Source organism: Odontesthes bonariensis, chromosome 5, assembly GCF_027942865.1.
Source record: "Odontesthes bonariensis isolate fOdoBon6 chromosome 5, fOdoBon6.hap1, whole genome shotgun sequence".
NCBI classification, from domain to species: Eukaryota; Metazoa; Chordata; class Actinopteri; order Atheriniformes; family Atherinopsidae; genus Odontesthes; species Odontesthes bonariensis.
This window is the reverse complement of record NC_134510.1, coordinates 38,014,332-38,155,141: the sequence shown is the minus strand read 5'-3', so window position 1 is coordinate 38,155,141 and position 140,810 is coordinate 38,014,332. Positions and strand designations below refer to the sequence as shown.

General features: G+C 43.7%; 6 protein-coding genes across 6 annotated transcripts; 4 read left to right on the top strand and 2 right to left on the bottom strand.

Moving 5' to 3' along the window:
* Positions 1–47,841: 47,841 nt before the first annotated feature.
* LOC142380612 (uncharacterized) lies at positions 47,842–71,329 on the bottom strand. The gene is made up of 11 exons (XM_075466524.1): positions 71,157–71,329; positions 69,248–69,474; positions 68,153–69,165; positions 65,988–66,134; positions 63,082–63,162; positions 61,921–62,025; positions 61,449–61,598; positions 60,830–60,997; positions 58,100–58,240; positions 57,756–57,947; positions 47,842–47,946 (listed from the first exon to the last, which is right to left on the bottom strand). The coding sequence occupies exons 2-11, from the start codon at positions 69,417–69,419 to the stop codon at positions 47,842–47,844; spliced, it is 2,274 nt and encodes a 757-aa protein (XP_075322639.1). The 5' UTR covers positions 69,420–69,474; positions 71,157–71,329.
* A 2,475-nt stretch (positions 71,330–73,804) lies between these two features.
* Positions 73,805–84,065, bottom strand: LOC142380457 (lysosomal thioesterase PPT2-A-like). Its single transcript, XM_075466332.1, has 8 exons — positions 83,698–84,065; positions 80,853–81,006; positions 78,362–78,457; positions 78,159–78,272; positions 77,980–78,063; positions 77,817–77,901; positions 76,902–76,956; positions 73,805–75,822 (listed from the first exon to the last, which is right to left on the bottom strand). The coding sequence occupies exons 1-8, from the start codon at positions 83,869–83,871 to the stop codon at positions 75,679–75,681; spliced, it is 906 nt and encodes a 301-aa protein (XP_075322447.1). The 5' UTR covers positions 83,872–84,065; the 3' UTR covers positions 73,805–75,678.
* A 1,126-nt stretch (positions 84,066–85,191) lies between these two features.
* On the top strand, positions 85,192–124,018 carry dhx16 (DEAH (Asp-Glu-Ala-His) box polypeptide 16). The gene is made up of 21 exons (XM_075466330.1): positions 85,192–85,471; positions 87,661–87,863; positions 88,556–88,788; positions 90,256–90,433; positions 90,522–90,578; positions 91,980–92,234; positions 92,312–92,545; positions 95,271–95,462; positions 104,478–104,588; positions 104,695–104,810; positions 107,321–107,531; positions 107,643–107,741; positions 111,144–111,296; positions 111,953–112,093; positions 114,047–114,209; positions 114,293–114,411; positions 116,178–116,245; positions 116,335–116,497; positions 116,914–117,075; positions 121,786–121,959; positions 122,928–124,018. The coding sequence occupies exons 2-21, from the start codon at positions 87,666–87,668 to the stop codon at positions 123,054–123,056; spliced, it is 3,156 nt and encodes a 1,051-aa protein (XP_075322445.1). The 5' UTR covers positions 85,192–85,471; positions 87,661–87,665; the 3' UTR covers positions 123,057–124,018.
* Positions 88,795–90,225, top strand: LOC142380456 (uncharacterized). The gene has a single exon (XM_075466331.1). It carries the CDS (start codon positions 89,013–89,015, stop codon positions 89,916–89,918), a length of 906 nt encoding a protein of 301 aa, XP_075322446.1. The 5' UTR covers positions 88,795–89,012; the 3' UTR covers positions 89,919–90,225.
* A 2,102-nt stretch (positions 124,019–126,120) lies between the features above and the next one.
* On the top strand, positions 126,121–130,088 carry rnf183 (ring finger protein 183). The gene is made up of 2 exons (XM_075466329.1): positions 126,121–126,310; positions 128,244–130,088. Exons 1-2 carry the CDS (start codon positions 126,226–126,228, stop codon positions 129,209–129,211), a joined length of 1,053 nt encoding a protein of 350 aa, XP_075322444.1. The 5' UTR covers positions 126,121–126,225; the 3' UTR covers positions 129,212–130,088.
* Positions 130,089–131,660: 1,572 nt separating this feature from the next.
* LOC142380905 (uncharacterized) lies at positions 131,661–133,603 on the top strand. The gene is made up of 2 exons (XM_075466847.1): positions 131,661–132,559; positions 133,194–133,603. The coding sequence occupies exons 1-2, from the start codon at positions 131,822–131,824 to the stop codon at positions 133,269–133,271; spliced, it is 816 nt and encodes a 271-aa protein (XP_075322962.1). The 5' UTR covers positions 131,661–131,821; the 3' UTR covers positions 133,272–133,603.
* The last annotated feature ends 7,207 nt before the right edge of the window (positions 133,604–140,810 follow it).

The window sequence follows — 140,810 nt, the reverse complement described above, 5'->3', positions numbered from 1 at the left end:
CTCCTTCTTAGGGGGAGGAGTCTCTTAGGGGGAGGAGTCTCTGTCTTAGGGGGAGGAGTCTCTGCCTCAGGGGGAGGAGTCATAGGGGGAGGAGTCTCTTCCTCAGTGGGAGGAGTCTCTTAGGGGAGGAGTCTCTTCCTCAGTGGGAGGAGTCTCTCAGGGGGAGGAGTCTCTGAGGGGAGGAGTCTCTTAGGGGAGGAGTCTCTTAGGGGGAGGAGTCTGTTAGGGGGAGGAGTCTCTGTCTTAGGGGGAGGAGTCTCTGGCTTAGGGGGAGGAGTCTGTTAGGGGATGGAGTCTCTTAGGGGGAGGAGTCTCTTAGGAGGAGGTGTCTCTATTTTAGGGGGAGGAGTCTCTTAGGGGGAGGAGTCTCTGTCTTAGGGGGAGGAGTCTGTTAGGAGGAGGAGTCTCTTCCTCAGTGGGAGGAGTCTCTCAGGGGGAGGAGTCTGTTAGGGGTGGTGTTTTTTAGGGGGTGGAGTCTCTTAGGGGGTGGAGTCTCTTAGGGGGTGGAGTCTCTTAGGGGGAGGAGTCTCTGTCTTAGGGGGAGGAGTCTGTTAGGAGGAGGAGTCTCTTCCTCAGTGGGAGGAGTCTCTCAGGGGGAGGAGTCTGTTAGGGGTGGTGTTTTTTAGGGGGTGGAGTCTCTTAGGGGGTGGAGTCTCTTAGGGGGAGGAGTCTGTTAGGGGGAGGAGTCTCTGTCTCAGGGGGAGGAGTCTCTTAGGGGGAGGAGTCTGTTCCTCAGTGGGAGGAGTCTCTTAGGGGGAGGAGTCTCTTCCTCAGTGGGAGGAGTCTGTTAGGGGTGGAGTCTCTGCCTCAGGGTGGAGTCTCTGCCTCAGGGGGAGGAGTCATAGGGGGAGGAGTCTCTTAGGGGGAGGAGTCTCTTAGGGGGAGGAGTCTCTTAGGGGGAGGAGTCTCTTAGGGGAAGGAGTCTGTTAGGGGGAGGAGTCTCTGTTTTAGGGGGAGGAGTCTCTTCCTCAGTGGGAGGAGTCTCTTAGGGGGTGGAGTCTGTTAGGGGGAGGAGTCTCTGTCTTAGTGGGAGGAGTCTCTGTCTTAGGGGGAGGAGTTTCTTAGGGGGAGGGGTCACTTAGGGGGAGGAGTCTCTTAGGGGGAGGAGTCTCCTTCTTAGGGGGAGGAGTCTCTTCCTCAGTGGGAGGAGTCTCTTAGGGGGAGGAGTCTCTGCCTCAGGGTGGAGTCTCTGTCTTAGGAGGAGGAGTCTGTTAGGAGGAGGAGTCTCTTAGGGGAGGAGTCTCTGTCTTAGGGGAGGAGTCTCTGTCTTAGGGGGAGGAGTCTCTGGCTTAGGGGGAGGAGTCTCTTCCTCAGGGGGAGGAGTCTCTTCCTCAGTGGGAGGAGTCTCTCAGGGGGAGGAGTCTCTTAGGGGAGGAGTCTCTTAGGGGAGGAGTCTCTTAGGGGGAGGAGTCTGTTAGGGGGAGGAGTCTCTGTCTCAGGGGGAGGAGTCTCTTAGGGGGAGGAGTCTGTTCCTCAGTGGGAGGAGTCTCTTAGGGGGAGGAGTCTCTTCCTCAGTGGGAGGAGTCTGTTAGGGGTGGAGTCTGTTAGGGGGTGGAGTCTCTTAGGGGGAGGAGCCTCTTCCTCAGTGGGAGGAGTCTGTTAGGGGTGGAGTCTCTGCCTCAGGGTGGAGTATCTGCCTCAGGGGGAGGAGTCATAGGGGGAGGAGTCTCTTAGGGGGAGGAGTCTCTTAGGGGGAGGAGTCTCTTAGGGGGAGGAGTCTCTTAGGGGAAGGAGTCTGTTAGGGGGAGGAGTCTCTGTTTTAGGGGGAGGAGTCTCTTCCTCAGTGGGAGGAGTCTCTTAGGGGGTGGAGTCTGTTAGGGGGAGGAGTCTCTGTCTTAGGGGAGGAGTCTCTGTCTTAGGGGAGGAGTCTCTGTCTTAGGGGAGGAGTCTCTCAGGGGGAGGAGTCTCTGTCTTAGGGGAGGAGTCTCTTAGGGGGAGGAGTCTCTGCCTCGGGGAGAAGTCTCTTAGGGGGAGGAGTCTCTGTCTTAGGGGGAGGAGTCTGTTAGGAGGAGGAGTCTCTTAGGGGAGGAGTCTCTGTCTTAGGGGAGGAGTCTCTGTCTTAGGGGAGGAGTTTCTTAGGGGGAGGAGTCTCTATTTTAGGGGGAGGAGTCTCTGTCTTAGGGGGAGGAGTCTCTGGCTTAGGGGGAGGAGTCTGTTAGGGGGAGGAGTCTCTGTCTTAGGGGGAGGAGTCTCTGCCTCAGTGGGAGGAGTCTCTCAGGGGGAGGAGTCTCTGCCTCAGTGGGAGGAGTCTCTTAGGGGGAGGGGTCTCTGTCTTAGGGGGAGGAGTCTCTGTCTTAGGGGAGGAGTCTCTTAGGGGGAGGAGTCTCTGCCTCAGGGGGAGGAGTCTCTTAGGGGGAGGAGTCTCTGTCTTAGGGGGAGGAGTCTCTGCCTCAGGGGGAGGAGTCATAGGGGGAGGAGTCTCTTCCTCAGTGGGAGGAGTCTCTTAGGGGAGGAGTCTCTTAGGGGGAGGAGTCTCTGTCTTAGGGGAGGAGTCTCTGTCTTAGGGGAGGAGTCTCTCAGGGGGAGGAGTCTCTGTCTTAGGGGAGGAGTCTCTTAGGGGGAGGAGTCTCTGCCTCAGGGGGAGGAGTCTCTTAGGGGGAGGAGTCTCTGTCTTAGGGGGAGGAGTCTCTTCCTCAGTGGGAGGAGTCTCTTAGGGGAGGAGTCTCTTCCTCAGTGGGAGGAGTCTCTCAGGGGGAGGAGTCTCTTAGGGGAGGAGTCTCTTAGGGGGAGGAGTCTCTTAGGGGGTGGAGTCTGTTAGGGGAGGAGTCTCTTAGGGGGAGGAGTCTCTTAGGGGGAGGAGTCTCTGTCTTAGGGGGAGGAGTCTCTTAGGGGGAGGAGTCTCCTTCTTAGGGGGAGGAGTCTCCTTCTTAGGGGGAGGAGTGTCTTCCTCAGTGGGAGGAGTCTCTTAGGGGGAGGAGTCTCTGCCTCAGGGTGGAGTCTCTGTCTTAGGGGGAGGAGTCTCTTAGGGGGAGGTGTCTCTATTTTAGGGGGAGGAGTCTCTTAGGGGGAGGAGTCTCTGTCTTAGGGGAGGAGTCTCTTCCTCAGTGGGAGGAGTCTGTTAGGGATGGAGTCTCTTAGGGGGAGGAGTCTCTTAGGGGGAGGAGTCTCCTTCTTAGGGGGAGGAGTCTCTTCCTCAGTGGGAGGAGTCTCTTAGGGGGAGGAGTCTCTGCCTCAGGGTGGAGTCTCTGTCTTAGGGGGTGGAGTCTCTTAGGGGGAGGTGTCTCTATTTTAGGGGGAGGAGTCTCTTAGGGGGAGGAGTCTCTGTCTTAGGGGGAGGAGTCTGTTAGGAGGAGGAGTCTCTTCCTCAGTGGGAGGAGTCTCTCAGGGGGAGGAGTCTGTTAGGGGGAGGAGTCTCTTAGGGGGAGGAGTCTCTTAGGGGGAGGAGTCTCTATTTTAGGGGGAGGAGTCTCTTAGGGGGAGGAGTCTGTTAGGGGGAGGAGTCTTTGTCTCAGTGGGAGTAGTCTCTTCCTCAGTGGGAGGAGTCTCTTAGGGGGAGGAGTCTCTGCCTCAGGGTGGAGTCTCTGTCTTAGGGGGAGGAGTCTGTTAGGAGGAGGAGTCTCTTAGGGGAGGAGTCTGTTAGGGGGAGGAGTCTTTGTCTCAGTGGGAGTAGTCTCTCTCTTAGGGGAGGAGTCTCTTAGGGGGAGGAGTCTCTTAGGGGGAGGAGTCTCTGTCTTAGGGGAGGAGTCTCTGTCTTAGGGGAGGAGTCTCTCAGGGGGAGGAGTCTCTGTCTTAGGGGGAGGAGTCTGTTAGGGATGGAGTCTCTTAGGGGGAGGAGTCTCCTTCTTAGGGGGAGGAGTCTCTTCCTCAGTGGGAGGAGTCTCTTAGGGGGAGGAGTCTCTGCCTCAGGGTGGAGTCTCTGTCTTAGGGGGAGGAGTCTGTTAGGAGGAGGAGTCTCTTAGGGGAGGAGTCTCTGTCTTAGGGGAGGAGTCTCTGTCTTAGGGGAGGAGTTTCTTAGGGGGAGGAGTCTCTATTTTAGGGGGAGGAGTCTCTGTCTTAGGGGGAGGAGTCTCTGGCTTAAGGGGAGGAGTCTGTTAGGGGGAGGAGTCTCTGTCTTAGGGGGAGGAGTCTCTGCCTCAGTGGGAGGAGTCTCTGTCTTAGGGGGAGGAGTCTCTGCCTCAGTGGGAGGAGTCTCTTAGGGGGAGGGGTCTCTGTCTTAGGGGGAGGAGTCTCTGTCTTAGGGGAGGAGTCTCTGCCTCAGGGGGAGGAGTCATAGGGGGAGGAGTCTCTTCCTCAGTGGGAGGAGTCTCTTAGGGGAGGAGTCTCTTCCTCAGGGGGAGGAGTCTCTTCCTCAGTGGGAGGAGTCTCTCAGGGGGAGGAGTCTCTTAGGGGAGGAGTCTCTTAGGGGGAGGAGTCTGTTAGGGGGAGGAGTCTCTGTCTTAGGGGGAGGAGTCTCTGGCTTAGGGGGAGGAGTCTGTTAGGGGATGGAGTCTCTTAGGGGGAGGAGTCTCTTAGGGGGAGGAGTCTGTTAGGGGGAGGAGTCTCTGTCTTAGGGGGAGGAGTCTCTGGCTCAGGGGGAGGAGTCTGTTAGGGGTGGAGTCTTTTAGGGGGTGGAGTCTCTTAGGGGGTGGAGTCTCTTAGGGGGTGGAGTCTCTTAGGGGGTGGAGTCTCTCAGGGGGAGGAGTCTGTTAGGGGTGGAGTCTTTTAGGGGGTGGAGTCTCTTAGGGGGTGGAGTCTCTTAGGGGGTGGAGTCTCTCAGGGGGAGGAGTCTCTTTCTTAGGGGGAGGAGTCTGTTAGGGATGGAGTCTCTTAGGGGGAGGAGTCTCTGGCTCAGGGGGAGGAGTCTGTTAGGGGTGGAGTCTTTTAGGGGGTGGAGTCTCTTAGGGGGTGGAGTCTCTTAGGGGGTGGAGTCTCTTAGGGGGTGGAGTCTCTCAGGGGGAGGAGTCTGTTAGGGGTGGAGTCTTTTAGGGGGTGGAGTCTCTTAGGGGGTGGAGTCTCTTAGGGGGTGGAGTCTCTCAGGGGGAGGAGTCTCTTTCTTAGGGGGAGGAGTCTGTTAGGGATGGAGTCTCTTAGGGGGAGGAGTCTCTTCCTCAGTGGGAGGAGTCTCTTAGGGGGAGGAGTCTCTTAGGGGGAGGAGTCTCCTTCTTAGGGGGAGGAGTCTCTTAGGGGAGGAGTCTGTTAGGGGGAGGAGTCTGTTAGGGGGAGGAGTCTCTTAGGGGGAGGAGTCTCTTAGGGGGAGGAGTCTCTATTTTAGGGGGAGGAGTCTCTTAGGGGGAGGAGTCTGTTAGGGGGAGGAGTCTTTGTCTCAGTGGGAGTAGTCTCTGTCTTAGGGGAGGAGTCTCTTAGGGGGAGGAGTCTCTTAGGGGGAGGAGTCTCTGTCTTAGGGGAGGAGTCTCTGTCTTAGGGGAGGAGTCTCTTAGGGGGAGGAGTCTCTCAGGGGGAGGAGTCTCTGTCTTAGGGGGAGGAGTCTGTTAGGGATGGAGTCTCTTAGGGGGAGGAGTCTGTTAGGGGGAGGAGTCTCTTAGGGGGAGGAGTCTCCTTCTTAGGGGGAGGAGTCTCTTCCTCAGTGGGAGGAGTCTCTTAGGGGGAGGAGTCTCTGCCTCAGGGTGGAGTCTCTGTCTTTCTGTCTTAGGGGGAGGAGTCTGTTAGGAGGAGGAGTCTCTTCCTCAGTGGGAGGAGTCTCTCAGGGGGAGGAGTCTGTTAGGGGTGGACTCTGTTAGGGGGAGGAGTCTGTTAGGGGTGGAGTCTGTTAGGGGGTGGAGTCTCTTAGGGGGTGGAGTCTGTTAGGAGGAGGAGTCTCTTGGGGGAGGAGTCTCTTAGGGGAGGAGTCTCTATTTTAGGGGTTGGAGTCTGTTAGGGGGTGGATTCTCTTAGGGGTTGGAGTCTCTTAGGGGGAGGAGTCTCTTCCTCAGTGGGAGGAGTCTCTTAGGGGGTGGAGTCTGTTAGGGGGAGGAGTCTCTGTCTTAGTGGGAGGAGTCTCTGTCTTAGGGGGAGGAGTCTGTTAGGAGGAGGAGTCTCTTAGGGGAGGAGTCTCTTAGGGGAGGAGTCTCTTAGGGGAGGAGTCTCTTCCTCAGTGGGAGGAGTCTCTTAGGGGAGGAGTCTCTGCCTCAGGGGGAGGAGTCTCTTAGGGGGAGGAGTCTCTGTCTTAGGGGGAGGAGTCTCTTAGGGGGAGGGGTCTCTACCTCAGGGGGAGGAGTCTCTTAAGGGGAGGAGTCTGTTCCTCAGTGGGAGGAGTCTCTTAGGGGGAGGAGTCTCTTCCTCAGTGGGAGGAGTCTGTTAGGGGTGGAGTCTGTTAGGGGGTGGAGTCTCTTAGGGGGAGGAGCCTCTTCCTCAGTGGGAGGAGTCTGTTAGGGGTGGAGTCTCTGCCTCAGGGTGGAGTCTCTGCCTCAGGGGGAGGAGTCATAGGGGGAGGAGTCTCTTAGGGGGAGGAGTCTCTTAGGGGGAGGAGTCTCTTAGGGGAAGGAGTCTGTTAGGGGGAGGAGTCTCTGTTTTAGGGGGAGGAGTCTCTTCCTCAGTGGGAGGAGTCTCTTAGGGGGTGGAGTCTGTTAGGGGGAGGAGTCTCTGTCTTAGTGGGAGGAGTCTCTGTCTTAGGGGGAGGAGTTTCTTAGGGGGAGGGGTCACTTCCTCAGTGGGAGGAGTCTCTTAGGGGGAGGAGTCTCTTCCTCAGTGGGAGGAGTCTGTTAGGGGTGGAGTCTGTTAGGGGGTGGAGTCTCTTAGGGGGAGGAGCCTCTTCCTCAGTGGGAGGAGTCTGTTAGGGGTGGAGTCTTTTAGGGGGAGGAGTCTCTGTCTTAGTGGGAGGAGTCTCTGTCTTAGGGGGAGGAGTCTCTGTCTTAGGGGAGGAGTCTCTGTCTTAAGGGAGGAGTCTCTGTCTTAGGGGGAGGAGTCTCTTAGGGGGAAGAGTCTCTTCCTCGGGGAGGAGTCTCTTAGGGGGAGGAGTCTCTGCCTCAGGGGGAGGAGTCATAGGGGGAGGAGTCTCTTCCTCAGTGGGAGGAGTCTCTTAGGGGGAGGAGTCTCTTCCTCAGTGGGAGGAGTCATAGGGGGAGGAGTCTCTTCCTCAGTGGGAGGAGTCTCTTAGGGGGAGGAGTCTCTTCCTCAGTGGGAGGAGTCTGTTAGGGGGAGGAGTCTCTTCCTCAGTGGGAGGAGTCTCTTAGGGGGAGGAGTCTCTTCCTCAGTGGGAGGAGTCTCTTAGGGGGAGGAGCTTTTTTTCATTTGAAGAGGTTTTTAAGCTAATTTCAAGATCACTTTTATCTCAAAAGTCCCAAATATCACATTTTCTTTCAAGAAATCTTGACAAACCGATTTTCACTAGTTCCATCGGCAGATTTTTTGCTTATTTCAAGCAAAAACGTCTTTTATTTGCTGTTTTTTTACTTATTTTTGGAGGGGCATTTTTTCCAGTGTGTTGGGGTTGTTACCAGGGGCGTTGCTGGGCATACAGCTGTACAGGGGCCCAGGCCCCCAGCCAGAACCCCACCACCAACACTGCCTTACTGTATACAGAAAATGAGCCTGTACTGGATGTATAAGAACATTTATTGAAATTTGCATGAACCTCAACAGGTTTAACAGAGCTACAGGTTATCTAAGCAAATAGAAACACTTTTGAGTTCAGCCATTTAGCTTTTCAATTCCTCCTTCTGTAGCTCATCAAACATAATCAAGTTAGCCTTTAACAAGAGGAAATATTACTAAAAAACACAGTATGCCCAGTGTTACAGTTTTCAACAGGTCAACAGATACTAAATAATGAACAATATTTCAGTTCAGGTGCTGAACATGTTTTAATCTTAATGCAGCACAGTCAATAAATACTTCTACAAGAGGGAATATTGCAAAATAAAAAGTCAGAATCTTAAATTAAGAGTCCCTGATATGGTCTGATAAGTTATTCCCCTGATTGAGTAGCCTTTTAAACTAGCCTACCCACATTTTACCCATTTATAATGCCTAAGACAGTTTAGTAAATAGGCTATAAAAGGCAGAATAGGATATTGTTTCTCGTTTTTCCTCTGCCATGGAACCCGACACTATTTATTTGGTGTAAGAAATTACAGTGGCCTATAGGTAGGCGTGTTGAAAAACAAGATGAAAACAGAGCAGTGATGTCATGGATCACCTGGAGCTGGGTCAGTGTGCTTCTCAACGCTCCCTCCAGATCCCGTTTCAACTCCACCAGCTCTTTTCTCTCCCACAGCAACAAGCCATCAGCGCCGTCTCTCATCTGCAACAGGCCACACATGCAATACTCAGCCTTCCTGGAAGGATGCGACCCGGGTTTGATGTTGCATGATGATGTTATGACGCACGTTGGACAGTTTTGTGGCATGCGTGTGTCTGCAGGGGAAGTCCCGGCTTTAGTCTCACCGTCTCAGCGGTGGATGGCCTCCTGCTCCTGCCCTCCGAGCTCCTCCTGTTGACGGTCAGGTTGGTGGTGATGCTGCGCAGCGTCCTCTCCAGGCGACCCCGCTCCCTCTCCAGCTTGGTGCCCTCCTCGGTGACCCGGCCGGCCTGCCGGCGCAGCTGCCCCTCAACCTCCCGCACCCTCCGCATGTAACCGCCGGCCACAGCCACGCTGGCTGCTGCACAGTGCTCCCGCAGGCTGGCAGGCGGGAACGGGACCACAGATGTCCTCCGGGAGCCGGATGGGAACTTTTTACAGAATTTTAAAAAGCATGTTTAAATAGAAAAAAAAATCACACATTGTCAAGTTCCTTAACCCTCATACCTGATTTAAAACGCAACTTGATTTATGAAAGGGGACATTTCAGAAAATTTCCCCTTGTGTCCCCTTAAGTTTTTTCTAAAACAACTTAAAAACATCATATGTTAATATTTTTCCCGCTTTTTTTTTCATAGATCTTTTATTCCACTTCAGTTCTGATCATAGCTACAAAGTTTTCAATTGTTTTCAAAAATTTAACCCTTTAAATACTGGTTTATATGATGTAAATTCCAATTTCTGTATAAAAAAAACAAAAAAAACCCCACAAAAACTGCTATATTTTCAATATATAGAATGCAAAGTGAAATTATTGACTGGGGATAATTATGGTCTGGGATATGTCAATGATCAGCAACAACATTGATTTTTAGGGATTTTTAAATTTTTTGCTATATCTGATTTAAAAAAGATTCAATTTCTGAAAAGGGACATTTTTGTCCCCTTTTAAAACGACCTAAAAACATAATATATTAATATTTTTTTCCACTTTTTTTCATAAATCTTTTATTCCACTTCAGTTCTGATCATAACCACCAACTTTTCAATTATTTTCACAGCAGGCAGTGATACGAAGGGAGAGAAAATAGCGCCAAGAGATTGTGAGGTCTGACTTTTTCCTGGAGAACCATTTTGTGATGCAAATGTATTACTCTGTTGAACGCATATTGTTTTGAGAAGCAAAACGCTTTATTTTTTAAGCCCCAGCCAACTAGCCGGACTACCTTCATCAACACCAAAACGAGGCTGGAACTCTGCTCACAGGACGCAGCAGGGGGTAAGAAGATGTTCAGAAATGATGTTGCTGATATGGGATGTCATACAGCTTCATGTCAAAAGAGGCGAACTGTCCCTTTAATGTCAAAGTCAAATGACAAAATAAATGGGTGAGATTAAATTAGATTCAAACACATTTGTGAACAAACTGGAGATCCCCTGAATATCTTTGCTCCTCAAAGCCAGTTATATGTGTTTAGCTACAATATGTAGGGCTGGGCGAGTTAACTCGTTATTATCGCGTTAACTAGCTAATTATTTAATGCAGATAAATATTTCATCGCGCATTAACGCATTTTTTTTTTTTTTTTTTAATTTTTAAATTTATTTTATTATTGTTAAAGTCTGTTGCTCACAGGCTTTTATTTTGTAAAAGTCTGTTGCTCACAGGCTTTTATTTTGTAAAAGTCTGTTGCTCACAGGCTTTTATTTTGTAAAAGTCTGCTGCTGTCTGCTGTGGAACAGGAAAAGAAAGTAATCGGTGGATCCACCAAACATGGAGAAGGGTACGGAACTTTTACTCGGCCATTTTCATGTTAAAGTTCTTCCAGACGGCGGAGTCGACAGAACCAAAGTCATCTGTAAACTCTGCCAAGTTGAATTGTCTTCTCAGCGTAGTAGTTCCAGTCTAAAATATCACTTAAAGGCAAAACACACAACTGATAGCAGCAAGTCATTCAAGGAAACAGACAGTGGAGCGAGGCTTCTACATAAAAACTACAGAAAGATGCTGATGTTAAAAGTGTGTTTGCACAACAAATGTTATGGCACTTTCATTCATATGGCAGCACATTTAAAATAAAGCTAAATGCTAAAGGCTATACACTACTTTTGGATTCATTTTTGGATTTTGCGTACAAATGAGATTAATCGCGATTAATCAGGGAAATCATGTGATTAATTAGATTAAATATTTAATCGTTGCCCAGACCATCAACATTTTGAGGGGATTTTTCTGGTTCCCTGTCCCCTGAAAGAGCCCCAAACCCAAGGCTGGGAACTCCGGTCCTACTCCACATTGCAAAGTTGACATGAAAATAAAAACATTATTTCCAAAGTGACCATAACCCAGGCCTCTCTCTGTAAACGGTTTTTCTCACCCTGGCTCCTGCAGTTTGGGGCCTCCCCGTCTTATTTTTACAGATGGGGTCCCGTCTCAGTCCGGCTTCCTCTGCTGTGTTTTTATATTCGTCCGTTTCTGCGGTGCCGTTCGCGCCCATTGGGGCGAAACTCACGCTCCGGGGCCGGCCGCCAGCCGCGGAGCGACCGGCCCGAGTCTGCCGGACCAGGCTCTCCGCCCGCCGGATGGACCGGGCCGTCCCGTCGCGCCAGGACTGCGGTCCGATGGTGACCGAGCCGAGGGGAACCGGCATCATGTTGCACACGGACAGAACCACTGTGGACAGCTTTAAATGAGATGATCGCGTTTTTTAACCAGAGAAGCATCCAGGGGGGTAATTCTGTGTAAAGTATCATCTCCATGGCAACACGTGGGGTAACCAGAGACTCAGAGCTGATCGGTGATTGGACAATGAGGAGAAGACGGAGCACTCACTCAGCTTTGTTTCTCTTTCCTCCTCATGTGAAAGTTTTACAACAGAAGTAAATCAGTTTGAAACAGTTTGAACAAAAAAAAAATTTATTTAATTAAATGAAAATGTGACAAAAAATGAACATTTTGGATATAAAACTTGGAGATTTTATTTTGGAATTTTGGAGATTAAACTTTCACCAAATGGAGACATTTTTAAATCCAGGTTAAAGACATTTCTGTTCTCATGTGTCTATGCATGACTGTTGCTTGTTTTTAAATTAATTTAAATTACTTTATTTGTTTCTCTTTATATTCTTTTATGTATTTTTAATGCTTCTTCCACTTCCTGCTGCAATGCTTTTATTTCATGTGAAGCACTTTGAACTGTTTTGGACATGAAATGTGCTATATAAATAAATTTGATTTGATTTATAAAATATATTACTTTGTGCTGAGAAGTGGTGGCTGAGGGCTCAACTGAAAATATCCGTTTAAACCGTCTTCAACGGGTGTGATTGTAGTGAGAGAAGTGTACAGGAAATAATCACGGTGGGTAAAAAGAGCACAACATAACTCTCATCCATATGCAGAGAGCAAATACCTTTTTCAGCGGATCAATCAAACCAGCGTACAGCTTTACCCTGGTTCTTGGAAGTCTGTGATGGCTGTAAAATTTGCTCATTTCTGCAAAAATTTAAATGTCCTTTATTTCTGCAGCCCTTTACAGACAATCCTTACGGTGTACCAAAGTGCTTTACAGCAGGTAATAAATAAAGAGAAGAAGAAGTAAAAACAATAAAAGAACAGTGAAAGCAATAAAATACAACAAAATCGATTAAGATTAAATTGAATTATTAATAAAATAAAATTATATATTATTATAAATTATTAATTATATTAAATGAAAGATTAAGTTAAATTAAAGTCAGAAGTTACCAATTGCTGGTACGACAGCCAAGTGTGAGTGTGTGCAGTTTTTTTTTTTTTTTTTAAAGAATATGGTTAAACTAGAAGGTTGCTTTAAAAAAAAAAAAAACAAGATGGATGATTAGATTTTCTGTTTGGAGAAAGTTACATTCGCGCCAAAGAGCCCGATGTGCCCCACATGTGAAGCATGGTGGTGGTAGCCACATGGTTTGGGCCCCGTTTTGCTGAATCTTTCCAGGTCGGCTGGAGAATTCATTCTGAATTAGATCAGTGAACTCTAATAGAAGATGTCAGGACATCTGGATATGAACTGAGTTCAATTCAATTCAATTCATTTTTATTTATATAGCGCCAAATACAACAAATGTCATCTCAAGGCACTTAGATAGTAAGTCCAATTCAAGCCAATTGGAATTCAATTAATTAATAATGATCATAATTCATAAAATAATCCAATTCGTTCATATAGAGCCAATTCAAAAACAATTTCCTAGCTAAGAAAACCAACAGATTGCACTGAAAACTTTTTGTTTTTCGGTCCAATCTCCCGGCCTGAGCCGCGTGCCTGAGGCGACTGTGGAGAGAAACAACTCCCTTTTAACAGGAAGAAACCTCTGGCAGAACCAGACTCAGGAAGGGTGGCCATCCGCCTCGACCAGCTGGGGTTTGAGAAGACAGAAAAAGGGGGGGGGGAAGGGGGGGGGGATGGGGAGGGGGGCAGGGGGCCACCGCGACGGCGGCACTGTAACACCATTCAAAGGATATCTGTTGGAACAGGGAAACACGAGTTAATGACCACAATAATATCACATATACATAAAGAGAGTAAAGTGAGGAAAGGTGTGTCAGATGAGGCCCCCCAGCAGTCTAGGCCTATAGCAGCTTAACTATGGGATGTTTCAGGATCACATGAGCCATCCCTATTCAAGGTAAACACAAGAAACTTGTGCTAACGAAAAAATAAATAATAAAATAAAGTAAAGGACCAGACTCAGTGAGTAATTCCCTATACTCCCTATATAGATCTGCTCCTCACACCACAACAACCATCTTTTTACAGCCACAAGCTACCCCAGCCTCTCACCAACTGCACACCAGTCACAGCGGGGTGGGGATGCAAACCCTGGTTCGGGTAGGGGGAGAAATAAAGGAGGTAAGAGAAGCGGGAATGGGATTCAAACCCTGGTTCGGGTAGGGGGTAATGAAAGTATAGAGGGTGCCAGAGGTGGAGGCAGAACAAGACACACTAGCAGACACACTATCAGATTCAACAGACCTAACTATAAGCTTTATCAAAAAGGAAAGTTTTAAGCCTGGTCTTAAAAGTGGAAAGGGTGTCTGCTTCCCGGACATTTACTGGCAGCTTATTCCACAATTGAGGGGCCTGATGACTGAAGGCTCTGCCTCCCATTCTACTTTTAGAAACTCTGGGAACCTCAAGTAAACCTGCAGTTTGGGAACGAAGTGCTCTGTTAGGAAAATATCTTACAATGAGATCTTTAAGATATGATGGAGCTCGGTCATTAAGAGTTTTATATGTAAGGAGAAGAATCTTAAATTCTATTCTGAATTCAACAGGGAGCCAATGAAGAGAAGCTAAAACTGGAGAAATATGATCTCTCCTGTTAGTTCTCATCAGAACTCTGGCTGCAGCATTTTGGATCAACTGAAGGCTTTTCAGAGAATATGTGGGACAGCCCAATAATAAAGAATTACAGTAGTCCAATCTTGAAGTAACAAATGCATGAATTAGTTTTTCTGCATCACTCTGAGACAAGATGTTCCTGATTTTAACAATATTACGAAGGTGAAAGAAGGCAGTCCTAGAAACCTGTTTTATATGCGAGTCAAATGATAAGTTCTGGTCAAAAATAACTCCAAGGTTCCTCACTGTAGAACTAGAAGCCAAGGAAATACCATCTAGAGTAACTATATAGCTAGACAATTTCTCCCTGAAACGCTCAGGTCCAAAGATAACGACTTCAGTTTATCTGAATTTAGCAGCAGACAGTTCTGAGTCATCCAGGTCTTTATGTCTTTAAGACATGCTTGTAGTCTGACCAACCTATTGGGTTCATCTGGTTTTATAGATAAGTACAGCTGAGTATCATCAGCATAGCAATGGAAATTTATGCCATGCTGTCTAATAATGTTACCTAATGGAAGCATGTATAAAGTGAAAAGAATCGGTCCAAGCACAGAACCCTGAGGAACTCCATGACTTACTCTGGTGTGTGAGGAAGATTCTTCGTTTACAAGAACAAACTGAAATCTATCAGATAAATATGATTTAAACCAGCCTAATGCAGTTCCTTTAATCCCAATAACATGTTCAAGTCTGTGTAATAAGATACTGTGATCGACCGTATCAAATGCAGCACTGAGATCCAACAGGACAAGCACAGACACAAGTCCGCTATCAGAGGCTAAGAGGAGATCATTGGTAACTTTCAGCAGTGCTGTTTCTGTGCTATGATGCACTCTGAATCCTGACTGAAACTCTTCAAACTGATTATTTCTGTGTAAGTGATCACAAAGCTGAGCTGCAACTATTTTTTCAAGAACTTTAGACATAAAAGGGAGATTGGATATAGGTCTATAATGAGCCAACACTTCTGAATCAAGAGTAGGTTTTTTAAGTAAAGGTTTAATTACAGCAACCTTAAAAGTCTGAGGTACATATCCTGTCAACAAAGACAGATTGATCAAATCCAATATGGAAGTGTCAATTAATGGGAAAACCTCCTTGAACAGTCTGGTTGGGATTGGGTCTAAAACACAAGTTGATGGTTTAGAAGAGACTATTGCTGTTGTTAGATCAGAGAGATCAACTGGACAGAAGCCGTCTAAATACAAATCAGGTTCTAAAGATACTTCTAAAGCTGCTGTACTTGATGATACATCACTGATAATAGTGGGAAGGACTCCATCAATCTTCTCTCTGATAGAAACAATTTTATTAATAAAGAAGCTCATGAAATCATCACTGCTGAGAGTTAAAGGAATAACTGGCTCAGCAGAGCTCGGACTCTTAGTCAGACTGGCTACAGTGCTGAAAAGAAACCTGGGATTATTCTTATTCTCTTCTATCAATGATGAATAATAAGCAGTTCTAGCTTTACGAAGGGCTTTCTTATACATTGTTAAACTATCTTTCCAGACTAACTGAGACTCTTCTAAATTAGAGGAACGCCACTGTCTCTCCAGCTTTCTTGCAGTCTGCTTTAAAGCACGCAGCTGTGAATTATACCAAGGAGCCAACCTCTTCTGACTGATTACCTTCCTTTTCAGTTCAGCTTTGCAAGGCTGCTGAGCAGCTGAAACGTTGGATTCAGCAGGAATGGACCCAGATTCCTCTGAAAAACTGCAACAAATCAGTGTCCTCAGTTCCCAGAGCGTTAAAAAGAGTCATTAAAGGAAGCTGATGGACTCTGGAACAGCTTTTACTGAGTGTTGCTGCTTCAGACTCAATAAAGTTACTCAGTGAACAATCTGAAAATTATGTTTTTTTAGACTTAGGCCCAAACAAACAAACAAACAAACAAACAAACAGTTTGACTTTTTGTTGCATTTGAAAAAACTTCTAACTATTCTGGAAACGGGGTTTTCACTCATCTTTTATCATGGTGCCTGGGTGCTGATTGCTGAAATAACTGGGTCTGAAGACCAAAGTCTTTTTTGCATCACAGAGTTTATTTCTCTTGAGCTAAAAAAAAAAAAAAAAGAATTGAAAATATCTCCCGTAAGAAGTCCCAGACCAAAAATACAGACATGTAAACACCAGGAATGAGTCCAGAATAAAAGGAAAAAGGAGACGCATAAAAAGCAGAAACTTAAAGCAGCTAAAATTTTACTTTGGTTGTAGCTTTGCCCCTAAACTTGTGCTGGCACTGGAAACAAAAAGCAAAAAGAAACACACCTGCAAAGAGCTCCTTAAAGCAACATCAGAACAGCAACTAAACAATAATCCCAGTTAGAAATGTTCCCACTGCATGAGAGCAAGTCACTGCCTAAAAATGACATTCTAATTGAACTGAATACAGTCATTTGCAGATCACGTACCAAACATCCAGCTATAACAAGCCTGACACCACATACTGAAAACAATGAGGCTGAAATCCCTGATGCGATGCAGGAAGTTCAGTTGTAACTGTGGAAAATTCAACTTTCCCTCAGCTCAAGTCCCCAAAAAGCAGGTCTGCAAACACAAACCGTATGAATGTGGGAAGAAAACTATAAATAGATCCAACGATCACAACGATAAATACGTTCAGGAGGCAAAACGGTGGTTCGGAAAAAGTGCAAAGTATTCCTCCTTCCTGTGCAGAGTGTGCACGTGGTGTGCACGTGGTGTGCACGTGGTCCGCACCGCTCGGCCCTCCTCCGTCACAGTGTGTGTTTGACGCCCATCGCCGGCTCACGTTTGTTCTGCAGGTTCTGCTGCAGCTCTCGGAGCAGATGGTCCCGCTCCTCAGAGTCCTGCAGGATTTGCTACAGTGAAGAACAATAAACACATAAATAAAGACAAAAATAAACACACAACTTCATTGGCTTTGAGTGCACGGAGTGTTCGGTGTTGAGTCTGTCAACAGGGGGTCATTCAGTAGACATCCGTTTGTGTTCCTTCCTTTAAGTGCATTAAAAATTCATTTGCTGTCATATATAGTTTATAGGGCCGGGCGAGTTAATTCGTTATTATCGCGTTAACTCGTTAATTATTTAACGCCGATACATATTTTAGCGCGCATTAGCGCAGGTTTTATTATTAGGGACCGAGCAGTGAAACTGCAAGGACCCTATTGTATCTGTAAGGTTTATTATTAGGGACCGAGCAGTGAAACTGCAAGGACCCTATTGTATCTGTAAGGTTTATTATTATTATTATTCTTTCTTTCTTATTCTTTGCAAAAGGTATGCGAAAACTCAGGAAATTTTGCGAGCGCCACCTGCCAGTCGACGACATGAAAGAATCTAAACTTTATATTTTTGGGAGTCGCTCATTGGCTCTGTAGCGCCCCCTATAATGCTTAAAAATGGTCTCCGCAATAGGATTAGTTTCGCGTGGGACGACGAAATTCGGTACACTCATTCATCATGCCAAGACGCACAAAAAAGTCTCAGGCCGCCATGGTCCCACGTCCACAGGAAGTCGGCCATTTTGGATGGAAAGTGCGTTTTCGTGCCATTTTTGACCGATTCCACACCTTGTATAAGATCGAACTTGTCCTACAGATTTAATGCTACAGACTTCAAACTTGGCCAGGTTACTCTTAAGACATGGAGGGAAAAATTCATTGGCCAACTTTTTCAAAACTTAAAGGGCGTGGCCGTGGCGACGCCTCAAAGTTTGATGACTCGCCATCACTCGCCACGAAAAATGAAGTCGCTTATAACTCCCACATATATTATCCAATCTGTCCCAAACTTCATACGGTGAATGCTGGACCCAGCCTGAAAGCTCACATATAAAATAGTGACATCCACCTATAGCGCCATATGCTGGTGGTTGGAAATGTCTTTTTTTTTCCACACCTCGCATTTGATCAAACTCCTCCTACAGATTTCATGCTACGAGCTTCAAACTTGGCCAGGTTACTCTTAAGACATGGGGGGAAAAAATTCATTGGCCAACTTTTTCAAACCTCAAAGGGCGTGGCCGTGGCGACGCCTCAAATTTATGACTCGCCATAAAAAATTAAGTCGCTTATAACTCCCACAAACATTATCCAATCTGTCCCAAACTTCATACGGTGAATGCTGGACCCAGCCTGAATGTGTACATATAAAATAGAGACATCCACCTACAGCGCCACCTGCTGGTGGTTGGAAATGTCTTTTTGTTTTCACACCTCACATTTGATCAAACTCCTCCTACAGATTTCATGCTACGAGCTTCAAACTTGGCCAGGTTACTCTTAAGACATGGGGGGAAAAAATTCATTGGCCAACTGTTTCAAACCTCAAAGGGCGTGGCCGTGGCGACGCCTCAAATTTATGACTCGCCATGAAAAATTAAGTCGCTTATAACTCCCACATACATTATCCAATCTTTCCCAAACTTCATACGGTGATTGCTTGACCCAGCCTGAACACGCACATATAAAATACTGACATCCACCTACAGCGCCACCTGCTGGTGGTCGGAAAAGTCTTTTTTTTCCACACCTCAAACTCCTCCTACAGATTTAATGCTACAAGCTTCAAACTTGGCCATGTTACTCTTAAGACATGGGGGCAAAAATTCATGGAGAAACTTTTCCAAACTCTGAACGGTGTGGGCGTGGCCAGAGGTGAAAATCGTGTGATGGCTTTTGTGATATGAAAGCCTTATCATCATCGCAAAGTCATGAAACTTGGTACACACGTCCACCCTGACGACCTCGTACGTATGTAAAGGGTATTGTGTGTGGGCGGAGCAAAATGGCTCAGTGGCGCCCCCTAGAAATTTTCAAAAACCCCTATGCATTGGGGTTATTGTGTGCTCGTACGTACGCAATGGGAATCATGCGTGTGGGCAGAGCTGCGCAACTACGGCGTCCAGCGCATAGCCAACGTTTGTACATCCCAACGTACGCACACTCGGTCCCGCTCACAGCTGCTTGCAGCTTTCTAGTTATTATTATTCTTTCTTTCTTTCTTATTCTTTGCAAAAGGTATGCGAAAACTCAGGAAATTTTGCGAGCGCCACGTGCTAGTCGACGACATGAAAGAATCTAAACATTATATCTTTGGGAGTTGCTCATTGGCTCTGTAGCGCCCCCTACGGTGCTTAAAAATGGTGCCCGCAATGGGGTTAGTTTCGCGTAGGACAATGAAATTCGGTACACTGATTCACCATGCCCAGACGCACAAAAAACTCTCTTGCCGCCATGGTCCCACGTAGACAGGAAGGCGGCCATTTTGGATGGAAAGTGCGTCTTCGTGCCATTTTTGACCGATTCCACGCCTTTTATAAGATCGAACTTGTCCTACAGATTTCATGCTACAGACTTGAAACTTGGCCAGGTTACTCTTAAGACATGGAGGGAAAAATTCATTGGCCAACTTTTTCAAAACTTAAAGGGCGTGGCCGTGGCGACGCCTCAAAGTTTGATGACTCGCCATCACTCGCCACGAAAAATTAAGTTGCTTATAACTTCCACATACATAATCCAATCTTTCCCAAAGTTCAACCGGTGATTGCTGGACCCAGCCTGAACGTGCACATATAAAATAGTGACATCCACCTATAGCGCCACCTGCTGGTGGTTGGAAATGTCTTTTTTTTTCCACACCTCGCATTTTATCAAACTCCTCCTACAGATTTCATGCTACAAGCTTCAAACTTGGCCAGGTTACTCTTAAGACATGGGGGGAAAAAATCATTGGCCAACTTTTTCAAACCTCAAAGGGCGTGGCCATGGCGACGCCTCAAATTTATGACTCGCCATAAAAAATAAAGTCGCTTATAACTCCCACAAACATTATCCAATCTGTCCCAAACTTCATACGGTGAATGCTGGACCCAGCCTAAACGCGCACGTATAAAATAGTGACAACCACCTATAGCGCCACCTGCTGGTGGTTGGAAATGTCTTTTTTTTTCCAAAACTCGTATTTTATCAAACTCCTCCTACATATTGAATGCTACAAGCTTCAAACTTGGCCAGGTTACTCTTAAGACATGGAGGAAATGAATCATGGAGAAACTTTTTAAAATTCTGAACGGTGTTGGCGTGGCCAGGCGGTGAAAATCGTGTGATGCCGTTTCTGATTTGAAAGCCTTATCATCATTGCAAGATCATGAAACTTGGCACACACGTCCAACCTTACGACCTCGTACGTATGTAAAGGGTATCGTGTGTGGGCGGAGCAAAATGGCTCAGTGGCGCCCCCTAGAACCTTCCAAAAACCCCTCCGCGTTGGGGTTATTATGTGCTCGTACGTACGCAATGGGAATCGTGCGTGTGGGCAGAGCTGCGCGACTACGGCGTCCAGCGCATGCCCAACGTGCGCACATCCCAACGTACGCACACTCGGTCCCGCTCACAGCTGCTTGCAGCTTTCTAGTTATTCTTTCTTTCTTTCTTATTCTTTGCAAAAGGTATGCGAAAACTCACGAAATTTTGCGAGCGCCACGTGCTAGTCGACGACATGAAAGAATCTAAACATTATATCTTTGGGAGTTGCTCATTGGCTCTGTAGCGCCCCCTACGATGCTTAAAAATGGTGCCCGCAATGGGATTAGTTTCGCGTAGGACAATGAAATTCGGTACACTCATTCACCATGCCCAGACGCACAAAAAAGTCTCTTGCCGCCATGGTCCCACGTACACAGGAAGGCGGCCATTTTGGATGGAAAGTGCGTTTTCGTGCCATTTTTGGCCGATTCCACGCCTTGCTTAAGATCGAACTTGTCCTACAGATTTAATGCTACAGACTTCAAACTTGGCCAGGTTACTCTTAAGACATGGGGGGGGGAATTCATGGAGAAACTTTTTCAAAACTTAAAGGGCGTGGGCGTGGCAACTCCTCAAATTTCGATGACTCGCCATCACTCGCCACAAAAAATGAAGTCGCTTATAACTCCCACATACATTATCCAATCTGTCCCAAACTTCATACGGTGAATGCTGGACCCAGCCTGAACGCGTACATATTATCATAACGACATCCACCTATAGCGCCACCTGCTGGGGGTTGGAAACATCTCTTTTTTTCCACATCTCGCATTTGATCGAACTCGTCCTACAGATTTAATGCTACAAGCTTCAAACTTGGCCAGATTACTCTTAAGACATGGGGGGAAAGAGTCATGGAGAAACTTTTTCAAACCTCAAAGGGCGTGGCCGTGGCGACGCCTCAAAGTTATGACTCGCCATGAAGAATTAAGTCGCTTATAACTTCCACACTCATTATCCAATCTGTCCCAAACTTCATACGGTGAATGCTGGACCAAGCCTGAACGCGTACATATTATCATAGTGACATCCTCCTATAGCGCCACCTGCTGGTGGTCGGAAATGTCATTTTTTGCCACACCTCACATTTTATAAAACTCCTCCTACAGATTTAATGCTACAAGCTTCAAACTTAGCCAGGTTACTCTTAAGACATGGGGGCAAAAATTCATGGAGAAACTTTTCCAAACTCTGAACAATTCGGGCGTGGTCAGGCGGTGAAAATCGTGTGATGGTGTTTGTGATTTGAAAGCCTTATCATCATCACAACGTCATGAAACTTGGCACACACGTCCATCCTGAACACCTCGTACGTATGTGAAGGGTATCGTGTGTGGAAGGAGCAAAGTGGCTCAGTGGCGCCCCCTAGGGTACTTAAAAATGGTCCACACATTGGGGTTAGTTTTGCGTGGGACGACGAAATTCGGTACACTCATTCACCATGCCCAGACGCACAAAAAAGTCTCATGCCGCCATGGTCCCACGTCCACAGGAAGTCGGCCATTTTGGATGGAAAGTGCGTTTTCGTGCCATTTTTGACCGATTCTACGCCTTGCATAAGATCGAACTTGTCCTACAGATTTAATGCTACAGACTTCAAACTTGGCCAGGTTACTCTTAAGACATGGGGGGAAAAATTCATGGAGAAACTTTTTCAAACCTCAAAGGGCGTGGGCGTGGCGACGCCTCAAAGTTTGATGACTCGCCATCACTCGCCACAACAAATTAAGTTGCTTATAACTCCCACATACATTATCCAATCTGTCCCAAACTTCATACGGTGAATGCTGGACCCAGACTGAAAGCTCACATATAAAATAGTGACATCCACCTATAGCGCCACCTGCTGGTGGTTGGAAATGTCTTTTTTTTTCCACACCTCGCATTTGATCGAACTCCTCCTACATATTTATTACAAAAACCTTCAAACTTGGCCAGGTTGCTCTTAAGACATGCGCCGAAAAATTCATTGGCCAACTTTTTCAAAACTTAAAGGGCGTGGCCGTGGCGACGCCTCAAATTTATGACGCGTCATAAAAAATTAAGTCGCTTATAACTCCCACATACATTATCCAATCTGACCCAAACTTCATACGGTGAATGCTGGACCCAGCCTGAACGTGCATATACAAAAAAGTGATATCCACCTACAGTGCCACCTAATGGTGGTTGGAAATGTCTTTTTTTCCCACACCTCGCATTTGATCAAACTCCTCCTACATATTTAATGCTAAATGCTTCAAACTCTGCCAGGTTACTCTTAAGACAATGGGGGAAAAAATCATTGGCCAACTTTTTCAAAACTTAAAGGGCGTGGCCGTGGCGACGCCTCAAATTTATGACTCGCCATAAAAAAATTAAGTCGCCTATAACTCCCACATACATTATCCAATCTGTCCCAAACGTCATACAGTGATTGCTAGACCCAACCTGAACGTGCACATATAAGATAGTGATATACACCTACAGCGCCACCTACTGGTGATCGGAAACGTCTTTTTTTTCAACAACTCGCATTTGATCGAACTCCTCCTACAGATTTTATGGTAACAGCTCCAAACTTGGCCAGATTACTCTTTAGCTAGGGGGGAAGAAAAATCTTGAGAAACTTTTCCAAACTCTGAACGGTGTGGGCGTGTTCAGGCGGTGAAAATCGTGTGATGGCGTTTGTGATTTGAAAGCCTTATCATCATCGCAACTTAATGAAACTTGGCAAACACGTCCACCCTGATGACCTCGTACGTATGTAAAGGGTATTGTGTGTGGGCGGAGCCAAATGGCTCAGTGGCGCCCCCTAGAAATTTTCAAAAACCCCTCCGCATTGGGGTTATGATGTGCTCGTACGTACGCAGAGGGTATCGTGCGTGTGGGCAGAGCTGCGGCTCCAGCGTCCAGCGCATGCCCAACGTACGCACATCCCAACGTACGCCATCTCGGTCCCGCTCACAGCTGCTTGCAGCTTTCTAGTTTATTTTATTATTGTAAAAGTCTGTTGCTCACAGGCTTTTATTATTGTAAAAGTCTGTTGCTCACAGGCTTTTATTTTGTAAAAGTCTGGTGCTCTTCTTTTCTTTTATCGACCCATTTATGTACTTCTTTTTTACTGTCTTTACTGATATGGATACTGATTGGTTGTAACTGAGTCGTTGTGTGTTGCTTAAGTTTTGTGTTTGTTTTTGTTGAAAAAGGAAAATCAATAAACACATTTAAAAAATAAAAGAAAAACACATTTCATAGAAACTATTTGATCATTTCTACAGTCGATAGCAGGAAACTACGACGGGTAAACGTGTCTGAAGCTTCCTGCTCTGCTCCCACAGCTTTGAGCACCTTACCTCTATGAGTTTGTCTCTCTTCTGCAGGCTGTCCTTCAGCCTCCTCTCCTCCCGCTCGCCGTCCTCTCGGCCGTTTCGCCGGCCTCCGTCAGCCTCCTTCTTCTCCTTCTCCGTCCTCCTCAGCTCCTGCTGAGCGTCTCTGAGCTGAGCCTTCAGAGAGGACAGCGTCTGACTGTGACTCTCCTGCTGAACCTGGTGGGGAAAAAGAAAGCCCCAGAGGTCAGAGGCGGCAGTAAAATGCTTCAGCGCCGCACCTGGAAGCAGGTGGAGTAATCGTCCTGCTTCAGGTCTGCAGCTTTTTGTTTATCAGGTTTCTGTCAGACGGGTAAAACTTTGATTTCTCACCTGCACCGTGTCCTGGTACTCCTGCAGGGCTGCGGTGAGTTTGGTGACCTCCTGACACAAGGTGGCGCTGTGCTCCACTCGGTCTTTCAACGACGCTGCCGGCTCAGCCGACTGCCGACCAATCGCAGAGCCGGAGAGAGCCTGGGGGAAAATGACACGTTTGCGGTCACCAAAGTCAATGTTTACCGACCGAGCTCAGCTCAGACGGACTCACGGAGGACTGCAGGACTCAGAGACACAAAACCGTTTACAGCTCAGATTAGCGTGTTCACACATACATACAGACATAAAAACATTCATACATAGAAACATACTGGACAGATTCAGACTGTAATCTGCACTCAGATGCTGATCTGAGGGTTTGTTTGAGCACAAACATTAACTTCTGGCTTCTTTGGTCATTTAATCATTCATCACTGAGATAATGGGACACTTTAACACTCAATCTTTGTCTGTGGATCAGCAGAAAAACATTTTCCCTCAGATTACTTTCACTGAGTCATGCAGAAACATGCAGCTGATCTGGATTCATATTTTCTGCCTGTGGAGTAACATGGCTGCCAAGTTCATGTATAAATGCATTAAAACACTTCACAACATGCAAATAACGTGATGGACCAACAAAGATGCAGCAGCTGGAGCTGCAGGAACACTCGGCTTTACAGGAGATAAGGGTGAACTCGCTGCTCTGCTCTCAGTCACATCAGAAGGCTGCAGATGGATGTTACATCTCCCCTAATCCAACCAGCTAAAGCCCAACACTGACTGGAGCAAACACTCAGTGAAAACTATCCAAGGTGTCGGATTGCTTGTTTAATTCAACAACAACAAAAATCTGAAAGAATTATCCTCTAAAACATTTCTCCGATGTGGCCAAAAAAAAAAAAAAAGAAGACGACGTTAGCCCGACAGTGGGACCTGGATTACCTCCACATCTGTCTGACACACATCCAGCTGCTGTTGGAGGTCCTGGATCAGAGCCTCCTTCTCCTGCAGCAGAGCAGCGAAGGCCCCATCCCGCTGTCTCCACAGGCCCCGCTCTTTCTCCACCTCCGTCAGCAGGTGCTCCTTCTCCTCCAGAGCCGCTCGCATGTCCTGTGAAGAGAACAAAAATAAAGATATATTCAGTCTAACAGAAACAGGTATTGAGCAGGTTTCTTTTTTGTTTGTTTTTTTTATAAATCTTTTTATTGAGAAAAAGAAACAAGAGTAGTGACAAAGACTTATCGGGAAGGTTACATAAGATTTATCTTTTCTTTTCTTTTAAAAAAAAAAAACACACAGAACACCACCCACTTCGACCGGACCAAAATAATAAGAAGGTTTTAGTAACAGGTAACTATAAATAGATACACTTGAATAAAATTAAAACACAAATAAATTAATAGGATTTCAATGAGGGATAGCATGACTACAGAGCTCAAGACTAAAGACTACTGACATCTTGCTAGCAGACGATCTTGCTAGTAAACAATCTTGCTAGCAAACAATCTTGCTAGCAAACAATCTTGCTAGCAAACGATCTTGCTAGCAAACAATCTTGCTAGCAAACGATCTTGCTAGCAGACGACCTTGCTAGCAAACAATCTTGCTAGCAAACGATCTTGCTAGCAGACGACCTTGCTAGCAAACAATCATGCTAGCAGACGATCTTGCTAGCAGACGACCTTGCTAGCAAACAATCTTGCTAGCAAACGATCTTGCTAGCAAACAATCTTGCTAGCAAACGATCTTGCTAGCAGACGACCTTGCTATCAAACAATCTTGCTAGCAGACGATCTTGCTAGCAGACGACCTTGCTAGCAAACAATCTTGCTAGCAGACGACCTTGCTAGCAAACAATCTTGCTAGCAGACGATCTTGCTAGCAAACGACCTTGCTAGCAAACAATCTTGCTAGCAGACGATCTTGCTAGCAAACAATCTTGCTAGCAGACGATCTTGCTAGCAAACGACCTTTTTTTCTCTCCCTCTTTTTGCTTTAAAATATACAAAAATAGTGCAACAACATGTTTTTTTTTTTTGTTTGTTTTTTTTTTTTTTAAATACACCAGCAAACGATCTTGCTAGCCATTATTCAATTCAATATTTATATCAGACACAAGTGCATGGTCCATATCACAATATGAATACATAGTTAAAAAAAACATTTAAAAAAAATAAAAAGAATAATAATTATAAATTGTAAAATAAAAGCTTAATAAATTAGCTTCACATATCATTGATATCACTCACCGGAGTTTCCACAGTAAGCTACAATTATCCAGCCCCGTCAGTGTCAGCGATATACACCATGCAGCACTCCCTCTCGCACACTTTATCCTCGATTCTTTTTTTCTTTAGAATTTCCTCTGTGCTTTGCATCTCACCGCTCACATGGCTGGGCTCTCTCCTTATGCTCGGTTTAGTCACACTCATTGAGCTCTGCCGCACATTTTTCTTACAAATTGCCTCTGAGTCCAGAGGTCGCCTCTCCATTTCCATTATAAAGGCTTAAAGTCATCAAATTCAGGTGAAAAATGATTTTAAAACTGCCATAAGAAACGAGCCGCACATAGTAGCCGGATGAAAAGGACACCGCTGGCTTCTGCCGTCTCTTGGGGCGCTGACGGTTCAAGAATGATTTGGACACGACTTTTACTTTCTGAGCAGCGACCCGTTTGTTGGAGACAGTCGAGCGCAGTCAAAGTTATAGAGTGCAGTTTTAAGAAGCCAAAGTGAGCGCACCTGTCAGAGACACAGGCGAGCCGCACGCGCTCCTGTTACCGGGGCAACGCCTCGTTAGCCGGCTGTCACACATCAGCAGTGACGTCAGCATGCTGAGAGACACGATGGGTCAGACTTTGCTGCTGGGACAGGGGTTACACTTTATTTAGAACAATGGCAGATTCAAAAAACTCATTCAACCTCGTCATATTTAGCTTCACTTCTTCAAGGAATTCTTTGTCTGCCATGAAATCATTTGATTCTCCTCGTAATGGGAGACATTTGTCCTTGCCCTGCGCACACGCGTCACTTCGTCCTCCATGTCCTCGACAGGCGTCTCGGTCTGAGGCTCATTTGAATCGGCCATTGTTCAAAATAAAGTTCCAAAAAGTCCCAAAAATAATACTTTTCTTTCTTTCAGATATTTCAATGTCCAATAAACTTCAAAACAGTTCCTCTAAGTCGCCCCTCTCCTATCGCGCACCGCATGTTTGTGGAGAACCTGCTGCCAAATCACTTGCAGACGCCCTGATTCTGGGTCAGGGTTTCGTACGTAGCAGAGCAGCTACCTCGCTGCGATCTGTTGAAAGTCAGCCCTCGATCCAAGCTTTTGTCGGCCGGACCCGACCCTCTCACGAGGGAATGGTGTAGTACCGGGGGCACGAGACTCAGGGATTGGCAGAGTCCCTGAGGCCGGGGCAGAGTGTGCTTGAGTGGGGGTGAGTGTGTGGGGCCAGAGGCCCTGGAGCCTGGGGACTCTTAAAAAAAAAAAAAAAAATTACATGGAGCTCCGGTCGGGAAGGACCAGAGTCCATGCCCGGGAAGGGCTGCTTGAGTTCGGGTGAGTGTGCCTGGACCAGGCAGCCTGGTGACTTAAAAAAATTTCAGTGTTTTATAGTACCAGGGGCGTGGAGCTCCAGGCGGTGCGGACTGGATCGTTAGGCCGGGGAGGGGTGCTTAAGTGTGGGTACACAGGTGCGGATGGAGGGCCTGGAGCCCGGTTCTTTTTTTTTTTTATAGTACCAGGGGCGTGGAGCTCCAGGGGGTGCGGACTGGATCGTTAGGCCGGGGAGGGGTGCTTAAGTGTGGGTACACAGGTGCGGATGGAGGGCCTGGAGCTCGGTTCTTTTTTTTTTTTAAAGTACCAGGGGCGTGGAGCTCCAGGGGGTGCGGACTGGATCGTTAGGCCGGGGAGGGGTGCTTAAGTGTGGGTACACAGGTGTGGATGGAGGGCCTGGAGCTCGGTTCTTTTTTTTTTTTTAACAGTACCAGGGGCGTGGAGCTCCAGGGGGTGCGGACTGGATACTTAGGCCGGGGAGGGGTGCTTAAGTGTGGGTACACAGGTGTGGATGGAGGGCCTGGAGCCCGGTTCTTTTTTTCTTTTTTTTTACGGTACCAGGGGCGTGGAGCTCCAGGGGGTGCGGACTGGATACTTAGGCCGGGGAGGGGTGCTTAAGTGTGGGTACACAGGTGTGGATGGAGGGCCTGGAGCCCGGTTCTTTTTTTCTTTTTTTTTACGGTACCAGGGGCGTGGAGCTCCAGGGGGTGCGGACTGGATACTTAGGCCGGGGAGGGGTGCTTAAGTGTGGGTACACAGGTGTGGATGGAGGGCCTGGAGCCCGGTTCTTTTTTTCTTTTTTTTTACGGTACCAGGGGCGTGGAGCTCCAGGGGGTGCGGACTGGATACTTAGGCCGGGGAGGGGTGCTTAAGTGTGGGTACACAGGTGTGGATGGAGGGCCTGGAGCCCGGTTCTTTTTTTCTTTTTTTTTACGGTACCAGGGGCGTGGAGCTCCAGGGGGTGCGGACTGGATCGTTAGGCCGGGGAGGGGTGCTTAAGTGTGGGTACACAGGTGCTGATGGTGGGCCTGGAGCCCGGTTCTCCTTGCGCACAGACGCAGCGGTAGTCGGGCGGTAGCGGCGCGGGAGACGCCTCCGTCTCGCGCTGCTTTTGGAAAATAGAACTCGAGCGGAATTTGGACGGCAGCGGCCGGCGGTGTCCCGTTGAAATGAATGGGGAATGCAGACAGGGCTGGAGCGGAACTACCGCGGCCGCGGACTGTCCGGTGTGAAAAGCCAAGTAGAACACACCGCCTGATAACCGGCGTTAAAACTGCCGTTGTCTCGCTGCCGCACGCCACGCTGAAATCGGCGGGGTCGGCTTGTTTGAGAAAGAAACCCAGGAATAGCCTTCTTTTCCGGAGTTAAGACGAAATACAGATTTTTGGTTAAAAAATGATTTGTGTGTGTTTTTCCTTTCCTTTCAAACTTAAATGTCGGGTTTCCTTCCAAAAATAAACTGCTTTTGCTGCTTCCAATTGTTTGGTCGTTAATTAACTCACAAAAAAACACCAACCAAACTAGCTTCTAAATAATCCAAATATTTTTCTCCAACGAAAAAGTTCCTAATCTTCTGGCATTTTGCCGTACATACCCTCAAACGAGTGGTTCCTTTCTTCCTTTGTCTAACAATTGTCCGCGTGTAACGGCGACAGTTCCTGCTGTCATCCAGCGCGCAGTGGGAAAGTTTCTCTGTGGTCCAAGTTCCAAAGTTGTCTGTAATCCAAAGTTCCAGGAGTTATTGACTAATTGTACTGGTGAAAACAGGTTTTTGGCTTTTCCTGGAGCCCAAGTCCTGTCCGTTTTTGGTAACATGTCATTTCTCCGACGCCCCTTTGGTCCGACCCGTCAATATTCCGAAAATTTCCCATTGATCCTACAGCCCACTCGTCCGAAATGTCTTTGTTCCAGATTAAATTCACCCTTTGTTCCGACAGCTCAATGTTTGAGCCCACACGTACACACGCACGTGCACCTACACGCGTGCACACGCATAAACGTGCACACACACGTGCACTAGCACGTGCACATTAATACACATATGCACACATGTGCACACGCACGTGCACTAGCACGTGCACACACGCGCACACGCATAAACGTGCACACACACTCGTGCACATGCATACACATATGCACACACACGTGCACTAGCACGTGCACATTAATACACATATGCACACACACGTGCACCTACACACGTGCACACACACACACACACACCTACACACGTGCACGCACGTACACCTACACACGTGCACACACACGTGCACACACTTGCACACACACACATGCACAAACACACTTACACACACGTGCACTAGCACGTGCACACACATGCGCACACACGTGCACACACGTGCACATGCACATGCTACTACACACGTGCACACACTTAGACACACGCGTGCACACGCATAAACGTGCACACGCACGTGCACACGCATAAACGTGCACTAGCACGTGCACCTACACACGTGCACACACACGTGCACACACTTACACACGTGCACTAGCACTCCCACTGAGGAGTCTCTGTCTCAGGGGGAGGAGTCTCTCAGGGGGAGGAGTCTCTGTCTTAGGGGGAGGAGTCTCTGTCTCAGGGGGAGGAGTCTCTGCCTCAGTGGGAGGAGTCTCTCAGGGGGAGGAGTCTCTGCCTCAGTGGGAGGAGTCTCTCAGGGGGAGGAGTCTCTGCCTCAGTGGGAGGAGTCTCTTAGGGGGAGGGGTCTCTGTCTTAGGGGAGGAGTCTCTTAGGGGGAGGAGTCTCTGCCTCAGGGGGAGGAGTCTCTTAGGGGGAGGAGTCTCTTAGGGGGAGGAGTCTCTGGCTTAGGGGGAGGAGTCTGTTAGGGGATGGAGTCTCTTAGGGGGAGGAGTCTCTGTCTTAGGGGAGGAGTCTGTTAGGGGGAGGAGTCTCTTAGGGGGAGGAGTCTCTTAGGGGGAGGAGTCTGTTAGGGGGAGGAGTCTCTGTCTTAGTGGGAGGAGTCTCTTAGGGGGAGGAGTCTCTGCCTCAGTGGGAGGAGTCTCTCAGGGGGAGGAGTCTCTTAGGGGGAGGAGTCTCTTAGGGGGTGGATTCTCTTAGGGGGGAGGAGTCTCTGTCTTAGGGGGTGGAGTCTGTTAGGAGGAGGAGTCACTTCCTCAGTGGGAGGAGTCTCTCAGGGGGAGGAGTCTCTTAGGGGGAGGAGTCTCTGTCTTAGGGGGAGGAGTCTCTGGCTTAGGGGGAGGAGTCTGTTAGGGGGAGGAGTCTGTTAGGGGATGGAGTCTCTTAGGGGGAGGAGTCTCTGTCTTAGGGGAGGAGTCTCTTAGGGGGAGGAGTCTCTGCCTCAGGGGGAGGAGTCTCTTAGGGGGAGGAGTCTCTGGCTTAGGGGGAGGAGTCTGTTAGGGGGAGGAGTCTGTTAGGGGGAGGAGTCTGTTAGGGGATGGAGTCTCTTAGGGGGAGGAGTCTCTGTCTTAGGGGAGGAGTCTGTTAGGGGGAGGAGTCTCTTAGGGGGAGGAGTCTCTTAGGGGGAGGAGTCTGTTAGGGGGAGGAGTCTCTGTCTTAGTGGGAGGAGTTTCTTAGGGGGAGGAGTCTCTGCCTCAGTGGGAGGAGTCTCTCAGGGGGAGGAGTCTCTTAGGGGGAGGAGTCTCTTAGGGGGTGGATTCTCTTAGGGGGGAGGAGTCTCTGTCTTAGGGGGTGGAGTCTGTTAGGAGGAGGAGTCACTTCCTCAGTGGGAGGAGTCTCTCAGGGGGAGGAGTCTCTTAGGGGGAGGAGTCTCTGTCTTAGGGGGAGGAGTCTCTGGCTTAGGGGGAGGAGTCTGTTAGGGGGAGGAGTCTGTTAGGGGATGGAGTCTCTTAGGGGGAGGAGTCTCTGTCTTAGGGGAGGAGTCTCTTAGGGGGAGGAGTCTCTTAGGGGGAGGAGTCTCTATTTTAGGGGGAGGAGTCTCTTAGGGGGAGGAGTCTCTGTCTTAGGGGGAGGAGTCTGTTAGGAGGAGGAGTCTCTTCCTCAGTGGGAGGAGTCTCTCAGGGGGAGGAGTCTCTGTCTTAAGGGGTGGAGTCTGTTAGGGGTTGGAGTCTGTTAGGGGGTGGAGTCTCTTAGGGGGTGGAGTCTCTTAGGGGTGGAGTCTCTGCCTCAGGGGGAGGAGTCTCTCAGGGGGAGGAGTCTCTGGCTTAGGGGGAGGAGTCTCTTACTCAGTGGGAGGAGTCTCTGCCTCAGGGGGAGGAGTCTCTTAGGGGGAGGAGTCTCTACCTCAGTGGGAGGAGTCTCTTAGGGGGAGGAGTCTGTTAGGGTTGGAGTCTGTTAGGGGGAGGAGTCTCTTAGGGGAGGAGTCTCTGCCTCAGGGGGAGGAGTCTCTTAGGGGGAGGAGTCTGTTAGGGGGAGGAGTCTCTGTCTTAGGGGGAGGAGTCTGTTAGGGGGAGGAGTCTGTTAGGGGATGGAGTCTCTTAGGGGGAGGAGTCTCTGTCTTAGGGGAGGAGTCTCTTAGGGGGAGGAGTCTCTTAGGGGGAGGAGTCTCTGTTTTAGGGGGAGGAGTCTCTTAGGGGGAGGAGTCTCTGTCTTAGGGGGAGGAGTCTGTTAGGAGGAGGAGTCTCTTCCTCAGTGGGAGGAGTCTCTCAGGGGGAGGAGTCTCTGGCTTAGGGGGAGGAGTCTCTTACTCAGTGGGAGGAGTCTCTGCCTCAGGGGGAGGAGTCTCTTAGGGGGAGGAGTCTCTTCCTCAGTGGGAGGAGTCTCTTAGGGGAGGAGTCTGTTAGGGGAGGAGTCTCTGCCTCAGGGGGAGGAGTCTCTTAGGGGGAGGAGTCTGTTAGGGAAGGAGTCTCTATTTTAGGGGGAGGAGTCTCTTAGGGGGAGGAGTCTCTGTGTTAGGGGGAGGAGTCTGTTAGGAGGAGGAGTCTCTTAGGGGAGGAGTCTCTTAGGGGAGGAGTCTGTTAGGAGGAGGAGTCTCTTAGGGGAGGAGTCTCTTAGGGGAGGAGTCTCTGTCTTAGGGGAGGAGTCTCTGTCTTAGGGGAGGAGTCTCTGTCTTAGGGGAGGAGTCTGTTAGGGGGAGGAGTCTCTTAGGGGAGGAGTCTGTTAGGGGTGGAGTCTGTTAGGGGGAGGAGTCTCTTAGGGGAGGAGTCTCTGCCTCAGGGGGAGGAGTCTCTGCCTCAGGGGGAGGAGTCTCTTAGGGGGAGGAGTCTCTACCTCAGTGGGAGGAGTCTCTTAGGGGGAGGAGTCTGTTAGGGTTGGAGTCTGTTAGGGGGAGGAGTCTCTTAGGGGAGGAGTCTCTGCCTCAGGGGGAGGAGTCTCTTAGGGGGAGGAGTCTGTTAGGGGGAGGAGTCTCTGTCTTAGGGGGAGGAGTCTGTTAGGGGGAGGAGTCTGTTAGGGGATGGAGTCTCTTAGGGGGAGGAGTCTCTGTCTTAGGGGAGGAGTCTCTTAGGGGGAGGAGTCTCTTAGGGGGAGGAGTCTCTGTTTTAGGGGGAGGAGTCTCTTAGGGGGAGGAGTCTCTGTCTTAGGGGGAGGAGTCTGTTAGGAGGAGGAGTCTCTTCCTCAGTGGGAGGAGTCTCTCAGGGGGAGGAGTCTCTGGCTTAGGGGGAGGAGTCTCTTACTCAGTGGGAGGAGTCTCTGCCTCAGGGGGAGGAGTCTCTTAGGGGGAGGAGTCTCTTCCTCAGTGGGAGGAGTCTCTTAGGGGAGGAGTCTGTTAGGGGAGGAGTCTCTGCCTCAGGGGGAGGAGTCTCTTAGGGGGAGGAGTCTGTTAGGGAAGGAGTCTCTATTTTAGGGGGAGGAGTCTCTTAGGGGGAGGAGTCTCTGTCTTAGGGGGAGGAGTCTGTTAGGAGGAGGAGTCTCTTAGGGGAGGAGTCTCTTAGGGGAGGAGTCTGTTAGGAGGAGGAGTCTTTTAGGGGAGGAGTCTCTTAGGGGAGGAGTCTCTGTCTTAGGGGAGGAGTCTCTGTCTTAGGGGAGGAGTCTCTGTCTTAGGGGAGGAGTCTGTTAGGGGGAGGAGTCTCTTAGGGGAGGAGTCTCTGCCTCAGGGGGAGGAGTCTCTTAGGGGGAGGAGTCTGTTAGGTGAGGAGTCTCTGTCTTAGGGGAGGAGTCTCTTAGGGGGAGGAGTCTCTGTCTTAGGGGAGGAGTCTCTTAGGGGAGGAGTCTCTTAGGGGAGGAGTCTCTATTTTAGGGGGAGGAGTCTCTTAGGGGGAGGAGTCTCTGTCTTAGGGGGAGGAGTCTCTGGCTTAGGGGGAGGAGTCTGTTAGGGGGAGGAGTCTGTTAGGGGATGGAGTCTCTTAGGGGGAGGAGTCTCTGTTTTAGGGGGAGGAGTCTCTTAGGGGGAGGAGTCTCTGTCTTAGGGGGAGGAGTCTGTTAGGAGGAGGAGTCACTTCCTCAGTGGGAGGAGTCTCTGTTTTAGGGGGAGGAGTCTCTTAGGGGGAGGAGTCTCTGTCTTAGGGGGAGGAGTCTCTGAATTAGGGGGAGGAGTCTGTTAGGGGGAGGAGTCTGTTAGGGGATGGAGTCTCTTAGGGGGAGGAGTCTCTGTCTTAGGGGAGGAGTCTCTTAGGGGGAGGAGTCTCTTAGGGGGAGGAGTCTCTATTTTAGGGGGAGGAGTCTCTTAGGGGGAGGAGTCTCTGTCTTAGGGGGAGGAGTCTGTTAGGAGGAGGAGTCTCTTCCTCAGTGGGAGGAGTCTCTCAGGGGGAGGAGTCTCTGTCTTAAGGGGTGGAGTCTGTTAGGGGTTGGAGTCTGTTAGGGGGTGGAGTCTCTTAGGGGGTGGAGTCTCTTAGGGGTGGAGTCTCTGCCTCAGGGGGAGGAGTCTCTCAGGGGGAGGAGTCTCTGGCTTAGGGGGAGGAGTCTCTTACTCAGTGGGAGGAGTCTCTGCCTCAGGGGGAGGAGTCTCTTAGGGGGAGGAGTCTCTTCCTCAGTGGGAGGAGTCTCTTAGGGGGAGGAGTCTGTTAGGGGTGGAGTCTGTTAGGGGGAGGAGTCTGTTAGGGGTGGAGTCTGTTAGGGGGAGGAGTCTCTTAGGGGAGGAGTCTCTTAGGGGGAGGAGTCTGTTAGGGGGAGGAGTCTCTGTCTTAGGGGGAGGAGTCTCTGGCTTAGGGGGAGGAGTCTGTTAGGGGGAGGAGTCTGTTAGGGGATGGAGTCTCTTAGGGGGAGGAGTCTCTGTCTTAGGGGAGGAGTCTCTTAGGGGGAGGAGTCTCTTAGGGGGAGGAGTCTCTGTTTTAGGGGGAGGAGTCTCTTAGGGGGAGGAGTCTCTGTCTTAGGGGGAGGAGTCTGTTAGGGGATGGAGTCTCTTAGGGGGAGGAGTCTCTGTCTTAGGGGAGGAGTCTCTTAGGGGAGGAGTCTCTTAGGGGAGGAGTCTCTATTTTAGGGGGAGGAGTCTCTTAGGGGGAGGAGTCTCTGTCTTAGGGGGAGGAGTCTGTTAGGAGGAGGAGTCTCTTAGGGGAGGAGTCTCTTAGGGGAGGAGTCTCTGTCTTAGGGGGAGGAGTCTCTGGCTTAGGGGGAGGAGTCTGTTAGGGGGAGGAGTCTCTGTCTTAGGGGGAGGAGTCTGTGCCTCAGTGGGAGGAGTCTCTGTCTTAGGGGGAGGAGTCTCTTAGGGGGAGGAGTCTCTTAGGGGGAGGAGTCTCTGTTTTAGGGGGAGGAGTCTCTTAGGGGGAGGACTCTCTGTCTTAGGGGGAGGAGTCTCTGCCTCAGTGGGAGGAGTCTCTCAGGGGGAGGAGTCTCTGCCTCAGTGGGAGGAGTCTCTTAGGGGGAGGAGTCTCTGTCTTAGGGGAGGAGTCTCTTAGGGGGAGGAGTCTCTGCCTCAGGGGGAGGAGTCTCTTAGGGGGAGGAGTCTCTGTCTTAGGGGGAGGAGTCTCTGGCTTAGGGGGAGGAGTCTCTTAGGGGGAGGAGTCTGTTAGGGGGAGGAGTCTCTGTCTTAGTGGGAGGAGTCTCTTAGGGGGAGGAGTCTCTTAGGGGGTGGATTCTCTTAGGGGGGAGGAGTCTCTGTCTTAGGGGGTGGAGTCTGTTAGGAGGAGGAGTCACTTCCTCAGTGGGAGGAGTCTCTGTCTTAGGGGGAGGAGTCTCTGGCTTAGGGGGAGGAGTCTGTTAGGGGGAGGAGTCTGTTAGGAGGAGGAGTCACTTCCTCAGTGGGAGGAGTCTCTCAGGGGGAGGAGTCTCTGTCTTAGGGGGAGGAGTCTCTGGCTTAGGGGGAGGAGTCTCTGTCTCAGGGGGAGGAGTCTCTGTCTTAGGGGGAGGAGTCTCTGCCTCAGTGGGAGGAGTCTCTTAGGGGGAGGGGTCACTTCCTCAGTGGGAGGAGTCTCTTAGGGGGAGGAGTCTCTTCCTCAGTGGGAGGAGTCTGTTAGGGGTGGAGTCTGTTAGGGGGAGGAGTCTCTGTCTTAGTGGGAGGAGTCTCTGTCTTAGTGGGAGGAGTCTCTTAGGGGGAGGAGTCTCTGTCTTAGGGGAGGAGTCTCTTAGGGGAGGAGTCTCTTAGGGGAGGAGTCTCTATTTTAGGGGGAGGAGTCTCTTAGGGGGAGGAGTCTCTGTCTTAGGGGGAGGAGTCTGTTAGGAGGAGGAGTCTCTTAGGGGAGGAGTCTCTTAGGGGAGGAGTCTCTGTCTTAGGGGGAGGAGTCTCTGGCTTAGGGGGAGGAGTCTGTTAGGGGGAGGAGTCTCTGTCTTAGGGGGAGGAGTCTGTGCCTCAGTGGGAGGAGTCTCTGTCTTAGGGGGAGGAGTCTCTGCCTCAGTGGGAGGAGTCTCTTAGGGGGAGGGGTCTCTGTCTTAGGGGGAGGAGTCTCTGTCTTAGGGGAGGAGTCTCTGCCTCAGGGGGAGGAGTCATAGGGGGAGGAGTCTCTTCCTCAGTGGGAGGAGTCTCTTAGGGGAGGAGTCTCTTCCTCAGGGGGAGGAGTCTCTTCCTCAGTGGGAGGAGTCTCTCAGGGGGAGGAGTCTCTTAAGGGAGGAGTCTCTTAGGGGGAGGAGTCTGTTAGGGGGAGGAGTCTCTGTCTTAGGGGGAGGAGTCTCTGGCTTAGGGGGAGGAGTCTGTTAGGGGATGGAGTCTGTTAGGGGATGGAGTCTCTTAGGGGGAGGAGTCTCTTAGGGGGAGGTGTCTCTATTTTAGGGGGAGGAGTCTCTTAGGGGGAGGAGTCTCTGTCTTAGGGGGAGGAGTCTCTATTTTAGGGGGAGGAGTCTCTTAGGGGGAGGAGTCTGTTAGGGGGAGGAGTCTCTGTCTTAGGGGGAGGAGTCTCTGGCTTAGGGGGAGGAGTCTGTTAGGGGATGGAGTCTCTTAGGGGGAGGTGTCTCTATTTTAGGGGGAGGAGTCTCTTAGGGGGAGGAGTCTCTGTCTTAGGGGGAGGAGTCTCTATTTTAGGGGGAGGAGTCTCTTAGGGGGAGGAGTCTCTGTCTTAGGGGGAGGAGTCTGTTAGGAGGAGGAGTCTCTTCCTCAGTGGGAGGAGTCTCTCAGGGGGAGGAGTCTGTTAGGGGTGGAGTCTTTTAGGGGGTGGAGTCTCTTAGGGGGTGGAGTCTCTTAGGGGGTGGAGTCTCTCAGGGGGAGGAGTCTGTTAGGGGTGGAGTCTTTTAGGGGGTGGAGTCTCTTAGGGGGTGGAGTCTCTCAGGGGGAGGAGTCTCTTTCTTAGGGGGAGGAGTCTGTTAGGGATGGAGTCTCTTAGGGGGAGGAGTCTCTTCCTCAGTGGGAGGAGTCTCTTAGGGGGTGGAGTCTGTTAGGGGGAGGAGTCTCTGTCTTAGTGGGAGGAGTCTCTGTCTTAGGGGGAGGAGTCTGTTAGGAGGAGGAGTCTCTTAGGGGAGGAGTCTCTTAGGGGAGGAGTCTCTTCCTCAGTGGGAGGAGTCTCTTAGGGGAGGAGTCTCTGCCTCAGGGGGAGGAGTCTCTTAGGGGGAGGAGTCTCTGTCTTAGGGGGAGGAGTCTCTTAGGGGGAGGGGTCTCTACCTCAGGGGGAGGAGTCTCTTAAGGGGAGGAGTCTGTTCCTCAGTGGGAGGAGTCTCTTAGGGGGAGGAGTCTCTTCCTCAGTGGGAGGAGTCTGTTAGGGGTGGAGTCTGTTAGGGGGTGGAGTCTCTTAGGGGGAGGAGCCTCTTCCTCAGTGGGAGGAGTCTGTTAGGGGTGGAGTCTCTGCCTCAGGGTGGAGTCTCTGCCTCAGGGGGAGGAGTCATAGGGGGAGGAGTCTCTTAGGGGGAGGAGTCTCTTAGGGGGAGGAGTCTCTTAGGGGGAGGAGTCTCTTAGGGGAAGGAGTCTGTTAGGGGGAGGAGTCTCTGTTTTAGGGGGAGGAGTCTCTTCCTCAGTGGGAGGAGTCTCTTAGGGGGTGGAGTCTGTTAGGGGGAGGAGTCTCTGTCTTAGTGGGAGGAGTCTCTGTCTTAGGGGGAGGAGTTTCTTAGGGGGAGGGGTCACTTCCTCAGTGGGAGGAGTCTCTTAGGGGGAGGAGTCTCTTCCTCAGTGGGAGGAGTCTGTTAGGGGTGGAGTCTGTTAGGGGGTGGAGTCTCTTAGGGGGAGGAGCCTCTTCCTCAGTGGGAGGAGTCTGTTAGGGGTGGAGTCTTTTAGGGGGAGGAGTCTCTGTCTTAGTGGGAGGAGTCTCTGTCTTAGGGGAGGAGTCTCTGTCTTAGGGGAGGAGTCTCTGTCTTAGGGGGAGGAGTCTCTTAGGGGGAGGAGTCTCTTCCTCGGGGAGGAGTCTCTTAGGGGGAGGAGTCTCTGCCTCAGGGGGAGGAGTCATAGGGGGAGGAGTCTCTTCCTCAGTGGGAGGAGTCTCTTAGGGGGAGGAGTCTCTTCCTCAGTGGGAGGAGTCATAGGGGGAGGAGTCTCTTCCTCAGTGGGAGGAGTCTCTTAGGGGGAGGAGTCTCTTCCTCAGTGGGAGGAGTCTGTTAGGGGGAGGAGTCTCTTCCTCAGTGGGAGGAGTCTCTTAGGGGGAGGAGCTTTTTTTCATTTGAAGAGGTTTTTAAGCTAATTTCAAGATCACTTTTATCTCAAAAGTCCCAAATATCACATTTTCTTTCAAGAAATCTTGACAAACCGATTTTCACTAGTTCCATCGGCAGATTTTTTGCTTATTTCAAGCAAAAACGTCTTTTATTTGCTGTTTTTTTACTTATTTTTGGAGGGGCATTTTTTCCAGTGTGTTGGGGTTGTTACCAGGGGCGTTGCTGGGCATACAGCTGTACAGGGGCCCAGGCCCCCAGCCAGAACCCCACCACCAACACTGCCTTACTGTATACAGAAAATGAGCCTGTACTGGATGTATAAGAACATTTATTGAAATTTGCATGAACCTCAACAGGTTTAACAGAGCTACAGGTTATCTAAGCAAATAGAAACACTTTTGAGTTCAGCCATTTAGCTTTTCAATTCCTCCTTCTGTAGCTCATCAAACATAATCAAGTTAGCCTTTAACAAGAGGAAATATTACTAAAAAACACAGTATGCCCAGTGTTACAGTTTTCAACAGGTCAACAGATACTAAATAATGAACAATATTTCAGTTCAGGTGCTGAACATGTTTTAATCTTAAAGTGATACTCCGGAGTAGATTCACCCTGGGGTCATTTGAACCGTGATATCCAGCCAAGTAGCCCACCCGCAGTTTTTTCGATATTGGCTGAACATCAGCTGAGTTACTGAGTTATCCCGAATAGCTTCGTACAAGCGCTAACGGACCCTGGCAGTATCTCCAAAATTACCACACTAAAATCACATGCCATGACACCAAACTTCTACAGTAGTACAAATATGGTCTGTACTCACAAAACGATGCATTTGGAAGTTTGAAAATAGTCCAGGAGTTAATTATTATCAACACAAGCCTGATAGCTTCTCTGCTGCTAAAGCTGTGTCGACGTCACTTTAGAGAACTGGGAGCTTCAAAGTAAGATGAGGGTTGATCTACTACTGTAGACAACAAAGTATATGCTATATTCTACATGTTTTTTTATGATTTTTTATGTTGTAGAGTTGTGAAATTATTTTATCAATGGAGAAATTGAGCAGCCTTGCTTTGTTGTCTACAGTAGTAGATCAACCCTCATCTTACTTTGAAGCTCCCAGCTCCCTGAAGTGACGTTGACGCAGTTTTAGCTGCAGAGAAGCTATCAGGCTTGTGTTGATGCTAATAAACTCCTGGACTATTTTCAAACTTCCAAATGCATCGTTTTGTGAGTACAGACCATATTTGTACTACTGTAGAAGTTTGGTGTCATGGCATGTGATTTTAGTGTGGTAATTTTGGAGATACGGACCAGGATCCATTAACCCTTGTACGAAGCTATTCGGGATAACTCAGTAACTCAGCTGATGTTCAGCCAATATCGAAAAAACTGCGGGTGGGCTACTTGGCTGGATGTCACTGTTCAAATGACCCCAGGGTGAATCTACTCCGGAGTATCACTTTAATGCAGCACAGTCAATAAATACTTCTACAAGAGGGAATATTGCAAAATAAAAAGTCAGAATCTTAAATTAAGAGTCCCTGATATGGTCTGATAAGTTATTCCCCTGATTGAGTAGCCTTTTAAACTAGCCTACCCACATTTTACCCATTTATAATGCCTAAGACAGTTTAGTAAATAGGCTATAAAAGGCAGAATAGGATATTGTTTCTCGTTTTTCCTCTGCCATGGAACCCGACACTATTTATTTGGTGTAAGAAATTACAGTGGCCTATAGGTAGGCGTGTTGAAAAACAAGATGAAAACAGAGCAGTGATGTCATGGATCACCTGGAGCTGGGTCAGTGTGCTTCTCAACGCTCCCTCCAGATCCCGTTTCAACTCCACCAGCTCTTTTCTCTCCCACAGCAACAAGCCATCAGCGCCGTCTCTCATCTGCAACAGGCCACACATGCAATACTCAGCCTTCCTGGAAGGATGCGGCCCGGGTTTGATGTTGCATGATGATGTTATGACGCACGTTGGACAGTTTTGTGGCTTGCGTGTGTCTGCGGGGGAAGTCCCGGCTTTAGTCTCACCGTCTCAGCGGTGGATGGCCTCCTGCTCCTGCCCTCCGAGCTCCTCCTGTTGACGGTCAGGTTGGTGGTGATGCTGCGCAGCGTCCTCTCCAGGCGACCCCGCTCCCTCTCCAGCTTGGTGCCCTCCTCGGTGACCCGGCCGGCCTGCCGGCGCAGCTGCCCCTCAACCTCCCGCACCCTCCGCATGTAACCGCCGGCCACAGCCACGCTGGCTGCAGCACAGTGCTCCCGCAGGCTGGCAGGCGGGAACGGGACCACAGATGTCCTCCGGGAGCCGGATGGGAACTTTTTACAGAATTTTAAAAAGCACGTTTGAATAGAAAAAATAATCACACATTGTCAAGTTCCTTAACCCTCATACCTGATTTAAAACGCAACTTGATTTATGAAAGGGGACATTTCAGAAAATTTCCCCTTGTGTCCCCTTAAGTTTTTTCTAAAACAACTTAAAAACATTATATGTTAATATTTTTCCTGCTTTTTTTTTCATAGATCTTTTATTCCACTTCAGTTCTGATCATAACTACAAAGTTTTCAATTGTTTTCAAAAATGTAACCCTTTAAATACTGGTTTATATGATGTAAATGCCAATTTCTGTATAAAAAAAACAAAAAAAACCCACAAAAACTGCTATATTTTCAATATATAGAATGCAAAGTGAAATTATTGACTGGGGATAATTATGGTCTGGGATATGTCAATGATCAGCAACAAAATTGATTTTTAGGGATTTTTAAATTTTTTGCTATATCTGATTTAAAAAAGATTCAATTTCTGAAAAGGGACATTTTTGTCCCCTTTTAAAACGACCTAAAAAAATCATATATTAATATTTTTTTCCACTTTTGTTCATAAATCTTTTATTCCACTTCAGTTCTGATCATAACCACCAAGTTTTCAATTATTTTCACAGCACGCAGTGATACGAAGGGAGAGAAAATAGGGCCAATTGTGAGGTCTGACTTTTTCCTGGAGAACCATTCTGTGATGCAAATGTATTACTCTTTTGAACGCATCTTGTTTTGAGAAGCAAAACGCTTTATTTTTTAAGCCCCAGCCAACTAGCCGGACTACCTTCATCAACACCAAAACGAGGCTGGAACTCTGCTCACAGGACGCAGCAGGGGGTAAGAAGATGTTCAGAAATGATGTTGCTGATATGGGATGTCATACAGCTTCATGTCAAAAGAGGCGAACTGTCCCTTTAATGTCAAAGTCAAATGACAAAATAAATGGGTGAGATTAAATTAGATTCAAACACATTTGTGAACAAACTGGAGATCCCCTGAATATCTTTGCTCCTCAAAGCCAGTTATATGTGTTTAGCTACAATATGTAGGGCTGGGCGAGTTAACTCGTTATTATCGCGTTAACTAGCTAATTATTTAATGCAGATAAATATTTCATCGCGCATTAACGCATTTTTTATTTTTTTTTTTAATTTTTAAATTTATTTTATTATTGTTAAAGTCTGTTGCTCACAGGCTTTTATTTTGTAAAAGTCTGTTGCTCACAGGCTTTTATTTTGTAAAAGTCTGCTGCTGTCTGCTGTGGAACAGGAAAAGAAAGTAATCGGTGGATCCACCAAACATGGAGAAGGGTACGGAACTTTTAGTCGGCCATTTTCATGTTAAAGTTCTTCCAGACGGCGGAGTCGACAGAACCAAAGTCATCTGTAAACTCTGCCAAGTTGAATTGTCTTCTCAGCGTAGTAGTTCCAGTCTAAAATATCACTTAAAGGCAAAACACACAACTGATAGCAGCAAGTCATTCAAGGAAACAGACAGTGGAGCGAGGCTTCTACATAAAAACTACAGAAAGATGCTGATGTTAAAAGTGTGTTTGCACAACAAATGTTATGGCACTTTCATTCATATGGCAGCACATTTAAAATAAAGCTAAATGCTAAAAGCTATACACTACTTTTGGATTCATTTTTGGATTTTGCGTACAAATGAGATTAATCGCGATTAATCAGGGAAATCATGTGATTAATTAGATTAAATATTTAATCGTTGCCCAGACCATCAACATTTTGAGGGGATTTTTCTGGTTCCCTGTCCCCTGAAAGAGCCCCAAACCCAAGGCTGGGAACTCCGGTCCTACTCCACATTGCAAAGTTGACATGAAAATAAAAACATTATTTCCAAAGTGACCATAACCCAGGCCTCTCTCTGTAAACGGTTTTTCTCACCCTGGCTCCTGCAGTTTGGGGCCTCGCCGTCTTATTTTTACAGATGGGGTCCCGTCTCAGTCCGGCTTCCTCTGCTGTGTTTTTATATTCGTCCGTTTCTGCGGTGCCGTTCGCGCCCATTGGGGCGAAACTCACGCTCCGGGGCCGGCCGCCAGCCGCGGAGCGACCGGCCCGAGTCTGCCGGACCAGGCTCTCCGCCCGCCGGATGGACCGGGCCGTCCCGTCGCGCCAGGACTGCGGTCCGATGGTGACCGAGCCGAGGGGAACCGGCATCATGTTGCACACGGACAGAACCACTGTGGACAGCTTTAAATGAGATGATCGCGTTTTTTAACCAGAGAAGCATCCAGGGGGGTAATTCTGTGTAAAGTATCATCTCCATGGCAACACGTGGGGTAACCAGAGACTCAGAGCTGATCGGTGATTGGACAATGAGGAGAAGACGGAGCACTCACTCAGCTTTGTTTCTCTTTCCTCCTCATGTGAAAGTTTTACAACAGAAGTAAATCAGTTTGAAACAGTTTGAACAAAAAAAAAATTTATTTAATTAAATGAAAATGTGACAAAAAATGAACATTTTGGATATAAAACTTGGAGATTTTATTTTGGAATTTTGGAGATTAAACTTTCACCAAATGGAGACATTTTTAAATCCAGGTTAAAGACATTTCTGTTCTCATGTGTCTATGCATGACTGTTGCTTGTTTTTAAATTAATTTAAATTACTTTATTTGTTTCTCTTTATATTCTTTTATGTATTTTTAATGCTTCTTCCACTTCCTGCTGCAATGCTTTTATTTCATGTGAAGCACTTTGAACTGTTTTGGACATGAAATGTGCTATATAAATAAATTTGATTTGATTTATAAAATATATTACTTTGTGCTGAGAAGTGGTGGCTGAGGGCTCAACTGAAAATATCCGTTTAAACCGTCTTCAACGGGTGTGATTGTAGTGAGAGAAGTGTACAGGAAATAATCACGGTGGGTAAAAAGAGCACAACATAACTCTCATCCATATGCAGAGAGCAAATACCTTTTTCAGCGGATCAATTAACCGTACAGCTTTACCCTGGTTCTTGGAAGTCTGTGATGGCTGTAAAATTTGCTCATTTCTGCAAAAATTTAAATGTCCTTTATTTCTGCAGCCCTTTACAGACAATCCTTACGGTGTACCAAAGTGCTTTACAGCAGGTAATAAATAAAGAGAAGAAGAAGTAAAAACAATAAAAGAACAGTGAAAGCAATAAAATACAACAAAATCGATTAAGATTAAATTGAATTATTAATAAAATAAAATTATATATTATTATAAATTATTAATTATATTAAATGAAAGATTAAGTTAAATTAAAGTCAGAAGTTACCAATTGCTGGTACGACAGCCAAGTGTGAGTGTGTGCAGTTTTTTTTTTTTTTTTTAAAGAATATGGTTAAACTAGAAGGTTGCTTTAAAAAAAAAAAAAACAAGATGGATGATTAGATTTTCTGTTTGGAGAAAGTTACATTCGCGCCAAAGAGCCCGATGTGCCCCACATGTGAAGCATGGTGGTGGTAGCCACATGGTTTGGGCCCCGTTTTGCTGAATCTGGGCCAGGTCGGCTGGAGAATTCATTCTGAATTAGATCAGTGAACTCTAATAGAAGATGTCAGGACATCTGGATATGAACTGAGTTCAATTCAATTCAATTCATTTTTATTTATATAGCGCCAAATACAACAAATGTCATCTCAAGGCACTTAGATAGTAAGTCCAATTCAAGCCAATTGGAATTCAATTAATTAATAATGATCATAATTCATAAAATAATCCAATTCGTTCATATAGAGCCAATTCAAAAACAATTTCCTAGCTAAGAAAACCAACAGATTGCACTGAAAACTTTTTGTTTTTCGGTCCAATCTCCCGGCCTGAGCCGCGTGCCTGAGGCGACTGTGGAGAGAAACAACTCCCTTTTAACAGGAAGAAACCTCTGGCAGAACCAGACTCAGGAAGGGTGGCCATCCGCCTCGACCAGCTGGGGTTTGAGAAGACAGAAAAAGGGGGGGGGGGAAGGGGGGGGGGATGGGGAGGGGGGCAGGGGGCCACCGCGACGGCGGCACTGTAACACCATTCAAAGGATATCTGTTGGAACAGGGAAACACGAGTTAATGACCACAATAATATCACATATACATAAAGAGAGTAAAGTGAGGAAAGGTGTGTCAGATGAGGCCCCCCAGCAGTCTAGGCCTATAGCAGCTTAACTATGGGATGTTTCAGGATCACATGAGCCATCCCTATTCAAGGTAAACACAAGAAACTTGTGCTAACGAAAAAATAAATAATAAAATAAAGTAAAGGACCAGACTCAGTGAGTAATTCCCTATACTCCCTATATAGATCCATATATAGAACCATCTTTTTACAGCCACAAGCTACCCCAGCCTCTCACCAACTGCACACCAGTCACAGCGGGGTGGGGATGCAAACCCTGGTTCGGGTAGGGGGAGAAATAAAAGAGGTAAGAGAAGCGGGAATGGGATTCAAACCCTGGTTCGGGTAGGGGGTAATGAAAGTATAGAGGGTGCCAGAGGTGGAGGCAGAACAAGACACACTAGCAGACACACTATCAGATTCAACAGACCTAACTATAAGCTTTATCAAAAAGGAAAGTTTTACGCCTGGTCTTAAAAGTGGAAAGGGTGTCTGCTTCCCGGACATTTACTGGCAGCTTATTCCACAATTGAGGGGCCTGATGACTGAAGGCTCTGCCTCCCATTCTACTTTTAGAAACTCTGGGAACCACAAGTAAACCTGCAGTTTGGGAACGAAGTGCTCTGTTAGGAAAATATCTTACAATGAGATCTTTAAGATATGATGGAGCTCGGTCATTAAGAGTTTTATATGTAAGGAGAAGAATCTTAAATTCTATTCTGAATTTAACAGGGAGCCAATGAAGAGAAGCTAAAACTGGAGAAATATGATCTCTCCTGTTAGTTCTCATCAGAACTCTGGCTGCAGCATTTTGGATCAACTGAAGGCTTTTCAGAGAATATGTGGGACAGCCCAATAATAAAGAATTACAGTAGTCCAATCTTGAAGTAACAAATGCATGAATTAGTTTTTCTGCATCACTCTGAGACAAGATGTTCCTGATTTTAACAATATTACGAAGGTGAAAGAAGGCAGTCCTAGAAACCTGTTTTATATGCGAGTCAAATGATAAGTTCTGGTCAAAAATAACTCCAAGGTTCCTCACTGTAGAACTAGAAGCCAAGGAAATACCATCTAGAGTAACTATATAGCTAGACAATTTCTCCCTGAAACGCTCAGGTCCAAAGATAACGACTTCAGTTTATCTGAATTTAGCAGCAGACAGTTCTGAGTCATCCAGGTCTTTATGTCTTTAAGACATGCTTGTAGTCTGACCAACCTATTGGGTTCATCTGGTTTTATAGATAAGTACAGCTGAGTATCATCAGCATAGCAATGGAAATTTATGCCATGCTGTCTAATAATGTTACCTAATGGAAGCATGTATAAAGTAAAAAGAATCGGTCCAAGCACAGAACCCTGGGGAACTCCATGACTTACTCTGGTGTGTGAGGAAGATTCTTCGTTTACAAGAACAAACTGAAATCTATCAGATAAATATGATTTAAACCAGCCTAATGCAGTTCCTTTAATCCCAATAACATGTTCAAGTCTGTGTATTAAGATACTGTGATCGACCGTATCAAATGCAGCACTGAGATCCAACAGGACAAGCACAGACACAAGTCCGCTATCAGAGGCTAAGAGGAGATCATTGGTAACTTTCAGCAGTGCAGTTTCTGTGCTATGATGCACTCTGAATCCTGACTGAAACTCTTCAAACAGATTATTTCTGTGTAAGTGATCACAAAGCTGAGCTGCAACTATTTTTTCAAGAACTTTAGACATAAAAGGGAGATTGGATATAGGTCTATAATGAGCCAACACTTCTGAATCAAGAGTAGGTTTTTTAAGTAAAGGTTTAATTACAGCAACCTTAAAAGTCTGAGGTACATATCCTGTCAACAAAGACAGATTGATCAAATCCAATATGGAAGTGTCAATTAATGGGAAAACCTCCTTGAACAGTCTGGTTGGGATTGGGTCTAAAACACAAGTTGATGGTTTAGAAGAGACTATTGCTGTTGTTAGATCAGAGAGATCAACTGGGCAGAAGCCGTCTAAATACAAATCAGGTTCTAAAGATACTTCTAAAGCTGCTGTACTTGATGATACATCACTGATAATAGTGGGAAGGACTCCATCAATCTTCTCTCTGATAGAAACAATTTTATTAATAAAGAAGCTCATGAAATCATCACTGCTGAGAGTTAAAGGAATAACTGGCTCAGCAGAGCTCGGACTCTTAGTCAGACTGGCTACAGTGCTGAAAAGAAACCTGGGATTATTCTTATTCTCTTCTATCAATGATGAATAATAAGCAGTTCTAGCTTTACGAAGGGCTTTCTTATACATTGTTAAACTATCTTTCCAGACTAACTGAGACTCTTCTAAATTAGAGGAACGCCACTGTCTCTCCAGCTTTCTTGCAGTCTGCTTTAAAGCACGCAGCTGTGAATTATACCAAGGAGCCAACCTCTTCTGACTGATTACCTTCCTTTTCAGTTCAGCTTTGCAAGGCTGCTGAGCAGCTGAAACGTTGGATTCAGCAGGAATGGACCCGGATTCCTCTGAAAAACTGCAACAAATCAGTGTCCTCAGTTCCCAGAGCGTTAAAAAGAGTCATTAAAGGAAGCTGATGGACTCTGGAACAGCTTTTACTGAGTGTTGCTGCTTCAGACTCAATAAAGTTACTCAGTGAACAATCTGAAAATTATGTTTTTTTAGACTTAGGCCCAAACAAACAAACAAACAAACAAACAGTTTGACTTTGTTGCATTTTTAAAAAACTTCTAACTATTCTGGAAACGGGGTTTTCACTCATCTTTTATCATGGTGCCTGGGTGCTGATTGCTGAAATAACTGGGTCTGAAGACCAAAGTCTTTTTTGCATCACAGAGTTTATTTCTCTTGAGCTAAAAAAAAAAAAAAAAAGAATTGAAAATATCTCCCGTAAGAAGTCCCAGACCAAAAATACAGACATGTAAACACCAGGAATGAGTCCAGAATAAAAGGAAAAAGGAGACGCATAAAAAGCAGAAACTTAAAGCAGCTAAAATTTTACTTTGGTTGTAGCTTTGCCCCTAAACTTGTGCTGGCACTGGAAACAAAAAGCAAAAAGAAACACTCCTGCAAAGAGCTCCTTAAAGCAACATCAGAACAGCAACTAAACAATAATCCCAGTTAGAAATGTTCCCACTGCATGAAAGCAAGTCCCTGCCTAAAAATGACATTCTAATTGAACTGAATACAGTCATTTGCAGATCACGTACCAAACATCCAGCTATGACAAGCCTGACACCACATACTGAAAACAATGAGGCTGAAATCCCTGATGCGATGCAGGAAGTTCAGTTGTAACTGTGGAAAATTCAACTTTCCCTCAGCTCAAGTCCCCAAAAAGCAGGTCTGCAAACACAAACCGTATGAATGTGGGAAGAAAACTATAAATAGATCCAACGATCACAACGATAAATACGTTCAGGAGGCAAAACGGTGGTTCGGAAAAAGTGCAAAGTATTCCTCCTTCCTGTGCAGAGTGTGCACGTGGTGTGCACGTGGTGTGCACGTGGTCCGCACCGCTCGGCCCTCCTCCGTCACAGTGTGTGTTTGACGCCCATCGCCGGCTCACGTTTGTTCTGCAGGTTCTGCTGCAGCTCTCGGAGCAGATGGTCCCGCTCCTCAGAGTCCTGCAGGATTTGCTACAGTGAAGAAAAATAAACACATAAATAAAGACAAAAATAAACACACAACTTCATTGGCTTTGAGTGCACGGAGTGTTCGGTGTTGAGTCTGTCAACAGGGGGTCATTCAGTAGACATCCGTTTGTTTTCCTTCCTTTAAGTGCATTAAAAATTCATTTGCTGTCATATATAGTTTATAGGGCCGGGCGAGTTAATTTGTTAATTATTTAACGCCGATACATATTTTAGCGCGCATTAGCGCAGGTTTTATTATTTATTTTATTATTGTAAAAGTCTGTTGCTCACAGGCTTTTATTTTGTAAAAGTCTGTTGCTCACAGGCTTTTATTTTGTAAAAGTCTGTTGCTGTGGAACCGGAAAAGAAAGTAATCGGCGGATCCACCAAACATGGAGAAGGGTACGGAACTTTTACTCGGCCATTTTCATTTTAAAGTTCTTCCAGACGGCGGAGTCGACAGAACCAAAGTCATCTGTAAACACTGCCAAGTTGAATTGTCTTCTCAGCGTAGTAGTTCCAGTCTAAAATATCACTTAACGGCAAAACACACAACTGATAGCAGCAAGTCATTCAAGGAAACAGACAGTGGAGCGAGGCTTCTACATAAAAACTACAGAAAGATGCTGATGTTAAAAGTGTGTTTGCACAACAAATGTTATGGCACTTTCATTCATATGGCAGCACATTTAAAATAAAGCTAAATGCTAAAGGCTATACCAGGGTATCTGCACATTTTTTATCAACAAATTTAATGACTTTTAAGACCTTTTTAAGACCTCTAAGAATAAAAATTAAGACCATTACCACGGCAAAAATATATATAAAAACTACACTCTAGGCTGTTCGGTGTTGAAAAAAAGTCCAGTGTGAAATGTGTGCTTCAGTGTGTCAACATGATCGCATAAGATTTGAACGCACAAGGGAACACCACACACTACAGGACAATCGTGCCCGATTGTCACACCTCTGCGAAGGAGTGTGTTTTCGCTGCCATTTGTCTGTCTGTTTGTCTGAGGCTCTGAGCAAAATAAATCCATAATTGAACCTAATTTTCGAGTTATGTCTACTGTGCCTTTACAACTAGCAAAACGATTTTACTACCCAAGTTAACTTAAACCAGAACTTTGGACAACTCACGTGAAGCACAGACTTTGGACAGTGACTTTCCAGCATAAACCACACGACAAAATTTAATTTCCTTCGGGATTAATAAAGTATCTCCAATCTATTGAAATAAATAAAAAAAACGAGCACAGACCGCTCATACAGTCAATGGCACGTACCCATAGAAAAAATACACACTCACCCACACATCACACAACCTGACTATCAACTGCTAAAAACCATGATCAGTAACCTACACAAACCCAGACACATAATGGCTCGGCGGCCAGCAATCGGATAAACCAACTAGAAAGAGCTGTTCCTGCGAAACAGCTGTGAGAATGCATGAGCTGAATTACCTTGTTGAAAAAATCTTAAGAAGCTAAAAGATTTGAACATTTTAAAATTTGAATGGTGTCTCTAGCTGAAAGTATGCTGAAGAAGTTAAGATTTGAAAGGATTTGGAGGATTTGAAAGGATTTGAAGATAAACTTAAGCTAGAAACAGTTGAAATGGCTGAAAGTATGCTTAAAAGTTATATAAAAAAAATTTTTTTTTAATTTGATCTGAAATGTTGGGGATTGAACCCAGGACACCTGCACGATAGGGCATTAGTGTTACCATTAGGCCACTTCAATTTGTTAAACTGATGGTGCATATAACCTACTTAAAGACTACACAGACAGACACAGAGCGAAGCTGCTGCAGCCGCGGGACAAATCTGAGGAGCAGACTGACTTCAAATACATCTTGTGAGAAAAGTTGAGTAGCTAGAAAAATAATTTTAACACCATTAGAAGCAGAAGGCTTAGAGGAAGTTAGCAAAGTAGTTTTACATCTGTGGAGTCAACTATATTTAAATCGAAGCAGTTTGAACACACACAACATATGGAGAGATGAGACATACACAGAGGTCCTGCGCCGGGCGAAAGCTGAAGCGCAAGTCTCCATACTATGACATCCTGTGAAAAAAGTTGAGCAGCTAGAAAAATAATTTTAACACCATTAGAAGCAGAAGGCTTAGAGGAAGTTAGCAAAGTAGTTTTACATCTGTAAAGTGAACTATATTTAAATCGAAGCAGTTTGAAACACTTGAAGCTGATTCAAAAATGGCAGATTTCGTCAGAATTTGAGATTTGGTTCAAGCTTAAAGGCTCATAGTTCAGAATCTGTCCATGTGAGCTCTTTAGGAGTTACATTGGCTGAAAGAGGACAAGTTTTCCTACATTTTAAGGTATAATTTGTTTCTCTCAGTTAAACTGTATGAAAGTTATAGTAATTTGTTTGAAAAGTTGAAACTTATCAGCACTGCTGAATGTCTCACTCAAAAATTCAAGAAGGAACTTAATTTTCATATTTTTTAAACTGTCATATTTCAAAATTGGCCGAATATTTTTAAAAGATTAAACATTTTGTAATAGCTGAATGTCTTATGAACATTTTAAAATTTGAATGGTGTCTCTAGCTGAAAGTATGCTGAACTGGTTAAGATTTGAAAGGATTTGAAAGGATTTGAAGGATTTGAAAGGATTTGAAGATAAACTGAATTTTCATATTTTTTAAACTGTCATATTTCAAAATTGGCCAAATATTTTTAAAAGCTGACACATTTGGTAATAGCTGAATGTCTTATGAACATCTTAAAATTTGAATGGTGTCTCTAGCTGAAAGTATGCTGAACTAGTTACGATTTGAAAGGATTTGAAGGATTTGAAAGGATTTGAAGATTTACCATTACTTTTAATGGGGAAAAAAGTTTAACAAAAAGCTTAATATCTTAAAAAGTTGAAAAGTTAGAAACACCAAAAAATAATTGCAGGAAAGAGCTGAAAGAGCTGAACATTTTGATACCAAATTTGTTGAAATAGCTGAAAGTATGCTGAAGTAATTGAATGCCGCAAAACGGCGGAATAATAATAATACGGAACTAGAAAGAGCTGTTCCTGCGAAACAGCTGTGAGAATGCATGAGCTGAATTACCTTGCTAAAAACAATCTTAAGAAGCTAAAAGATTTGAACATTTTAAAATTTGAATGGTGTCTTTAGCTGAAAGTATGCTGAACTGGTTAAGATTTGAAAGGATTTGAAGGATTTGAAAGGATTTGAAGATAAACTGAATTTTCATATTTTTTAAACTGTCATATTACAAAATTGGCCAAATATTTTTAAAAGCTGAAACATTTAATAATAGCTGAATGTCTTATGTACATTTTAAAATTTGAATGGTGTCTTTAGCTGAAAGTATGCTGAACTGGTTAAGATTTGAAAGGATTTGAAAGGATTTGAAGGATTTGAAGATAAACTTAATTTTCATATTTTTTAAACTGTCATATTTCAAAATTGGCCGAATATTTTTAAAAGCTGACACATTTGGTGATAGCTGAATGTCTTATGAACATTTTAAAATTTGAATGGTGTCTCTAGCTGAAAGTATGCTGAACTGGTTAAGATTTGAAAGGATTTGAAAGGATTTGAAGGATTTGAAGGATTTGAAAGGATTTGAAGATAAACTTAAGCTAGAAACAGTTGAAATGGCTGAAAGTATGCTTAAATAGTATATATATATTAAAAAAAAAATTTAAATTAGATCTGACATGCTGGGGATTGAACCTGGGCCGCCCGCACCAAAGGGCGTTAGTGTTACAATTAGGCCACTTTGTTCTGTTAAACCGGAAGTGCATATAACCTATTTAAAGACTACACAGACAGACACAGAGCACAGCTGCTGCAGCCGCGGGACAAATCTGAGGCGCAGACTGTCTTCAAATACATCTTGTGAGAAAAGTTGAGCAGCTAGAAAAATAATTTTAACACCATTAGAAGCAGAAGGCTTAGAGGAAGTTAGCAAAGTAGTTTTACATCTGTGGAGTCAACTATATTTAAATCGAAGCAGTTTGAAACACTTGAAGCTGATTCAAAAATGGCAGATTTCGTCAGAATTTGAGATTTGGTTCAAGCTTAAAGGCTCATAGTTCAAAATCTGTCCATGTGAGCTCTTTAGGAGTTACATTGGCTGAAAGAGGACAAGTTTTCCTACATTTTAAGGTATAATTTGTTTCTCTCAGTTAAACTGTATGAAAGTTATAGTAATTTGTTTGAAAAGTTGAAACTTATCAGCACTGCTGAATGTCTCACTCAAAAATCCAAGAAGGAACTTAATTTTCATATTTTTTAAACTGTCATATTTCAAAATTGGCCGAATATTTTTAAAAGATGAAACATTTTGTAATAGCTGAATGTCTTATGAACATTTTAAAATTTGAATGGTGTCTCTAGCTGAAAGTATGCTGAACTAGTTACGATTTGAAAGGATTTGAAGGATTTGAAAGGATTTGAAGATTTACCATTACTTTTAATGGGGAAAAAAGTTTAACAAAAAGCTTAATATCTTAAAAAGTTGAAAAGTTAGAAACACCAAAAAATAATTGCAGGAAAGAGCTGAAAGAGCTGAACATTTTGATACCAAATTTGTTGAAATAGCTGAAAGTATGCTGAAGTAATTGAATGCCGCAAAACGGCGGAATAATAATAATACGGAACTAGAAAGAGCTGTTCCTGCGAAACAGCTGTGAGAATGCATGAGCTGAATTACCTTGCTAAAAACAATCTTAAGAAGCTAAAAGATTTGAACATTTTAAAATTTGAATGGTGTCTTTAGCTGAAAGTATGCTGAACTGGTTAAGATTTGAAAGGATTTGAAGGATTTGAAAGGATTTGAAGATAAACTGAATTTTCATATTTTTTAAACTGTCATATTACAAAATTGGCCAAATATTTTTAAAAGCTGAAACATTTAATAATAGCTGAATGTCTTATGTACATTTTAAAATTTGAATGGTGTCTTTAGCTGAAAGTATGCTGAACTGGTTAAGATTTGAAAGGATTTGAAAGGATTTGAAGGATTTGAAGATAAACTTAATTTTCATATTTTTTAAACTGTCATATTTCAAAATTGGCCGAATATTTTTAAAAGCTGACACATTTGGTGATAGCTGAATGTCTTATGAACATTTTAAAATTTGAATGGTGTCTCTAGCTGAAAGTATGCTGAACTGGTTAAGATTTAAAAGGATTTGAAAGGATTGGAAGATTTACCATTACTTTTAATGGGGAAAAACGTTGAACAAAAAGCTTAATATCTTAAAAAGTTGAAAAGTTAGAAACACCAAAAATAATAGCAGGAAAGAGCTGAAAGAGCTGAACATTTTGATACCAAATTTGTTGAAATAGCTGAAAGTATGCTGGAGTAGTTGAATGCCGAAAAACGGCGTAAGAATAATAACTAGAAAGAGCTGTTCCTGCGAAACAGCTGTGAGAATGCAAGAGCTAAACCATGCTAAAAAATCTTAAGAAGCTAAAAAAAGCTAAAACAGCTGAAGAAGCTAAAGCTAAAGGAGCTGAAGAAGCTAAAGCTAAAGGAGCTGAAGAAGCTAAAGCTGAAGGAGCTAAAGAAGCTAACAGCTGAAGGAGCTAAAGCTAAAACAGCTGAAGAAGCTAACAGCTGAAGAAGCTAAAGCTAAAGGAGCTGAAGAAGCTAAAAGCTAAGGGAGCTAAAGAAGCTAAAACAGCTGAAGAAGCTAACAGCTGAAGGAGCTAAAGCTAAAACAGCTGAAGAAGCTAACAGCTGAAGAAGCTAAAGCTGAAGGAGCTGAATAAGCTAATAGCTGAAGGAGCTAAAGAGTTAGAGTTAGAAGTTAGCTAAAAAAGCTAAAAAAAGGCTAAACAGCTAAAGAATCTAAAAGAAGCTAAAAGCTGAAAGAGCTATGGAAGCTAAAAAAGGCTGAGAAGAAACACGAGTTTGAAGTTGAAATGACATTTAAAAGACGAAAGTGTAATGATTTCAAGCTAGAAACAGTATGCTTAAATAGTTACAAATTTTTTTTAATTTTGAGCTGACATGCTGGGGATTGAACCCGGGCCGCCCGTCTCTGCGAGACCCAAAATTCTTAAGACAGGTCTGCTGTAGACAGCCATGTCATTTGTATCAACGTCCAGGTTTAAAAAAACAGGTCTTTTAGCATTTTAAAATGCTTTTTGGGGCTTTTTAAGTGCTTTTCAATCGATTTTCCCATTGAATTTTGGGTCTCTGCGAGACCCAAAATTCTTAAGAGAGGTCTGATGGAGACAGTTATGTCATTTTTTTATGAAGGTCCTGGTTAAAAAACAGTTTTAATGCCATTTTAAATAAGCTTAAGTGCTTGATGTTAAGTGCTGTTGCCTTAAAGAGGCGAACTGTCCCTTTAAATAAGCGTTCTGTAGCTTTAAAAAGGCGAACTGGCCCTTTAAAGCAGCAAACTGTCCCTTAAAAGAAGCGAACTGGGCCTTTAAAGCGGCGAACTGTGCCTTTAAAGAAGCGTTCTGTACCTTTAAAAAGGCGAACTGGCCCTTTAAATTAGCGTTCTGTAGCTTTAAAAAGGCGAACTGGCCCTTAAAAGAGGCGAACTGGGCCTTTAAAGCAGCGAACTGTGCCTTTAAAGAAGCGTTCTGTACCTTTAAAAAGGCGAACTGGCTCTTTAAATTAGCGTTCTGTAGCTTTAAAAAGGCGAACTGGCCCTTTAAAGCAGCAAACTGTCCCTTAAAAGAGGCGAACTGGGCCTTTAAAGCGGCAAACTGTACCTTTAAAAAGGCGAACTGTGCCTTTAAAGAAGCATTCTGTACCTTTAAAAAGGCGAACTGGGCCTTTAAAGAAGCGTTCTGTACCTTTAAATAGGCGAACTGGCCCTTTAATGCATTTACTTGGATACTTGGATAAGATATGGAAGCCCCAAAATGGCTCCTGACGGGCTCCATCTCGGTCTATTCTTCCTAAGCATTCTGTCTCAGCCCTGAGCAGGCTGTTAAGCTTGTTGCTAGGAGACCGCTCGTTAACATTTGCATAGACTTTTAACTGACACCTGCTGCAAATGACACAGACTTTGACTTGCTTAAAATGGAGCGATTTTGATTTCCGGGTACTTTCTCGAACAAACGGTCACAGCTCGAAAAGTAAAGCTCGAATCCGTATCATTTTTGTACCGTGAGCGCCACAAGGGACGGCCGAATCCAGCGGTGTGATTTTCATTCAGCTAACCCCTCGGGCTCCTTTTAAATGGCAATTTTAAAATCACATTTAAACACTGATTTTAGGATTTTAGCCATTTATAATGGGATTGAGGGATGGAACTTTGCGCTCAAAGGCAATTTGTGATAAATATGGGTAGCAGAGGTCAATGAGTGTGACATTGTGTGAAAGAGGACAAGTTTTCCTACATTTTAAGGTATAATTTGTTTCTCTCAGTTAAACTGTATGAAAGTTATAGTAATTTGTTTGAAAAGTTGAAACTTATCAGCACTGCTGAATGTCTCACTCTAAAATCCAAGAAGGAACTTAATTTTCATATTTTTTAAACTGTCATATTTCAAAATTGGCTGAATATTTTTAAAAGATGAGACATTTTGTAATAGCTGAATGTCTTATGAACATTTTAAAATTTGAATGGTGTCTCTAGCTGATAGTATGCTGAACTAGTTACGATTTGAAAAGATTTGAAGGTTTTGAAGGATTTGAAAGGATTTCAAGATAAGGATTTGAAGAACTTAATTTTCATATTTTTTAAACTGTCATATTTCAAAATTGGCCGAATATCTTTAAAAGATGAGACATTTTGTAATAGCTGAATGTCTTATGAACATTTTAAAATTTGAATGGTGTCTCTAGCTGAAAGTATGCTGAACTAGTTAAGATTTGAAGGATTTGAAAGGATTTGAAGATTTACCATTACTTTTAATGGGGAAAAAAGTTGAACAAAAAGCTTAATATCTTAAAAAGTTGAAAAGTTAGAAACACCAAAAAAACATTCCCATCAAGAGCTGAAAGAGCTGAACATTTTGATACCAAATTTGTTGAAATAGCTGAAAGTATGCTCAAGTAGTTGAATGCCGAAAATCGGCGGAATAATAATAAAGGGAACTTAATAGTGAGAATGCTTAATGCATTCTCACAATAAAGAGAAACAGGAATGTAATAGTGAGAATGCTTAATGCATTCTCACAATTAAGTGAATCAATCCTGTGAAAGAATGAAAACAAGTGAATGAAACCTGCACTCACCCATTATGAAGTTAACTCTGCCAGCCCCATAATCTTGCCCCTGCTCAGCCAACTCCTTGACGTCGGGTATGGTTGGTAACGTTACCACAGCCATTATAACGAACAGCCTTGCCACTCTCTATTAAGCCCCATTGTACTGGCTTTTTGGCTGCAGTTCCACCAGAATTCCACTGGGGGCGTCGGTGGAGACCAGAATTAATGGGGCCCAATGGAGCTAGATGCTACAAATGGTCAGTTTCACATAAGTCTCCTCAAGAGCGCTCAGATTTGAATGTAGTTTCTGAGAGCTCAACATGGGTTTCAAGTCAAAAATCTACTGAACGAGTACATATATCCCTTTGATTTCTTACAGGTTGGCTTCTTGTTGTCCACAACGCGCTAGCATTGTGCTAATGACAGCTGGTCGACCAGCTATGTATGACGTCATATACACTTCAAATCCTTTTTTTAAGCAAATGAGTGGCTCTAAAAATCTAAAACTCAGCCATGGGTATTTTCTAAACACCCTCTTTCGAAAACAACATTCGAATTACTAGAGAAAAAATTATATCTTGAGATAAGGGCACGATAGGGCGTATAGCTCCATAGGACTCCATTCATTCTGGTCTCCAAAATTGAGCGCCCCACGTGGAAAGAGGGTGGAACTGCAACCAAAATCGCATCGTTGGAAACCGGAAATGCACCGTGAGTGGCGTATCTGTCCTATTATAGAATCTGTGACGTTACTGCGGCTAGCATTAGCAACTAGGCTGCTAGGCTGGCTAAATCGGTAAGCATTAGGCTACTGAAAAAAGCTAGTCTTTTTAGCTACGTTATATTATCATCTTTCTTCTCGGCTATAAGTTAACCTTTGTTGAGGAAAGGGAACGCCCCCGCGTGTAGTTGGTGAACGCAGCCAGATGACGTGAGTCAGGTTACTAACCTGACGCGCTAGCTGTCAAATCACCGGAAGTTTTCACCGGAAGTACTGGCGCACACACAGACAGTCTCTCCAGACATATCTTTCTTTCATTCCGCCCAGATGAAATTTAATGCCACTCTTCGAAAATCGGCGAAATTTAAGACATTTTAAGACCTTAAAAAACTTATTTTTTATATAAGACTTTTTAATACTTTTTAAGGATCCGCGGAGACCCTGTATACACTACTTTTGGATTCATTTTTGGATTCTGCGTACAAATGCGATTAATCGTGATTAATCAGGGAAATCATGTGATTAATTAGATTAAACATTTTAATCGTTGCCCAGCCCTGGTAGTTTATCAACTGATAGTACAAGATAAATTCTTTTACATGGATTCTCTGGAAGGTCATAATAACGGGACACAATGTTGTGCACCCATTCTTCTTTTCTTTTATCGACCCATTTATGTACTTCTTTTTACTGTCTTTACTGATATGGATACTGATTGGTTGTAACTGAGTCGTTGTGTGTTGCTTGAGTTTTGTGTTTGTTTTTGTTGAAAAAGGAAAATCAATAAACACATTTAAAAAAAAAAAGAAAAACACATTTCATAGAAACTATTTGATCATTTCTACAGTCGATAGCAGGAAACTACGACGGGTAAACGTGTCTGAAGCTTCCTGCTCTGCTCCCACAGCTTTGAGCACCTTACCTCTATGAGTTTGTCTCTCTTCTGCAGGCTGTCCTTCAGCTTCCTCTCCTCCCGCTCGCCGTCCTCTCGGCCGTTTCGCCGGCCTCTGTCAGCCTCCTTCTTCTCCTTCTCCGTCCTCCTCAGCTCCTGCTGAGCGTCTCTGAGCTGAGCCTTCAGAGAGGACACCGTCTGACTGTGACTCTCCTGCTGAACCTGGTGGGGAAAAAGAAACCCCCAGAGGTCAGAGGCGGCAGTAAAATGCTTCAGCCCCGCACCTGGAAGCAGGTGGAGTAATCGTCCTGTTCAGGTCTGCAGCTTTTTGTTTATCAGGTTTCCGTCAGACGGGTAAAACTTTGATTTCTCACCTGCACCGTGTCCTGGTACTCCTGCAGGGCTGCGGTGAGTTTGGTGACCTCCTGACACAAGGTGGCGCTGTGCTCCACTCGGTCTTTCAACGACGCTGCCGTCTCAGCCGACTGCCGACCAATCGCAGAGCCGGAGAGAGCCTGGGGGAAAATGACACGTTTGCGGTCACCAAAGTCAATGTTTACCGACAGACAGACACAGAGCGAAGCTGCTGCAGCCACGGGACAAATCTGAGGCGCAGACTGACTTCAAATACATCTTGTGAGAAGGAGCGTGTTTTCGCTGCCATTTGTCTGTCTGTTTGTCTGAGGCTCTGAGCAAAATAAATCCATAATTGAACCTAATTTTCGAGTTATGTCTACTGTGCCTTTACAACTAGCAAAACGATTTTACTACCCAAGTTAACTTAAACCAGAACTTTGGACAACTCACGTGAAGCACAGACTTTGGACAGTGACTTTCCAGCATAAACCACACGACAAAATTTAATTTCCTTCGGGATTAATAAAGTATCTCCAATCTATTTAAATAAATAAAAAACGAGCACAGACCGCTCATACAGTCAATGGCACGTACCCATAGAAAAAATACACACTCACCCACACATAACACAACCTGACTATCAACTGCTAACAACCATGATCAGTAACCTACACAAACCCAGACACATAATGGCTCGGCGGCCAGCAATCGGATAAACCAACTAGAAAGAGCTGTTCCTGCGAAACAGCTGTGAGAATGCATGAGCTGAATTACCTTGTTGAAAAAATCTTAAGAAGCTAAAAGATTTGAACATTTTAAAATTTGAATGGTGTCTCTAGCTGAAAGTATGCTGAAGAAGTTAAGATTTGAAAGGATTTGAAGGATTTGAAAGGATTTGAAGATGAACTTAAGCTAGAAACAGTTGAAATGGCTGAAAGTATGCTTAAAAGTTATATAAAAAATTTTTTTTTTTAATTTGATCTGACATGTTGGGGATTGAACCCAGGACACCTGCACGATAGGGCATTAGTGTTACCATTAGGCCACTTCGTTCTTTTAAACTGGTGGTGCATATAACCTACTTAAAGACTACACAGACAGACACAGAGCGAAGCTGCTGCAGCCGCGGGACAAATCTGAGGAGCAGATTGACTTCAAATACATCTTGTGAGAAAAGTTGAGCAGCTAGAAAAATAATTTTAACACCATTAGAAGCAGAAGGCTTAGAGGAAGTTAGCAAAGTAGTTTTACATCTGTGGAGTCAACTATATTTAAATCGAAGCAGTTTGAACACACACAACATATGGAGAGATGAGACACACACAGAGGTCCTGCGCCGGGCGAAAGCTGAAGCGCAAGTCTCCATACTATGACATCCTGTGAAAAAAGTTGAGCAGCTAGAAAAATAATTTTAACACCATTAGAAGCAGAAGGCTTAGAGGAAGTTAGCAAAGTAGTTTTACATCTGTGGAGTGAACTATATTTAAATTGAAGCAGTTTGAAAACACTTGAAGCTGGTTTTGAGGACTCAAAAATGGCAGATTTCGTCAGAATTTGAGATTTGGTTCAAGCTTAAAGGCTCATAGTTCGAAATCTGTCCATGTGAGCTCTTTAGTTACATTGGCTGAAAGAGGACAAGTTTTCCTACATTTTAAGGTATAATTTGTTTCTCTCAGTTAAACTGTATGAAAGTTATAGTAATTTGTTTGAAAAGTTGAAACTTATCAGCACTGCTGAATGTCTCACTCTAAAATCCAAGAAGGAACTTAATTTTCATATTTTTTAAACTGTCATATTTCAAAAGTGGCCGAATATTTTTAAAAGATGAAACATTTTGTAATAGCTGAATGTCTTATGAACATTTTAAAATTTGAATGGTGTCTCTAGCTGAAAGTATGCTGAACTAGTTACGATTTGAAAGGATTTGAAGGTTTTGAAGGATTTGAAAGGATTTGAAGATAAGGATTTGAAGAACTTAATTTTCATATTTTTTAAACTGTCATATTTCAAAATTGGCCAAATATTTTAAAAAGATGAAACATTTTGTAATAGCTGAATGTCTTATGAACATTTTAAAATTTGAATGGTGTCTCTAGCTGAAAGTATGCTGAAGCAGTTAAGATTTGAAAGGATTTGAAGATTTACCATTACTTTTAATGGGGAAAAAAGTTGAACAAAAAGCTTAATATCTTAAAAGGTTTAAAAGTTTGAAATACCAAAAATAATAGCAGTAATGTGCTTAAAGAGCTGAACATTTTGATACCAAATTTGTTGAAATAGCTTAAAGTATGCTGAAGTAATTGAAGTACAAAAATCGGCGGAAGAATAATACGGAATAATAATAATAAAGGGAAACAGGAACTTAATAGTGAGAATGCTTAATGCATTCTCACAATAATGTGGAGTCATCATGGATCATCATCACGGTGAAAGACCAAAGAAGCCATCAGGTGCCCAGTTTAGAAAGAGAAGAAGAGAAGAAGAGGAGAAACGGGCAGAAGATAAAGGGATGCAGCTTTCTATCAGTGACCTGAGGGACGTAGGCTATAGGCTATCTGTTAGCCTCTTGCTAACATGTCGCTGTAGGCTATAGGCTATCTGTTAACCTCTTGCTAACATGTTGCTATTAGCCACGACTGTGTTAGATTTTTAGTTTTCTGAAAGAATTATCCTCTAAAACATTTCTCCGATGTGGCCAAAAAAAAAAAAAGAAGAAGATGTTAGCCCGACAGTGGGACCTGTATTACCTCCACATCTGTCTGACACACATCCAGCTGCTGTTGGAGGTCCTGGATCAGAGCCTCCTTCTCCTGCAGCAGAGCAGCGAAGGCCCCATCCCGCTGTCTCCACAGCCCTCGCTCTTTCTCCACCTCCGTCAGCAGGTGCTCCTTCTCCTCCAGAGCCGCTCGCATGTCCTGTGAAGAGAACAAAATAAAGATATATTCAGTCTAACAGGCACAGGTATTGAGCAGGTTTTTTTTTTTGTTTGTTTTTTAAAATCTTTTTATTGAGAAAACGAAACAAGAGTAGTGACAATGACTTATCGGGAAGGTTACATAAGATTTATCTTTTCTTTTTAAAAACACACAGAACACCACCCACTTCGACTGGACCAAAATAAGAATAAGAATAAGAAGGTTTTAGTAACAGGGAACTATAAATAGATACACTTGAATAAAATTAAAACACAAATAAATTAATAGGATTTCAATGAGGGATAGCATGACTACAGAGCTCAAGACTCTAAAGACTACTGACATCTTCTAGCTTAGTCTATCAGTGTGTTGGAAGTTCTTAAAGATTACTAAAGTATGATGGTATTGAGCAGTTTTATCCCCGTTTTTTCTCTCTTGTATCTGCTCTTACATTGATGATGTCCTGGTTGCACAGCAGCACCATGTTCAGCATGTCCAGGTCCTTCTCTCGGTCCCGCCCGGCCTTCCTCAGCGCCTCCATCTCCCTCTCCATGCTCTCCTCCTTCTCCGTCATTTCAGCCCTCAGAGCCTCCTGTGCAGCCTGTACATTAGAGACCCACTCGTGACTACGTTTGGATTTTAATATGTATACAAAGCTGAAAGAATGCACTGATGAAAACAAAATAAACACACTTTATTCATTTCTAAATGAGGCTGTTTTCACAAAGTGAAAGAAAATCTGAACTAGCTAAAGAAAAACACCCCATCACAAGACCTTCGGCCCTCAGGGAGAGTTCACTAAATCCATGCACTCATGCTGATAACGGCCACGCTTCAGTGAGTCGGTAACGAGTGCCTGCAGAAGCTGACCAGGCACTGCTGTAATGTCAATAAGCAGGATCACAGGCAGAGTCAGCTCCAACCTTGCTGTCGCAGAGAATTTGCTTCAGATTGTCAGACAGCTGGTTGGCCAGCCCGGCCCCTGCTCCCTCCTCCACGCACAGTTTTCGGATCAGATCCACGCACTCCTGAAAGACAGGAAATATCCGTCTGCAAACACACTCCAAGGACAGCCTCGTAAACAGCATTCAACTCGCGTGTCTTTATCTAAAATAACTGGGGTTTGGGTCCCTGGGCATTTCTGGGAAGCTTCAAAGTTTACGTTTGAGTAAGAATCGGTACAGAGGGTCAGAATAACCAGAGCAGGAGAAAGTCTGTTGCTGTCTGCTGCGGAACCGGAAAAGAAAGTAATCGGCGGATCCACCAAACATGGAGAAGGGTACGGAACTTTTACTCGGCCATTTTCATGTTAAAGTTCTTCCAGACGGCGGAGTCGACAGAACCAAAGTCATCTGTAAACACTGCCAAGTTGAATTGTCTTCTCAGCGTAGTAGTTCCAGTCTAAAATATCACTTAAAGGCAAAACACACAACTGATAGCAGCAAGTCATTCAAGGAAACAGACAGTGGAGCGAGGCTTCTACATAAAAACTACAGAAAGATGCTGATGTTAAAAGTGTGTTTGCACAACAAATGTTATGGCACTTTCATTCATATGGCAGCACATTTAAAATAAAGCTAAATGCTAAAAGCTATACACTACTTTTGGATTCATTTTTGGATTTTGCGTACAAATGCGATTAATCGTGATTAATCAGGGAAATCATGTGATTAATTAGATTAAACATTTTAATCGTTGCCCAGCCCTAGTTTCGATTTATATTTATGAGCTTCACAGACTGCAGCTACAGAGTCACGGTCACCCAATCATGCTTTGTTTGAGGTGCGAAAGTCCTTCTAACAGGATAGTTTTGCTTTTTTTTTTTAATGCCGTTTGGATACAATGAGTCCAACAGTCAAACAGGAGTCTGCTGTAAATCATTAACATAGCAGGAACAAGTGAAGGCAGCCACGCTCAAAGCGTATTCAGTCACAGGGCGAGCGCAGCGTCGGTGCTGCCAGTGTAAGGTCGGGCAGCGACTTCAAAGACAAACAACATTCCAGCGAACTTTGAGCTTTCAGCCTTGAGCCTATAGGCCTCTGCAGCAGCAGATGATCCTCTGCTGAGAGTCCCGCTTCACCCACCTGGATCAGCCGCTCCCGGCTGTGCAGCGAGACGCCGAGGCTCTGCAGCAGGGAGCCACTGCCCTCCTCCTCCTGGGCCAGCTGCAGGAAAGACCAGAAAAACATGGTTTCATTCAGCACATAAAGTAGTGCTGAGCAGCACATAAGCCTCATCACTAAATATTAAGGATTTCAGGGGCTACACTGACTATTTCTATAAGTTCCACACACACAGTTATTATTTAGGGACCCTGGATGCCACATTGTGACGGTCTACAAATTGGATTAAACTTCATTCCAAATGGGGGATTTTCTCTGTAACTGCTGGAATATTTCAACATAAAAAGTATGAGCCATTTAATGACCAAGTTTTATTCTTCTTTGTTAACTGTAACATAATTGAAACCAGGACTCGATCCGGATGTCTATGAACGGGTGAGAAAACGTCTGCAATGAGACATTTGCTGAGATGTTTCAGGCTGAATATGAAGCAGCAGTAACAGCTCTGAGTTGTGCCTCTCATGCTGCCAACAGCTCCAACAAACACCCAATAATGTAAAAACTAGGGCTGGGCGAGTTAACTAGTTATTATCGCGTTAACTCGTTAATTATTTAATGCTGCTCAATATTTTATCGCGCATTAACGCAGGTTTTATTAAAATTTATTTATTTAAATTTATTTTATTTTTTTATTTTTCCCATTAATTTTTTTGGGGGGCTTTTGTGCCTTTAATGGAAAGTTCAGAGAGACAGGAAGCAGGGGGCCGAGAGAGGGGGAACGACACGCAGCACAGGGGCGTCCAATGCTGGACTCGAACCGGGGCCAGCTGCAGCGAGGACTGTAGCCTCTGTACATGGGGCGCCTGCTCAACCCACTACGCCACGGACCAGCCCTGTTTTATTATTTATTTTATTTTGTAAAAGTCTGTTGCTCACAGGCTTTTATTTTGTAAAAGTCTGTTGCTGTCTGCTGTGGAACAGGAAAAGAAAGTAATCGGCGGATCCACCAAACGTGGAGAAGGGTACGGAACTTTTACTCGGCCATTTTCATTTTAAAGTTCTTCCAGACGGCGGAGTCGACAGAACCAAAGTCATCTGTAAACTCTGCCAAGTTGAATTGTCTTCTCAGCGTAGTAGTTCCAGTCTAAAATATCACTTAAAGGCAAAACACACAACTGATAGCAGCAAGTCATTCAAGGAAACAGACAGTGGAGCGAGGCTTCTACATAAAAACTACAGAAAGATGCTGATGTTAAAAGTGTGTTTGCACAACAAATGTTATGGCACTTTCATTCATATGGCAGCACATTTAAAATAAAGCTAAATGCTAAAAGCTATACACTACTTTTGGATTCATTTCTGGATTCTGCGTACAAATGTGATTAATCGTGATTAATCAGGGAAATCATGTGATTAATTAGATTAAAACATTTTAATCGTTGCCCAGCCCTAGAAAAAACACCTGCGAGTGTGACAAATGTCAGTTCAAATTCAGTTACTGCACGTTTAAACCTGCCGCTACTCCCAAATATTTCCCATCAGTTCATCTCTGCTCGTCGTGTGACCTCAGCAGCGCTTGTTCTGACGAATCAGGTCAGGCGTCTCCTACAAACCTGCTGAGAGGCCCGTTAATGAGCTCCAGCAGAAAAACCACCGAGCCTGGAGCGAACTCCGCCGGTCGGGGGAGATTCCTGCTGTGTAAATCTTTATCGGAACCTGTATACGTGTAAATGCAGACACACCCTCTGCAGAAGCACTTTGAATCTCACTCCCTTTCTTTCATAATGCTATATTTGTGCTCAGCCAACAGTCACACTTTAGTGCTTTATGGAGCTTCTTGGACATGTGACAGAGGAGCTGCCATGCTGCACTGCCTCAAACCTGTTTTTCCTGTTGAATAGAAGCCTTTGGGGCAATCAGCTCTCGTGATATAAATATGTGAGAAAGGCTCTTTCATCAGAAATTTGGGTCATAAAACTCTTAATTGCATCTCTGGTTATATGTAGTGGATGGACAATCATTATTTGCTTTTAAGCGTATTAGTGTAACTGTGTGTTGCTCACATTAATGTTTCCCTGTTTTTAAAAACAAATATGTGGGAAAAGTTTGGCTAGATTTACCTCCACTCACCACAGCAGTTCAACATCTTGGGATTAGAGTTGGGCGGGAATATGGCCAGTTTAGCGTTAGCTGCATGCTAACAACAGAATTTTTTCCAAAGACTACTGACTTTTGGAGCCTTCTTTCCAAGCCCTGCTGGATTTCACCACAGAGACCAGGTATTTAACAAAGTATCAGGGACGAACACTACCCACCGAAGGATTCTTGGTTAATGGACTACTACCATGATCTTATTTACACTTTTCTGTGTCAGTAATTTTGTATTTATTTCCCACAAAAGCTCTAACAATCTGTTCATTCAAGTTGTACCTCAGGAACTGTCTGTAAGCACAAAATGCAAACTCCTCACTGGCTGAGCAGGTTAGACGCTGACTAAGAAAGTGGCGAATCCCAGAAATAAAATGTTTGTTTCACTGCAGTTCCAGCACAACCCTGTGGGAAGGTGCCACATTGCTGACTGCAGCTGGGATATGGTTCCTTCTTTTTACTCTAGCTTCATTGCTCTGTGCACAGCAGCTCAGACCTTCAGTACACAGACAGTTTACCAACTTGCCAAATCAACCCACGACTCTTAATCCCTTAGTTCTCTGAAGAACTGGGGCTAAAAGTACCCAGAACTTTTGGTTAAAAAGCAGCTGCAGCTCCATGATTCAGTCATGTCTTGTCTGACTAAATCATAAATAATAAAGTATGCAAACAGTAATATAAAAGATAAATACCTTCCTACTCTGATTATCTTGTCACAGCTTATCACGCTTCGACCTTAACACAAAACGAATGTGTGAGAGGACAAACTGAAGACTTACAGAGGCCCAGTCTTCTGATCCATTGACTTCAGCTGCTTTGCTGCCTCCTCGTTTCAGTTCGGCCTCCAGGGTCCTGATGCGGGATGCAGCTTGGTCCAGTTGGGCCCGCAGGTGCTTGATGGCGTTGTGAACCCTACCAGCGGAGTTCTGAAATTACATGATTTCATATTAAGATTCATCATAGATTCGACAAATTTAGCTCAAATCTTGCTGGACTACCAAGATCAGAATCCACCACAGTACTGAAACCACCCTCATCAAAATCACCAATGACCTCCTGGTTGCTGCAGATAATGGTCTTATCACCATCCTCATCCTCCTAGACCTGTCTGCAGCCTTTGATACTGTCTCCCACACTATCCTCCTCACCCGTCTCTCTAAACTCATTGGCCTCACTGGCACAGCACTCTCTTGGTTCCAATCTTACCTCTCAAGCAGGAAACAATACATCACGCTGAAAGGTTCCAACTCCATCACTGCAGCAGTTAACCATGGCGTCCCCCAGGGGTCTGTCCTGGGTCCCCTTCTTTTCACCATTTACGTGCTCCCCCGAGGACAAATTATCCGAAACCATGGACTCAGTTTTCACTGCTATGCTGATGACACTCAGATGTACATCAGCACAAACCCCTCCTCTCAGCTCCCACCCACGCAACTCAACAACTGCCTGCAGCAAATCAAAGCTTGGTTGACCTCTAACCTTCTCAAACTCAACAGCAGCAAAACGGAGCTCATGGTGGTGGCCCCGGCCCCCCTGCTGAAGAAGGTTGCTGATCTGGCCCTGGTCATAGATGGCTGTTCCATCTCTCCATCACCAGAGGTACGGAACCTGGGTGTCATCCTGGACTCCACTCTCTCATTTCGGTCCCGCATCAAGAGCATCACTAAATCTGCCTTTTTTCACCTCAGAAACATCTCAAGACTCCGGCCCTCATTATCTGACTCAGTAACAGAGACCCTCATCCACTCATTTATCTCCTCCCGCCTGGACTACTGCAACGGTGTCCTGTCTGGGCAGCCCAGTAAGGCCCTTGACAGGTTGCAGTATGTCCAAAACTCAGCTGCCAGGGTGCTAACACCAAGCCCTGGCAGCACATCACCCCCATCCTAAAGCAACTTCACTGGCTCCCAGTCAAAGCACGCATCACCTATAAAATCCTTCTCTTGACCTACAAATTTCTCCATTCACTTGCACCTAAGTACATCTCTGATCTCCTCCACCCCTACTCCCAGTCGCGGCTTCTGCGCTCCTCAGACAAGGACCTACTTTCCGTTCCTCGTACCAGACTGAAAACATATGGAGATAGGGCCCTCTGTTCAGTTGCCCCTACCCTATGGAACAATCTGCCACTTCACATCCGTTCCGCCCCCTCTCTACTACAGTTCAAAAAGAATCTAAAAACACATCTCTCCTCCATGTCCTACTCTTCTTAAACCCACCCCTCCGGCCCTACCCTTCCCCCTTTTTCTTTTGTTAAAGCGACCTTGGGTACCTTGAAAGGCGCTATATAAGTCCAAGTTATTATTATTATTATTATTATTAAGATGACCTCAGATCTTTACAGCAATTGCTAACATTTACAGTCACACATTCAGCTGCTCCTGCTCAGGGTCCTTTCATATCCAGCTGACGTTTATCTGCATGCTCACTAGGGGTGGGCGGAAAAAAAAAATAAATAAATAAATAAAAAAATCGATTCATGTACATATCGCGATTTTTTATTGGATGATTTTAAAAATCGATTTTTCTCCCCCGAATCGATTTTATTACGTCATATCCGTGTCCAGAAAAACTTAATTCATTGCATTAAGTTATGTTAAAACTAGCCCACATTTGTGCTGTGTGGACATTTCAATTTTGTAACTGTAAACTTTAAAAAAATGCTGTACGTGTTAAGTACCTCTTTTTGTCTCAGTTGAAATAAATATCAGCTGCTGGACTGACTGACACAGACTGATGTGCGTTGTTTATGGGAACGACATTCATTCTAGAAGTGTAAGATTCAACTTGTTTGTTTTTTAAGGAGGAAGAAAATTGCAATTACTGATTATATCGAATCGCAATACTTGTAGAATCGCAATTATCAAGAATCGTGATACAATCGAATCGTGACCAAAGCACATCGTCCCATCCCTAATGCTCACACAGGAATGAAAGCTCTCACCTCTCGATGAAGTGGCATGAACTCGTCCCTCAGCTCTGTTAGGACATCTCCATCCTCTTCATCCATCTCATCCCTTCCGTTTTCTCCACCCCCAAAGTTCAGCATCCTGCTCACCATCGGTGATGCCACCCCTCCTACGCTTACCAAGTACCTCCCATCCTTCCTGCTGAGAATGGGGATCCGACTCCCGCAGGGAGAACCGACAGGCTTCCCTTCGATGCTTCTCAGCTCCTTCAGTACGAAGTTGACCGACTGCTCACCCGGTGAGTCAAACAAGTCATTGCCATCGAGCGAGTCCAAGGATTGAATGGACTCGGTGCGGGAAGACGCCCGTAAGGAGAGAACGGACCCCGCAAGTGAAGCCGGGCTGGAGCTGATGGATGGCGCCTTGGAGAGGGAGAGGGGCATGCTCTGGGACTTGTTCCGTGAAAGCTCGAATGGGGAGAAGGGACGAAAAGGTAAGTGACGAGGAACCCCGCAGACGGACTCGTAATTGGAGTCGGACACCCGTAAAGAATCGCAGCCTTCGCATCCTTTTTCCTTCCGGCATCTTTTACCCGTTCTTATAAAATACGGACAAGCGTCCCATTTCTCGGACCAGCATTCGTACTCTGAGAGCGCCATGTTCTCCCTGAGCATCTCCTTGTAGCCCTCCTTCTCCACCTCGCCATCTTCCTCGCCGACGCTGCCCCCGCTCTGGAAGTCCTGCGGGTGTCTCTGGCGGTAGTTTTGGCGCACCCATTGCCTGATCTTGTCCCTCTCCTGCGTCAGCTTCTGAAGCCGCTCGGTTGAAAGCACCCTCACCCTGGCAATCACCGTGTCGAACTTGAACACCCGCTCGAGGACGGATACGCATTTACCGCACACAAATTCCGCCTGCCCACCGCCCCGGGGTACAGACTGTCCCAATATGTGCGTCAACACTCCCAGGATGTCCACACCTTTGGATGAGGAGCTAAGGGACAACTGGGACTTGGAGAGAGACACCGAGGACCCCAGAGATGATGTGCTGCCTACAAACAGAAACAAAAGGTTTATTTCAAACTCCTCACCGTGAACACGGTCTACACTTGATTGCCTATTCTCCAGACTCACCCCAGGGGCTGCTCTGCGAGGACCTGGACAGGCTTCCACCTCTCAGGGACTCTGTTGGGGTCTGAGGCTGACCGCTCCTCTTGTTTTGACCCCCAAACAGCCATCGCCGTTGGTTTCCCTGGAGATCGCCCCCACATATTCGGCACAGGGCATTTTTACCTTTGGAGGACATGGTGGAAAAAGGGCTGACGCTCGCTTTACTGGTGTCCAACCGATGCAGGGAAATCCTGTTGATTGAAGCAGAATTACAGACTGAAAAATGATCAATTCGGAAACATTAATCTGAAACAAACTCTACCAATCTGATTCATTCAAACCTACCAAGCCTTTATTCAACATTTTGAGCAGAGCAGAACAGACTGAAGACATCAAAACTACGACAACACATCTGGATTTGTACACTTAGAGAGAAAGATTCCTTAAGGCAGTCACTACATGTCAAGATAAAGTCAACAGTTAGTAAATGGGGTAACAGTTGGTAACCTGGTGGAACTTCTCCCGTCTTAATGACAGCATCAGTCTGGCTGAGTTGGGATGTTAGTGGCTTAAAGCAAGTGATCCTATATCGCTACTATGCTAATCCATAACATAGCAAGATGTGTCAAGCTTTAGGTTAAGGAAACAGCTTCACTTGTTAAAGGGATAGTTCGCCTCTTTTGACATGAAGCTGTATGACATCCCATATCCCAAGGGAGAGAAAATAGGGCCAAGCGATTGTGAGGTAAGAGCAGGGGGTAAGAAAATGTTCATAAATGATGTTGCTGATATGGGATGTCATACAGCTTCATGTCAAAAGAGGCGAACTGTCCCTTTAAAGCTGCTCAGAACTGAACAAACTCTGGTTCTGCCTCAGATTCTGGGTTTATATGTACTGCACTCATTTCCTGAAAACCAAAAAAAAGGAATGAGGGCAGGCTAAAATCCTCTTAGGGGAGATGAATCTTACACAGCTTCCTAAACAGCATTTAACTGTTAAAATGATCCATGCTCTGAGGATCTGCATCACACAGAGAAGCTTTCAGACCTGCAGCTGTCCTGCAGGGACCTCTCATTAAAAAGCAGCTCTGACTTGATGCTGGAGGCTTATGGAAGTTTTTCTGTGCCATCAGAGTTTGAATACGAATTTCTGAATATTTTTCCACTGATTTTTGTTTTTAGATGTTGAATTTTTTTTCCACTGAATTTTTTTTAGATGTTGAATTTTTTTGCACTGATTTTTTTTTTTTTTTTTTTTTTTTTTTTTAAATGTCGAATTTTTTTGCACTTAATTTTTTTTTTAGAAATGATTTTTTTTTTTTTTTTTTACACAGTTGTTTTTTCTAATTCAAAGTCTGATTTTTGGCGCTGTAAAAATTCAATATTAGAAATTCGTATTCAAACTCTGATGGCACAGAAAAACTTCCAGAGGCTCAAACACTTCTCAGTCTTTCCACACTCACACGGGGAGCTTTGGGTGAGCCCTCCCGTGTCAGCAGCCCGGCTTCCCGGGGCTCCGACTCACTGATTTCTCGGTCTTTTTCTGGTGGTGTTTTAACCGGCCAGCTGCTGGATGTTCACGGTAGTTCCCCCGGGACACGTCGACCTTGAGCCACGCTGTCAGTGATTTCACTGCCCCATGAATGAAAGCTTTCCAACATTTCCGCGTACCGCTCACAGAAAGCTGCGGGCCCCAAACCGACAGCCATTCAAAGCCTTTTAAATCAACACAGGCGTGCCACGCGTTTCTGGGAGCTGAGCCCTTCCCCGTCCGGTGGAAACCGGCTGAACTTTAGTCTGTCTGCTTCTATTTTAACCGGCTGACGGCAGCCTGTTGCAGCGGAGCCGCGGCGGCCGCAAACCGGCCTCAGCTCAGCAGCTGGACTTCAATCACAGACGCAGTCAGAGATTTTATTACAGCGCGTGAACTTACGTTTTGGAGTCCTCCGGGCTTCACGCGCTCACCGCTTCACAGTCCGGGCTCGGGACCTTCATAATGAGACGTAAAGGAGCCGAAGTGGCGATGATTGAGAAATCAGAGGTTCTGCTCCACCGAGACCTGAGCTCGAGCTGTGACACACCGGAGCTGAGCGCGAGCGGTGGGTGTCACCTTACCGACGTCATCAGTCCTACCTGTCGGGAGCAGCCCAGCTGTGGTATGGAAGTTTTTCTGTGCCATCAGTTTGAATGCGAATTTCTAATATTGAATTTTTTTACAGCATCAAAATCAGACTTTGAATTTGAAAAACTAACAGGAAAAAAAAAATCTATTTCTAAAAACCAACTGTGTAAAAAAAAAAAAAGATTTCTAATAACACAAATCAGTGTAAAAAAATTCAACATCTAAAAACAAAAATCAGTGTAAAAAAATTAACATAAAAAAAAAATCAGTGTAAAAAAATCAATTTCTAAAAACAAAAATCAGTGTAAAAAAAATTCAACATCTAAAAAAAGGGTAAAAAAAAATTAACATCTAAAAACAAAAATCAGTGTAAAAAAATTCAAAATTCTTAAAAAAAAATCAGTGTAAAAATAATCAATTTCTAAAGAACAAAAATCAGTGCAAAATAATTCAACATCTAAAATAAGGGTGAAAAAAAATTAACATCTAAAAACAAAAATCAGTGTAAAAAAATTCAAAATTCTTAAAAAAAAATCAGTGTAAAAATAATCAATTTCTAAAGAACAAAAATCAGTGCAAAATAATTCAACATCTAAAAAAAGGGTAAAAAAAATCAACATCTAAAAACAAAAATCAGTGTAAAAATAAATCAATTTCTAAAAACAAAAATCAATGTAAAAATAAATCAATATCTAAAAAAATTCTGTTGGTTTTTCAAATTTAAAGTCTGATTTTGATGCAGTAAAAATTCAATATTAGAAATTCGTATTCAAACTCTGATTGCACAAAAAAACTTCACGCGCCGTTTGGTTTCATTGATCTGTAGTTTTAGGGTCACATTTCCGGGGGAGTTCTGGTGTCGGGGGCACATCTGCAGTTATTAAATTATTTGCAAATGAATGAACACATAAAATGCTAATCTCATGCAGGAATAGACTGAATTATTTACAGAAATATGTTCTTTATTTAGATGTTTATGAAAGGTTTGTATTTATATGTTTACAGAAACATTGAATTCTTTATTGACCAGTTTTATCTTTATTGATTCTTTATTGATCAGATTGAACTTAAAATAATGAGATGTTGGCTTTTTCTGCGACCAATGTCACATTCCAGATAACAAAGCAGCTGTTCCACATCAGCCTATCGAGGCATAACTTTTTCCTTTGGTGCAAAGAAAAACGAGAAAGGTTTGGCGTGAAAGGATTTTCAGAAGTTTCTAATTTAATAACCTTACAGATAAATATTACAGTCGAGCTAAAACACGATGAAATATCTCTTAAATTTTCCTTCTTCTTGTGACGATGTAACTAGCAACAACTTAGAAGAAAAACATTTACTTAAAAAGTCTGGATAAGTCTCAAAAAGACTCTTTTTCAATGTTCTATGCCGCCTCTCGCCCGATAAGAGGGTATAAAATGGATGGATGGATTAATCCATGTTCACTGTGTGTATGCTGTGAAGAGATTTATTTTAACAAGTTTATTTCTTTGTTGAAAATGAACATGAAGACTTATTGCAAGTTGTGAAATGGAATATTTAATGTGATTTAATGTGATAAATCAAAATAAATAAATCATATAAATGTAAACACACACAGTTCAGATTATTGTGACAAAAAATTACTGAACTCAACCTATTTTTATTAATATGACACATGCAAAAACAACAGGTACTGTCACATAAATACAAAATATAACAGGAACATGGAGCAAGTGTCATGAAAACAAGCCACACACAAAGCTGTATTTATGTATTTTTTCTTTTAAATACCCGCTGTAGGAGTTAATAATCTCCTAAATACTCTTCTGTCTTCCTCAGAACTGTTAATATCAAAGGTTTTGTGAAGGAAAAACCAAAGAAATGGCCAGTTCTGCTGTGGGAGAAACTCAGCTGCACATGGAGGGATTCTACAGAGAAGGAAGATAAATAAGCTGATTAATACGTTTAATTATACAGGGAATCACCCACCAGGTTTTAAAATCAAGTGTTAATTTAACTTTAAATGGACAACACAGTGTGACATAAAGCGCTGTGTCAGTTTTTTTATTGCCCCTATGTGTCAGTATGTGAAAGAAATCAATACGATTGACTGATTGATCACTCCGGCTGCAATCTAATCATCTGTAACAAACGAGTCAGCATGAGCGAGCTGCAGCACCAACAATAAATGTGTTTTATACATTTAAAGCCAACAGCAAACTGAAGAAATATCAACATAAATATGAGGCTGTTCTGTTGTTGTTATTGTCAGAATTCATTAAAAAAGTTTCTATTTCCATGAGTATTCCAGATAACGTCGTAATTCAGACAAAAAATAGGTAAATGTGTTGAAATGTTCTTTGTCTTTTAGGGAAACATTTTTAATGGACTGATGAATATAAATCAAATCAAATTTATTTGTAACACATTTCATGTACAAAACCATTCAAAGTGCTTCACATAAAATAAAAGCATTGCAGCAGGGAGTGGAAGAAGCGTTAAAATACATAAAATAATATAAAGAGAAACAAATAGAATCATTTAAATGATTAAAAACAAGCAACAGTCCAGATAAGTTCAAAGATAGCGTGCAGATTTCATGCATAGACACATGAGAACAGAAATGTTTTTAACCTGGATTTAAAAATGTCTCCATTTGGTGAAAGTTTAATCTCCACTGGCAGTTACATAATGATGTAGAGACTCAACAGACTTCTACATAGACACAGAATAGACGAGATAAGAAAGCTCTTCATGTTGCATTTGTTACAGAGAAGCCAGAAGTAAAAGTTTGCATTCCTTTTCGAGTTAACTTCAATTTGACTAAAGTACTATAAATGTCCACCAGAGGGCAGCACACGGCTCCACCATGTGAAAGGTGACCGGATGACCAGAGTTTTCTGTTTGGGAGTCATTTGCTCAGTTCAGAAGAAAGCAAAGTAAAAAACGTATTTTTATTAAGTTCTAAAGCTGCAAATATTATGAAGTGAAGAGTCAATCTGTGCAGGGAGAAGAAAGAAATGAGGAAATACAAGTGGAATTCATTTAATGTAAGTCATAGAGGGACATTTTATGGGAAAAAAACACATACAAGAATGTTAATGATTATTTTCACATTAATCTAGATAAATTCATAGAAAATGTTGTTTTTTCTCAGCTTGGTCAGCAGGTGGCGGTATACACCACGCGTAATGGTCGCTAAGCAGGAACTAAACTTAGTGGAAGCAGAAGAACCAAATATGACAGAAAAAACGGAGAGAGGCCAAATGTTGTGATCATTTAATAGCAGCAGGTTTATTCACCAGAAGCAAAAATTTGACCTGATGGTCGTTGAAGTTCAGCACCACCATTATAAGTAAGATTAGCAACATTTTTCTCTCAGAAACACCAAGCGAAGCTATCAGGCACATAAAAGAGTCAGTATGAAACATTTAAGCACATTTTCTGATAGAAATACAGTATAAAATGAAGGCTGAGTATGCTGCAGTTTACAGTGTTGCCACTAGATGTCACTTCACACTGGATCTTAAAACAGTCAGTGGGGTCACATGGCACTGAGAGGATCGGATTATTGGTTAAATTACAATAAGAATGAGCTGAGCAAAGGGTAATTATCCTTGGATATATGGCGGTGAATGAATCGAATCAAAAGTGAGCCACCACCATGTTTAGCTGTAGAAAAAACACCTTAAACTATCTTTTTCCAACTTGAAATTTTATGACTTTTCCTAAAGGGTTACATCATTAGAAAAAGTCACACTTTATTTTTGTTTATGTTTCCATGTGGGCTGTACACCACTAGGGTACAAAGATTGTCTTATGGCTCATTTTTGACCCGTGAATTATAAAAACATTTAAACAACAGAAAAAAGTTCACTGTTTTTTTCCCTTTCAATATAATTAATTCAGAAGTAATTACTTCACATTTATATAATAGCAATAATAAACCTTTATTATGTAAAAGAAAACTGAGAAAACAAGAAAACTGTTGGTCCAACTGACAGTTAAAAAAAAAAAGTGTAATCCTGAAAACTGGTGATTGTCTTTTTGTATTGTGTAACAAAAAATACATGATAAAAAATGTATTGAATTGAGTTGAATAGATAAATAACAGGTGGTTTCATCATACAAAATAGATTTTGGATTTAAAATTCAATGAAGTTGCTTTATTTTGGGGCTTTGGTTGGGCGGGTCATTTATGACCCGTAGGACAAGGGGAGTAAACACAATGTTAGCCAATAACCCGATCCTTTCAGGGCCATGTGACCCCTCTGAGTATCTTAACAGCGTCTGTTACCAATGCTAACATCAGTTAATCAACACCTCGTATCAACGCTTTTTAATGGGAGCATCATGTGAGCCACTTCTCCATGCAGGTCCTGAACACTGTGAAGTTGGAGTGCCACGAAGTGTGTTTCACGCCAGGCTGAACGCACACCGACACGTCACCACGTGCGTCCAGCGTCTTCAGCCCAAACGTGTCTTTCCTGTAGAACTTTCAGAGTGAGAGAAGAAGAGGAACAACCTGTTTTTAGATTTAAAAGTTAAGGCAGGAAGGGTCTGCAGCTTTGATCTGGACTCTATCACAGCCGTCTGTCAGAGCAGCAGCATCTCAGAGATAAAACGAAGATTACGACCCCTGTCATGGGAGAAGTTACTGTATCACCAGCATTTTGTATTAGACTGCCTTGGTGTTAAAGGAGAAGTCCGTTTTTAAAAAAACCTGGACCTTGGAGCTGTGCTGCAGCGGCGCGTTGATGATGTCATCCCAATAGACGGGTGTGTAGAAAGCTTCCTATAAGCCCCCGATAGCCCCGGATAACAACAACACAGCAGCTCTGAGCTAACAGAGCAACAGTACGCGTTCCTTCATTCATTGGTCTTAAAGTACACTGGACAAAATGCCCCTCCAAAAATAAGTAAGAAAAACAACAAATACAAGTCGTTTTTGCTTGAAATAAGCAAAAAAATCTGCCAATGGAACTAGTGAAAATCGGCTTGTCGAGATTTCTTGAAATAAAATGTGATATTTAGGACTTTTGAGATAAAAGTGATCTTGAAATTAGCTTAAAAACCTCTTCAAGTGTCAAAAAAAGCTTGTTTCATATGAAATCCGACTCAAAACAATTTGTTTTCAAGACTTTTTCATTTAACAAGATATTCAAGATGTATTGTCTTCAAACAAGTCCCTATATCTGGCTGAAATGGTACTTGTTAGGCAGTTGTGTCTTATATTAAGTGTAATGAGATATTTTGACGAGAAATGTGACAAATATACTTGGTAAGACTTTGATTTTTTCCAGTGCATTGGTGAAATAAAGACAGATAATGCCTTATTTAGAGGCTGTATTGTCTCTGCCCTGTTCTCTCCCGTTATATGGATATACGCCGATCTCCAGTGATCTAAATATCTTCCGAAGGACGCCGACTTTCACCAAACTGTTATCGGTGAGTAGATGAATGCATTTTATGCCAGAAATAAGGTCCAGGTTTTAAAAAAAACGAACTTCCCCTTTAAGTTTTAAGAGAAGTTCCTGTTTGAGTGTACAGACAGAAAATAGGTTTTGCACCTACCGTCTGGTTCCTCATTTCTACAACTTCTTCGTTGCTGTCATAAAATCCAAAGTGGCTGTTCAGGAAAGAGGAAACGGTCAGTCCAGGTGAAGAGGTTTTGAAACCTCCTTTACCCCAAAAACCGTAAACGGTACACACATGTAAACAGCTGTGCCTGTTCTTCATGGCTTGCACTTATTTACAGCTTTATACAGACGTATCGAACTTGGATCCAGAATAAGGTCATCAAACCCAGAAGGGAATCCCGGATTTAATCTGGGTGGAAAGCTTGGTAGCCAGTATAATCAAAATATGTAACTTTTTTATTTTCAAATGATCATAATGGCAGGAAAGATTCTTCACATCTCATTATGATAATTAAATGTCATCAAAGAAGTCAATTCTACGGTGGCCCTCGAGTGCAAATCACAATGGCAAATCAAAAACACACAACAGCAAATCAAAAACACAACAGCAAATCAAAAACACAACAGCAAATAAAAAACACAACAGCAAATCTAAAAAAACACAACAGCAAAATAAAAACACAACAGCAAATCAAAAACACAACAGCAAAAGAGAAAACACAACAGCAAATCTAAAAAAACACAACAGCAAATCAAAAACACAACAGTAAATCTAAAAAACACAACAGCAAATAAAAAACACAACAGCAAATCTAAAAAAACACAACAGCAAATCAAAAACACAACAGCAAATCTAAAAAAACACAACAGCAAAATAAAAAAACACAACAGCAAATCAAAAACACAACAGCAAATCTAAAAAAACACAACAGCAAAATAAAAACACAACAGCATAAGATGTTTTTTGATTTGCTGTTGTGTTTTATTATGGTGAGTAACATATGATAAAGAGGCTACAGTTAGCATCATTAATGAATAAAGCTAAATCTAATTGAGAGAAATATCCAACCTGGACTGCCAGGGAGTGATGACGCCATCATCTGGTCCTCCAATCAGCACCAGCTTCTTGATACGCAGGAAGTTGTCCCTCCATGCTGGGAGAGTGAAGTTCAGGTGTTTTTTTTATGAAAACATTCCTGATTACGTGATATAAAGACGACTTATTTCACTACCTGTCATGTTGCTGTGAGGTTTGTCACCGTTCAGCAGAGCGAGAAAGTCGTTGTTCTTCAGATAGTCGGGTCTGTGGTGAGGGTCTGCGGAGAAAAACACGACTTTATCTGTGTGGGGGGGGGGGGCGTAATGCAATGAATACGCAGCTTCAGATCCAGACCTTCCTCCCTGTTCTTACCGTTCCAGTAGTCACAAATAGACACTTTCTTTCCCAACTTATGGTAGCAGATGTGATAGACCTCCTTCTTCAGACAGCCGTGGAAAATCCACCACAGGTACTTTGCGTCTGTGTCTGTGGAGCGAGAGCCTGTTTTTAAACCTTCTTCATCACGTGGAGGAAGCGTTAGACACACACTGGATAAACACCACGAAGCTTCTGACCTCCGTACTGTCCGGCCTGCGGTGACGACAACGAAATGAAAGTGTGCACGTTGTGATGGGGCATCGTGGAGAGCACGGCACGACAAACTAGACCACCTTCAAAAAAGAAGAAGAAGAGAAAACATGACGTAGTCCTCGTTTTCTATGGCTGCACTGTAACGAATTGCTGTATATTTACGGTGGATTTACAACAGCATCCGACTGTATTTTACAATAATTGTAAAATACTGTTGAATGTTCATCCCTCACATGTAAATTAACAGCTAAATCAGTCATTTAACAATACCAGTAGATAACTGTAATTTAACAGCATAAAACAGTATTTGTAATGAATTGATGTCCAAATCCAAAATACGTTATTATACTGTTAAATAAATCAAATAAAAGCATTGCAGCAGGGAGTGGAAGAAGCATTCAAATACATAAAAGAATATAAAGAGAAACAAATAAAATCATTTAAATGAATTTAAAAAACAAGCAACAGTTAGCTAAATGACGGTAGATGCGCTGTAAAACTACCAAAACACAGTTATCCTACGCAGGATGTGGTGAAATGGGATGGGAGCCATGTTAAGTGCGGATTAAGGGTGACGAACAGACTCATCAACATGTCTGACAACAGACTTGTCTCTCAAAAAATAGTCGTTGGACAAATTAACTTTCCAGAATATTTCATGAAGTAGGTCTCCAATACATATATAGAAATAAATTATCATGTAGTGTCAAACAAATTAAGGTATTATTTGAAAACTATAAACAAAATTGGGCAGAAGAAATTCTGTACAAACCTAAACTTAGAATGTATTGTTTGATAAAGTCTGTCTACCATCCAGAGCTCTGTTTGAGCCCAATTGAGAAGTGGTATCTTTAGAAGTGGTATCTGGCCTCTGGCAGTTGAAACTGGACGTTTCCATGCAATCCCAGAGGAGAACAGAAAGTGTCACCTGTGTGACTTAAATGAGGTGGAAAATTAGATGCATTTTGTGTTTTACTGTCCTTTTTGCCATGAAGTTAGACTTAAAGGAGAATTCTGGCATTTTTACAAAACATATCCCATCTGTTGGAGACCCAGGAAAGTTGGCCAAAGGGAAAAACGCGAGAAATGTTCATGCCCGCTGCGCAAAGTTGTCCGATTGCGCTGATTTCCATGAAAGCGGGCTCTATTGGGCAAGCGTTTAACCTTTCCTGAGGCTCTTAACGTGTATCAAAATACTTTTTACCGAATTGGCCGTGGTGTCAGTAGCAATACAATTCAACCCAGCGGCTAACCATACCGTTAGCTAGCACAGACAGTATACATGTGGACATGAATAATGGGCGAAGGTGCGCTCTTTCCAGCAGTCATGTGACACATCATGACATCACGGCGAAAATGGGTGTTGAAACGAGTCAGCTGTTCGATAGGAAACAATAACAAACATGGCAATGTGTAGTTCGGTTCCCGAGGGTCGTTTTTGGTGGACAAAAAGACAATTTTGGAATACTATAGTGTATGACTTTGGCGATCAATTAATTTGTGCGCACGCCTGTGGAACACGGAAGCTGAGAAAGGTAAGTGCGCTGTTTTTGAAATCTCAAAATGTATCATGTCTGTGCTAGCTAATGGTTAAGTTAGCCCCTGGGTTGAATTGTATTGCTGCTGACACCACGGCCAATTCGGTAAAAAGTATTTTGATACACATTAAGAGCCTCAGGAAAGGTTAAAAGCTTGCCCGATAGAGCCCGCTTTCATGGAAATCAGCACAATCAGCGCAATCGGACAACTTTGCGCAGCGGGCATGAAAATGTCTCGCGTTTTTCCCTTTGGCCAACTTTCCTGGGTCTCCAACAGATGGGATATGTTTGTAAAAATGCCAGAATTCTCCTTTAAATTGACCTTGGAATGTCATGATTTATTTTCTATGCCTGATGAGTGCAGACTTACATATTTGTTTAGCGAAAAAGTGTTTTATTTAGCCCAATATGTGTTGGAAGCTTACCAACAGCGCAGGAGCGCGCTTTATGTTTGAGTGGGGTTGTTGTTTACTGAGGACTGTATACGCTGGATTATCAATTATGAAGATGCTCTTTTGACTATTGCTTTTTGTTGCTTGTGGTGTGTCTTGTAAGCCCGCTGGGCACCTTTTTGGTGTATGACACCGTTTACTAAAATAAAATAAACAAAACAAAACAACAAACCTACCGTCATGTACTGTAATCCAAAAAACGGTAATATACTGTTAAAATAAATAACAGTAGTTGCAGTGTAAAATAACAGTAAAACACTGGCGTCCCTGCTGCCAGTATTTTACTGTTATTTTAGTTATTTTACTGTGTATCTATCTTTTCCTACTGCTCCCCCTTTGTTGTTAAAGGTGGAGATGACTCTTCTTCTTCGTCTAAATGCCAAAGATGCATGTTTCCTTCATCTTTAAAGAGTAATCTGTGGAATCTCTGTGTTTACCAATGATTTCACACACTGAGGAACATTTGATGTGTGGTGTTTGATGACCTTGTGAGAAGCACAGAAGATGGACGCCGTCAGGGTACATGTTCATGATGCTGTTGATTTTACTCCCGAAGCCTTGAACCTGCTTCCACATCGGCGTCAGGCTGGCATAGTTATCGTAGAGGCTGATCGGCACCACCAGAGTACCTGGATGCTCCTGAGGCCAAAATAAAGAGAGAGGGAAGGAAACTTTTGATCCAAATAAATGACTGTAATTACAAATTAAATGAGCGAGCCTGTTGAGTTTTCCACCCCCCCCCAGCTGTCGGATGTTTCCAGCCTCTCCTCTTACATGAAACTGACTCTGAGGAATTGAAAATCACAGGGCGACAGAAACAAAAATGGCATTTTTCACTTCATGGAAAATCTGTTTTTCAGTTACGACCTCAAACTGGAACCGTTTGAACCATGCAAATAACTAATTCCTCTTCCACACACTGCTTCATCCTATTCAGGGGGAAGGGGGGGACAGTCAAGATGTCCAATAAAACCTCAGATAAATAAAAACATAAGATAAATACAATTTGCCTCCATGTTTATGACACTTAAAAACGTCCCAATAGTTTGTGTTTCTTGAAAATATTGACGCGACATGTTTGTCGCTCCAGGCTCGAAGTGTTCAAACTTACCTGCATCTGTTTCAGCTGAGCCTTTAAATAGCCTTTTTATAGCCTTTATCCTTTTTATAGCCTTTATATTAGCCTTTATATAGCCTTTTTATAGACTTTTATTACCCTTTATATAGCCTTTATATAGCTTTATATTAGCCTTTATATAGCCTTTATATAGTCTTTATATTAGCCTTTATATTAGCCTTTATATAGCCTTTATATAGCCTTTATCCTTTTTATAGCCTTTATATTAGCCTTTATATAGCTTTATATTAGCCTTTATATAGCCTTTATATAGCCTTTATCCTTTTTATAGCCTTTATATTAGCCTTTATATAGCCTTTATCCTTTTTATAGCCTTTATATTAGCCTTTATATAGCCTTTATATTAGCCTTTATATAGCCTTTATATTAGCCTTTATATAGCCTTTATATTAGCCTTTATATAGCCTTTATATTAGCCCTTATATAGCCTTTATATTAGCCTTTATATAGCCTTTATATTAGCCTTTATATAGCCTTTATATAGCCTTTATATTAGCCTTTATATTAGCCTTTATATAGACTTTATATTAGCCTTTATATTAGCCTTTATATTATCCTTTATATTAGCCTTTATATAGCCTTTATATTAGCCTTTATATAGCCTTTATATTAGCCTTTATATTAGCCTTTATATAGCCTTTATATTAGCCTTTATATTAGCTTTTATATAGCCTTTATATAGCCTTTATATAGACTTTATATTAGCCTTTATATAGCCTTTATATTAGCCTTTATATTAGCCTTTATATTATCCTTTACATTAGCCTTTATATAGCCTTTATATAGCCTTTATATTAGCCTTTATATTAGCCTTTATATAGCCTTTATATAGCCTTTATATTAGCCTTTATATTAGCCTTTATATTAGCCTTTATATAGCCTTTATATTAGCTCAGATATCAGATTATGAAATACTCTGAACTCTTTCAGCGGGTCGTGCCTTCTGGTCCTCATCCGGCCTGAGCTCTGCCTGAAACCCCGACACAACATTTACTGAAGGTTTCTGTTCCCTTTACACCTAAAATAAGACAAATCTCACAGCTGATAAGTAATTCTGAATAAAACCAGAGCAACCTGTTCATAAACTTTAAATTGTGTTAACTTGATACTAAAACGTAAATCTACATTAGTTGTTGGCCAAATATCTATTGATTCCTGCGTGTTTCACATGAAACATTTCAGCTGATATAACAGCAGCTAGACCTTCATTAAATTATCTTAACACTGTTTAAAAATTAGAGCTGGGCAACGATTACATTTTTTAATCTAATTAATCACATGATTTCCCTGATTAATCACGATTAATCGCATTTGTACGCAGAATCCAAAAATGAATCCAAAAGTAGCGTATAGCTTTTAGCATTTAGCTTTATTTTAAATGTGCTGCCATATGAATGAAAGTGCCATAACATTTGTTGTGCAAACACACTTTTAACATCAGCATCTTTCTGTAGTTTTTATGTAGAAGCCTCGCTCCACTGTCTGTTTCCTTGAATGACTTGCTGCTATCAGTTGTGTGTTTTGCCTTTAAGTGATATTTTAGACTGGAACTCCTACGCTGAGAAGACAATTCAACTTGGCAGTGTTTACAGATGACTTTGGTTCTGTCGACTCCGCCGTCTGGAAGAACTTTAAAATGAAAATGGCCGAGTAAAAGTTCCGTACCCTTCTCCATGTTTGGTGGATCCGCCGATTACTTTCTTTTCCTGTTCCACAGCAGACAGCAACAGACTTTTACAAAATAAAAGCCTGTGAGCAACAGGCTTTTACAATAATAAACTAAATAATAAAACTGGGGTGGTCCGTGGCGTAGTGGGTTGAGCAGGCGTCCCATGTACAGAGGCTATAGTGGCCTCTCTCTGCCCCCTGCTTCCTGTCTCTCTGAACTTTCCTATCCATTAAAGGCACAAAAGCCTCCAAATTTTTTAAAATAAAAATAAATAAATAATAATAATAATAAAACCTGCGTTAATGCGCAATAAAATATTTATCTGCGTTGAATAATTAGCGAGTTAACGCGATAATAACGAGTTAACTCGCCCAGCCCTATTAAAAATGAATGCAAGTCCCCCATAAGTCCTGAAATATGTCCTGACAACACTTTTTTTTAAAAATGATGCGTAAAAGTTGGTCCTTTTAGGCTTTTATGCAACAGTTGATCACGTTGGACAGCCTGCTGTGAGAAGTCCTACCTTCTGGATGATCTCAGTCAGCTTCATAAACTGTTTGGGTGCATCGAAGAGGCCGTGCACGATGATGACAGGTTTGTAGGGGCCTGTGGAAGCTCCAGGCAGCGGCAGCAGCAGCAGCAGAAGCCGCAGAAGCTGCAGCGGCGGCAGCGCAGGTGAGCCTCGCCGGGTCTTCATCTCCGCGGGGATCCACAGGAACCAGAGCGCCTCTGACCCGGAGGAGAGATTATTATTATTTATTATTTACCTTTATTTAACCAGGCAAGCAATTAAGAACAAAAATGATTATTTTCAATAGCAGCCTGAACGAGGTCTCTGTCACTGCCGATGAGTGACTGTCGACCTCTGCTGTGTATGTGTTTTTGGAAAGCTCGCGCGCACGTGTTTCCTGATTTTGATGTGACAGTAGACGTTTTATTTCATGGTTGGTTTTTTTTTGGGGGTGGCGTTTCAGACCACATCCGTTTTGCTGCTAAACGACACATTTTACAGAAAGACCCGTCATATAGGGCCTATATCATAAATAAAACACTTCAAAATATAAAAGGCACGATTGTTTTATTATTCATTATTATTACATTGGCCTCTTTCAGCCAATAATCTTTCAGCTGACCACAAAATCACAAAAAAAACACATCCCAAAGCTCTTCTTTGGATGTGGGCTGCCTTTTGTTGCGTTCTCTGCCAACATGATCCCACACTGCTTCAGTAATGTTGAGCTCCGGGCTCTGGGGAGGATTCATCCCTCCATCAGACCTGCTGCCACTGATTTTCAGCCCACTTCTTGTGTCCTTTGGCACAGCTCAGCCTTTTCTCCCTGTTTCCCTTCCTTAAGAACGGCTTCCTGACAGCCACCCTTCCATGGAGCCCATTTCTGATGAGGCTTGGGCCAACAGCAGATGGATCAGCTGAAGGTCCAGATGCATCTCTCAGCTCCTGTGTCAGGTCTTTGCTGGATGTTTTCCTCTTTCTTAAGGACATCACTTTCAGATCCTGTTCATCTGCTGTAGATAGTTCTTTAGGCCTGACACTTCTTCTTCTGTCCTCCACTTGTCCAGTTTCCTCAAATGTTTTAAGGACACACTGCACACCATGCTGAGATAAGTTTTCAGTGCACATTTTTTTTTATTTCGATGGCTGTGGAGGAGTTGTGTTTTACACAAACATGAAAAAAATCCAGTTGCAAATGTGGCTGTAAAGAGAAAAATGAATCATTAGCTTACTTTTCAGTTTAACTGATCACCATTAGACCTCCTTTTTAAACACAAAAAAAGTATTTTAACCAGAAAAAACATAAATAATCGTCATTGTTACATGGAACTACTGTTTCCACAATTTCTCAATGCGTCAGTTAAAGACTGAAACTGTTTAGTCTGCTGCTTTTTTATGAGTCTGCACCTTCTCTAGTGTTTTTGACTATTTACTGTTGTTCCTCAAGTGACCACACGGGGGCAGCCTCTGATGCAGCAACTTCCTCCTCTGGTAGTTTTTTCGTGACGTATTTCCGGTTTCTCCTTCGGCGTGCGTCAAGTTAAGCTAGCAAAACAAGAAGTGTTCATTTAGGTTTGTTTATGTTGTTTTTTTGACAAGTAAGACCATTAAAATGTATTTTTATGGCTACGAATGGGTGTACATATTCATTTAGTGTCATTACGAGGACTTTTTTGTGCCACAGAACAGCTAACGGCTCATTGTAGCAGAAGTTAGTGGAGGCGGCTAACTCTCAGCCTCCTGCCTTCAGCATCACAACAACGCTGTTTGGACGTTTTCTCAAACGGTAAGTGACTCTGCTGGTTATGTCTTTAAAGAAGTGTAGAAACGTTTTCCCAGTCCTCACACGGTTTTACTTAAAACTCAAACTACCCTGCAAATAATCGACAAGTTTAACGGATAAGTGGCTCAAATTAAAGTTGTCCGTGGTATCAACCCTGTGATTAAACGTCACTTTAGCTGGCAGAATAAAATGCAAGCAAATTTAAGTTTATACACCTAAAACATCCCTTATTTTACTTCCAAGCAGCCAGACTTTCTTTAATCTTTTAAAGTTGTCTTGAGCAACAGTTCTCCAGCCTTTTTGAAGCTCTTTCAGAGTTTTTCTGCTTTTTACTCATTTTAAGTCCAGTCCTTGCATCTGAGCATCTTCAGAGGAATGTGTTTTTTCTTCAATAAGCCACTTATTTCTTTATATTTTGCATCCAAGCAGCTTAAGTGATCTTCAGCAATAGTTTCAACATTTACTGAAGGTCTTTCAACGTTTTTCTTTGGACATTTTCTGCTTTTTTTCCCTCATTTTTTTCTTCATTAAGCCACTTAACTCTGACCTATGAATCATTCAGTCAGGAAAAAGGCTCCTAACTCAAGGGATGAACCAGTGTTGTGTCCACACAGAACAGACAACTCAGCAAAGAAGCCATTTTAAACTGGATCTTTAGGCACTTTGTTCCCAGCAGCCTGTCACAGGACTTTAAAAACAGGACTTTATATCACAAAACAGGAATAAAATTCAGCAACAGATGAGATTTGGAGTCAGACGAGCAACAAAAAATTATTATATATATTTTTTACATTCATTTACTCAAATAGTGGCCTAAAATGAACAGAAACAGACATTTTATTACAATTTCTTGTATAACAATTAATTTCCAACCACATTTGTATGACTTTGACAGCCATATTAAGTATTTTATGTGGTTTTTGAAGCATTTTGGTCATGAGACACCTCTTATTTCTTTATATTTTGCATCCAAGCAGCTTAAGTGATCTTCAGCAATAGTTTCAACACTTTCTGAAGGTCTTTCAGCGTTTTTCTTTGGACATTTTCTGCTTTTTTTGCCTCATTTTCAGTCCATTATTTCTTCATTAAGCCACTTAACTCTGAGCTATGAACCATTCAGGCAGAAAAAAGGCTCCTAACTCAAGGGATGAACCAGTGTTGTGTCCACACAGAACAGACAACTGAGCAAAGAAGCCGTTTTAAACTGGATCTTTAGGCACTTTGTTCCCAGCAGCCTGTCACAGAGACACATCATTTGTTCCCATTTCTTTAGCTGCATCTGTGAAAAACAGCTTCATAGTTTCAACTTTGTTGAACATTTACGTTAAAACTGCTTTCAGTTACCAAAAGAGTCAAATTAATATATGAAATTCAGTTTTAAAAAATCCTAATCCCAAAAAATGAATGTTATCACGTCTAAAAGTAGAAAAGTAGAAAAAAAACAGACAATAATAAGAATTATATGTTATTCAACATCAAGAAAAAGTAAATAAGATTCAATTTAAAGCTTAAAAAAGGAATATAAGATATAATCAAATGACTAATTATGGAACAATTAATATAAATTAAATAATTAAACTGTTTTATGCCACCAGAAATGAATAATCTAGAAGCTCTTTGTGGGTTTTAGACTGGAATTAAGATTTGTTCCCATTTCTTTAGCTGCATGTGTGAAAAACAGCAAAGATAACACAGTGTGACAGACAGAAAACAGGATTTCTGCAGCAACAAGCTGATTCCCAAAGAGCTGTGCGCTGAAAACTTGGCATATCTCAGCCTCTGATATCTTAATCATATCGTAGATGTCGGGTTTGGTTTAACTGGATTTCACAGATGTGTTTCCTGATATAGTGGTGGTGATGGTTCCAAACGGAAAGAGAAAACCTCAAACTCAACAAGTATGAACAAGCGGAACATTTTCACAATGAAACTCATTCATAAGAATAAATCCTTCCGTGGAAAAAGTTTAATCAAAACCCTTGAATCCGATGTTGGGTCGGCAGTTTCTGTTTAAATTTAGATAACTGTTGTATATGATGGAGATATGTTTACTGCTCAGAATCTAACTTATTCATAATGAACATTTTAACCTTTGGACAGACGTCTGCACAAAGTTTATCATCAATAAATGGCTCTTTTATTTCTTCCATCTCCAGCTGGACTGCAGATAATCGTGTTTTCTCCCTCAACAGGCACCATGGCGAACTTGGAGCAGTGGGTGAATGACCGTCTCCACGACATCCTCGGGTTGAGCGACAGATATGTGTCTCAGTTCATGATCGGCACAGCTCGAAAAGCGTCGAGTTCTGACGACTTCGTGAGCCGCCTGGAGCAGACGGGCACGATCGACATCGACCAGACCGTGGCCGCCTTTGCGAAGGAGCTCTTTGAAAAGGTATGTTTACGTACTCGTGCCCACACCTAAAACTAAGCAGCGATTTCATGTGTTTCTGGTAGAACACATCACACCTGTTCTAGCTTCACTACGCTGGCTCCCTGTGTCTTTTAGAATAGATTTTTAAGATTCTCTTACTGGTTTTTAAATCTCTGAATAGATTAGCACCTCCGTACATTTCAGAACTACTCACAGAATATGTTCCAAATCGAGCTCTAAGATCATCAGGTGCTACTTTATTAAGTGTTCCTAAAATGAAATATAAAGACGGGGAAGCTGCTTTCTGTTTTTTATGCAGCAAAAATCTGGAACTCTCTACCAGTGTATATTCGTCAGTCAACAGATATTACAAACTTTAAAAAGCAGCTAAAAACACATCTATACACCCTCGCCTTCTACTAGTTTTATAAATTATATTATTATTATTTATATTACATTTATTGTTTCTCTATTTTATTCATTTTTCTATTTTTAGTACTTTATATTTAATTTATATCTGTTTCCTCCTCACTCTATCCCCCCCGAGTAACATGTTCTATTGTACTCTGTTTTGTTATGCTTGTAGTTATTTTACTTTATCTACTTTGTATATTGATCTTATTTGTAAAGCACTTTGAGCTACATGTTGTGTATGAAAGGTGCTATATAAATAAATTATTATTATCATATTATTATTATCGGTGTGTGTTTAGATCCCCCGCAAGGCGGTTGCTGAGAAACCAGCCCGAGCGTTGGAACGGCAAGCTATCGAAATGGATAGGAAGAATCGGACGTACACGTTACTGGAGGACAGCGACAGCGGAGAAGAAGCTGTGAAGGAGAAGCAGAAAGGGAAGAAGAAAAGCAAAGAGAAAGGAAACAGGAGGAAGCACATCAGACAGAAGAGAGGCAGCGAGTCCTCCAGTGAGGAAGAAGCAACGAAAAGGTGATTTCGTTACAGAGAAAACACAGAAACGAGCATCACGAACAGTTCAGAACGTTGTGTTAGATTCTCAGTTATCCAGGTCAAAGTCATCCTGAATAAGGGCAACCAGGCTTCTTTTCCCTTTACTGAACTCTTGAAGACGTTTCACTTCTCATCTGTAAGGTTTCTTTATTTCTTAAACTAGTTATTGGGGAGTTAAAGGTATTGAAACGATCGTATGAAAGATGGCTCACACTGGGCTGGTCGTTAGGCTCACGCGTGTCGCTGTGGGTCGTTTAAATCGTTCTCAGCTGCGCGTTGGGTTGTATGAACAAGGATGTTTTGTTTTTCCAAGAATCAAAAGACAGAAAATAAAAGAAAGAGAAAGAAAGAGACAGAAAAGAAAGAAAGAAACAGAAAATAAAGAAAGAGACAGAAAAGAAAGAAAGAGACAGAAAAGAAAGAAAGAAAGAGACAGAAAAGAAAGAAAGAGACAGAAAAGAAAGAAAGAAAGAGACAGAAAAGAAAGAAAGAAACAGAAAAGAAAGAAAGAAACAGAAAGAAACAGAAAAGAAAGAAAGAGACAGAAAAGAAAGAAAGAAAAAGACAGAAAGAGACAGAAAAGACAGAAAGAGACAGAAAAGACAGAAAGAGACAGAAAAGAAAGAAAGAAACAGAAAAGAAAGAAAGAAAAAGACAGAAAAGAAAGAAAGAAACAGAAAAGAAAGAAAGAAAAAGACAGAAAGAAACAGAAAAGAAAGAAAGAAAAAGACAGAAAGAGACAGAAAAGAAAGAAAGAAAAAGACAGAAAGAAAGAAAGAAAGAGACAGAAAAGAAAGAAAGAAACAGAAAAGAAAGAAAGAAAAAGACAGAAAGAAACAGAAAAGAAAGAAAGAAAGAGACAGAAAAGAAAGAAAGAAACAGAAAAGAAAGAAAGAAAAAGACAGAAAGAAACAGAAAAGAAAGACAGAAAGAGACAGAAAAGAAAGAAAGAAAAAGACAGAAAGAGACAGAAAAGAAAGAAAGAAAAAGACAGAAAGAGACAGAAAAGAAAGAAACTGAAAAAAAGAAAGAAAGACAGAAAAAGAAAGAAAGAAAGAAAAAGACAGAAAGAGAAGTCCACTGCCCTTATTGAAGCTCTGAGGAGATAATTCAGAATCACTGATGAACCTAACCTGCATGTTTTTGGACTGTGGGAGGAAGCCTGAAAACAAACTGGGTTTACACTTGGTCCCCACAGGGTTACATATGTGAACATGTGCACCGATTTCCCAAAGACAGAAACACAAGGAGGCGTGCCGACTTTAAACGCTCCTGTTGGAATGATCCACACTTTGAAACTCGCCTCAGTTTGTACTGGAAACCAGTTACAAACCAACTTTTCTGAGCCATGCTGGAAACTCCCCATAAAGGCTCTGAAAGCATGGAAATGAGTCCCGTTTCCTCCACGAGTTTCAGTCTAATGCGTGTTTTTCTGTCTGATATCAGGGGTAACTCTGGCCAGGAAGAGCACAAGCCTCTGAAGAAAGAAGAGGAGGAGGAAGAGTGGGAGAAGGAGGAGAGGGAGCGGCTGCAGGACATCGAGGAGAGAGATGCGTTTGCCCAGCGAGTGAGGGAGAAAGATAAAGACAAGACCCGCAACATAGCAGAGCGAACGGATAAAAAGGTGACGGATCAGAGATGGTGGCTTCTTTTAAAGCTCCCCCTCCGAGTCAGGCGGGCACAAACTTTACGTGTTGTGTGTTTCTCTCCAGGCTTACGAGGAAGCTCAGAAGAGGCTGAAGATGGCCGAAGATAGCCAGAAAAATATGGTAATATCACGTTTTTAAAAAATGTATTTGTCTCAAAGGCTGTGTTCGAAACTACTGCATACTGCATACTGCATACTACATACTGCATACTACATACTGCATACTGCATACTACATACTGCATACTGCATACTACATACTGCATACTGCATACTGCATACTACATACTACATACTGCATACTACATACTGCATACTACATACTGCATACTACATACTACATACTGAATACTGAATACTGCATACTACATACTACATACTGAATACTGAATACTGCATACTACATACTACATACTGCATACTGCATACTACATACTACATACTGAATACTGAATACTGCATACTACATACTACATACTGCATACTGCATACTGCATACTGCATACTACATACTACCATACTGCATACTGCATACTGCATACTGCATACTACATACTACATACTACATACTGCATACTACATACTGCATACTACATACTGCATACTGCATACTACATACTGCATACTGCATACTACATACTACATACTGCATACTACATACTACATACTACATACTGCATACTACATACTGCATACTGCATACTGCATACTGCATACTACATACTGCATACTACATACTGCATACTACATACTGCATACTACATACTGCATACTGCATACTACATACTGCATACTACATACTACATACTACATACTGCATACTACATACTACATACTGCATACTGCATACTACATACTGCATACTACATACTGCATACTACATACTGCATACTGCATACTGATCGATCAGACAGTATGCAGAGCGTTTACCCACAATGCATTTCGCTCCTGCCTGAGCTGAAATCAGCCGGCCTGAAGCTGATTTCGCTTAAGCTCTAAACTCTGTAAACTTTAGCAACATTTGAAACATTTTCAGGTGAGAAAGTAGTCGTTTAGATCCCCAACGTGTTGAAAACCTGACAAAATACCGGCTGTTTACAGTTTTGTTCCCACGAATTCGGCGCTACTAAAGCTAGCCGCAGTGAGCAACGCACTTCCTGTTATTTTCACAAAATAAAATACCCGTTGCCTTTTATCACAGGGAAAGCCATTACCATACAATTGGTGCTTTTGTTTTGAAAACAGGAAGTGAACCTACCCTCGTTGTAGCTAGCTTGAAACTGCCGTTTTGACAGGAAATGACGATCGGCGACGTCACGTTACGTTGCATCTTGGGTAGTTTGAGTATGAGTAGTAACCTCATGATGCATACCCAACATTTCGGAGAATCTAGTATGCATCCGGGAACTTAAAAAAAGTTAAAGTTAGGAGGAGAAGTAGGAGAAGTATGCGGTTTCGAACACAGCCAAAATGTAATAGAATCTAAGTGTGTAATAAAGTTTTTTTTTCTTTTCTTTTTGTAGCTGCCAGAGTTGAGGAAGCGTTCCCGTTGGGAATATTTAAAGAAGAGGGAAGCAGAGAAGATGGAGGACCTGGAAGCAGAGATCATAGATGACGAGTACCTTTTCACCTCAGACGAGCTGACTCAGAGGGAGAGAAAAGACCTGGAATACAAACGCACCCTCAGGGACCTGGCCAAGGAGTACAAAAAGGCCGGGGCCAAAGAGCAGGAGGAGAGGAAGAACAGATACTACATGCCGGAGGAAACCCGGAGGAAGGTAAGAGCCAGGAATGTCACGCGCTGATACAAAGTGAGCAAACCGAAGTGGATTTAACCCGATTCCCCGCTGCCCAGGAGGTGCCCGAGAGGGACCTGGAGGTGGAGGAGATCCCGATGGAGCTGGGAGGAGAGCAGGGCCGCTGGGAGGAGGAGAGGCTGAAGACGGCCTGCCTCAGCTTCGGGGCCAAGAAGGAGCGAGAGCTGGGGATGAAGCAGGAGCAGGAGAGGTACCAGCTGCTGCTGGAGGAGGACGAGATGATCAGCTTCATCAGCACCGCCATCACCATGAAGGGCACGCGCGCTGAGAAGGTGGGACCAGAGCAGGATATCGCTCCCTCATTAGCTCGTCTTTCCTCAGTTAACGGTCGAGTCATCGTTAGGTGGAGACTGTTGATTTGGTTTTAGACTTTGTTTACACGTCTGAGATGCACGACGGCACTTATTAAAAAGGTTGTAAGGTCAGCCGCGCAGCAGCCAGTACGTTCATGTCATTTACTCAGTCTGCTTGGGTTGAAAACTGTAATATTTCAACCCTAGTAGAAAAAGACAGAAAAAGACAAAAAAGAAAGAAAAAGATAGAAAAAGACAAAAAAAGATAGAAAAAGATAGAAAAAAGATAGAAAAAGACCAAAAGAAAGAAAAAGATAGGAAGACAGAAAAAGATAGAAAAAGATAGAAAAAAGAAAGAAAAAGATAGAAAAAAGATAGAAAAAGACAAAAAAGATAGAAAAAGACAAAAAAAGGTAGAAAAAGATAGAAAAAAGATAGAAAAAGACAAAAAAGAAAGAAAAAGATAGAAAAAGACAGAAAAAGAAAGAAAAAAGATAGAAAAAAGATAGAAAAAGACAAAAAAGAAAGAAAAAGATAGAAAAAGACAGAAAAAGAAAGAAAAAAGATTGAAAAAAGATAGAAAAAGATAGAAAAAGACAGAAAAAGATAGAAAAAAGATTGAAAAAAGATAGAAAAAGATAGAAAAAGACAGAAAAAGATAGAAAAAGATAGAAAAAAGAAAGAAAAAGACAGAAAAAGATAGAAAGACCAAAAAAGAAAGAAAAAGACAGAAAATATAGAAAAAGACAAAAAAGAAAGAAAAAGACAGAAAAAGAAAGAAAAAGACAGGAAAAGATAGAAAAAGACAAAAAAGATAGAAAAAGACAGAAAAAGATAGAAAAAGACAAAAAAAAGATAGAAGAAAGATAGAAAAAGACAAAAGAAAGAAAAAGAGAAAAAGAAAAAAAGATAGAAAAAAACAAAAAAATATAGAAAAAGATAGAAAAAAGAAAGAAAAAGACAGGAAAAGATAGAAAAAGACAAAAAAGAAAGAAAAAGATAGAAAAAGACAAAAAAATATAGAAAAAGATAGAAGAAAGATAGAAAAAGACAGAAAAAGAAAGAAAAAAGATAGAAAAAGACAAAAAAGAAAGAAAAAGATAGAAAAAGACAGAAAAAGAAAGAAAAAAGATTGAAAAAAGATAGAAAAAGATAGAAAAAGACAGAAAAAGATAGAAAAAAGATAGAAAAAGACAAAAAGAAAGAAAAAGATAGAAAAAGACAGAAAAAGATAGAAAAAGACAGAAAAAGATAGAAAAAAGATAGAAAGACCAAAAAAGAAAGAAAAAGACAGAAAATATAGAAAAAGACAAAAAAGAAAGAAAAAGACAGAAAAAGAAAGAAAAAGACAGGAAAAGATAGAAAAAGACAAAAAAGATAGAAAAAGACAGAAAAAGATAGAAAAAGACAAAAAAAAGATAGAAGAAAGATAGAAAAAGACAAAAGAAAGAAAAAGAGAAAAAGAAAAAAAGATAGAAAAAAACAAAAAAATATAGAAAAAGATAGAAAAAAGAAAGAAAAAGACAGGAAAAGATAGAAAAAGACAAAAAAGAAAGAAAAAGATAGAAAAAGACAAAAAAATATAGAAAAAGATAGAAGAAAGATAGAAAAAGACAGAAAAAGAAAGAAAAAAGATAGAAAAAGACAAAAAAGAAAGAAAAAGATAGAAAAAGACAGAAAAAGAAAGAAAAAAGATTGAAAAAAGATAGAAAAAGATAGAAAAAGACAGAAAAAGATAGAAAAAAGATAGAAAAAGACAAAAAGAAAGAAAAAGATAGAAAAAGACAGAAAAAGATAGAAAAAGACAGAAAAAGATAGAAAAAAGATAGAAAGACCAAAAAAGAAAGAAAAAGACAGAAAAAGAAAGAAAAAGACAGGAAAAGATAGAAAAAGACAAAAAAGAAAGAAAAAGATAGAAAAAGACAGAAAAAGATAGAAAAAGACAAAAAAAGATAGAAGAAAGATAGAAAAAGAAAAAAGATAGAAAAAGACAGAAAAAGAAAAAAGATAGAAAAAGACAAAAAGACAAAAAAAAGAAAAAAAGACAGAAAAAAAACAGGAAGAAGAAAGAAAAAGACAGAAAGAATAAAAAAAGACAAAGAATACAAAAAAAGGCTGTTAAGTGGAGAGTGTTGATTTGGTTTTAGACTTTGTTTACGCGTCTGAGATGCACGACGACACTTATTAAAAAGGTTGTAAGAAGTCCAGCCGCGCAGCAGCCGGTACGTTCATGTGATTTACTCAATGTCTGCTTGGGTTGAAAACTGTAAAATTTCAACATTAAAGAAATCTAAAGGAATTAAGTGAACATACCAAACTTCTGAGGCGCCGAATGCTTAATAAGTTCAAGGCACATTTATGCTTGAACAAGGAACAAAAATATAATGTTTCTCTCAACGTGACGAATCATAGAACATAAACCGCTAAAAAAACGAGCAAATACTGTAAAACGATACACGTAGGAGTCTGTACAATGGCTAAAAAATCTGATATAAAACCCATTTCTTTGTTGAATAATCTTGGTTTTGCTATTTTTCTTTCTATGTGTGAAAGTTGAACTCAAATCTAAGAGGCTAAGCTAAGCTGTTTGTTTATTATGCTAAGCTATGATCATGAGTATTCTTCGACCTCCACCTGTTCTCCGAGCCCAACCAGAAGAGGGTTCCTCTGGTAAACGCTTTTCCTCTGACCACGTTGCGTTCAGGATCAGGAGGCCCCGGCGCTGTCTCAGGCCGAGCTGAAGAAACAGTCCATGCAGGAGGTCCGCCGCAGCCTGCCCATCTTCCCCTACAGAGAGGACCTGCTGGCTGCCATCCAACAGCATCAGATCCTGGTCATCGAAGGGGAGACGGGCTCGGGGAAGACCACCCAGATCCCACAGTACCTCCTGGAGAGTGTGAGTCAGAAATGAGATGCTCAATCCAACTAAATGCAGAAGGTTGCTCTTTCTCTCTGTGCACTTGATGAGTCTTTCACACATAACTTTCATTCATATTTTATACTGATATCATGAGCTGACAGCGTTTAAGCAGGAAGTCACATCACAGTCAGGGAACCGACTCTAAGTTGAGATAATTCTGCTGTTTTTGAGAACGTTGGAGGAAGAAGTTTCTCTCTGGTTTCTCCCTGGTTTCTCCCTGGTTTCTTCCTGGTTTCTCCCTGGTTTCTTCCTGGTTTCTTCCTGGTTTCTTCCTGGTTTCTCCCTGGTTTCTCCCTGGTTTCTCCCTGGTTTCTCCCTGTTTTTTTTCCTGGTTTCTCCCTGGTTTCTCCCTGGTTTCTCTCTGGTTTCTCCCTGGTTTCTCCCTGGTTTCTCCCTGGTTTCTCCCTGTTTTTTTTCCTGGTTTCTCCCTGGTTTCTCCCTGGTTTCTCTCTGGTTTCTTCCTGGTTTCTCTCTGGTTTCTCCCTGGTTTCGTCCTGGTTTCTCCCTGGTTTCTCCCTGGTTTCTTCCTGGTTTCTCCCTGGTTTCTTCCTGGTTTCTTCCTGGTTTCTTCCTGGTTTCTCCCTGGTTTCTTCCTGGTTTCTTCCTGGTTTCTTCCTGGTTTCTCCCTGGTTTCTCCCTGTTTTTTTTCCTGGTTTCTCCCTGGTTTCTCCCTGGTTTCTCTCTGGTTTCTCTCTGGTTTCTCCCTGGTTTCTCCCTGGTTTTTTCCTGGTTTCTCACTGGTTTTTTCCTGGTTTCTCTCTGGTTTCTCCCTGGTTTCTTCCTGGTTTCTCCCTGGTTTCTTCCTGGTTTCTTCCTGGTTTCTTCCTGGTTTCTCCCTGGTTTCTCCCTGGTTTCTTCCTGGTTTCTCCCTGGTTTCTTCCTGGTTTCTTCCTGGTTTCTTCCTGGTTTCTCTCTGGTTTCTCCCTGGTTTCTCTCTGGTTTCTCTCTGGTTTCTCCCTGGTTTCTCTCTGGTTTCTTCCTGGTTTCTTCCTGGTTTCTTCCTGGTTTCTTCCTGGTTTCTCCCTGGTTTCTTCCTGGTTTCTCTCTGGTTTCTTCCTGGTTTCTCCCTGGTTTCTTCCTGGTTTCTCCCTGGTTTGTTCCTGGTTCCTCCCTGGTTTCTTCCTGGTTCCTTCCTGGTTTCTCCCTGGTTTCTTCCTGGTTTCTCCCTGGTTTCTTCCTGGTTTCTCCCTGGTTTGTTCCTGGTTTCTCCCTGGTTTGTTCCTGGTTTGTTCCTGGTTTCTCCCTGGTTTGTTCCTGGTTTCTCCCTGGTTTCTCCCTGGTTTCTCCCTGGTTTTTTCCTGTTTTCTTCCTGGTTTCTTCCTGGTTTCTCCCTGGTTTCTTCCTGGTTTCTCCCTGGTTTCTCCCTGGTTTCTTCCTGGTTTCTTCCTGGTTTCTCTCTGGTTTCTCTCTGGTTTCTTCCTGGTTTCTTCCTGGTTTCTTCCTGGTTTCTCCCTGGTTTCTTCCTGGTTTCTCCCTGGTTTCTCCCTGGTTTCTTCCTGGTTTCTTCCTGGTTTCTTCCTGGTTTCTCTCTGGTTTCTTCCTGGTTTCTCCCTGGTTTCTCCCTGGTTTCTCCCTGGTTTCTCCCTGGTTTCTCTCTGGTTTCTCCCTGGTTTCTCCCTGGTTTCTCTCTGGTTTCTCCCTGGTTTCTCCCTGGTTTCTCCCTGGTTTCTTCCTGGTTTCTCCCTGGTTTCTTCCTGGTTTCTTCCTGGTTTCTCCCTGGTTTCTCCCTGGTTTCTCCCTGGTTTCTCCCTGGTTTCTTCCTGGTTTCTTCCTGGTTTCTTCTTGGTTTCTCCCTGGTTTCTTCCTGGTTTCTTCCTGGTTTCTCCCTGGTTTCTCCCTGGTTTCTTCCTGGTGTCTCCCTGGTTTCTCCCTGGTTTCTTCCTGGTGTCTCCCTGGTTTCTCTCTGGTTTCTCCCTGGTTTCTCCCTGGTTTCTCCCTGGTTTCTTCCTGGTTTCTCCCTGGTTTCTCCCTGGTTTCTCCCTGGTTTCTCCCTGGTTTCTTCCTGGTTTCTCCCTGGTTTCTTCCTGGTTTCTTCCTGGTTTCTCCCTGGTTTCTTCCTGGTTTCTCCCTGGTTTCTTCCTGGTTTCTCCCTGGTTTCTTCCTGGTGTCTCCCTGGTTTCTCTCTGGTTTCTCCCTGGTTTCTTCCTGGTTTCTCTCTGGTTTCTCTCTGGTTTCTTCCTGGTTTCTCCCTGGTTTCGTCCTGGTTTCTCTCTGGTTTCTCCCTGGTTTCTCTCTGGTTTCTCCCTGGTTTCTTTCTGGTTTCTCCCTGGTTTCTCCCTGGTTTCTCCCTGGTTTCTCTCTGGTTTCTCCCTGGTTTCTCTCTGGTTTCTCCCTGGTTTCTCCCTGGTTTCTCCCTGGTTTCTCTCTGGTTTCTCTCTGGTTTCTCCCTGGTTTCTCCCTGGTTTCTTACTGGTTTCTCCCTGGTTTCTCCCTGGTTTCTCCCTGGTTTCTTCCTGGTTTCTTCCTGGTTTCTTCCTGGTTTCTTCCTGGTTTCTCCCTGGTTTCTCTCTGGTTTCTCTCTGGTTTCTCCCTGGTTTCTCTCTGGTTTCTCCCTGGTTTCTTCCTGGTTTCTTCCTGGTTTCTTCCTGGTTTCTTCCTGGTTTCTCCCTGGTTTCTTCCTGGTTTCTTCCTGGTTTCTTCCTGGTTTCTTCCTGGTTTCTCCCTGGTTTCTCCCTGGTTTCTTCCTGGTGTCTCCCTGGTTTCTCCCTGGTTTCTTCTTGGTTTCTCCCTGGTTTCTTCCTGGTTTCTTCCTGGTTTCTCCCTGGTTTCTCCCTGGTTTCTTCCTGGTGTCTCCCTGGTTTCTCCCTGGTTTCTTCCTGGTGTCTCCCTGGTTTCTCTCTGGTTTCTCCCTGGTTTCTCCCTGGTTTCTCCCTGGTTTCTTCCTGGTTTCTCCCTGGTTTCTCCCTGGTTTCTCCCTGGTTTCTTCCTGGTTTCTCCCTGGTTTCTCCCTGGTTTCTCCCTGGTTTCTCTCTGGTTTCTCCTTGGTTTCTCCCTGGTTTTTTCCTGGTTTCTCACTGGTTTTTTCCTGGTTTCTCTCTGGTTTCTCCCTGGTTTCTTCCTGGTTTCTTCCTGGTTTCTTCCTGGTTTCTCCCTGGTTTCTCCCTGGTTTCTTCCTGGTTTCTCCCTGGTTTCTTCCTGGTTTCTTCCTGGTTTCTTCCTGGTTTCTCTCTGGTTTCTCCCTGGTTTCTCTCTGGTTTCTCTCTGGTTTCTCCCTGGTTTCTCTCTGGTTTCTTCCTGGTTTCTTCCTGGTTTCTTCCTGGTTTCTCCCTGGTTTCTTCCTGGTTTCTCTCTGGTTTCTTCCTGGTTTCTCCCTGGTTTCTTCCTGGTTTCTCCCTGGTTTGTTCCTGGTTCCTCCCTGGTTTCTTCCTGGTTCCTTCCTGGTTTCTCCCTGGTTTCTTCCTGGTTTCTCCCTGGTTTGTTCCTGGTTTCTCCCTGGTTTGTTCCTGGTTTGTTCCTGGTTTCTCCCTGGTTTGTTCCTGGTTTCTCCCTGGTTTCTCCCTGGTTTCTCCCTGGTTTCTTCCTGTTTTCTCCCTGGTTTCTCCCTGGTTTCTCCCTGGTTTCTTCCTGGTTTCTTCCTGGTTTCTTCCTGGTTTCTCCCTGGTTTCTTCCTGGTTTCTCCCTGGTTTCTTCCTGGTTTCTTCCTGGTTTCTTCCTGGTTTCTCCCTGGTTTCTTCCTGGTTTCTCTCTGGTTTCTTCCTGGTTTCTCCCTGGTTTCTCCCTGGTTTCTCCCTGGTTTCTCCCTGGTTTCTCTCTGGTTTCTCCCTGGTTTCTCTCTGGTTTCTCCCTGGTTTCTCCCTGGTTTCTCCCTGGTTTCTTCCTGGTTTCTTCCTGGTTTCTCCCTGGTTTCTTCCTGGTTTCTCCCTGGCTTCTCCCTGGTTTCTCCCTGGTTTCTCCCTGGTTTCTTCCTGGTTTCTTCCTGGTTTCTTCTTGGTTTCTCCCTGGTTTCTTCCTGGTTTCTTCCTGGTTTCTCCCTGGTTTCTTCCTGGTGTCTCCCTGGTTTCTCCCTGGTTTCTTCCTGGTGTCTCCCTGGTTTCTCCCTGGTTTCTCCCTGGTTTCTCCCTGGTTTCTCCCTGGTTTCTTCCTGGTTTCTTCCTGGTTTCTTCCTGGTTTCTCCCTGGTTTCTTCCTGGTTTCTCCCTGGTTTCTTCCTGGTTTCTCCCTGGTTTCTTCCTGGTGTCTCCCTGGTTTCTCTCTGGTTTCTCCCTGGTTTCTTCCTGGTTTCTCTCTGGTTTCTCTCTGGTTTCTTCCTGGTTTCTCCCTGGTTTCGTCCTGGTTTCTCTCTGGTTTCTCCCTGGTTTCTCTCTGGTTTCTCCCTGGTTTCTTTCTGGTTTCTCCCTGGTTTCTCCCTGGTTTCTCCCTGGTTTCTCTCTGGTTTCTTCCTGGTTTCTCCCTGGTTTGTTCCTGGTTTCTCCCTGGTTTGTTCCTGGTTTGTTCCTGGTTTCTCCCTGGTTTGTTCCTGGTTTCTCCCTGGTTTCTCCCTGGTTTCTCCCTGGTTTCTTCCTGTTTTCTCCCTGGTTTCCTCCTGGTTTCTCCCTGGTTTCTTCCTGGTTTCTTCCTGGTTTCTTCCTGGTTTCTTCCTGGTTTCTCCCTGGTTTCTTCCTGGTTTCTCCCTGGTTTCTTCCTGGTTTCTTCCTGGTTTCTTCCTGGTTTCTCCCTGGTTTCTCCCTGGTTTCTCTCTGGTTTCTCCCTGGTTTCTCTCTGGTTTCTCCCTGGTTTCTTCCTGGTTTCTTCCTGGTTTCTCCCTGGTTTCTTCCTGGTTTCTCCCTGGTTTCTCCCTGGTTTCTCCCTGGTTTCTTCCTGGTTTCTCCCTGGTTTCTTCTTGGTTTCTCCCTGGTTTCTTCCTGGTGTCTTCCTGGTTTCTCCCTGGTTTCTCCCTGGTTTCTTCCTGGTGTCTCCCTGGTTTCTCCCTGGTTTCTTCCTGGTGTCTCCCTGGTTTCTCTCTGGTTTCTCCCTGGTTTCTCCCTGGTTTCTCCCTGGTTTCTCCCTGGTTTCTTCCTGGTTTCTCCCTGGTTTCTCCCTGGTTTCTCCCTGGTTTCTCCCTGGTTTCTTCCTGGTTTCTCCCTGGTTTCTTCCTGGTTTCTTCCTGGTTTCTCCCTGGTTTCTTCCTGGTTTCTCCCTGGTTTCTCTCTGGTTTCTCCCTGGTTTCTCCCTGGTTTCTTACTGGTTTCTCCCTGGTTTCTCCCTGGTTTCTTCCTGGTTTCTTCCTGGTTTCTCCCTGGTTTCTCCCTGGTTTCTCCCTGGTTTCTCCCTGGTTTCTTACTGGTTTCTCCCTGGTTTCTCCCTGGTTTCTTCCTGGTTTCTTCCTGGTTTCTTCCTGGTTTCTCCCTGGTTTCTCTCTGGTTTCTCTCTGGTTTCTTCCTGGTTTCTCCCTGGTTTCTCTCTGGTTTCTTCCTGGTTTCTTCCTGGTTTCTTCCTGGTTTCTTCCTGGTTTCTCCCTGGTTTCTTCCTGGTTTCTCTCTGGTTTCTTCCTGGTTTCTCCCTGGTTTCTTCCTGGTTTCTCCCTGGTTTGTTCCTGGTTCCTCCCTGGTTTCTTCCTGGTTCCTTCCTGGTTTCTCCCTGGTTTCTTCCTGGTTTCTCCCTGGTTTCTTCCTGGTTTCTCCCTGGTTTGTTCCTGGTTTCTCCCTGGTTTGTTCCTGGTTTGTTCCTGGTTTCTCCCTGGTTTGTTCCTGGTTTCTCCCTGGTTTCTCCCTGGTTTCTCCCTGGTTTCTTCCTGTTTTCTCCCTGGTTTCCTCCTGGTTTCTCCCTGGTTTCTTCCTGGTTTCTTCCTGGTTTCTTCCTGGTTTCTCCCTGGTTTCTTCCTGGTTTCTCCCTGGTTTCTTCCTGGTTTCTTCCTGGTTTCTTCCTGGTTTCTCCCTGGTTTCTCCCTGGTTTCTCTCTGGTTTCTCCCTGGTTTCTCTCTGGTTTCTCCCTGGTTTCTTCCTGGTTTCTTCCTGGTTTCTCCCTGGTTTCTTCCTGGTTTCTCCCTGGTTTCTCCCTGGTTTCTCCCTGGTTTCTTCCTGGTTTCTCCCTGGTTTCTTCTTGGTTTCTCCCTGGTTTCTTCCTGGTGTCTTCCTGGTTTCTCCCTGGTTTCTCCCTGGTTTCTTCCTGGTGTCTCCCTGGTTTCTCCCTGGTTTCTTCCTGGTGTCTCCCTGGTTTCTCTCTGGTTTCTCCCTGGTTTCTCCCTGGTTTCTCCCTGGTTTCTCCCTGGTTTCTTCCTGGTTTCTCCCTGGTTTCTCCCTGGTTTCTCCCTGGTTTCTTCCTGGTTTCTCCCTGGTTTCTTCCTGGTTTCTTCCTGGTTTCTCCCTGGTTTCTTCCTGGTTTCTCCCTGGTTTCTCCCTGGTTTCTCCCTGGTTTCTTCCTGGTTTCTCCCTGGTTTCTTCCTGGTTTCTTCCTGGTTTCTCCCTGGTTTCTTCCTGGTGTCTCCCTGGTTTCTCTCTGGTTTCTTCCTGGTTTCTTCCTGGTTTCTCCCTGGTTTCTTCCTGGTTTCTCTCTGGTTTCTCTCTGGTTTCTTCCTGGTTTCTCCCTGGTTTCTCTCTGGTTTCTCCCTGGTTTCTCCCTGGTTTCTTACTGGTTTCTCCCTGGTTTCTCCCTGGTTTCTCCCTGGTTTCTCTCTGGTTTCTCCCTGGTTTCTCTCTGGTTTCTCCCTGGTTTCTTCCTGGTTTCTTCCTGGTTTTTCCCTGGTTTCTTCCTGGTTTCTTCCTCGTTTCTTCCTGGTTTCTCCCTGGTTTCTCTCTGGTTTCTTCCTGGTTTCTTCCTGGTTTCTTCCTGGTTTCTTCCTGGTTTCTTCCTGGTTTCTCCCTGGTTTCTCCCTGGTTTCTCTCTGGTTTCTCCCTGGTTTCTCTCTGGTTTCTCCCTGGTTTCTTCCTGGTTTCTCCCTGGTTTCTCCCTGGTTTCTCCCTGGTTTCTCCCTGGATTCTCCCTGGTTTCTTTCTGGTTTCTTCTTGGATTCTCCCTGGTTTCTTCCTGGTTTCTTCCTGGTTTCTCCCTGGTTTCTTCCTGGTTTCTTCCTGGTTTCTCCCTGGTTTCTCCCTGGTTTCTCCCTGGTGTCTCCCTGGTTTCTCCCTGGTTTCTTCCTGGTTTCTTCCTGGTTTCTTCTTGGTTTCTCCCTGGTTTCTTCCTGGTTTCTCCCTGGTTTCTCCCTGGTTTCTTCCTGGTGTCTCCCTGGTTTCTCACTGGTTTCTTCCTGGTGTCTCCCTGGTTTCTCTCTGGTTTCTCCCTGGTTTCTCCCTGGTTTCTCCCTGGTTTCTTCCTGGTTTCTCCCTGGTTTCTCTCTTGTTTCTCTCTTGTTTCTCCCTGGTTTCTCCCTGGTTTCTCCCTGGTTTCTTCCTGGTTTCTTCCTGGTTTCTCCCTGGTTTCTTCCTGGTTTCTTCCTGGTTTCTCCCTGGTTTCTTCCTGGTTTCTCCCTGGTTTCTTCCTGGTTTCTCCCTGGTTTCTTCCTGGTGTCTCCCTGGTTTCTCTCTGGTTTCTTCCTGGTTTCTTCCTGGTTTCTCCCTGGTTTCTTCCTGGTTTCTCTCTGGTTTCTCTCTGGTTTCTTCCTGGTTTCTCCCTGGTTTCGTCCTGGTTTCTCTCTGGTTTCTCCCTGGTTTCTCCCTGGTTTCTTTCTGGTTTCTCCCTGGTTTCTCCCTGGTTTCTCCCTGGTTTCTCTCTGGTTTCTCCCTGGTTTCTCTCTGGTTTCTCCTTGGTTTCTCCCTGGTTTCTCCCTGGTTTCTCCCTGGTTTCTCCCTGGTTTCTCTCTGGTTTCTCTCTGGTTTCTCCCTGGTTTCTTACTGGTTTCTCCCTGGTTTCTCCCTGGTTTCTCCCTGGTTTCTCTCTGGTTTCTCCCTGGTTTCTCTCTGGTTTCTCCCTGGTTTCTTCCTGGTTTCTTCCTGGTTTCTCCCTGGTTTCTTCCTGGTTTCTTCCTGGTTTCTCCCTGGTTTCTCCCTGGTTTCTCCCTGGTTTCTCCCTGGTTTCTTCCTGGTTTCTTCCTGGTTTCTCCCTGGTTTCTCCCTGGTTTCTCCCTGGTTTCTCCCTGGTTTCTCCCTGGTTTCTCTCTGGTTTCTCTCTGGTTTCTCCCTGGTTTCTTACTGGTTTCTCCCTGGTTTCTCCCTGGTTTCTCCCTGGTTTCTCCCTGGTTTCTCCCTGGTTTCTCTCTGGTTTCTCCCTGGTTTCTCCCTGGTTTCTCCCTGGTTTCTTCCTGGTTTCTTCCTGGTTTCTCCCTGGTTTCTCCCTGGTTTCTCCCTGGTTTCTCCCTGGTTTCTCTCTGGTTTCTCTCTGGTTTCTCCCTGGTTTCTTACTGGTTTCTCCCTGGTTTCTCCCTGGTTTCTCCCTGGTTTCTCCCTGGTTTCTCTCTGGTTTCTCTCTGGTTTCTCTCTGGTTTCTCTCTGGTTTCTCCTTGGTTTCTCCCTGGTTTCTCCCTGGTTTCTCTCTGGTTTCTCTCTGGTTTCTCCCTGGTTTCTTACTGGTTTCTCCCTGGTTTCTCCCTGGTTTCTCCCTGGTTTCTCTCTGGTTTCTTCCTGGTTTCTCTCTGGTTTCTTCCTGGTTTCTCCCTGGTTTCTCCCTGGTTTCTTCCTGGTTTCTTCCTGGTTTCTTCCTGGTTTCTCCCTGGTTTCTCCCTGGTTTCTCTCTGGTTTCTCCATGGTTTCTCCCTGGTTTCTCCCTGGTTTCTCTCTGGTTTCTCCATGGTTTCTCCCTGGTTTCTCCCTGGTTTCTCCCTGGTTTCTCCCTGGTTTCTTCCTGGTTTCTTTTTGGTTTCTTCTTGGATTCTCCCTGGTTTCTTCCTGGTTTCTCCCTGGTTTTCCTTCAGCTAGTTTCTTACGCTTCTCTCACAAACATTGACTCCAGTTTCTGTCCATTTGTCTTTTATTATTTCAGACGTGTTGCTTTGAGTTCTCTGTCTTCACTCTTTCTCTTTCTTCAGATTTGAGACCCAGCTGACTGGGAACAACCAGCATCTGAGCTGAACTACGTCCTTGCAGGAGTTTTATGATCCCCACTGACGGTTTTCAGATAACTCTTGTTTCAAACTGTCTCTCAGGGCTACACTCAGGGAGGGATGAAGATTGGTTGCACGCAGCCCCGCAGAGTAGCAGCCATGTCGGTGGCAGCCAGAGTGGCAGAGGAAATGAGCGTCAAGCTTGGCAACGAGGTGAGCTCACCTCGTTAGCTTCGTTAGCCTCGTTAGCCCGCAGGTTAATGACGTTTTGTGCAATAACGAGTATTTTTTAACATCTTTAATATGTGGTTTCATCCAGGTGGGATACAGCATTCGTTTCGAGGACTGCACATCAGAGAGAACTATTCTCAAGTACATGACCGACGGCATGCTGCTTCGAGAGTTTCTCACCGAACCCGACCTGGCCAGCTACAGGTACCGCGGGGTTGGGGTTAAATCGCTAAATGGTGGGCCATATTCTCACAGGTTGTTAGTTTAGTTCAGATCTTAATTGACTGAGCGGAAGCAGTAAAAGCTATAAGCTAGGTCTCAACTCGCAGAGATGCTTGTTTTTCTTTTAACTCCTTGTTCGTAGTTTTTATTTTACACGAATAAGAAGTTATTTCAGACATAAAAATCGTGTTTTTTTTCTTGTATTTGGCCTCGTCGTCTGTTTGTTTTGTGTATTTGCTGCGTGGCTGCTGTCAAAGTGATGAAGATGTGAGAAAATGCTGTTTCAGTTGCTGTAAAAAAGAATAAAAACAACCCCGGTTACATGGTGGTGACTTACTATCCGTGCGTTATGGTAATCGGGATGAATGATGGGAAAACGACCTTGTTTGACCTCTGAAAATTGGTCAGATGCAGAATGGAAACACCTTAATCAGGGATCAGTTTATCCCTTATGAAGTGGAACGTGTCCATTAACTGTAATTTGATTTGAGAGGTTTAACGATGGCTGTTTTAATAAGGCGGCCGCCATCAAACGCTTGATAAGTTCTGCTATGTTGCGACACAAAGGTCACTAAAGGTCACTGATGTGAGCTACTCACACATAATCTCATTGGTGTGTATTGAGAAGTAAAAGAGTGATAAAAGTCAACTCTCCTAAATCTCCTACATCCAGCTGGAAAACAAACCTTTAGCATCTTCTGCAGCCTCTAGATATTTGGTGAAATGTTCATTTTCTGCTCAGCGTTGGACTAATGTGGTTTTCTACCTTTTCCTGCATTTTTATGGTCTTGATTGCACCTCTCATCAGAAATCACTCTTAATGATCGGTTCCCCTTTAGGCTCTAGCATGGTTGCTGCGTCTGCTCGCGCGAGCGGTGTTGATGACGTCACGAGTTCGTGCCCGCCATAGGACCCTATACTGTATAGTGGCGCCAGTCGTTGCGCGCCAGTAGTTGCAATTTTCTCCGTCACAGAGGTGGCGCTGCTACGTGAAGGTTACCTCTACTCTACAACCACGAAAATGGAGAAGAAAACAATGCCGCTGTCAAGAGCAAGAATACTGTAATTAATCATGCTGCTGCAGTTTTCGGATCATTTTAATTTTTTAATTCAGTTAAAAGAAGTGAAGGTTTGAAGCCCCCGGCATCAACAGAGTCTCTGCCCTCTTCTTTGCCTTCACGTATCTGTCCCGTAGCTTCTTCCACACATTCTTACAGAACTCTCCCTCTTTCCCCAAAGTTCTACCAATCTCTGTGCACCAGTTTTGGGAGTTTACGTGCTCCCTGTGCTGTTTCACTGCAGTGTCGTACAGCTGCCTGTACAAACGCACCTCCTCACTGAGCCGGTCTCACAACAGTCCATCCGGTTCGTTGTGCTCGGCGCCGCCAAGTTACAAAAATCGACTGGTGCACGACAACGCGCTGCGCCGTCTGTTCAAGGGAAGCGCCATGCCTGAAACGTCATTTTGACGTCACGGTCCACCACCGCCGTGACAGACGCGGCAACCATGCTACCGCCTTAAAACCTCCCACGGTTCTCTCTGACTCTTCAGCTGAGTCTTTGCTGAACGTTCTTTCGTCGCTCTGTCTCCTCGGCCTGTAACGATACACTAATCTCATGATGCGATACGTGATATTCAGGCAACGATTTGATACGATTCAATTTGATTCGATGCGATACGATTTGATTGGATTAGATACGATTCAGTAAGATTCTATTTGAGTCGATACGATTCAATTTGATTCTATTTTATTCAATACGATTCAATTTGATTCTATTTTATTCAATACGATTCAATTTGATTCTATTTTATTCAATACGATTCAATTTGATTCGATACGATTTGATTGGATTAGATACGATTAAGTAAGATTCTATTTGAGTCGATACGATTAAATTTGATTCTATTTTATTCAATATGATTTGATTTGATTCGATACAATTCAATTTGATTAGATACGATTCAATAAGATTCGACTTGATTCAATACGATACACGATATTGAGCCAACGATTCGATACGATTCTATTTGATTCGATAGGATTTGATTTGATTAGATACAAGTCAATAAGATTCGATACACAATATTCAGCCAACAATGCGATACGATTCAATACGATTCAATACGATACACTTACATCATTTTCTGAAAAACAAAACAAACAAAAAAAAAAGGGACAGTGTGATTTGACATGAATCATCGGTGGTCTGACCTTTGACCCGGAAGGACAACACCGCCAGACAAACAGAAACAAACGAATATGTCACAAACGTGAGAGCTGTGCACTTTATAACATTTTTATGAACTAATTTAACACCGTTTTGTATAATGTGACCCCCTGGCATTGTATTAATGTTCTGTGTTTTCACTAATTGTAACGTCTGACTTTTCAATAAAGTTTGCTTAAAAAAAAATATGGGGGAACAAAATATCGATATTTATGGCAGTATGGATAAAATTGCTCAGCCCTGCCGTCTCCCCGTCCCTGCAGCGTGATCATCATCGATGAAGCCCACGAGCGAACTCTCCACACGGACATCCTGTTCGGCCTGATTAAAGACATCGCCAGGTTCAGATCGGACCTGAAGGTGCTGGTGGCGAGCGCCACTCTGGACACGGAGCGCTTCTCCTGCTTCTTCGACGATGCACCTGTGTTCAGGATCCCTGGCCGGAGGTTCCCTGTTGATATTTTCTACACTAAAGTAAGACGCTGGGTTTATTACATCTGTGAAGTCACTCATTTGTTTTTAATCAGGATTGTAGATGATTCTAAGACCGTAAACGTTTTTATAAATGTGTGTTGTGTTGTCAAGGCTCCGGAGGCGGATTACCTGGAAGCATGCGTTGTGTCGGTGCTGCAGATCCACATCACCCAGCTGCCCGGAGACATTCTGGTCTTCCTCACAGGACAGGTACGCTTCATATCAACCTCATTAGTCCCCCTTGTTCTGCCCATTATGGATATCAATCCACATTGTTTATTGTTTGTTTGCACTTTAATAAACATTACAATCAAGAGTGTATCACATAAAAGAAAGAAGTACAATAAAATAAATAAATAAATAAATATACATATATATATATATATATATGAAAAAAAACAATAAAGAATAAAAACAACATCACAAAAATCAATTACAATAAATCAAAAGACTAAATTGCAATGGCAACTATGAACAAAGAAGAGAAGAAAAAGTATTAAGACAGTCCCATAGAGTACAGGTGATCTTTTAATTTCCTTTTATAGACGGGTAGGGAGGGAAAGCTGTTTGTCAGGTGAATATACCTGTTCCATAAAGTTTATATTTGATGGAAAACTGTGCTCTGGTGGTACAACAGAGCCGGATATGAAGCAGCTTAGAGTGTCGAGTTGTTTTTAAAATATTGTTGGAAATGAGATGGAAGTGTGTGTCCCTGATACCGGAGTTTGAAGACAAATATACATGTTTCCATAGTGTTAATGTTGTAAATGGACAATATCTTTGAATCAAGATCTCTTCATTTGAATAGCTCATTTTCTACCCAAATGGTTCCAGTTCTGGTTCAGATCCAGGACCCGACATTCTCCCTCTAACATTTCCAGATGTTTTAACAGTATCGGCTGGTTTTTATAGTGGAAACGACAGGTTAAACCATGGTCAATGCTGTAAATTACATTTACAACCGCCAGCTGTTGTTTAACACATTGAATACCGGTGGTGTTTACGGAATTGTGTCGTAGAATCCCAGCGTTCTAAACCATTTTTTGGACGTTTTTTTTGTACAGTCACAGCATATTATGTGATAGGGCCACTGAAACATGTTATGGCTCGTTTGAAAGCTGAGACTTTAAACTCTTTGTGGGTCTCTAGGTGCCGCCATTAGCGAGCTATCCTTAGCTAAACCAAGGCGGGTATCCACCAAAATCAACAACAAACTGAGATCGGGGCTTTTGTGAAAGGTGCGCTCTTTCAGCCTGTGGCACTTTAGATACTTACATATCTGGGTCAGAGGATTTGCGTCGTGTCCTTGTGTCAAAGGAGTTTACATGTTCATAAGACCGCCTCCTTAGACTTGTCGAGTGTCTTCTTCTCCTTCTTTTTTTCTTTTTTTTCTAAAATATTTTTATTTACATTTTCACATAATGCAGAACATACAGAACTGCTCAGACATGACAAAAATATACAGCAGAATATGGGCATATTGGTATATTGAATTTACAATAAAAATAAACTAGCAGTGGGCAAATTCACCACCTCGCCCTCTCCCTGTCAATCCTCTACAACAGAACAAAACTATATCCAGATGATCACCAATACAGAGCATAAAGACAATAAACACAACAAGGCTTCAAGGTGCTTATAATATAGTGAACACAAAGTCACAAAAACAGGCTAAGCTGACCTGGCGAATCCATGTAACAAAGAGGATGACAGCGTGGGTCCAATATGCTGCAAGTAGAGGTCCCACACTTAGTGGAAAACGTCTATTCTGGAGTGAAGCATGCATGTGATGTATTCACTGGGAATACAGTCCATAATAATGTTGTGCCATGATTTTTTTGTTGGGGCATCATTCTTGATCCAGAAGAGCAGGATGTTCTTACTAGCAGCAAAAGTCAGTATACTGAAAAGTCTCCTATGATTACTGTCAGTGATCCGACCATCCGGGAGGCCGAGTACAAGGCACATAGGGTCCATGCATACTGAGACATCAAAGATAGCAGACAGTTCATTCACAATGTTACCCCAATATCTCTGTAGCTTCACACATGACCAAAGGCAGTGAATGTAGTTACCGGTCTCAGAATTACACTTCCAGCAAAGCGGGGAGATGTTAGCATCCATTTTGTTCTTGACAACAGGTGTTATGTGCGTGCAATGTACAATTCTAAACTGTGTGGATTTAGTTCGATTACACACAGAAATTTTCATAGCCTGAGACCAGACCTCCCGCCAGTCATCGTCATCTATAGCAAAGCCTAAATCTTTCTCCCAAGCTTGCTTGGTGGTTTGAGAGGTAAGCGGAGAATTGGAGTTCAGGGCTCTAAAAAAAACAGTAATGCATTTCCTACCTATCTGTAGAGACAGGGCCCTTTCCACACATGAAGAGGTGTTATTAATCATTAAGGTGGTGTCTTTCTTCTTCTCCTTCTTGTTGTTTGTTTATGTTACTTTACAGTCACCCTCCGGAAACCGACACGTGCGATTGGACAAAATGTGGAAATGCACAACAATCAATGCAGCGTTATCAAAATTGTTCTTGAGTTGATGCAAAGCCATTGGCGTAATGATCAAAATGTCCAGATGATGACACCAGTTTTTGACTGCCATCTATGTCAGTTCTATTCATCACATAATTACAAAAATCAAACACATTTTTACCATGTGGGAGCCAACGCATGGGCAGTAAAAACGTAGTTTTACGTGACTTGGTAGTCAATGTGTTAAGATGTGCAATTAATTATGTTCAGAGACTGGTTTGCAGGAGAAAGAGACGAGAAGTTTCCCTGAACTCTGGTCTTCTGCAGAAATTCAAAGTTCACAGCGAGGAGGTTTGTTTAATGTGACCTAAGTATGAGGAAGTTTAACCGGCTCGGATCAGAACCAACACCTGGTCTCATGTGACAGTAGTCACTCTGCAGCCGCATCAAGACCACCTTAAAACAACTGATATTCTTGTGCAAAACGAGCTGCCAGGATCATAAAAGATCATAAACGAGTGCAACGCCTCCAGATAAACAGCAGGGGGTGCTAAGTTCCCACTTCCACGTGTTCACAGCAGAATGTGGAGCCGCATTCCACGACTGAAACCTTTTAAAGGTGGACAAACAATGTGGTAATACTGGTTGAAATATGACACTTCTGTTTATTTAACTCTGCTGTTTTGTAGGCTGTAACAATGTCTCAGTTTCCTTCAGGGACTGTCACCAGAGCTCACATTGCAAACTACAAACACTCTGATAATGGCTCCACCCAGCGCTGATGAGGCACAATCAGCATCAGTCCATCAAACCTCCTGGTCACAGCTCTGTGTGGTTGTAGAAAGCCATTCTGAGCACGAGTTGGACCACAAACTGAAGGAAAAGTCAGGGTCCTCGTACTGTAATTTCATCCTGGCTCTGTTTCTCGAATACAGATCAATTTTGATGTCATTTCACTGAATTATAAAGAATTACACAATGATTAAAGATGCTAAAATACGACATGTTTGTTCCCTGTTTCAGACCTGAACAGCGCACGCGAAAGCAAACCAAGTTATCCTCTTAACTTTGTTGAATTATTGTCAGAATAAGCAGAAATTATGTCCTAAAACGACCCTGGTGCGTTTCACAGGAAGAGATCGAAGCGTGCTGCGAGCTGCTCCAGGAGAGATGCCGGCGGCTCGGGTCAAAGATCGCAGAGCTGCTGGTCCTCCCCATCTATGCCAACCTGCCCTCCGACATGCAGGCAAAGATCTTCAGTCCTACTCCTCCTGGAGCCCGTAAGGTGAGCCACGCTGGTCTGATGTTTCCCCTTTTATTGAGATATTAGGGCTGCGCAACAATTAAAATGTTTAATCTAATTAATCGCATGATTTCCCTGATTAATCACGATTAATCGCATTTATTCGCAAAATCCCAAAATGAATCCAAAAGTAGCGTATAGCTTTTAGCATTTAGCTTTATTTTAAATGTGCTGCCATATGAATGAAAGTGCCATAACATTTGTTGTGCAAACACACTTTTAACATCAGCATCTTTCTGTAGTTTTTATGTAGAAGCCTCGCTCCACTGTCTGTTTCCTTGAATGACTTGCTGCTATCAGTTGTGTGTTTTGCCTTTAAGTGATATTTTAGACTGGAACTACTACGCTGAGAAGACAATTCAACTTGGCAGTGTTTACAGGCGGCCCTGTGCTGCGTGTCGTTCCCCCTCTCTCTGCCCCCTGCTTCCTGTCTCTCTGAACTTTCCTATCCATTAAAGGCACAAAAGCCCCCCCAAAAAAACCTGTGATAAAATATTTATCGGCGTTAAATAATTAACGAGTTAACTCGCCCAGCCCTGGATGATAGTTCTTCATAAAGTAGCTGTTCTATTTCTGTTGTTCTTTAAAGCCTTGTTCTGAGCACACCTTTGTTTCCTTTGTTGCCGTCTCTTCTTAAGGTGGTGGTGGCCACCAACATAGCAGAAACCTCTCTGACCATCGACGGCATCATCTACGTCATCGATCCAGGCTTCTGCAAACAGAAGAGCTACAACGCCCGCACGGGCATGGAGTCGCTCATCGTCACGCCCTGCTCACGGGTAACTGCTTCTTCTTCATGTGTTTTCTTTTCTTTCATTCGGGTGAAACTGAGTCGAATAATGCACGAATGTTGGTGTGTTTACGGAGAAATTAAGCTTATAACAGATCAGTAATGGAGCAGTTTCAGGTAAATTTCCCGTTGGGAAACTTAACGTCTGTTTTTGCCAAGATGTGGCTGAGCTGTGATGGAAAAGCTCTCAGTATTTGTGTGTATGGGGTGTGCTGGACCCATAGATTCATCATGAAGTCTCACCAGCTGAGTGTTCAGGCCAGTTTTTCTGCTGCCGTATAATCCAAATCATTTCCAGATTTAAAGGGATAGTCCGGCTCTTTTGACATGAAGCTGTGTGACATCCCATATCAGCAACATCATTTCTGAACATCTTCTTACCCCCTGCTGCGTCCTGTGAGCAGAGTTCCAGCCTCGTTTTGGTGTTGATGAAGGTAGTCCGGCTAGTTGGCTGGGGTTTAAAAAATAAAGCGTTTTGCTTCTCAAAACCAAAATAATAAGAATAATAATAAGAATAATAACAAGGTATTAGTAACAGGTAACTATAAATAGATACACCTGAATAAAATTAAAACACAAATAAATTAATAGGATTTCAATGAGGGTTAGCATGACTACAGAGCTCTGCACGCCGGGCTAAGTGTGCTATGGTGCGGTGTGTTTTCATTTTTATTCTATTTTTTTTATTCTCTTTAAATTGCTTGTTTTTATGCTGTTCTTTTAAATGCCTTATCTTTATGTAAAGGCAAGGCAATTTTATTTATAGAGCACATAGATGGGTTAAAAGCGGAGGACAAATCTACCTTTGGGTATAAATAAAGTCACTTAACTTAACTTTAACTTAACAATTTGTACACAAGGTAATTCAAAGTGCTTTACATTTGTCTCGGTGCTGGACTCGTTTCTGTCACTAAAACATCGTTAGTTTGTCTCGTTCCCTTTGATCGGGTGTGGTTGAGTGGCCCTTAACTTTTACAGCAGGTTAGGTAACCTGACATGGACAAGAAGAAACTTTCCGTATACAAACAGGCCGGACATGCAGAGGGTTGCACAAAGAGACGGGTTTACGGCGACTCTTAATCACAGCGGAGGCCGGATCGCTGCAGGCTGCATTTCTTGTAACTTGAGAGCGGCTCATGTGGCTGTTGGAGCTTAAAACAAGCCCCTCTGTAGCCAGGGAGCAGCGAGATGTTTGTAAAGTGGGACGTCTCCTTCATGCGTGATGAAGACCAACCTTTAACCCTCCTGTTGTCCTGCGGGTCAAAAGTGACCCACCACCATGTTTAGCTGTAGAAAAAACACCTTAAACTATCTTTTTCCAACGTGAAATGTTATGACTTTTCCTAAAGGGACCCCATCGTTAGAAAAAGTCACACTTTATTTTTGTTTATGTTTCCATGTGGGCTGCACACCACTAGGGCACAAAGATTGTCTTATGGGTCATTTTTGACCCGAAAAGATTTAAACACCAGAAAAAAGTTCACTGTTTTTTTCCCTTTCAATATAATTAATTCAGAAGTAATTACTTCACATTTATATAATAGCAATAATAAACCTTTATTATGTAAAAGAAAACTGAGAAAACAAGAAAACTGTTGGTCCAACTGACAGTTAAAAAAACAAAAAGTGTAATCCTGAAAACTGGTGATTATCTTTTTGTATTGTGTAACAATAAATAAATGATAAAAAATTTATTGAATTGAGTTGAATAGATAAATAACAGGTGGTTTCATCATACAAAATAGATTTTGGATTTAAAATTCAATGAAGTTGCTTTATTTTGGGGCTTTGGTAGGGCGGGTCATTTTTGACCCGTAGGACAAGGGGAGTAAACACAATGTTAAGACCGCACAAGGGTTAAAAACAAGCCTTGTTGTGTTTCTTGGATTGTTTCAAAGTGAGTGAAATGCTGTGTTTTTCTGTCTCATCTTTCTGCCGTAAGGCCTCAGCCAACCAGAGAGCGGGCCGTGCAGGCAGAGTGGCTGCTGGGAAATGCTTCCGGCTCTACACGGCGTGGGCCTTTAAACACGAGATGGAGGAATCGACCGTGCCCGAGATCCAGAGGACCAACCTGGGAAACGTCGTCCTGCTGCTGAAAAGTTTAGGTGATGTGAGGACGACTGGAGCTGCAGTGACTCTAACATCTGTGGTTGCGTGTAAAGTAAAGCAGCCGTTTCATTCTGCGCAGGTATCAATGATCTGATTCACTTCGACTTCATGGACCCGCCTCCTCACGAGACTCTGGTGTTGGCCCTGGAACAGCTCTACGCTTTGGGAGCGCTCAACCACCTGGGAGAGCTCACAAAGGTTCAGACTCTGTTTCCTAATCTGTACGGGTGGCTTAAAGGGACAGTTCGCCTCTTTTGACACGAAGCTGTGTAACATCCCATATTAGCAACATCATTTCTGAACATCTTCTTACCCCCTGCTGCGTCCTGTGAGCAGAGTTCCAGCCTCGTTTTGGTGTTGATGAAGGTAGTCCGGCTAGTTGGCTGGGGTTTAAAAAATAAAGCGTTTTGCTTCTCAAAACAATATGCGTTCAAAAGAGTAATACATTTGCATCACAAAATGGTTCTCCAGGAAAAAGTCAGAGCTCACAATCGCTTGGCCCTATTTTCTCTCCTTTCGTATCACAAGTTATTTTCTGCCTAAAAGCCCTAAAATCCCTCCGTTCAGAACCTCAGGATCCGTTAGGTAACATGACGGAGCTCCACAGACAGATGTTTCCTCTGTGAGACCAAATAAAGAAGTAATTATCAGACCAAAAGTGGCCAGAAGCTCGTGCAGGTTTAACCTGATTAACCCGAACAGCTGATGTGGTTTGCTCTGCTTTGAGCAGGAAGACTTTTAAGATTTCAGATTATAAACGTACAAACTGGCGCTTTCTGTATTGAGGTCATAAAGTTATCCAGTAATTTTGTCCTACAGACCTTGAGCAGCATGTTGAGAAAGCTTTCTTTCATTTGGACCCACAACAGAAGTCTTTCCCATTTTTAAATGACAGAAAAGTTTAACTTTGCACATTCCTTTCCACCTTTTCGCTCTTCCCTGCATTTGCATGTCGGCCTTCACACAGCCGGTGCTGCGTTGCTGAACTCGTAGTGTCAGACTTCCTTGATCAAAAGTGCTGATGAATAGAAGAGATGACTCACTGTTTGTGGGTTTTTTATTTTTTTTTATTTAGCCATTATTTAACTAGGTCAGTCGCACTGAGACACGAGGATCTCTTTCCCAAGGGAAGCCCGGCCAAGACAGCAGCTTAAAACTTTTAAGTTTCCAGGGTTAAAACAAACCACAACAACAACAAATATAGCTGCAAGCAGCGATGGGGGGCCCTAGCAGCATGGCACAATAGACAAGGCTACGGCTGCTCAGGAAGGCGTCATGAGTCCATGCACCAAGTTTGGCATCGATACAACAATACATCGCAGAGATACGGCCTAACGTCCTGTTTACGCGTCGGCGTAGAGTTTGATTGGCTGCCACGGGCAAACGGAAGGGAAATGGAAAAAATCCACATGATAACTTTTGTGCGGCCTGGTCTGAAGAGTCTATGTGCCAAGTCTCGTGAAAATTGGACAATCTGCGTGACCTGAAATGCTTTTTGAAGGTTTTTGATTAAATTCAAAATGGCGGAAAATCCAAGATTGCGCAAATGACATCATTTGTTTCGATGACCTCGTCTGCATCCAGGGATTCCATTGGTACCTTATTTGTGAAATTTGGACCAAGGGGTCCAAAGATATGAGCAAAAATGCATTTTTGCTACATATAGCGCCCCCTAAAGGCCAAACGTCACCAAACTTCTTGGGCCTCTCAAAGATGTGGTCTTGAGGCTGCGTTAGGAGTTTGACGTCATAACATCAAACGGTTGCCAAGATCCTTCACCTTCTCCCGGGTCGGCAGATCAGTTTATCGGTTGTTAGTCGTCCCTAAAACAAAGACTTTTTATTGTTTTTATTGTTTTATTTTCAGTGTTTTTATGTGTGCAGCCCTTTTTGTTGTTTTAAAGCGCCGTATAAATAAAGTTGGATTGGGTTAGAGGGAATGACTGAAGTCTCTGCTGTGTGCAGCTGGGTCGCAGGATGGCCGAGTTACCGGTGGACCCCATGCTGAGCAAGATGATCCTGGCCTCTGAACAGTGAGTCTGCATCCCGACGTCTTCGGTAAATGTGTAGCAGCCCGAGGGAAAAAAAGGAGGAGAATATTGTTCCTTCTCTGCTTCTCCAGGTACAAGTGTTCAGAGGAAGTGCTGACCATAGCCGCCATGCTGTCGGTGAACAACTCCATTTTTTACCGGCCCAAAGACAAGGTCGTCCACGCCGACAACGCCAGGATGAACTTTGTGGTGCCGGGCGGAGACCACCTGGTGCTACTCAACGTCTACACACAGGTATGAACACAGCAGGGCTGGGTTTCTGTCTCTGATGTTGAATCTGAAAGTTTTGTGTTTTCTGTGGCCTCGCACCCCGTCCTGATTTAAAAAGTGATTAGAATGTGTACTTTTCAATCTTTTCAATACAAAACAAAATTTATTTGTAGCACATTTCATGTCCAAAACAATTCAAAGTGCTTCACATAAAATAAAAGCATTGAAGCAGGGAGTAGAAGAAGCATTAAAAATACATAAAACAACACAAATAATTTTAATGAATTTAAAAACAAGCAACAGTCCAGATAAATTAAAAGGTATCGTGCAGATTTCATGCATAGGCGCATGAGAAAAGAAATGTAAAACATGAAACCTGCTCAGAGAATCGGAGCGTTTTCTGCACACCTGACCTCTGCCACCACGTCTTTCTTCCCCAGTGGGTTGAGAGCGGTTTCTCCACGCAGTGGTGCTACGAGAACTTCATCCAGTTCCGCTCCATGAGGAGAGCCCGGGACGTTCGGGACCAGCTGGAGGGTCTGATGGACCGCATTGAGGTGGAGGTGGTCAGCTGCGACGGAGACGGCATGCCCATTCGCAAGGTTGGTGCCACTCAGATGCTGTGTTCCAAACCGCATACTTCTCCCACTACTCATACTAACTTTTTGAGTTAGTATGTGAGTTTGAGTAAGCGAAAAGTTCCCGGATGCATACTAGATTCTCCGAAATGTTGGGTATGCATCATGAGGTTACTACCCAAGATGCAACGTAACGTGACGTCGCCGATCGTCATTTCCTGTCAAAACGGCAGTTTCAAGCTAGCTACAACGAGGGTAGGTTCACTTCCTGTTTTCAAAACAAAAGCACCAATTGTATCGTAATGGCTTTCCCTATGATAAAAGGCAACGGGTATTTTATTTTGTGAAAATAACCGGAAGTGCGTTGCTCACTGCGGCTAGCTTTAGTAGCGCCGAATTCGTGGGAACTAAATGGTAAACAGCCGGTATTTTGTAAGATTTTCAACACGTTGGGGATCTAAACGACTACTTTCTCACCTGAAAATGTTTCAAATGTTGCTAAAGTTTACAGAGTTTAGAGCTTAAGAGAAATCAGCTTCAGATGCAGATTTAGAGCCACCCCATTATGTTACTGTTCCAGCACACGGTCTGTATGGTTAGAGCTTCCGCCCTGTGCATTCTGAGACAGTTTGTCCTCTCCACACGTCTCAGTCTTTAGGCGCATTCCCACTGTAGGAACCTTCTGCAGTTCCTAGAACCTTTTCAGGAACGGGGCCGTTTTTCCCTGCATTCGGAGGTACTAGGGACCACGGCCCTCAGGAACTAGGGACCACGGCCCTCGGGAACTGGGGACCACGGCCCTCGGGAACTGGGGACCACGGCCCTCGGGAACTGGGGACCACGGCCCTCGGGAACTGGGGACCGCGGCCCTCGGGAACTAGAACCACGGCCCTCGGGAACTGGTGAACACGGCCCTCGGGAACTAAGGACCACGGCCCTCGGGAACTGGGGACCGCGGCCCTCAGGAACTGGGGACCACGGCCCTCGGGAACTGGGGACCGCGGCCCTCAGGAACTAAGGACCACGGCCCTCGGGAACTGGGGACCGCGGCCCTCAGGAACTGGGGACCACGGCCCTCGGGAACTGGGGACCGCGGCCCTCAGGAACTGGGGACCACGGCCCTCGGGAACTAAGGACCACGGCCCTCGGGAACTGGGGACCGCGGCCCTCAGGAACTAGGGACCACGGCCCTCAGTTCCTGGAACCATTTCAGGTTCTTCTCCTCAGCTGGGTCTGTTCTGGGTTCCATAGGAACATATCTGACGGAGGTGTTTGGTAGCTCCGCCCCTTGGTGGTCGGTAGCTCCGCCCCCGTCATGTTGTCAGGCTGAAATGTTTCCTCATACGACACGGACACAACCTTGGCGTGTTTAATAAGTTAAACCTCACGTGGTCTCCTTTGGCTGCGGCGCTCTGCTCTCCTTGAGTTAACTTTATACGAGAGACGTATCTTTTATTTGGCATTTTGTGTTTTCTAAATAAACATTTCTAAATGTTATTTTTAGATTTTCTGTGTCCGCCCATCTTGGCTTCACTTCCTGCTCCCTTAGCCAGAAAAACTTGTTTTCAGAATATGGAAATCTGACCTTAACTTTGACACAGCACTTTAACCTTGTGTCAAAACACAAGATGACGGGCTTCAGGAAAACACTCGTGACTCCAAAACGTGAAAGAAACCTGTTAATCATCAGCCAGCAGAAGCTGTGCGGCCCAGATCTTTGTGAGCATCGAGATAAGCTGAGGGCGTTGTTTTCTTACCTGGGAACACCTTTTCCCATCACATGACGTCGCTTCAATCTGTCAAACATGCTGCAGACAGACGGGGAGAAACGGACACAAAACAACAAGTTTAGTTCATGTTTGCTTTGGCTTTTATCTGTGCGGGCCTGTGTGTTTAGTCCTCGTTTTTAACCAGGGGGAAGTGAAGTTTCACGCTCGCATTACGAATAGGAACTAAATGCATCCGTTATTTGAAAATGTTTAGTTGACTCAAAGTAGAAAGCACAAGGTTCCCTCTTTTCCCCTCCATGACTCGTGGGAGAGATGTTTCCCGGCAGCTGTGTTTCGCTGTCGTTAGCTTCGTTAGTTTAGCGAGCACGCCCAGCATCTCCTGACCTGCATCACGGCTGGTGAGGAGCTCTGAAATGAGGATTAGAAAGAAGGCGTGAAGGTTTAAGGTGGAGATTGTTTCTGTTTGCTAATCCAACCTTTGACACTTGTTTCAGAAGTCAGTCACCTACTTTTCCTGCTTGTTTTCAGACTTGTTGCACAGTTGGACCTAAATATTTCATGATAACTTCCTCTTTAGTTTATTGCGTCTTTGTCCCTTTTTTTTGTTGCTTTCTTGTGTTTCAAATGATGGGCCAGACGTGGCCCCCTAACAGGCCGGGGGGGGGCAGGCACCAGGTAGGTCCTGTAATAAAGAAAGAAATAAACAACACCCGAGTCCAGGCCGAGTCCAGGCCGAGTCCCAGCCGAGTCCAAGCCGAGTCCAGGCCGAGTCCAGGCCGAGTCCAGGCCGAGTCCAGGCCGAGTCCAGGCCGAGTCCAACACGAGTCCCAGCCGAGTCCAGGCCGAGTCCAACACGAGTCCCAGCCGAGTCCAACACGAGTCCAACACGAGTCCAACACGAGTCCAACACGAGTCCAACACGAGTTCCAGCCGAGTCCAGGCCGAGTCCCGGCCGAGTCCCGGCCGAGTCCCGGCCGAGTCCAGGCCGAGTCCCGGCCGAGTCCCGGCCGAGTCCAGGCCGAGTCCAGGCCGAGTCCCGGCCGAGTCCCGGCCCAGTCCCGACCCAGTCCAACATGAGTCCCGGCCGAGTCCCGGCCGAGTCCAGGCCGAGTCCCGGCCGAGTCCCGGCCGAGTCCAACACGAGTCCAACCCGAGTCCAGGCCGAGTCAGGTCTCACAGATTGTCCGATTTCCACGGGACTTGACGCATAGAATCTTCAGACCAACACAAAGGCTATCGTGTGGATTTTTCAAATTTCGCTTCCGTCTGTGATCGTTCCGCACCGCGTGTTTGATTTATGTTGCTTTCAGAGTCTGTGTGTCTTATAAAAATGTTCTTTTGCATCATCTTTATACCACGATAATCGCTGATTATCTGATTTGGTCTCAGCTGACAAAGGCGAAGTTTATTTATTTATGTACAAAGTTTTCTGTTTTCCAACGACGGCTGGGATTTACCCCACAACCCTACAGCTGGATTAAGCTGGAATAGGAAACAGAAGGATACATTTTTAGTTAAATCTTTAAGAACTGTGACACCAGCCAAGAACTGAGGTGGACGGATGAATTATGTTGATTTAAGCTGATTTTTTTTTTTTTCATGAAATGTCTCAGGTAAACTCTGAAAGTCTGAGTTAAACAGTCATTAATCTCAGTTTAAGTTAAAGCTCTTAAAGTGGTAGATGACCCGTCTCAGGCTCTGCTGACAGCCCGGTGCCCGGAGGTAAATGGCTGAATGCAGCAGCAGACCGGGCGGGCGGACCAGTTTTTGTTGTGTTGACTGAGGCATTGTGCTGGGAGCAGGTGCTTCATTTCCTTTTCTTTTTCTGGCTTAATAAGAGAATAATCTGTGATCTGTCACAGCGCTCTGCTCCTCCCTTTGTCTGCGTCAGCGCCAACCTTCTTTACTAAAACACGATCACGTGGCTGCACATCTTTGCAGGATCACTCTGTGTTCGAAACCACATACTACATACTACATACTACATACTCATCGATCAGACAGTATGCAGAGCGTTTACCCACAATGCATTTCGCTCCTGCCCGAGCCAAAATCAGCCGGCCTGAAGCTGATTTCCCTTAAGCTCTAAACTCTGTAAACCTTAGCAACATTTGAAACATTTTCAGGCACGTTACGTTGCATCTTGGGTAGTTTGAGTATGAGTAGTAACCTCATGATGCATACCCAACATTTCGGAGAATCTAGTATGCATCCGGGAAAAAAGTCAGTATGAGTAGTAGGAGAAGTATGCAGCTTCGAACACAGCCTCTGTGTGTAGGAATCTAATAAAGGGTAGAATTGTTTTTCGGGAAAGAAGTGGCTGTGTTTGAAACCGCCTACTTCCCCTACTACTCCCACTGCTCCTACTAACTTAAACTTTTTTTTAAGTTCCCGGATGCATACTAGATTCTCTGAAATGTTGGGTATACATCATGAGGTTACTACTCATACTCAAACTACCCAAGATGCAACGTAACGTGACGTCGTCGATCGTCATTTCCTGTCAAAACGGCAGTTTCAAGCTAGCTACGAGGGTAGGTTCACTTCCTGTTTTCAAAACAAAAGCACCAATTGTATGGTAATGGCTTTCCCTGTGATAAAAGGCAACGGGTATTTTATTTTGTGAAAATAACAGGAAGTGCGTTAGCTTACTGCGGCTAGCTTTAGTAGCGCCGAATTCGTGGGAACAAAATTGTAAACAGCCGGTATTTTGTCAGGTTTTCAACACGTTGGGGATCTAAACGACTACTTTCTCACCTGAAAATGTTTCAAATGTTGCTAAAGTTTACAGAGTTTAGAGCTTAAGAGAAATCAGCTTCAGGCCGGCTGATTTCGGCTCGGGCAGGAGCGAGATGCATTGTGGGTAAACGCTCTGCATACTGTCTGATTGATGAGTATGTAGTAGGCGGTTTGGAACACAGCCTCTGTGTTCGTGGCCCCTGAAGTGTAGGAATCTAATAAAGGGTGGAATTGTTTTTACTTTCTCCCCCCTTTCCTCCCCCAGGCGGTGACCGCAGGATATTTCTATCACACGGCGCGACTGAGCAAAGGCGGCTACAAGACGGTGAAGCACCAGCAGACGGTGTACGTACACCCCAACAGCTCTCTGTTCGAGGAGCAGCCCCGCTGGCTCATCTATCACGAGCTGGTCTTCACCACCAAGGAGTTCATGAGACAGGTCTGCCCGCCGAGCACCTGATGCTCTTTACTTTCCTTCCAAATATTTTCAGTTGGCAGCTTTTTTTTTTTTAGATGTCTGTGCTAGTAGAACACAGAATAAGCTCTTGTTTAACATGTAAATACCAGGGCTGGGCGAGGTAACTCGTTATTATTTAACGCCGATAAATATTTTATCGCGCATTAACGCAGGTTTTATTATCTATTTTATTATTTTAAAAGTCTGCTGCTCACAGGCTTTTATTTTGTAAAAGTACGTCGCTCACAGGCTTTTATTTTGTAAAAGTACGTCGCTCACAGGCTTTTATTTTGTAAAAGTCTGCCGCTCACAGGCTTTTATTTTGTAAAAGTCTGCTGCTGTCTGCTGTGGAACAGGAAAAGAAAGTAATCTTTGGATCCACCAAACATGGAGAAGGGTACGGAACTTTTACTCGGCCATTTTCATGTTAAAGTTCTTCCAGACGGCGGAGTCGACAGAACCAAAGTCATCTGTAAACTCTGCCAAGTTGAATTGTCTTCTCAGCGTAGTAGTTCCAGTCTAAAATATCACTTAAAGGCAAAACACACAACTGATAGCAGCAAGTCATTCAAGGAAACAGACAGTGGAGCGAGGCTTCTACATAAAAACTACAGAAAGATGCTGATGTTAAAAGTGTGTTTGCACAACAAATGTTATGGCACTTTCATTCATATGGCAGCACATTTAAAATAAAGCTAAATGCTAAAAGCTATACACTACTTTTGGATTCATTTTTGGATTTTGCGTACAAATGCGATTAATCGTGACTAATCAGGGAAATCATGCGATTAATTAGATTAAACATTTTGATCGTTGCCCAGCCCTAAACAGCTCTTCTGTCAATGGGAACATCATGGAGGTGTGGTAAGGAAGCTGTTCCTGTGGGAAATTTACCTCTGAATCATGCCTGCATACCAGCTCACTGACGGGCTCCTCCCTGCTGTGCACAGGTGATTGAGATCGAGAGCGGCTGGCTGCTGGAGGTGGCCCCTCACTACTACAAGAGCAAAGAGCTGGAGGACAGCAGCAGCAAGAAGATGCCCCGCAAGCAGGGCAAAGCAAAAGAAGAGCTGGGCTGAAGGGGGGGGGGGGGGGGGGGGGGGTCTGTGCTCATGAGACACAAGCCAGAAGGAGAAGGTGCAGCAGGGCTCACAGCAGGGCAAGAGTGGGGAAAAACTGGACATTTCTTAACAGAAAAACAGTGGAAAACAAAGCTATTCACACAGATCTGTGCATTATACCCGGGTAGGGCAGTTTGGCTGGAAAAGGACTGCCCCCCCCCAGCCGACCTGCCCCTGGATGAACAGACGCAGCAGCGCCCATTCCAAACTGACTTTTATCTTTGTTTTCATTCTTTGTGCTGATAAAGTTTTACAATGACTGTTTTTTACGGTTTAATTGCAGCAGGAAGTTCATTAGAGTTTTTTAGTTTTTTTTTTATGTGACTCGTTTGAATGACCTGCTGTGCTTTGTCATGCTGGATAACTGAGAGTCTGGGTTTGGAATAAAGTTTACTTTAGAAGAACTCGCCGAGTCACCGATGAAATGCGTCAGATTTTTTTTTTTTTTTTTTATCGCTGCTTTAAAAGTGGGTTAATTATCAACATGTGAGTTAATACAAGTTAATGTGCTGTGCAAAGCCTTGAGGGGGCCTCAAAATACATGCAGGGATATGGATATAACACAGAGTCTGAGTCAGAACCAGAGTTTGTTCAGTTCTTAGCAGCTTTAAGGTGAATATCTGCAGCTGTCAGGTCTTTGCTGGATTTTTTCCTCTTTCTTAAGGACATCACTTTCAGATCCTGTTCATCTGCTGTAGATAGTTCTTTAGGCCTGACACTTCTTCTTCTGTCCTCCACTTGTCCAGTTTCCTCAAATGTTTTAAGGACACACTGCACACCATGCTGAGATATGCCAAGTTTTCAGCTAACAGCTCTTTGGGAATCACCTTGTTGCTGCAGAAATCCTGTTTTCTGTCTGTCACACTGTGTTATCTTTGCTGTTTTTCACACATGCAGCTAAAGAAATGGGAACAAATCTTAATTCCAGTCTAAAACCCACAAAGAGCTTCTAGATTATTCATTTCTGGTGGCATAAAACAGTTTAATCATTTCATTTATATTAATTGTTCCATAATTAGTCATTAGATTATATCTTATATTCCTTTTTTAAGCTTTAAATTTAATCTTATTTACTTTTTCTTGATGTTGTTTAACATATAATTCTTATTATTGTCTGTTTTTTCCTACTTTTCTACTTTTAGACGTGATAAAATTCATTTTTGGGATTAGGATTTTTTTTAAACTGAATTTCTTATATTAATTTGACTCTTTTGGTAACTGAAAGTAGTTTTAAATGTAAATGTACAAAAAATCTGAAACTATGAAGCTGTTTTTCACAGATGCAGCTAAAGAAATGGGAACAAATGATGTGTCTCTGTGACAGGCTGCTGGGAACAAAGTGCCTAAAGATCCAGTTTAAAACGGCTTCTTTGCTGAGTTGTCTGTTCTGTGTGGACACAACACTGGTTCATCCCTTGAGTTAGGAGCCTTTTTCCTGCCTGAATGGTTCACAGGTCAGAGTTAAGTGGCTTAATGAAGAAAACACATCAGGTACAAGGTCTGGACTGAAAATGAGGGAAAAAAGCAGAAAATGTCCCAAGAGAAACTCTGAAAGAGCTTCAGGAAGCTGGAGAACTGTTGATCAGGACTCTTTAAAGGTTACAGGAATCTACTTTTTGGGGATAGATTCATTTTTAACAACTAAAATCAGATCAAACATGCCAGATTCCGCCCTCATAGGCAGACGTGAGGTGCAGCTTGTTATTATAACACAACCTGCATCAGGAAGCGAGTCCACCGGGACGTTTCGGGGTGTTTTTGACTCATATTTACTGTAACTCGGCTGAGGCCTGGACATGGATCAGTGATCTCGGTGTGTTTCTCAGGGAGTCGGTGAAGCCGAGGAAAGGCTCGGCACATCTTGTTTGGGTGGTTAAGCAGCAGCAGCAGAGGTATGACAGGTATGAGACGCTGATACGTGCCGTGTTGACAGAGCTTTTTTATGCATGGACAGTGGAATTTTCCCAACTGTTGACACACGTCACACTCACTGTGAAACCGAGTGAAACATCGATGCTGCTGACGTGAGGCAGCGTGTTCACGCCGTCTGATCTGATCTGAGGGGCTCACCTCAACTGCACGTGATGGAAGATATATATATATATATTGTTTTTATTTTTTTATTTTTTTTTTATTGTTTTTTAAATTCTTAGATTGTTTTTAAAGTGTTTATAAGTGTATAAACATTTTTATTGCTTGATTATATGGATCAATAAAGTATCTATCTATCTCTATATCTATCAAAACTCTTTTAAAACTATCAAAACTTTTAAAACTCTTTTAAAACTATCAAAACTCTTTTAAAACTCTTTTAAAACTATCAAAACTCTTTTAAAACTCTTTATTTATAGTACAAAACATTGAACAATTACACATTCAAGGTCCGGGGGTGGTCAGTATTTTCGAAAGTCAGAATATCGTACACAACACGTTAAAACGGTCTCACTCATCGACCATTTCTGCCATCGTTTTTCACCCAAATCTTTCTGGAGTCGGATTGAGTCGCTCATTTGCTCCAGGACATGCAGTTTGTTTTACAATATCAACAAAAGTATCTGTAGTGGGGGCATTTTTCTGGAGCCAACATTTTGTGACCTTAAGTAGATAATTATCAGCTTTACTCAGTCCATCTGGAATATTTCCAAGATGGAGAGTTAGAAATGATGCAGTGATATTGAAACATAGAACCTTTGAAATGTTATTTGCAAGACCAAAAACCATGGGCCTGATCAGAGAAGACCTCTCAGCATTCTCTCCAGCTGTGTGAAACCAGTCTGTTGGGACTTCTGCTTTGGAGTTATAAAGATATCAGTTTGACTAAGTTCTGCTGCCTCTGGTGATACTGCCATGCCAGGGCCACACAGGCTCTTTGTGAGCGGGTGCACACATGGGAGTTATCTAAGGAAATGCCCTGATTATCTGCATATTCCACACAGACACAGAGGTGAAAGAAAGCAGCGGAATGGCTGCAGCTCGTTCAACTGGTCCGACCAGAAAAGGGAGGGCAGGAGGCGGCGAGCAGCGAGGAGGCTGAGCCCCGCTGCAGTTAGGAAAAGCTACAGGAGGAAATATACGGCAGAGGAGGCAGCCTGGCTCCCACTGCAGACCTCAGCTCTGCTTCTCAGTTATGCTGAGACACATTCTGCCACACAGCCGGATTACTTCACCTGTCAGAGCCGACATCCTTCCACCCCAACAGGTCAGTGTGGAAGGTATTCCAATAAGTCACTTATTCTCTGTTTATTGGCTGTGCCAGGCCTCTGTGCTGCTCTCTGCTTCAGTTTGGAACTCATTTAAACTCATTTAACTCATTTAAACTCTTTTAACTCGGCCTAAGCCTGTGTCTGTGCTGCTCTTTTGGACATTTTTGAGGAAAATAAGCCTCTAAAATGTCAAAAGTGAGCCTTCTGTGGATGTCTGTGCTGCTCTCTGCTTCGGTTTGGAAGCATGCGACTCATTTAAACTCATTTAAACTCTTTTAACTCGGCCTAAGCCTGCTGCAGATTTTCTCTGCTGTTCTTATGGGACATTTTTCGGAAAAATAAGCCTCTAAAATGTCAAATATGAGCCTCCTGCAGATGTCTGTGCTGCTCTTTTGGACATTTCTGGGGGGAAAATAAGCCTCTAAAATGTCAAATGTGAGCCTGCTGCAGATGTCTGTGCTGTTCTTTTGGACATTTATGGGGAAAAATAAGCCTCTAAAATGTTAAATATGAGCCTCCTGCAGATGTCTGTGCTGCTCTTTTGGACATTTCTGGGGGAAAAATAAGCCTCTAAAATGTCAAAAGTGAGCCTGCAGATGTCTGTGCTGTTCTTTTGGACATTTATGGGGAAGAATAATCCTCTAAAATGTCAAATATGAGCCTCCTCCAGATGTCTTTGCTGTTCTTTTGGACATTTTTTACGAAAAATAAGCCTCTAAAATGTCAAAAATGTCTGTACTGCTCTCTGCTTCAGTTTGGAAGCATGCGACTCATTTAAACTCTTTTAAACTCTTTTAACTCAGCCTAAGCCTGCTGCAGATGTCTGTGCTGTTCTTTTGGGACATTTTGGGGAAAAATAAGCCTCTAAAATGTCAAATGTGAGCCTCCTGCAGATGTCTCTGCTGCTCTTTGCTTTGGTTTGGAAGCATTCGACTCATTTAAACTCTTTTTAACTCTTTTAACTCAGCCTAAGCCTGCTGCAGATGTTTGTGCTGCTCTTTTGGGACATGTTTGGGGAAAAATAAGCCTCTAAAATGTCAAATGTGAGCCTCCTGCTGATGTCTGTGCCGCTCTCTGCTTCAGTTTGAAAGCAAACAACTCAATTAAACTCATTTAAACTCTTTTAAAGCAATACTATGTAACATTTCTACCTTAAAATAACAGCTTGAAAAAAATTGTGCGGCTAGAATGAGTTTTAATATTACGATTGGCCTGTCTCCTATGCCCTTCGGGGGTCTTAGTTGGAATAACTGCGCTATGTAACTTTGCTGGAGCGGCCCGGGAGCTAAGCGGAAGTACTTCGACTTGCTTTCTGGCACACCTACCGCAAAAACAAATAGACCCCTCTCACGCTCCCAGGTATACGGCTAAGCTAGCGCAACATTGTCAGTACGATCATCATGGCAGAGGCACCGAAGGAACAGAAGAAGACGCTGACTGATAAAGCAAGGAAGAGAAAGAGAGAGGCCGACAAAGCAAGAGACCGGACTAGAGTTGCCTGTAGGGGGAGCTCCATAATGGGCATAATATTGCTTTAACTCGGCCTAAGCCTGTTGCAGATTTTCTCTGCTGTTCTTTTGGGACATTTTTGAGGAAAAAAAAGCCTCTAAAATGTCAAATGTGAGCCTCCTGCAGATGGAAAACTTTGTGGCTCGAGCAGGTAGAACAGAAAGCTGAGCAGCAACAGAAACCGGTGCAGGTTCGTGTCGCTTGGCGAGTTTCAAACGTCTGTCTCCAGCCCTCCCTGCTTGTGTTTGTTGATGATTTCAGACTCAGAGCAGGAAAAACTTCTGTTACTTATTATCTGCTCCTTATCAGTCCCAAAGCAGCACATGCCCGCTGAATTGGCCAGAGAGCAGCGTGAGTCAGCAGTGACTCTGCAAAGTGTTTTGTTTCCTCAACATGAATGCATGAACTCATTCAGAGATTTACTTTTCCACAGCTGGTGTTGGGGAAACTGCAAACCACCTCCCAGCCTCCATCATGAGCGACGACACGGAGGGGAGCAGGGCTGAGGGGGGCCATGGAACCAGACCGGCCCCCAACGTCAAACCCAAACCCAACCAGAGTGACGGGATCGGCAAGGAGGAGCACAAAAAGAAGAAGTCTGTGAAGGTTCGGAGGTCGAAAAGTACGGACTCTGAGAGGGGCGAGAGGGGCAGGAGGCGAGACCGAGACCGGCCGCGGGGGGAGAGGGCGCAGCGCGGGCGGAGCGAGGAGGCCCGGAGGCGCGACCGGAAGGAGAAGGACGGCGACCAGAGGAGGGAGAAGCCCCCGGAGGACGACCTGGAGGACACCGAGTGCGCCATCTGCTTCTGCTCCTACGACAACGTCTTCAAGACCCCGAAGCTGCTGGGGTGCGGGCACACCTTCTGCCTGGAGTGCCTGGCGCGCATCAACGTGACCTCCCCCGAGCTGAAAACCCTGTGCTGCCCCGTGTGCCGGGAGACCACGGACCTGCCCCACGGCCGGGACCTGCCCCGCCTGGGCAACAACCAGGACATCATCGGCAAACTCCCGGCGGACATGCAGAGGGCGCTGTCCATCCGCTTCAAGCGCAGCAAAGGCAAGCTGCTCCTGAAGAGCCACCCCCCCAGCATCCCCAACCCGAAGAAGAACCAGGACGCTCAGACCACGGCCGCCGCTGGAGGCGACCTCGGAGCGCTGGAGCAGGGCGGAGCCCCGACCACTGTGGTGGACGTGGGCAGACCGCCCAGCAGGGTGAGAGGCCGCCTGCGCAGGTTCTTCCGCTCGGACCAGTGCTACTACGCCGTGGTGGCGTCCATCATCACCATCACCGTGGCGCTCATGCTGGTGGGCATCCTGGCCTTTGTGATCATACCCACCATGGCCCTTCACCACAGGCCCCCCAAACCGGTGAACCACACGGTACTAGGACACGGAGGGTAGGGGTGCGTTCACCCCACAGACAGGGCCCTGAACGGGCCAAAGTGGGGGGGGGGGGGCATTCAAACAAAGCTCTGGACACTTTAATTTACTCCTGGTGTAAAATGGTGAAGGGAGAACTGCGCACATCAGAGCCCGTTCACAGGCAGCGCCGTGATGAAAAGTTCCTGCTGGAAACCTGCTGAAAAGCTGGTGAAAATCTGCTGAAAAGCTGGTGAAAATCTGCTGAAAAGCTGGTGAAAATCTGCTGAAAACCTGGTGAAAATCTTCTGAAAAACCTGCTGAAAACCTGGTGAAAACCTGCTGAAAAGCTGGTGAAAATCTGCTGAAAAACCTGCTGAAAAGCTGGTGAAAACCTGCTGAAAACCTGGTGAAAATCTGCTGAAAAACCTGCTGAAAAGCTGGTGAAAATCTGCTGAAAACCTGGTGAAAAGCTGGTGAAAACCTGCTGAAAACCAGGTGAAAACCTGCTGAAGACAAACGAAGCTCTGGACACTTTAATTTGCTCCTGGTGTAAAATGGTGACGGGGGAACTGCGCACATCAGAGCCCGTTCACAGGCAGCAACATGATGAAATGAAGGAAAACGAGGGCGGCAGCACATCTGAACTGTGTTCAGAAACAGCTGCAACCTGTTTGTGTTCCTATCAGAACTGTGAAAGCAACATTAAACAAGCTGTGCGTGCTGAACTGCACTGAAACCACTGATTTAAAGCAGTTATTCACATCACATAGGACTGGTCTCATGATCCACTTCAGTTTTTACTTCTTTTAAATGTTGTTCATGCCCTTTGTACATAACTAAAGATGTTTATATTTGTAAGTATCTGAGAATGAACTTTATTTCTGATTCAGTCCTTAAATAAAGCCTTTTTATGACACTTTTACGTCTTTTTTTAAATGCTTTTCTGATGACCTGAGTTCTTCTTCTCCTTTTAAAAGCTCTGAAACCGTCCCTTGTTTATCGGGGACTTCCTGTTCACTCTCAGCAGTCGTGCCGCCTCTTTGGACACCTGATACCCTCTGGTGGTGTAAACACACCTGTTAACAGGACAGCCGGAGAAAAGTGTCCTCGCCCTCTGTCCTGTAAGCCTGTTTGACAGCGTGCCATCCGGCTCCTGGATGCGTGGTGAGTTATCAATGTCAACAACTCACTGTGGGAATGTCAGTGAGCCTGGTCCAAACTTTACTCTGAAAACTTTCACCAAATGGAGACATTTTTAAATCCAGGTTAAAGACATTTCTGTTCTCATGTGTCTATGCATGAAATCTGCACGATATCTTTGAACTTATCTGGACTGTTGCTGGTTCTTAAATTCATTTAAATCACTTTATTTGTTTCTCTTTATATTCTTTTATGTATTTTTAATGCTTCTTCCACTCCCTGCTGCAATGCTTTTATTTTATGTGAAGCACTTTGAACTGTTTTGTGCATGAAATGTGCTATATAAATAATTTTGATTTGATTTTGACCTGATCCAGCATCAATCTGACGGATTTGGTCTTTGTCATATCTTTGGCTTATCTTTGTCCTTTGTTAAGTATAATTTATCAAATCAAATCAAATTTTTTTTGTAGCACATTTCATGTACAAAACAGTTCAAAGTGCTTTACATAAAATAAAAGCATTGCAGCAGGGAGTGGAAGAAGCATTAAAAATACATAAAAGAATATAAAGAGAAACAAATAAAATCATTTAAATGATTAAAAACAAGCAACAGTCCAGATAAGTTCAAAGATATCGTGCAGATTTCATGATAAATCCATAATAAATTCAGAAGAAGCAGCCAGTTTCTTCTCTAAGATCACTGCTGATGTCTTTCCTCCTTTTTTACCTGGCTTCCCCTCTACTCCCCCTCTTAGATCCTGTGGAAGCAGGCAGGGTTCACTTACTTTATCACACTTTAATTCAGTAAATAAAGACTCATTGTAATAAATCATGTGCCGCTGTTCATCATTGGTCAGTTTGACAATAATCTGAAGACCCGATCAGGACTTTTTGGATCATGTCCTGATCCATAAAACCTTGAAAGAGTGCGTGCGTCGTGTTCACGTGACCGTGTTCGCTCCTCAGATTGATTTTGACCTTCTGCCCCTTTTGCCTTCCTGAGCAGGCAGTTGGGGAAACAAAAACACTAATTTATAAATATTCGTCATCTGTGTTTTTATGTCACCTGGACAAAGGCAAAATGTTTTGGGTGACAACAAATAACAGCCCAGGGGCGCATGGGCACTATGAGTCTTTTTTTTATTTTATTTTTTATCTAAGAACAACTGTTGAAATGTTACCAAACCAAATCAAATGTATTTGTAGCACATTTCATGTACAGAACAGTTCAGTTAAATTAAAGCAGGGCAGCGGGAGTGAAACGTTACTTTGGCAGAATGGCGCATTCTGGTTCTTTTTAATGTGGTGTTTTGACAGTGACGAATATTTTCCACTATTACCTAAAGACACACCCTCCTGAACCCCCCTTTACGGCAACTGGGGCCAGCATGGTGGTCGACCCCCACCCTGATCTCGTCTCCGGGCACATTAACCTTTAAATGCGGCCGGCCGGATAAAGGTTGAGCAGCCGGGACTCTGAAGGAGAAACGGGGATTTCTGACCGCTATGGCCTCCACCCCCTCCGCCTCTTCCCTGTCGGCCGTTCTCCGGTGTAGGGGGAACATCTTGACCAGGAATCCTCCGATAAAGCGGCCTGCCAGCGCGGCGTACAGCCTCGGACTGGCCGGCGCGGCGCTGCGCGACTCCTCGCCCGCGCGTCCCGGGTCCAAGCAAGCGTCTGCGTGGACTGTCGTTCCCGGCGGCGAGAGCGTGCTGGCGGGGGGAGGGAGACTCGCTGTGTCGTGTCGGTGGGACAGGGTGGGTAAAGAAATTTTGAAAGAGGAAGATTACCAGAAAAATGATCAATTACGTCACGCCAAACTTTCGCGATCCTCTGGGGAGGAGATGAGCCACTCCGCCCCTTGCGTCCAAAGCGCAGTGGCTCGCGGGCTGAAATCTGTCCTGCTGGGAAGGGAAAGGTGCTCTAAAATTATTCACATGATAAAATACGAAGCGCACGCCGCGCACGTATGTGAAATCATTTCGGTTCAGGGCACCGGGAAGCTGCCGCCCGGCGGGCTGAAGCTGTCAGTCACAGCCCCGTTTCTGGTGGACACCTCGGGGGGAAACTCGTCCCTGGTGTTGACCGGTTGGTCAACACTGAAGAACAGCTGCTTTTCTCTGACGTCTCTGGTGTCCAGACTGTTACTTCTGAAGCTGGCGGTGCTGTGCGGGTCCGGCGGCGGCTCGCGCGCTGCGCCGCATGCGCCGCGCCAGCAGGAGAGCATCAGAGGAGTCCTGCAGGTGAGCGTCACCCCGCAACCTTTAACCCGCCCTACCAAAGCCCCAAAATAAAGCAACTTCATTGAATTTTAAATCCAAAATCTATTTTGTATGATGAAACCACCTGTTATTTATCTATTCAACTCAATTCAATACATTTTTTTATCATTTATTTATTGTTACCCAATACAAAAAGACAATCACCAGTTTTCAGGATTACACTTTTTGTTTTTTTAACTGTCCAACAGTTTTCTTGTTTTCTCAGTTTTCTTTAACATAATAAAGGTTTATTATTGCTGTTATATAAATGTGAAGTAATTCTGAATTAATTATATTGAAAGAGAAAAAAACGGTGAACTTTTTCTGGTGTTTAAATGTTTTTATAATTCACGGGTCAAAAATGACCCATAAGACAATCTTTGTGCCCTAGTGGTGTACAGCCCACATGGAAACATAAACAAAAATAAAGTTTGACTTTTTCTAATGATAGGGTCCCTTTAGGAAAAGTCATAACATTTCAAGTTGGAAAAAGATAGTTTAAGGTGTTTTTTCTACAGCTAAACATGGTGGTGGGTCTCTTTTGATCCATAAGACAACAGGAGGGTAAAGATGTGACCCGGCTCCTGTGAAAACATTCTGTGCCTCCATTTTACAGGAAAGTGGCCAAATCTGCGGGTCCTCTCAGGACGAGCTCAGCCCAGGACAGGAGGTGACGCAGGACAGAACTGAGTGACGGTCCAAGGCCTCAGAACCAAAGATGCACGCTCACATTTATGGACTTTCCCAAGATGCAAAGTGTCTGGACTTCAACCTGGTGACACACACAAAGAAAAGGAAAAAACAGCAAGCCCCCCGGCCCCCCTTTAAGGATAAAATGAATGTAGGAGCAATACTGTAACAGGAAATAATTCCATGTAAAGCATTACATGGAATTATTGTATTTTATTGTATTAATTACTGCACGTTTTGCACAGAAGCTCATTCTACAGACTGTGATGCAAAAGTCTATAAAACCTCAAGGAGAGCAAATAAAAAAAAACCTGCAATGAGCTGGAAATATTAAAAGATTTGTTGCTTATTTTTTCCACTTTGCACTTTTTCCATCAGTGTTAAGCTGCTTTAATGCAGTTACGGGTTCAGTTAAGTAGAAATATATTTCACATGTGACTGAAAATGAGAGAATTTAGATTCTGGTAGCATTTAGAAACCAGGACGGGTTCTTTTGATGGAATATTTATTATTATTTTAATCTAATTAATCACATGATTTCCCTGATTAATCGCGATTAATCGCATTTGTACGCAGAATCCAAAAATGAATTCAAAAGTAGCGTATAGCTTTTAGCATTTAGCTTTATTTTAAATGTGCTGCCATATGAATGAAAGTGCCATAACATTTGTTGTGCAAACACACTTTTAACATCAGCATCTTTCTGTAGTTTTTATGTAGAAGCCTCGCTCCACTGTCTGTTTCCTTGAATGACTTGCTGCTATCAGTTGTGTGTTTTGCCTTTAAATGATATTTTAGACTGGAACTACTACGCTGAGAAGACAATTCAACTTGGCTGTAAATGCAGGAGTTTTTTTACACATTTATTTTAAAATACGTGCTTTTATGTTGAAACAAGTAAAACAGGAAGTAGCGCCGGTTAGCTCCGTTAGCTTCACACCTGTAACGGTGATGTTACCTGCTAGTTTATCTTTATTTTATTCCTCCATGCTTCGTGGTGTTTGCTGTAACTGTGTGAATGTGATGCATTCAACAGACTTTTACAATAATAAAACCTGCGTTAACGTGCGATAAAATATTTATCGCCGTTAAATAATTAACAAGTTAAATGCGATAATAACGAGTTAACTCGCCCAGCCCTAATATTTTTACATTAATACAGTTTTATTAAGCCTTATTAACTTTTCACAGTTCTTTTTTTTATTCAGATTCATCTCAAGTTGGTTTGAATTATTTATTTTTTTGACCAATCCACACACAGTTCTCCACAGGGACAAAGCAAAGACTGATTGTTGAACTGCTCGTTGCTCACAGTTGGTGCTTCTGTAACTTAGCTGGTGTCCACCTGACATAAATAGATAAGACATGCATGTCTATATGTTTAACAGTTGGTGGTTTGCATTGGAGTTGAAATGAAGCCATGAGGTTTGGAAGGCTGTTTGTAGGCCTTTCAGACGGGAAAAAGGAACATTTTTTAAACATTTAATATCCTCAGACTCCAACAGTCTCATACGGAGGAGGTTTTGAACCACCAACAGACTGCCTGCATCTGGCTGCCAAAGTCATGTGACAGTCTTCTGGGACTTTGAATGGCCGTCAGCGCATGCTATGAGAATTGAGGGTGAGGGTTAGGCAAAAAAACAACAACTTTTTAGTCATAGTTTCCAACAGCGTGTGGATGAAACAGGCACCAAGCATCACCTCATTAATTCCATCAGGATGACGATGGATGCAGGACATTTCTGAGCAATTCTGAGTGCAAACCTCTGGATCTAGAGATGTGGAAAAAGGTTTATATCTGTACGGGTGGCTTAAAGGGATAGTTCGCCTCTTTTGACATGAAGCTGTGTAACATCCCATATCAGCAACATCATTTCTGAACATCTTCTTACCCCCTGCTGCGTCCTGTGAGCAGAGTTCCAGCCTCGTTTTGGTGCTGATGAAGGTAGTCCGGCTAGTTGGCTGGGGCTAGAAAAATAAAGCGTTTTGCTTCTCAAAACAATATGCGTTCAACAGAGTAATACATTTGCATCACAAAATGGTTCTCCAGGAAAAAGTCAGAGCTCACAGTCTCTTGGCCCTATTTTCTCTCCCTTCGTATCACTGCCTGCTGTGCAGACCGAGCAGGAAACACCGTAACAGGCGCGGCTGTCGGCATGAACTCGGCTCACAGGACGCAGCAGGGGGTAAGAAGATGTTCATAAATGATGTTGCTGATATGGGATGTCATACAGCTTCATGTCAAAAGGCGAACTGTCCCTTTAAGGAGTCTTGTTTTGTCTCACAATCAGTGGTCATCATTCTTCAACCTGCTGCATTATTCCATCCCAGAGCTGTTTTTTTATACGGTCATGAAGGAGTTACCACACGTGTCTCATCTCTCAGTTAAATTCTGCCAACAAACATCCTCTATTAAAGGGATTATTCATTTCTGCTTATTAAACTGCTCCGAATAAAAACCCAGCATTTAAGGTTTGTTACTTAAAATAATTAGGTTGCTACAACTATATACTCCCAGATCTTTTGTTATATCCCTGATAACCACATTACAAACGCAGGTGCTCCACGTCGTCTTTTGTCCTTTAATGGATTAATTCAACAACTGAAACACAAACACTGAACAAACTGTCAGGTGTCATCCATAAAAAAGTTTGGTTTTTTTTGGGTCAGATTTAAAAACGTTGAGTAAACGCTGGTTTTCCAAGTCCTCGTCTGCCACAACAACCGATTAGATTTGGCTCTGAAACGTAGCCTGAAAGGGAAGTGAAACCCAAAGGTTCACAAAACACAAAACTATCCCTTTAAGGCGTCATCCAAAAGTCAAGAAAGGCTTTGTTATAGGCCTTTCGGACCCAGTGATCAAAGAAAAATATGAAATTAATATTCATGGTGACACATTTCACTCGTGCACAAGTTTGTCTCATTTTTGGTATGAAAAGATCATCTTTCCTCTTTGGATTGAATCAGGTTTGCTCTGCTCTCACATCTTTTTATTTGGCATTTTGTGCTTTCTAAACTTAACCAAAATGCTTAGAATGATTATTTTTCTAAATGTTATTTGTAGATTTTCTGTAGATTTTTCCCACTTGGCTTCACTTCCTGCTCCCTTAGCCAGAAAAACTCATTTTCAAAGTGTGGAAATCTGGCCGTAACTTGACGCAGCACTTTAACCTTGTGCCTTCTGTTCAGCTTCAGACAGAGGTCATTGATCCATCTTATTTCCCTCACACATGGTTCACATTCAGCGGAGCGTGGTGATAATATCTGTTTTTACTGCGGCTGCAGTTAATAAATAGCTCGTGCTTTAGGGAAGTTTTTTTGCATTGCAAATAGTTTCATTCATTCTTTCTCACGGGGGCGTAGAAGCAGAGTTTCTTTAAATCAGCAATGTTCTGAAGAAATATAAAGCTCATTTAGGCTGCTGCTGTTTATTAACGACACTTTTTACCCAAAGTGGCCGACAGTGTTGGGTTCACGCTCCTGTCCGTGGACACTTTGGCTTAGATGTTTCCCTCATTTAAAGAATATTGTGAACGGCTTTCTGTGTGATCATCTTTGACGGGGATGTGTGATAAGTAAACAGATATAAGTTGAATAAATAAAAATGGGATTAATAGTGCTGTAACTTTAAGTAGTAGACACACTAAATCATAAATATATAAACTAAATCATAAATAATAATAAATAAACCCTTTAGATGCAAAGAGTGACAAGCAAATATAAATATATTTTTGCTGGTACTTTACTTTTTTCCACTAAATTCTGCAGTGAAGAAAATACAATTTCATGTTTTATCTCATCAGCGAGATTCATCCATTTTCATCCAACCATTCATCCATTTTCATCCAACCGTTCATCCATTTTCATCCAACCGTTCATCCATTTTCATCCAACCGTTCATCCATTTTCATCCAACCGTTCATCCATTTTCATCCAACCGTTCATCCATTTTCATCCAACCGTTCATCCATTTTCATCCAACCGTTCATCCATTTTCATCCAACCGTTCATCCATATTCATCCAACCGTTCATCCATTTTCATCCAACCATTCATCCATTTTCATCCAACCGTTCATCCATTTTCATCCAACCATTCATCCATTTTCATCCAACCGTTCATCCATTTTCATCCAACCGTTCATCCATTTTCATCCAACCATTCATCCATTTTCATCCAACCGTTCATCCATTTTCATCCAACCATTCATCCATTTTCATCCAACCGTTCATCCATTTTCATCCAACCGTTCATCCATTTTCATCCAACCATTCATCCATTTTCATCCAACCGTTCATCCATTTTCATCCAACCGTTCATCCATTTTCATCCAACCATTCATCCATTTTCATCCATCCAACCGTTCATCCATTTTCATCCAACCGTTCATCCATTTTCATCCAACCGTTCATCCATTTTCATCCAACCAACCGTTCATCCATTTTCATCCAACCGTTCATCCATTTTCATCCAACCGTTCATCCATTTTCATCCAACCGTTCATCCATTTTCATCCAACCGTTCATCCATTTTCATCCAACCGTTCATCCATATTCATCCAACCAACCGTTCATCCATTTTCATCCAACCGTTCATCCATATTCATCCAACCATTCATCCATATTCATCCAACCAACCGTTCATCCATTTTCATCCAACCAACCGTTCATCCATTTTCATCCAACCGTTCATCCATTTTCATCTAACCGTTCATCCATATTCATCCAACCAACCGTTCATCCATTTTCATCCAACCGTTCATCCATATTCATCCAACCAACCGTTCATCCATTTTCATCCAACCGTTCATCCATATTCATCCAACCGTTCATCCATTTTCATCCAACCAACCGTTCATCCATATTCATCCAACCAACCGTTCATCCATTTTCATCCAACCGTTCATCCATTTTCATCCAACCGTTCATCCATATTCATCCAACCAACCGTTCATCCATTTTCATCCAACCGTTCATCCATTTTCATCCATCAAACCGTTCATCCATTTTCATCCAACCGTTCATCCATTTTCATCCAACCGTTCATCCATTTTCATCCAACCGTTCATCCATTTTCATCCAACCGTTCATCCATATTCATCCAACCGTTCATCCATATTCATCCAACCGTTCATCCATTTTCATCCAACCGTTCATCCATTTTCATCCAACCGTTCATCCATTTTCATCCAACCGTTCATCCATTTTCATCCAACCGTTCATCCATTTTCATCCAACCGTTCATCCATTTTCATCCAACCAACCGTTCATCCATTTTCATCCATCCAACCGTTCATCCATTTTCATCCAACCGTTCATCCATTTTCATCCAACCGTTCATCCAACCATTCATCCATTTTCATCCAACCGTTCATCCATTTTCATCCAACTGTTCATCCATTTTCATCCAACCGTTCATCCATTTTCATCCATCCAACCGTTCATCCATTTTCATCCAACCGTTCATCCATTTTCATCCAACCGTTCATCCAACCATTCATCCATTTTCATCCAACCGTTCATCCATATTCATCCAACCGTTCATCCATTTTCATCCAACCGTTCATCCATTTTCATCCAACCGTTCATCCATTTTCATCCAACCGTTCATCCATATTCATCCAACCGTTCATCCATTTTCATCCAACCGTTCATCTATTTTCATCCAACCATTCATCCATATTCTTCCAACCGTTCATCCATTTTCATCCAACCGTTCATCCATTTTCATCCAACCGTTCATCCATTTTCATCCAACCAACCGTTCATCCATTTTCATCCAACCGTTCATCCATTTTCATCCAACCGTTCATCCATATTCATCCAACCAACCGTTCATCCATTTTCATCCAACCGTTCATCCATTTTCATCCAACCGTTCATCCATATTCATCCAACCAACCGTTCATCCATTTTCATCCAACCGTTCATCCATATTCATCCAACCATTCATCCATATTCATCCAACCAACCGTTCATCCATTTTCATCCAACCAACCGTTCATCCATTTTCATCCAACCGTTCATCCATTTTCATCCAACCGTTCATCCAACCATTCATCCATTTTCATCCAACCGTTCATCCATATTCATCCAACCGTTCATCCATTTTCATCCAACCGTTCATCCATTTTCATCCAACCGTTCATCCATTTTCATCCAACCGTTCATCCATATTCATCCAACCGTTCATCCATTTTCATCCAACCGTTCATCTATTTTCATCCAACCATTCATCCATATTCATCCAACCGTTCATCCATTTTCATCCAACCGTTCATCCATTTTCATCCAACCGTTCATCCATTTTCATCCAACCAACCGTTCATCCATTTTCATCCAACCGTTCATCCATTTTCATCCAACCGTTCATCCATATTCATCCAACCAACCGTTCATCCATTTTCATCCAACCGTTCATCCATATTCATCCAACCAACCGTTCATCCATTTTCATCCAACCGTTCATCCATTTTCATCCAACCGTTCATCCATATTCATCCAACCAACCGTTCATCCATTTTCATCCAACCGTTCATCCATATTCATCCAACCGTTCATCCATTTTCATCCAACCAACCGTTCATCCATATTCATCCAACCAACCGTTCATCCATTTTCATCCAACCGTTCATCCATTTTCATCCAACCGTTCATCCATATTCATCCAACCAACCGTTCATCCATTTTCATCCAACCGTTCATCCATTTTCATCCATCAAACCGTTCATCCATTTTCATCCAACCGTTCATCCATTTTCATCCAACCGTTCATCCATTTTCATCCAACCGTTCATCAATTTTCATCCAACCGTTCATCCATATTCATCCAACCGTTCATCCATTTTCATCCAACCGTTCATCCATTTTCATCCAACCGTTCATCCATATTCATCCAACCGTTCATCCATTTTCATCCAACCGTTCATCCATTTTCATCCAACCGTTCATCCATTTTCATCCAACCGTTCATCCATATTCATCCAACCGTTCATCCATTTTCATCCAACCGTTCATCCATTTTCATCCAACCGTTCATCCATATTCATCCAACCGTTCATCCATTTTCATCCAACCGTTCATCCATTTTCATCCAACCGTTCATCCATTTTCATCCAACCAACCGTTCATCCATTTTCATCCATCCAACCGTTCATCCATTTTCATCCAACCGTTCATCCATTTTCATCCAACCGTTCATCCAACCATTCATCCATTTTCATCCAACCGTTCATCCATTTTCATCCAACTGTTCATCCATTTTCATCCAACCGTTCATCCATTTTCATCCATCCAACCGTTCATCCATTTTCATCCAACCGTTCATCCATTTTCATTCAACCGTTCATCCAACCATTCATCCATTTTCATCCAACCGTTCATCCATATTCATCCAACCGTTCATCCATTTTCATCCAACCGTTCATCCATTTTCATCCAACCGTTCATCCATTTTCATCCAACCGTTCATCCATATTCATCCAACCGTTCATCCATTTTCATCCAACCGTTCATCTATTTTCATCCAACCATTCATCCATTTTC

What these genes read in the sequence shown, in the direction of transcription:
- dhx16 (XM_075466330.1), top strand. Translation starts at nt 87,666, where the DNA reads ATGGCGAACTTGGAGCAGTGGGTGAATGACCGTCTCCACGACATCCTC. An exon ending in GCGTCAAGCTTGGCAACGAG is followed by an intron (nt 104,589 to 104,694) that starts GTGAGCTCACCT and finishes GGTTTCATCCAG; the next exon opens with GTGGGATACAGCATTCGTTT. An exon ending in TACTCAACGTCTACACACAG is followed by an intron (nt 116,498 to 116,913) that starts GTATGAACACAG and finishes TTTCTTCCCCAG; the next exon opens with TGGGTTGAGAGCGGTTTCTC.
- LOC142380612 (XM_075466524.1), bottom strand. Translation starts at nt 69,419, where the DNA reads ATGTCCTCCAAAGGTAAAAATGCCCTGTGCCGAATATGTGGGGGCGAT. An exon ending in GATCAGAAGACTGGGCCTCT is followed by an intron (nt 63,163 to 65,987) that starts GTAAGTCTTCAG and finishes TCTTTCCTGCAG; the next exon opens with CTGGCCCAGGAGGAGGAGGG. An exon ending in AGTACCAGGACACGGTGCAG is followed by an intron (nt 57,948 to 58,099) that starts GTGAGAAATCAA and finishes TTTCCCCACCAG; the next exon opens with GTTCAGCAGGAGAGTCACAG.
- LOC142380456 (XM_075466331.1), top strand. Translation starts at nt 89,013, where the DNA reads ATGGCTCACACTGGGCTGGTCGTTAGGCTCACGCGTGTCGCTGTGGGT.
- LOC142380905 (XM_075466847.1), top strand. Translation starts at nt 131,822, where the DNA reads ATGGCCTCCACCCCCTCCGCCTCTTCCCTGTCGGCCGTTCTCCGGTGT. An exon ending in GCATCAGAGGAGTCCTGCAG is followed by an intron (nt 132,560 to 133,193) that starts GTGAGCGTCACC and finishes TCCATTTTACAG; the next exon opens with GAAAGTGGCCAAATCTGCGG.
- rnf183 (XM_075466329.1), top strand. Translation starts at nt 126,226, where the DNA reads ATGCTGAGACACATTCTGCCACACAGCCGGATTACTTCACCTGTCAGA. An exon ending in CCAACAGGTCAGTGTGGAAG is followed by an intron (nt 126,311 to 128,243) that starts GTATTCCAATAA and finishes ACTTTTCCACAG; the next exon opens with CTGGTGTTGGGGAAACTGCA.
- LOC142380457 (XM_075466332.1), bottom strand. Translation starts at nt 83,871, where the DNA reads ATGAAGACCCGGCGAGGCTCACCTGCGCTGCCGCCGCTGCAGCTTCTG. An exon ending in TATTTGTGACTACTGGAACG is followed by an intron (nt 78,064 to 78,158) that starts GTAAGAACAGGG and finishes TTTTCTCCGCAG; the next exon opens with ACCCTCACCACAGACCCGAC. An exon ending in TAGAAATGAGGAACCAGACG is followed by an intron (nt 75,823 to 76,901) that starts GTAGGTGCAAAA and finishes TCACTCTGAAAG; the next exon opens with TTCTACAGGAAAGACACGTT.